The sequence below is a fragment of the Pongo abelii genome, chromosome 13, assembly GCF_028885655.2.
Source record: "Pongo abelii isolate AG06213 chromosome 13, NHGRI_mPonAbe1-v2.0_pri, whole genome shotgun sequence".
In the NCBI taxonomy this organism is placed as follows: domain Eukaryota; kingdom Metazoa; phylum Chordata; class Mammalia; order Primates; family Hominidae; genus Pongo; species Pongo abelii.
This window is the reverse complement of record NC_071998.2, coordinates 85275843-85420021: the sequence shown is the minus strand read 5'-3', so window position 1 is coordinate 85420021 and position 144179 is coordinate 85275843. Positions and strand designations below refer to the sequence as shown.

At 40.9% G+C, this 144179-nt stretch overlaps 1 protein-coding gene and 1 pseudogene across 1 annotated transcript; one reads left to right on the top strand and one right to left on the bottom strand.

Moving 5' to 3' along the window:
• Positions 1-50680: 50680 nt before the first annotated feature.
• Positions 50681-136958, bottom strand: MFSD14B (major facilitator superfamily domain containing 14B). Its single transcript, XM_002819976.6, has 12 exons — positions 136552-136958; positions 96270-96365; positions 82334-82396; positions 73018-73145; positions 70448-70562; positions 66399-66617; positions 64634-64747; positions 60043-60114; positions 57540-57652; positions 55280-55377; positions 53131-53273; positions 50681-52424 (listed from the first exon to the last, which is right to left on the bottom strand). Exons 1-12 carry the CDS (start codon positions 136657-136659, stop codon positions 52173-52175), a joined length of 1521 nt encoding a protein of 506 aa, XP_002820022.2. The 5' UTR covers positions 136660-136958; the 3' UTR covers positions 50681-52172.
• On the top strand, positions 74236-78939 carry LOC100454706 (threonylcarbamoyl-AMP synthase-like; annotated as a pseudogene).
• Positions 136959-144179: the final 7221 nt, after the last annotated feature.

Below are 144179 nucleotides of genomic sequence, written 5' to 3'. Positions count from 1 at the left end.
GCTAGGACTACTGATGAGCACCACAACACCCAGCCTTTTTTTTTTTTTTTTTTTTTTTTGTAGAGAGAAGCCTTGCTGTGTTGCCCAAGCTGGCCTCAAAATCACACCCTCAAGAGATGTGCTCACCTCGATAACCTGATAAACGGGTTCTACAGACACAAATCACCATGTCTGGATAATTATATATTTTTTATTATTATTTTTGTAGAGAGGAGGTCTTGCTATGTTGCCCAGGGTGGTCTCAAATTCCTGGACTCAAACAATTCTCCCATCTCTGCCTCCCAAAGTGCTAGCACTACAGGCATACGCCACTGCACCTGGCCTGACTTGAGATTTCTTTAATCTAGCATCCCATACTTCATATAATTGGGAAAGGCAGTAGTGTTTTTTTCTAATTACTTAGTATTTCAACAACAATCAACCATCTCTCACCATTGCCAGGACCCTCGTCAGAACCACTATCATCTCCTACCTGGATGTTGCCACAGCTTGGCCTCCCTGCTTCTACCCAAATCTTCCCACAGTCTTTCTCAACTCAGCCGCCATGGGATGCTTTTAAATCAGGAGACAGATCATGTCGCCTCTCTGCTCAGAACATTCCTGCAGTTCCCATCTCAGTCAGAGTAAAAGCCAAAGTCCCAGCAATAGCCTCCCAGGGCTTACACAATCTGTACTGATCTGAGCCCAACAACTCCTTGGCATCCTACCCTACTTCTCTCCCTCTCTCTGCTCCACGGGCCTCTTTCCTGAGCTTCAGATACACCATGGAGTTCCCTCCTAGCATCTTTATTCTATTGTTTCTGCCCACAATGCTCTTCCCTCAGCACCTTGGCCAGCTCCTTCCCCTCCTTCAAGTCTTTGCTCAATTTTCACTTAGGAGGCCAATCCTGACCACTCTATTTAATATTGCCATCTGTCCCCATTTCTGTCATGCTCACTCATTTCTTTTTTTTTTTTTAGACAAAGTCTCATTGTGTCACTCAGACTGGGGTGCCATGGCATGATCACAACACACTGAGACCTCAAACTCCTAGGTCAAGCAATCGTCCTGCCTCAGTCCCTCTAGTAGCTAAGACTACAGGTGCATGCCACGACACCTGATATTTTTTTTCTTTTTGTATAGACAGGGTATCACTTATGTTGTCCAGGCTTGTCTTGAACTCCTGAGCCAAAGCCATCCTCCTACCTCGGCCTCCTAAATAGCTGGAATTATGGGTGTGGGCCAGCACCCCTGGCTTCATGTCCATTTCTTCTTGCTGCTGTTACAAACTAGCGTACATTGAGTGGCTTAATACACCAGAAATCTACTACCTAATAGGTCTGGGGGCCAGAAGTCCAAAATAGGTCTATTAAGGCTAAAGTCAAGGTGTCAGCAGGACTGCATTCCTTCTGGAGGCTCCAGAGAGGATATGTTCCCTTGCTTGTTTCAGCTTCTATCACCCCCATTCCTTGGCTCATGGCCCCTAACTGCATCTTCAGAGCCAGAAGCAAAGCATATTTGAATTTCCCTCTCTGACCTCTGCTTCTATCATCGCATCTCCTCCAATTCTGACTCTCTTACCTCCCTCTTTCTCTTATAAAGACCCTTGTGATTGCTGGACACAGTGGCTGTGGCTCACACCCATAATCACAACAGTTTAGAAGGTCAACGTGGGAAAAATGCTTGAGGTCAGGAGTTCGAGACCAGCCTGGGAAACATAGTGATACCCCCCCAAATCAACAACAACAACAACAAAAAGAAATAAGAAAAGAAAAAATTAGCTGGGCATGGTGGTATGCATCTGTGGTTTCTCAGCTACTTGAGAGGCTGAGGTGAAAGGATTGCTTTAGCCCAGGATTTCGAGACCAGCTTCGACAACACAACAAGATCCCATCTCTACCAAAAAAAAAAAAAAAAAAAAATTAGCCGGGCATGGATGGTGTGCACCTGTACTCTCAGATACTTGGAAGGCTGAGGTGGGAGAATTGCTTGAGCCCAGGTGGTTGAGGCTGCAGTTAGCTATGACTGCATCATTGCACTCTAGTTTGGGTAAAAGAGAGAGACTCTGTGTCCGAAAGAAAAAGAAAAGAAAAACACATATGGTTTCTGTCCCTGGTCCTGACACACAGCTTCTAAAGTTATTATAAAGTCCTCGTTGATAAAGATAGGGGCATCTTTTGTTTCAATATTTGGTGTTAGTCCCAGGTTTCTAACCCAAGAGCCTCTAAGACCTTTGGGATCTCCACCATGGTACGAATGTATTTGGTGATGTTACTGGATGACTGGGTGACTGAAAGCTCCTAGACAGCTTCAGGAGGAGGGCTGGTTGCCAGAGGCTTGGAACTGTCAGTCTCACCCACTGGGCTCCAGGAAGAAATAGTGGCCGAAGATTGACTTAATCACCAATGGTCAATGATTTCAACAATCATGCCTGCATAACGAAGCCTTTAACACCCTCAACAACAGGGTTTGGAGAATGTCTGGGTTGTTGAACACAAGGGGGATACGAGGAGGGTAACATGCACAATAGAGAGCATGGAAGTTCTGTGCCCTTCCCCCCACGTATCTTGCTCTGTGCATTTTTTTTTTTTTTTTTTTTTTTGAGACAGGGTCTGGCTCTGTCTCCCAGGCTAGAGTGCCGTGGCACAATTGTGGCTCACTGCCACCTATGCCTCCCTAGCTCAAGCCATCCTCTCAATCTTAGCCTTCTAAGTAGCTAGAAGTACACGCACATGTCACTGCACCTGGCTAACGTTTAGAAAAATTTTTTTGCAGAGATGGGATTTCACCACATTACCCTGGCTGTTCTTAATCTCCTGAGCTTAAGCGATGCACCCACCTCAGTCTCCCAAACTGCTGAGATTACAGGCATGAGCCACTGTGCCCAACATGTACATCTCTTTCACTGGCTGTTTCTAACATATATCCTTTACAATGAACCAGTAATAGAAAGTAAATTGGTGAGACACAGTGGCTCACGCCCATAATCCTAGCACTTTGGGAGGTTGAGGTGGGAGAATTATGTGAGCCCACAAATTTGAGACCAGCCTGGGCAACATAACAAGACCCCATCTCTACAAAAAATAAAAGAACATAGCCAGATATGGTGGTGCAGGCCTGTAGTCTCAGCTATTTGGGAGGGTGAGGCGGGAGGATCACTTAAGCCCAGGAGCTCGAGGCTACAGTGAGCTTTGATCACACCACTGCATTGCAGCCTGGCAACAGAGTGAGACCCTGTGTCTGAGAAGAAAAGAAAATAACTTGTTTTTTGAGTTCTGTAAGCTGTCCTAGCAAATGATTCCACCCACGAAGGGGGTCATGAAACCCTGTTTTCTAACTGGTTGGTCAAAAGTACATGTTAACAACCCAGGACTTGAAATTGGCATGTGGAGTGAGGGTAGACTCTTGGGACTGAGCCCCCATCCTGCGGGGTCTGCACTAACTCCGGGGAGTGTCAGGATGGAATTGTGGGATACCCAGTTGGTATCCAGATTGTCCGAAAATCGGTGTAGAAACTCCACATGCACATTTGGTTAGAGGTGTTTGACCATAACTACTATTCAAGAAAAAGATCTACTCATTAGAAATAAAAATCATAAAATTATATGTTCTACAAAAACAAATCAACATTATCTACCTCCCAATCCTACCAAACTACAGAATGTTAGAACAGAAGGTCTGACCATGGACTCAAGAGCTGACATTAGGAATGTCACCACCATCCTGCTCTCCAAGGACTCCTCATCTTCAACGGACTCCTCTTCAACGGAAAGGGTGGAAACTGCAACTTGTGCCACGATCCCTGTGCAAGAAAAGTAGTAAGAAAGACAGTGATAGAAATCCAGTGTCCTAAATTCACATCCAGAACTGTGAAAGTTTTTCACTAGCTGGCTAATTCACAGTTTTCTTGCATCAGAGGAAAAATACGACTCAGAAACTAGGAATTCCATTTGCCCAAAACTCTCATCAGATTAGAGAATCCATCCGCTAACTTTCTTATCGAGTATTATTTCCGTAAGTTAGATCAATATCATTCCCAAAATAAATGCACATGGCAGCCAGAATCTGTGCATTTCTCCCAAGTAAAAGAGGAGGCGGCCAGGAACAGTGGCTCATGCCTATAATCCCAACACTTTGGAAGGCCGAAGTGGGTGGATCACCTGAGGTCAGGAGTTCAAGACCAGCCTGGCCAACATGGCGATACCCCATCTCTACTAAAAATAAAAAATTAGCCAGGTTTGGTGGCACATGCCTGTAGTCAGAGCTACTCGGGAGGCTGAGGCAGGAGAATCGCTTGAACCCGGGAGGCTGAGGTTGCAGTGAGCTGAGATCGCACCACTACACTCCACCCTGGGCAACAGAGTGAGACTTGGTCTCAAAAAAAAAAAAAAAAAAAGAGGCAAGGCGCTTTACAACCAGTGCCCAGTGATGGGCTACCACAAGTCAACACAGGAAAGAGGTGCCAAGCTCCCTTTCTCCCCTGCACAACCCGACACAAAAAAGAGTTGGTGCAGTGGAATGGGGCTGGATGGAGAGAAGTTCTTCTTTTTTGTTTTTTGAGACCAAATCTCACTCTGTCACACAGGCTGGGGTGCAGTGTTGCTGTCTCGGCTCACTGCAACCTCCGCCTCCCGGGTTCAACCAGTTCTCTGCCTCAGCCTTCCAAGTAGCTGGGATTAGATGTGCTTGCCACTGCACCCGGCTAATTTTTTTTTATTATTATTTTTAGTAGAGAGTGGGTTTCACTATGTTGGACAGGCTGGTCTTGAACTCCTGACCTTGTTGATCCACCTGCCTCGGCCTCCCAAAGTGCTGTGATTACAAGCATGAGCCACCGCGCCCAGCCAGGAAGTTCCTCTTCTTACTGAGAAAATAGATCACAGGGCATCAAGTAACATGTAAAAGTCTTTATAATAAGGAATATGATTTTTGGAAAACCTTTCCTAATGTTTGGTATCAGCAAAAACCCTCAGATTAATTTCAAACAGTATAAAAATACAGCATATAAACAGAAAATATTAACTGTCAGTAATGCTATAGAGAAATTGGAGGCTTTTTGCATTGCTTTTTGGAATGTAAAATGGTACAGCCCACTGTGAGAAATGGTTTAGCAGCTCCTTAAAAATACTAAGCATAGAATTATTTGATCCACCAACACCCTTTAAGCGTATATACCCAAAAGAACTGAGAGCACGGACTCAAACAGGTATTTGTACACCCGTTTAATAGCGGCATTATTCACAGTGGCCAAAAGGTAGAACCAACCCTAATGCCCATCAGGGTTGATAAAGAATGGATGAATGGATGATGGATGAATGGTGAATGGATAAAGAAAATGTAATATATACATACACAGTATTATTCAGCCATACAAAGAAAAATATTTGGCCAGGTTCAGTGGCTTACACCTGTAATCCCAGCACTTTGCGAGGCCAAGGCGGGCAGGTCGCTTGAGCCCAGAATTTTGAGACCAGGCTGTATAACATGGCACATTTGGTTAGAAGTGTTTGGTCATAACTACTATTCAAGAAAAAAATCTACTCATTAGAAATAAAAATCATAAAATTATATGTTCTATGAAAACAAATCAATTTTATCTACTGCCCAGTCCTACCTGACCATAGAATGTTAGAACACAAGGTCTCACCATGGACTGGAGAGCTGACATGAGGAATGTCACCACCATTCTGCTCTCCAAGGACTCCTCATCTTCAACGGACTCCTCATCTTCAACGGGCAGGGTGGAAACTGCAACTTGTGCCATGATCCCTGCGCAAGAAAAGTAGTAAGAAATTGAGTGGTAGAAATCCAGTGTCCTAAACTCATATCCAGAGCTGTGAGTTTTTCACAGGCTGGCTAATTCAGGGTTTTCTTGCATCAGAGGAAAAATAAGACTCAGAAACTTGGTATTCGATTTGCCCAAAACTCTCATTAGATAGAGAATCCATCCGCTAACTTTCTATCTAGTATTATTTCCATAAAGTTAGATCAATATCACTCCCAAAATAAATCCACGTGGCAACCAGAATCAGTGCATCTCTCCCAAGCACAAGAGGAGGTGGCCGAGCGTGGTGGCTCACGCCTGTAATCCCAGCACTTTGGGAGGCCGAGGAGGGTGGATCAGGAGGTCAGGAGATGGAGACCATCCAGGCCAACATGGGAAAACCCCGGTGTCTACTAAAAATACAAAAAATAGCTGGGTGTGGTGGCGTGTGTCTGTAATCCCAGCTACTCGGGAGGCTGAGGTAGGAGCATTGCTTGAACCAGGGAGTCGGAGGTTGCACTGAGCCAAGATTGTGCCACTGCACTCCAGCCTGGCGACAGAGCAAGACTCCATCTCAAAAAAAAAAAAAAAAAACCCCAACAAATACAATAAAATATAAAATGTCTTAACCTTCTGCTGGTACTGTTCCGTCATTGCCCTCTAAAGAATGATGGCTTCCTAAAAATAAAATAAACAACCTATAATAAACCAATAAAAACTCACATTGAAAGAGAATATAGGTAACGATGCAAACACTTTTAAGACATAGTAGGCCAGGCGTGGTGGCTCTTGCCTGTAAACCCAGCAGTTTGGGAGGCCGAGGTGGGCCTATAACCAAGCTCAAGAGTTCGAGACCAGCCCGTGCCAACATGGTGAAACCTCATCTCTACTAAAATACAAAAAATTAGCCAGGTGTCGTGGCGGGCACCTGTAATCCCAGCTACTTGGGAGGCTGAAGTAGGAGAATCACTTGAACTTGAATCTATAAAGCAATAGATTAGTTAGGGAGTCACAAGGTAAACAGGCTCATCCTACTGGAGCAGAAGTTTTATTCACAAATACAAAAGAAATAATGTAAAATATCAGAGTGCCAGTCAAGATTAAGACCACGAGCTGCCCCCAGTATACATGCTCTGTCCTTAAAGATCTGAGCTACTAACAAGGAAAAGATTGAAAAACACTGTCTTCAAGTATAAATAAAAATATTACATTTCAGTAAGAATACATTGTTTAGGGGGAAGGGAAGCAGATGCTCATCTATTTTGTCATATCTATTGATAACTAAATTCAGAAGCTGTACTAAAAGTAAAAGTTATAAATACATCTTAATTTATTTATTTTTTTCGAGATGGAGTCTCGCTCTGTTGCCCAGGCTGGAGTGCAGTGGCGCAATCTCGGCTCACTGCAAGCTCTGCCTTCCAGGTCCATGCCATTCTCCTGCCTCAGCTTCCCGAGTAGCTGGGACTACAGGTGCCTGCCACTGCGCCCAGCTAATTTTTTGTATTTTTAGTAGAGACGGGATTTCACCGTGGTCTCAATCTCCTGACTTCATGATCCGCCCGCCTCAGCCTCCCAAAGTGCTGGGATTACAGGCGTGAGCCACCGCGCCTGGCCCCCATCTTCTCTTAATTTTTGAAGAGCAGTGATTACAGTCAGAAAAACTCATTTTATGGCTAGTATTCTTGAATTAAAAGTGCCATACCGAAGTGAAATCTTTTTGGTTTTCAATATCCAGCTTTTTCATGTCACAATTATCTTGGGATTCTTTTCTACTTACTGCATACTGTGAAAACTCACCTGAACTCAAAACTCTAGGTAAATCTAAAAACCTTTATCTAGGGATCCATCTTTAATTCATTTGTAAAACATACTTTCTCTGCACACATTTCTTTTCTCTTCTTTTAACCTTAATATTTGGATTTAGGGAGCATTAAGTTCTTTGTAAAGTCAAAGAAAAAAGAGATATGAGATCAAAGCAATGGGAGATAATAAAGAAGAGGCCACTAGTTAAAATGTAAAATTTCAATAAAGAGTAAGTTAAGACGGTTGTTCATGTTATTACCCAAACACCAAGGGTTTCATCCAGGTCCTGCTGCTCATTGGAGAAAAAGCCAATCACTGAGGCGACAAGCACTGCCAAGGAAGAAAGCTTTAACCTGGTGCTGCAGCCCAGGAGCTGGGAGCTCAGTCTCAAATCCATGGCTTGACTAATAGGGGCAGGAAAGAAATGTAACAATGTATAAGAGAACAGAAATTAGGGAGGAGCAGGAGGCATATGGTGCTGTGATTTGGTATGTTTGTTATTTGATACTTCCTGAAGGTCTTTTTTTAAGGAGAGAACTCAGAACAGATACAAGTTTCAAATTTTAACAGCAGGGTCAATTTTTATGTTGATCAAAAAAAAAAAAACCCATCCATGGGACAATTGGGCCAGTGTCAATGTAAACAATGATTCTATAGGTCCTTTTTCTTCTTTTAAAATCTGAAATAAACAATTAAATTTATATTATATGCTAAACCTAAAGAAAATACATCTTATGTACTTGAGGCCAGAAGAGATAGAAGTAAAACCTATTACTAATAGCCTATGAGTGTCAAGTTTGGGAATGCTATAAAAAATTTCAAAAAGGTAATAAATGCATAAAACTTACAGATTAACAAGTGCTATTTCAGAATTCTTCTCAATACTAAGAATCAACACGACCTTATCAATATTTGCATTACTAACCATACAATAAGAACCTGACTTCTGACTGTTCTGAGATAAGGGATAAATGTGCACTTTACCTTAAACAGGAAAGTGTGCCATGTACCCACTTCAAGACTGACAACAGGGAAAACTGATTTGAAAAATGTTGCTTGTGAAGTTCATGTATATGTTTAAAAAAAAAGACCAATGCAGTTTTCCTTTTCCACATATAAAAGGAATACTGTAGTTATAAATACTAAAATACAGTCTGTGGAATACAAGGAACCATTAAATAAAAACAGTATGTAGGAAAATTGAAGTGAAAAGATTATATGTTGCAAAGACTTGAGTAGAAGGAGTTTTTCATCAACATCATCGGTTTCAGAAGGGCCTGTTTGGGATACAAAGATAATACTTCAACAGTAACCACCCCAGGCCAGACTCAGTAACTTATGCCTGTAATCCCAGTAATTTGGGAGGCCAAGGCAGGCAGACCACTTGAGGTCTGGAGTTCGAGACAAACCTGGCCAACAGGGTGATACCCCGTCTCTACCAAAAAATACAAAAATTAGCCAGGTGTAGTGGCATGCACCTATATAGTCCCAGCTATATGGGAGGCTGAGGCAAAAGAATCCCTTGAACCTGAAAGGCAGAGGTTGCAGTAAGCCAAGATTGCATCATTGCACTCCAGCCTGGGTGACAGAGCGAGAATCCGTAAAAAAAAAAAAAAAAAAAAATTCGTGTTCACATAGAGTTAGGCTCCACAGCTCACTCTCTTAACCATCCTGTAATTCTGCCCATTCTATGCCTGGTCAATGATGTATGGTAGCTCATGGCCCCCTCAGAGCTTAGAACCTAGGCTTCATTTCCTGCTCTGGAGCTATATAACAATTTTCCTCTGAATTTGTTGGATTCTAACCCTACATACTTCAAATTTTGTTAATATTTACTGAATCTTAAAGGGGGCTGCGATGGCTTTAGTCTCTAGAAACATGAAACAACTTACAAACAAAGGACTATATGAGAGTAAACAGAATTCAAATTTCTACGTGCTTTAAAACATTGAGGCAATGTACTGAGAAACACACCTAAGAAACTGCAACCAATCTACTCTGGACAATAATTTAGACACCATCTCTTCAAAATAAGCTATCTGGTGATACTTATGCATATTCTTCCATATATCAACAGTATTTTACATGTCATAACCTTACAAATAATTTTAAAAGTGTCAAAATTATAGGCCTTACCCATTTATGTGGGCTTGAAAAAATGATACAATATAGATTTGTTTCTTTAGTCAATAAAATTCATAAACTTCTAGAACAATCACTAAAAAAAGAGTTCACACTAAAGGTTGTAATACTAGGAATAAAAGAAAGCTCAGTACTGCAGGTTCTTAAAAGCAAAACTTAATAAAGCCTTGTTTTTGGTTGTGAATCCTGGCCTTAAAACATTATACACGTGATCTTCCCCTTCCTTTTCTTGTTGCAAAGATGTGGTGACAAACCAGGTTTGCTCATGCAGATAATACTGTTGAAAATAGTGGCAGAGAAATAACATAAAGGGAAATACAGCTCACTTAATGATCTCATGAATTGGAACTTACTCTTCCCCATGCCTCTTGCCTATCTCCGGACTAATATGTGAGAGAGATGAAATGGCTGTTTGCTACCACTATTTCACTTGATGCTTCATTTTTTAAATTCCTTGAGTAACTACTTACAACGCATTAACAGTATCAGGAAAGCATAGCTATTCAAGTAACTAAATAATTATGCAAATCTCTAAAACATAGTAATGGACCGATTATTTTAAAAATACAACACACTGACAAGTAGTTTATTTTTAACTCCGTTTTGGTTTGTTAATGCCATTGCTTGGGGAAAAGCAAACAAGAGGAGGAGGAGAAACAAGAATAGAAACAAGAAATAGAAGCAGCGGCATAAGCAAATAAAGAGCAACAAGAAGATGATAATGAGAAAAAAACAGACTAGAAGAAAGGAAAAAGAACAGGTGAGGGAATCGGAAGGCCTATTACGATACCTTGATTCCCCTCGATTCGAGAAATTTGAAAAAGTTTAAGATTTTTTCACAACAACAAAAAAACAAGCAAAAAGATACACAAATAGTCACCCCCTAAATTTTATTAAAGAGTGAGATAATGCTCCACTCACACCTAGCTCACGTGTCAGCAGGAGGAAGGGACCCTTCAGATTCTGCAGGAAAAGGGGAAGGACTCTTCCTTACCCTGGCTGCGCCTCCACCACTGCCACTGAGGCCCACAGTACAGCACCCACAGGTTCCTACCCACGCCAGGCCAGGCCAGACAGGCTGCCCCACTCCGACTTCCCTGACCCCAGATTTGCTGCTGCTGCCACCACTAGCGCTGATGCCAGTACAACCACCGCTGCTGTTGCCCTCAATGCACTGGTCCACCCTACAAGGCTCCTACCCCCTGGCCACTGCCGCACCCCTGCCCTCACCCTGGCCATAACCGCCACCCTCCTACTGCTCCAGCACACTGCAGTCTCGGCGGCGGCCACCCACTGCAGCAGGTAGTGGCAGCGAGACGAGCCACACAGTGTGGCAGGCCCCAGCCTCCAGCAGGAGGCACCTCCTCCTGGCACAGAGCAGCTCCGCGGGCAAAGCCAGAAAAGCCTAAAACAGGATGGAGCGACTGGTAGTGTTAGAACCTCACCTTATCGGGCTGCCCACTGGGTGGGAGCAGCTGGTTTCAGTGAAGGCACTCACACCCTCCAAAGTCCAGCCTCTCCTCTGGCCCCATGGGCCAGGAACTGGGGCCTGGGGTGGGGATTGGAGACTCCACAGTGGCTGGCTACCCATTCCACAGGAACTGCTGGGCACCGGGGCTGTACTCCTCAGGGAGCAGGAACAGCAGAAACTCAGACCCAGACACCTCCCCCAACCACCCAAGTGCCGGTTTCTGTTCCTGCTGCCTCCACCCACAGGGCCCTGTCCACCTGTGGTACCTGCTACTCCATGCCTGGGGGTCCCAGGTTGTCTCGCCACACAGAATGAGAGGACGCAGATCCAGGAACCACAGCGGGTGTGGGGGTCCTGCAGTGCTCAGGATTCCCATGGAAATGCTGTGAGTCTGCTGTGCTCCAACACAACCAGGAGTCTGGAGTCCAGCTCTTTCCTTGGAGACCACCACTGTGGCGGCCACCTCTGCTATCTACAGTGCAGCCTGAAAGCGCCCCTAACCAGACGCCGGCAGTGTATCCCCCAGTAGTGCCCCAAACGCCCCCCCACTTGCCAGCAGTGTATCCCCCATAGCGCCCCAACCCCTCCCCACCTCGGACACTGCAGCACACTGTAGCGCCCCCAACCTGCCCCCCACCGTGGGCAGCGCAGCCTTGGATAGGGCCCCAACCTGCTTCCCGCTGCAGGCAGTGACGCCCAAATAGCACCCCCAACCCGCTCCCCATCGCCAGGCAGTGCAGCCGCGGATATGCACTTACGCTGCTGTTGCCTTTCTACCACTCCAGCTGGTATGATGCAGTCTCCATGGCCCCCACCAACCTCAGTAAGGTGAGCCATGGTGTGGCAGGCTCCAGCCTCCAGCCTGTGGCAGGCAGGCTCTGTTTTCTCTTCCTGTAGCAGGGCACAGAGCACGTCTGGCTGCCTTGCCGCCATCTTACCACTTTGGCCACACTTCTGTCTCATCGGCCACCCATGTTCTGATTGGATGAGAGAAAACCTCTAAGCCTATTCTGATTGGACTTTATTATCATGTACTGATTGGTTATCCTAAGCCTTCTCATCCAATCAGAACATGTAGTCCAGGAACCTCGGTATATAAAGCATGCTAAGGCGGAGTTAGGCCATTCCAGGCTCTTCAGAGTTTGTCTGTTCTGCTTGGTCAGTGCCTGGCTTGGAAGCGTGAGCTGCGGCATGCTGGAGGCTGGAGCCTGTGGCTCTGTGGCTCGCCTCACTGTGGTGGGTGGAGGCTAGAGCTTGCGGCTCTGGTTCACCTTGCTGTGGTGGGTAGCAGTGATGGAGACCGCAGCACTGCCTGAGTGGTAGGAGGGCTGCCTGCAGCTGGAGCTTCTCTGCGCGCTGCTACAGGAGGAGAAGAGGGAGCCCCTGCCACAGGCTAGAGGCTGGAGCGGTGGAAAGGCAGCAGGGTAGGTGTGTATCCATGGCTGCTCTGCCCACGGCAGGGGGTGGGTTGGGGCGCTGTCAGCTGCAGGCTGGAGGAGGGTGGGTTTAGTGAGCCATGGTGGTGGGGGGGGCTACAATGCCCACAGCAGGAGGCGGGTTAGGGGCACTATGGGGTGCTGCACTGCCTGCAGCTGGGGGCGGGTTGGGGGCAGTATAGGGGGCTGCACTGATTGCTCTAGCTAGGATTTCCAGTACTATGTTAAATAACGTGGTGACAGTGGGCATCCTTATCATGTTCCAGATGTTAGAGGAAAGGCTTTCCGTTTTTCCCCATTCCCTATGATTATAGTTGTGGGTCTCTCATATATGGCTTTTATTATGTTGAGGTATGTTTCTTCTGTACCCAGTGTTTTGAGAATTTATAGCATGAAGGAATGTTGAATGTTATCAAATGCTTTTTCAGCTTCAGTTGAAGTGATCATATGGTTTTGTCCTTTATTCGGTTGACGTGATGTATCACACCGATTGTATGTTGAACCATTCTTGCATCCCAGGGATAAAGCCCTCTTGATCATGATGAATTATCTTTTGAATGTATTGTTTAATTTAATTCACTTTGCTGGTATTTGGTTGAAGATTTTTGCATCAATATTAGAGATACTGGTCTACAGTTTACTTTTTTGATGTCTTTGTCTGATTTTGGTGTCAGGGTAATAATGGCTTCATAGAATAAGTTTGGATGTATTCCCTCTGTTTTTCAAAATAGCTTGAGTAGGATTGGTACTAGTTCTTTAAATGTTTAGTAGAATTCAGCCACGAAGCCATCAGTTCCTGAGCATTTTTTTACTGGGAGACTTTTTATGATGGCTTCAATCTTATTATTACTGATCTGTCCTGGTCTTGGAAGTTTTCATGGTTTAATCTTGGTAGGTTGTATGTGTCTAAGAATTTGTCAGTTTCTCTAGGTTTTCCAATTTATTGGCATGTAGTAGTAAGTTATGCTGCTTTGAATTTCTGTAGTATCCTTTGTAATGCCTCCTTTTTATCTCTGATTTTATTTGTTTGAATTTTCTCTTTATTCTTAGCTAGCCTGGCTAAAAGTTTTTTGATTTTAACTTTGCAGAAAACCAACTTTTTGTTTCGTTGATCTTGTGTATTTTTTAATTTCAATTTTATTTATGTCTGTTATGATCTTTATTTCTTTTCTCATAATTTCAGATTTAGTTTGTTCTTACTTTTCTAGTTTTTAAGTTATTTATTTGAAGATTTTCTTCTTTTTTGATGGTAGGCACTTACAGCTATAAATTTCTGTCTTTGCAGTGCTTTCTGTGTATCATAAGTTTTGGTATATTGTGTTTCCATTACCATTTGTTTCAAGAAATTTTTCAATTTTCATCTTAATATCTTCATTGACTCATTCAGGAGCATATTGTCTAACTTCCATGTGCTTGTATGGTCTCCAGAATTCCTCTTCTTGTTGGTATCTAGTTTGTTTTTTTTTTTTTGAGATGGAGTCTTGCTCTGTCACCCAGGCTGGAGTGCAGTGGTGCCATCTCGGCTCACTGCAAGCTCCGCCTCCTGGGTTCACACCATTCTCCTGCCTCAGCCTCCCCAGGAGCTGGGACTAAAGGCACATGCCGCCATACCTGGCTAATTTTTTTGTATTTTTAGTAGAGACGGAGTTTCACCCTGTTAGCCAGGATGGTGTCAATCTCCTGATCCTGTGATCCGCCCACCTTGGCCTCCCAAAGTGCTGGGATTACAGGCATGAGCCACCACGCCTGGCCAATGTTATGTAGTTTTATTCCTTTCTAGTCACAGAAGATGCTTGATATTATTTCAATTTTTTAATGTTTTAAGACTTATTTTGTGACCTAACATATGGTATATGCTTGAGAACGAGCCATGTGCAGAATAATGTGTATTCTGCAGCTCTTGGATGAAATATTCTGTAAATATCTATTAGGTCCATTTGGTCTATAACACATACTAAGTTCAGTGTTTCTTTCTTAATTTTCTGTGTGGAAGATCTGTTCAATGCTGAAAGTGGGGTGTTGAAGTCTCCAGCTATAATTGTATTGAGTTCTAGGTCTCTAACTGTAATAATTCCTTTATATATCTAGGTGCTTCGGTATTGAGTGCATAAATATTTACAATTGTCATATCCTCTTGCCAAATTGACCCGTTTATAATTGTGTAGTGGCCTTCTTTGTCTTTTCTTATAGTTGTTTTTTTAAAGTCTATTTTGTCTGATGTAAGTACAACTATTTCTGTTCTTTTTTTGGTTTCCATTGGCAGGGAATATCTTTTTGATCCCCTTATTTTCAGCCTATGCATGTCTTTAAAGGTGAAGTGTGTTTCTCATAGGCAGCAGATAAATGGGTCTTATTTTTTTATCCATTCTGCCAGGTATGTCTTTTTATTGGAGAGTTCAGTCCATTTACAGTCGTTGTTATTACTCATAAGTAAAGGCTTACTCTTGCTATCTTGTTATTTGTTTTTCAGTTGTTTTGTGGTCTTCTCTTTCTTTTTGCTTTTGTTCCTGTCTTCTTTTTAATGAAATTGATTTTCTCTGATGATACGATTTTTTTTTTTTGCTTCTTACTTTTTGTGTATCCTTTGTATGTTTTTTTTATTTGAGGTTATCATGAGGCTTGCAGATACTATTTTATAACTTGATTTTAAGCTGAGAGCGACTTAACACTGCTTGCATAAACTAACAAGCAAATAGAAGACTAATGAAGACTCTACACTTTAACTTTGTCCCCCTGCTTTTTAACTACTTTTGCTGTATCTCATGGGTTTTGGAATGTTGTGTTTCCATTTTCATATGGAAACAACATATTTAGTTTTAAATTTCTTTTTACATTTTCTCAAGAATGTTTTAAATTTCTTTTTAAACTTCTTCATTGACCCATTGGTTATTCAGGAACATGTTGTTTAATTTTCACGTATTTGTACAGTTTCCAAATTCCTCTTGTTACTGATTTCTAGTTTTATTCCATTGTGGTTAGAAAAGATAATTGACACAATTTTGACTTTTAGGATTCGTATAGACTTCATTGCTCCTTTTAGGTTTATTAATAATTGCTTTATATATTTAGGTGCTCCAATGTTGGATGCATATATATTTATAACTGTTACATCTTCCTGCTGTATTGATCATTTTATATGGCCTTTTATATAATGGTCTTCTTTTTTCTCTATTTACAGTTTTCGGCTTAAAGACTATGTATTTTGTATTAATATAGCTACTCTTGCCCTTTTTTGTTTTCATTTGCATAAAATACCTTTTTCCACCACTTTTCTTTGAGTCTGTGTGTTCTTACAGTTTAAGGGAGTCTCTTATAGGCAGCATATGGTTGGATCTTGTTTTTTTTTTAAATTTATTCAGGCACTATGTCTGCAGAATACATTTTGAATTAATGAAGCAATAGAAGAAAAAGCAAGTCAGATTAGTATGGCTGTATAAAAAATTTTAAACTTGTAATTAAAAACAACACAATATAAGAGGATGAAAAGGAAAGCACTAGAATGGAGAAATACTTGAGATAGTTAAAAGTTTAATATTATAGTATGTGAGGACATATTTCTAAGATTATGTCAAGGGAACTTGGTATGTCAATGATGGTTCACACCATTGAAAACAAAACAGCAAAATTATTGAATTATTTAATTTATTGATCATTTTAAAATATAATCTTAATGCTATAAATAAATGTCTAGTAACTGAACAAAAAAATGATTTTAAAATCCTGGCAATGCTGGTGAGAAATAAATATATTACTTTAATGTTATGTATTTAGTATTCGGTCACTTGTAACAGGAGCTATTAAAATGACTACTTTTTTATTCAGTAATCTTACCCTTAGACATTCACCTTAGAGAAATAATTGAAACAAATAAGAACCTCTGCCAGGCATGGTGGCTTATGCCTGTAATTACAGTACATTGGGAGGCCAAGGCAGATGCACAGTTTGAGTTCAGGAGTTTGAGACCAGCCTGGGCAGCATGGTGAAACACCGTCTCCACGAAAAAAATACAAAAATTAGTCGGGCAGTGGCGCATGCCTGTGGTCCCAGCTACTTGGGAGGCTGAGGTGGGCCAAGATCATGCCACTTTCAGTGAGCCAAGATCATGGCACTTCTCTCCAACCTGGGTGACAGAGTGAGACCTCATCTCAAAACAAAAACAAAACAAAAAGGAATGTGTAGATCTTTTAAAACAACATAACTGGCAGGGCACAGTGGCTCACACCTGTAATCCCTGTACTTTGGAAGGCCGAGGCGGGTGGATCACCTCAGGTCAGGAGCTTGAGACCAGCCTGGCTAACATGGTAAAACCCCATTTCTACTACAAATACAAAAAATTAGCTGGGCATAGTGGCATGCACCTGTAATCCCAGCTACTTGGGAGGCTGAGGCAGGATGATCACTTGAACCCGGGAGGCAGAGGTTGCAGTGAGCCAAGATCACACCATTGCACTCCAGCTTGAGCAACAAGAGCGAAACTCTATCTCAATAATAATAATAATAATTTGTATAGCAAAAACAATACATAGATTTTAAAAGCTTTGTGGCTGGGCACTGTGGCTCACACCTGTAATCCCAGCACTTTGGGAAGCCGAGGCAGGCAGATCACAAGGTCAGGAGATCGAGACCAACCTGGCCAACATGGTGAAACCCCATCTCTACTAAAAATACAAAGAATTAGCTGGTGTGGTGGCCGGCGCCTGTAGTCCCTGCTACTCAGGAGGCTCAGGCAGGAGAATCGCTTTAACCTGGGAGGCAGAGGTTGCAGTGAGCTGAGATCGCGCCACTGCGCTCCAGCTTGAGTGCGATCCAGCCTGAGTGCTCCAGCAAGACTCTGTCTCATAAAAAAAAAAAAAAAGTAATTGATAGCTGAGAACAAGCATTTTCAAAGAGAAGAAATTTTCCACCTTGCCCCTTGTGAAACTGAAGCTACTCTTTGCACATGCTGCTGCCCTTCCAGCCTGCGGGCAGAATGCTGTTCTTGGCAAAGCAAGAGTCCCTTATTCCTCACCCCATCACTTTCCAATGTAACCAGGAAGGTTCAGATGACCATAAGCAAAAAACAACCAGAAAAAGTCAGGAGAATAAAGAGTCTCTCTCATTTTCACTTGGGCAACAGGTGTGAACAAGAAAATTAAGTATTTTTGTTTTATTTTTTAAAATCTTAACTTCTCCTTTTCACCCTTCCTTAGATGTATCTATTTTAACATTTTGCATGTGATGGTGATGTTATCCATGCTGAATAAACTAGAAATGAGAATTGAGTTGTGAGGGAAAAAGAGATTGAAAACATATGCCTTGGATATATGAATTATGTTTGGATACTGAATTGAACCACTGAACTGTAAAAAAATGTTATGAGACAGGGAAACTGAACTGGCTATGTTACAATACTAAGGAATTATAGCTAACATTTAAAAATGTGATATGGTATTGTGGTTATGTTTAGAAATAAAAATAATCCTTATCTATTAGAGATACATACTGAAGTGTTTATGCATGAAATGATATGATGTCTGGGAATTTTTATAAAACAATCCAAGGCAGGAATGAGGAACAGTTTGGGTGGGAGGACCGATGAAATAAGATTGGCCATGTGTAGACACATGGTGCTTTGCTTTACTGCACTTTGCAAATATTGCATATTTTACAAATTGAGGGTTCATGGCAACCCTGCATCCAGCAATGTTGCGGGAAGTCAGTGACTCCGAACGGAGGACTGGCTGAAGCCATGGCAGAACATAAATTGTGAAGATTTCATGGACATTTATTAGTTCCCCAAATTAATACCTTTATAATTTCTTATGTCTGTCTTTACTGCAATCTCTGAACATAAATTGTGAAGATTTCATGGACATTTATCACTTCCCCAATCAATACTCTTATAATTTCCTATGCCTGTCTTTAATCTCTTAATCCCATCATCTTCGTAAGCTAAGGATGTATGTCGCCTCAGGATCCTGTGATGATTGCATTATCTGCACAAATTGTTTGTAGGGCTTGTGTGTTTGAACAATATGAAATCTGGGCATCCAAAAGGAACAGGATGGCTGCAATTTTCAGGGAACAAGGTAGTTAACCATTGGGCCTGACTGCCTGAGGGGCTGGACAGAGCAGAGTCATATTTCTCTTCTTACAAAAGTGAATAGGAGAAATATTGCTGAATTCTTTTTCTCAGCAAGGAACAGCCCTGAGAAAGAGAATGCATTCCTAGGGGGAGGTTTCTAAAATGGCCGCTCTGGGAATGTCTGTGTTATACGGTTGTAGATAAGGGATGAAATAAGCCCCGGTCTCCTGTAGCACCCCCAGGCCTATTAGGATTAGGAAATTCCTGCCTAGTAAATTTTAATTAGACTGGTTGTCTGCTCTCAAACCCTGTCTCCTGATGTTATCAATGATAATGCATGCCCAGTGGGACATGAAACTTCCTCAGCAATTCTAATTTCGCCCTGGTCCTGTGATCTCACTCTGTCCCCATTTGCCTTGTGATATGTTATTGCCCTTGAAGCATGTGATCTCTGTAACCCACACCCTATTCGTACACCCCTCCCCTTTTGAAATCCATAATAAAAACTTGCTGGTTTTGTGGCTTGGGGTATCATGGAACCTGTCGACATGTGATGTCTCCCCTGGACACCCAGCTTTAAAATTTCTCTCTTTTGTACTCTTTCCCTTTATTTCTCAGACCGGCCAACACTTCGGGAAAATAGAAAAGAATGTACATTGAAATATTGGGGGCTGTTTCCCCCGACAGTCTTTTTTTTTTTTTTTGAGACATGGTTTCATTTTGTCTCCTAAGCTGGAGGGCAGTGGTGCCATCACAGCTCACTGCAGCCTTGACCTCCCACACTGCAGCTTTTTGATTTAAAGTGAGAGACATGCGTCTCTTCCTTTTACTCAAACACTTAGAAGCCATTGTAAGGTAATTAATTGGCCTAATTTCAACATTGTTGTATCTGAAAGAATAGAGAGGCCCAAAGAGAGGGAGGGACATGGGGGAATAGTCAGTGAAGTGAAGCAGTCAGAACACACTCAACACTTACTGACCTCCCAGGTGGAAGCAATCCTCCCGCCTCAGCCTCCTAAGTAGCTGGTAGCATTTGCCACCACGCTAATTTTTTTTTTTTTTTTAGTAGAGAACAGGGTCTCACTGTGTTGCCCAGGTTTGCATTGAATAATTCTGTTGGCACCATTTTTCCAACAGCATGTGCTCACTTCTTGTCTTGGTGTTACATTTTGGTAATCTTTGTAATATTTCAAAGTTTTTCATTAACATTGTATCTGTTATGGTGATCTGTGATCAGTGATCTTTGATGTTACTACTGTAATTGTTTTGGGATGCTATCAAGCCGACCTGTACAAGATGGTGAACTTAATCGGTAAGTGTTGAGTGCGTTCTGACTACTCCACCCACTGACTCTTCCCTCATCTCTCTCCCTTCCTTTGGGCCTCTCCATTCTTTCAGATAGGACAATATTGATATCAGGCCAGTTAATTACCCTGCAATGGCTTCTAAGTGTTTGAGTAAAGGGAAGAATTGCATGTCTCTCACTTTAAATCAAAAGCTAGAAATGATCGGACCTCTTCAAGAACTACAAACCACTGCTCAATGAAATAAAAGAGGATACAAACAGATGGAAGAACATTCCATGCTCATGGGTAGGAAGAATCAATATCGTGAAAATGGCCATACTGCCCAAGGTAATTTATAGATTCAATGCCATCCCCATCAAGCTACCAATGACTTTCTTCACAGAATTGGAAAAAACTACTTTAAAGTTCATATGGAACCAAAAAAGAGCCCTCATTGCCAAGTCAATCCCAAGCCAAAAGAACAAATCTGGAGGCATCACGCTACCTGACTTCAAACTATACTATAAGGCTACAGTAACCAAAACAGTACTGGTACCAAAACAGAGATATAGACCAATGGAACAGAACAGAGCCCTCAGAAATAATGCGGCATATCTACAACCATCTGATCTTTGACAAACCTGAGAAAAACAAGAAATGGGGAAATGATTCCCTATTTAATAAATGGTGCTGGGAAAACTGGCTAGCCATATGTAGAAAGCTGAAACTGGATCCCTTCTTTACATCTTATACAAAAGTTAATTCAAGATGGATTAAAGACTGAAATGTTAGACCTAAAACCATAAAAACCCTAGAAGAAAACCTAGGCAATACCATTCAGGACATAGGCATGGGCAAGGACTTCATGTGTAAAACACCAAAAGCAATGGCAACAAAAGCCAAAATTGACAAATGGGATCTAATTAAACTAAAGAGCTTCTGCACAGTAAAAGAGACTACCATCAGAGTGAACAGGCAACCTACAGAATGGGAGAAAATTTTTGCAATCTACTCATCTGACAAAGGGCTAATATCCAGAATCTACAATGAACTCAAACTAATTTACAAGAAAAAAACAAACTCCATCAAAAAGTGGGCAAAGGATATGAACAGACACTTCTCAAAAGAAGACATTTATGCAGCCAAAAGACACATGAAAAAATGCTCACCATCACTGGCCATCAGAGAAATGCAAATCAAAACCACAATGAGATACCATCTCACACCAGTTAGAATGGTGATCATTAAAAAGTCAGGAAACAGGTGCTGGAGAGGATGTGGAGAAATAGGAACACTTTTACACTGTTAGTAGGACTGTAAACTAGTTCAACCATTGTGGAAGTCAGTGTGGGGATTCCTCAAGGATCTAGAAGTAGAAATACCATTTGACCCAGCAATCCCATTACTGGGTATATACCCAAAGGATTATAAATCATGGTGCTTTAAAGACACATGCACACATATGTTTATTGCGGCACTATTGACAATAGCAAAGACTTGGAACCAAGCCAAATGTCCAACAATGATAGACTGGATTAAGAAAATGTGGCACATATACACCATGGAATACTATGCAGCCATAAAAAAGGATGAGTTCATGTCCTTCGTAGGGACATGGATGAAGCTGGAAACCATCATTCTCAGCAAACTATTGCAAGGACAAAAAACCAAAACACCGCATGTTCTCATTCATAAGTGGGAATTGAACAATGAGGACACATGGACACAGGAAGGGGAACATCACACACCGGGGCCTGTTGTGGGGTGGGGGGATGGGGGAGGGATAGCATTAGGAGATATACCTAATGTTAAATGACGAGTTAATGGGTGCAGCACACCAACATGGCACATGTATACATATGTAACTAACCTGCACGTTGTGCACATGTACCCTAAAACTTAAAGTATAATAAAATAAATAAATAAATGAAGCTAAGATAAAAAGCTAGAAATGATTAAGCTTAGTGAGGAAGGCATGTTGAGAGCTGTGATGGGCTGAAATCTAGGTCTCTTGTGCCAAACAGCCAAGTTGTGAAAGTTTTTGAAGAAAATTAAATGTGCTACTTCAGTGAACACGCAAATGTTAAAGTGAAACAGGCCAGTCTCAGTGACTCACTCCTGTAATCCCAGCACGTTGGGAGGCCAAGGCGGGCGGATCATTTGAGGTTAGGAGTTCAAGACCAGCCTGGCCAACATAGTGAAACCCCATCTCTATTAAAACTACAGAATTAGCCAGGCATGGTGGTGCATGCCTGTAGTCCCAGCTACTCGGGATGCTGAGGCAGGAGAATCACTTGAACCCGGGAGTCAGAGGTTGCATTGAGCCAAGATGGCACCACTGCACTCCAGTCTAGGTGAAAGAGGTAGACTCCATCTCAAAAAAAAAAAAAAAAAAAGTGAAACAGGCTTACTGCTGATATGGAGAAAGTTTGAATGGGCTGGATAGAGGATCAAATCAGCTACAACGTTCCCTTAAGCCAAATCCTAATTCAGAGCAAGGCCCTAGCTCTCTTCAGTTCTGTGAAGACTGAGAGAGGTGAGGAAGCTGCAGAGGAAAAGTTGGAAGCTAGCAGAGGTTGATTCAGGATGTTTAAGGAAAGAAGTCATCTCCATAACATAAAAATGCAAGGTGAAGCAGCAAGTACTGATGGAGAAGCTGCAGCAAGTTATCCAGAAGATCCAGTTAAGATCATTGATGAAAGTGGCTACACTAACAACAGTTTTTATGCAGATGAAACAACCTTCTATTGGAAGAAGATGCCATCTAGAACTTTTAATAGCCGGGAAGGAGAATTCAAAGCTTCACATGACTGGCTGACTTTCTTAGGGGCTAATGCAACTGGGGACTTTAAGTTGAAGCCAATGTTCATTTACCATTCTGAAAATCCTAGGGCCCTTGAGAATTATGCTAACTCTCCTCTGCCTGTGCTCAGTAAATGGAACAACAGCCTGGATGACAGCACACCTGTTTACAGCATGGCTTACTGACTATTTTAAGCCTCCTGTCAAGACCTACTTCTCAGAAAAAAATATTTCCTTTAAAATATCGTTGGTCATTGACAGTGCACCATCACCCAAGAGCTCTGATGGAGATGTACAGTAGACGAATGTTGTTTTCATGCCTGCTAACACAGCATCCATTCTGCAGTCCATGGATCAAGGAGTAATTTTGAATTTCAAGTCTTACTATTTAAAAAGTACGTTTCGTAAGGCTATATGGCTGCCATAGGTAGTGATTCCTTCTATGAATATGGGCAAAGTCCATTGAAAACCTTCTGGAGGCCGGGTGCAGTGGCTCACACCTGTAATCCCAGCACTTTGGGAGACAGAGGCAGGTGGATCACGAGGTAAGGAGATCAAGACCATCCTGGCTAACGTGAAACCCCGTTTCTACTGAAAATACAAAAAAAATTAGCCGGGCATGGTGGCGGGCACCTGTAGTCCCAGCTACTCGGGAGGCTGAGGCAGGAGAATGGCGTGAACCCAGGAGGCGGTGAGTTGAGATTGTGCCACTGCACTCCAGCCTGGGTGACAGAGCGAGACTCTGTCTCAAAAAAAAAAGAAAGAAAAGAAAAACCTTCTGGAAAGGATTCACCATTGTAGATGCCATTAAGAAATTTATGATTCATGGGAGAAAGTGAAAATATCAACATTAACAAGAGTTTGGAAGAAGCTGATTCCAACCCTCATGGTTGACTGGGGAGTTTAAGACTTCAGTGGAAGAAATAACTGCAGATGTGGAAGAAATAGCAAGAGATCTAGAATTAGATGTGGAGCCTAAAGATGTGACTGAATTGCTGCATCATGACAATACTTGATCAGATGAGGAGTTGCTTCTTATGGGTGAGCAAAGGAGGTGGTAATTTACTCTTGGTGAAGAGGGTGTGAATGAACATTGTTTAAATGACAACAAAGGATTTAGAATATTACATAAACTTAGTTGATAAAGCAGTGGCAGTGTTTGAGAGGAATGACTCTAATTTTGGAATAAGATCTACTGTGGGTAAAATGCTGTCAAACAGCATTGCGTGCTAAAGAGAAATCGTCCGTGAAAGGAAAAGTCAATGTGTCAGACTTCATTTTATTTTTGGAGGACATTTTAGTTATAACATCAATTTCTGTAATAGTTGCAGGACTATTTAGATTGTCCATTTCATCTTGGTTGAGTTTTGGTAGTTTATAGTTTTTGAGAAATCAGTTTATATTTAATAACCTGTTCAATTTATGAACTTAAAGTTGTTCATAATATTTCCTTATCTTTATAATGGCTGATGAATCTGTAGTAATATCCACTATTTTATTTCTAATATTTATAAACATTGCCTTCTCTCTCTCTCTCTCTTTCTTTCTTTCTGTCTCTTTGCCAGTCCTGTTAAGGGTTCATCAATTATATTAGTTTTCAGAAGAAACAGTTTTTGTTTCATTATTTTTCTATTGTTTCTCTATTTCAATTGTATTAATTTAGATTTCTATCACATCCTTCCTCCTAGTTGCTTTGAGTCTATTTTGCACTATTTCTAGTATCTTGAAGTAGGAACTTAAGTAATTTTTTCCTTCTTTTCTATCTAGTCATTTTAGTACTATAAATTTTCCTCTTGGCACTGTTTTAGCTGCATCCTACATATTTTTATATACTGTGTTTTACTATTCCATTCTATGTATTTTTTTATTTCACTTGAGACTTTCTCTTTGAGTCATGGATTACTTAGAAATGTGTTATTTAGTGTCCATATGCTTAGAGATTTTTCTACTGCCTTTTAATCACTGATTTCTAGTTTGATGCCATTGTGATCAGAGAATAAATTCTCTATGATTTCTCTATGATTCTGTATGACTGAAATCATAAGATCTGTTTTCTGGCCCAGGATGAGATCTATCTTTGTCAACGTTTCATAGGGGTTTGAAAAACATGTGTATTGGGTGGAGTGTTCTGTATGTGTCAGTTAGATCCTGTTGGTTGATTAAATACCTTTTATGATCTTTTCTGTCTGTTTTCTAAGGGTGTTAAAGTTTTCAACTACACTTGTAGATTTTTCTGTTTTTCCCTTAGTTTTAACTGTTTTTGTTTCCTGTTGTGAAGCTCTGATGTTTGGTTTTTACACATTTAGGATTGTTACATATTTCTGGTGGATCAATCATTGTATTATTTTGTGATGTTCCTTTTGTCTCTAATACTTTTATTTGCCTTAAAGTCTACTTTGTCAGATATTAATATAGCCACTCATGCTTTATTATTAATGTTTACGTGGCATGTCTCTTCTTCCTTTTTACTATCATTATGCCTGTGTTATTGACTTTGACATATATTTTAAGCCTTACTGTAATTGAGTAATTTTTTTTTTAAGATGGAGTCTTGCTCTGTTGCCCAGGCTGGAGTACAGTGGCGCAATCTTGGCTCACCAGAACCTCTGCCTCCTGGGTTCAAGCTATTCTCCTGCCTCAGCCTTCTGAGTAGCTGGGACTACAGGTGCACGGCACCATGCCTGGCTAATTTTTGTATTTTTAGTAGAGACCAGGTTTCACCGTGCTGGCCAGGCTGGTTTCAAACTCCTGACCTCATGATCCGCCTGCCTTAGCCTTCCAAAGTGCTGGGATTACAGGTGTGAGCCACCGTGCCTGGCCCAAATAATGCTTTTAATATATTCTGCCTCTCTTTGACTTTTGAGTGGCATATGTAGACTGTTTATATTTAAGATGATTATTGATATGTTAGTGCTTTGTCTGGCACTTTATTATCTGTTTTCTCTGGTTCTCATTCCTCTTTTACTGCTTTTCTTGCCTTTCTAGGGGTTATTAAATTTTCTTTTTTAATTCTATCTCCATTTATTTATAGTATATTCTAATGTGTTTCTTTGTATAGTTTTCAAAGTGATCGTTCTGGGTATTACAATAAAGGTATGACTTATAACAGCCTACTGATCTGCTACTATAGCAAATTGCCACAAACTTGGTGGCTTAAAACAACAGAAATTTCTACTCTCAGTTCTGGAAACCAGACGCCCACATCAGGTTTGCTAGGCCAACATCAAGTTGTGGGCAGGGCTAGAATCACTTCAAAAGCTCTGGGAAAGAATTCTTTCCTTCCCTCTTCCGGCTTAGGGCAGCTGCTGGCATTCCTTGCCTTGTGGCCACATCAGTCTACTCTCGCATTCAGAGTCACGTGGCCATCTTCTCCTCTGTCTGAAATCTCTGTCTGCCTCTCTCATGTATGGATACTAGTGATGGCATTTAGGGCCCACCTAGATAATTCAGGACAATCTCCCACATATAGATACTTAATTAAACTTGCAAAATCTCTGCTCTAAAAAGTAAGATTCATAGATTGGAGGGATGAAGGTGGGGACCTGAGTGAGGCCATTATTCATCCCACTACAACTAATATCAACATTTACCACTTAGAGCGAAGTGTGGAAACCTCACTTGCATTTAAGACCCTTTTCCCTTTCAACTATTAAAGATAATTGTCTGAAGTGCCAGAAGGTGTTCTAATTGTTGTTTCAGTCCTTAAGATTTACAGAACTCATGGGGAACAAAATAATCCATTTTATATTTCCATATTTCTGCCCTATCTGTTGTTCCTTCTTCCTTCTGGATACTCTATGCTTCCTTTTGTTATCATTTCTCTTGTTTTTGAAGAATGTCCTTGAGCCAATCATTAATGGTAGGCCTACTACCTACTCTTAATTTGTAACAACAAATTCTTTGCCTGATAATTTTTTTTAAGTTCCATTTATTTGTGAAAGATAGATTCACTGAACATAAAATTTGTGGTTGAAAGTTCTTCCTTCTGGCCTCCGTGATCCCAAATAAGAAAATCATTGTCATTCAAGTAGGTGTTTCTCTGTAGGTTCCAGAATTATCCTTTGTTTCTTTTTGGGTGTTTCAAAAAAATTTTTCTGTCTTTAGTTTTTAAAAGTTTGATTAGATGTGTCTTGGAATGGACTTGTTTGGGTTTATTTTTGAGCGGTTGACTTAGATTTTTTGGTCTATAAATTCATGAGTTTGCCAAATCTCAGAAGTTTTCAGCAATTACTTTTTAAAATAATTTCAACACCATCATCTAACTCATGTCTTCCTGAAATTCTAATGATACAAAAGTTGGACCTTTATTTTTTATACCGCAGGCCTCTGAAGCTTTGTTCATTTTACATTTTTAGTCTGTTTTCTCTCTGTTGTTCAGTGTAGGGGAATTCTATTGATCTTGCTCATTTCAATTCTAATATTAAGCAAGTCTAATAATGTTTGGTTTTCACTTTTTTTTTTTTTTTTTTTGGAGATGAAGTCTCACTCTGTCACCAGGCTGGAGTGCAGTGGCGCAATCTGGCTCACTACAACCTTCACCTCCCGGGTTCAAGCAATTCTCCTGCCTCAGCCTCCCAAGTAGCTGGGACTACAGGCACCCGCCACCATGCCTAGCTAATGTTTTTTGTATTTTTAGTAGAGAAGGGGTTTCAACATGTTGGCTAGGATGGCCTCAATCTCCTGACCTCGTGATCTGCCTGCCTGGGCCTCCCAAAGTGCTGGGATTACAGGCATGAGCCACTGTGCGTGGCGAGTTTTCACTTCTATTATTGTATTTTTAGTTCCATAATTTCATTTCAGTTCATTTTTTATAAGCTTTATTTCTTTGCTGAGATTTATAATTTTGTTTTCATTTGATTGCAGAAAATTTGTAAATGATCACTGAAGCATTTTAAAAACATGTCTGCTTTAAAATCCTTTTCAGATAGATCCAACCTCTGATTTATTTCAGTTGGGGTCAGTTGATTGTCTTTCCTCATTCAAGCCATGATTTTCTTGGCTCTTGGTGTGATGATTGTATCCTGGCCCTTTTGTCTGTCATGCTATTTACAGCTTTAATTTTAGTGAGCAAGCACCTTGTTTGGGGTTGGCATGTGGGCCTTAGCCTATTTTGTGGGCTGGGGAGGAGGTTTCAATGATAGTTTGATTATTGGAGACTTTAATGTTTTGCTTTGACATCCTCAGTGGATTTAGTGCCAAAGGAGGTTCCCACTGCTCTCTGCTGGTGCTAGCTGAGGGTGCAGAAGGGTTTACCAGGCTTCTGGTGTGTGGGGTGGGGGTGGGCTGGGGGAGATGTTGGTGAGGTGGGGTTGGAAGCATCCCTCTTCCCAGTGTCCCCTCACCTATTCCACCCCCTCTGCCTCTGTGTCTGGGTTGGGAGGAGACTCTCCATCTCAAACCTGCAGGGACAAAGAGCCTTCTGTGGTCAGGTCACTAATGTAGCTGCACCTCGTTTGCAGGTTCTGCCTTTTTAGCTATTTTTCCTTTGAAAAGGCAGTCCTAGGCCCATAAGGAATATGGAGCCTTCCCTGGTTGTTTATTGTTGGTGTGGCTCCTGTATCCATCCCCTTTGCTGGTGGTGCAGCCGGGCAGGGGTGGGAAACAGCAGGAATGGGCAGGGGTGGGAAATAGTGGCCTTCTGATTGTGGGAGCCCACAAGTCACCCTATGCTCTGCTGTTTCTCTGGTTCTGGATCCCGAGAGGCAAGAAATTCCCAGAGTTCTCTGGTCCATAGAGGATGACCTTAGATAAAGAATTGTTGGCTGGGTGCAGTGGCTCACACCTGTAATCCCAGCACTTTGAGAAGCCAACGCTGGTGGATCACTTGAGGTCAGGTGTTCAAGACCAGCCTGGCCCACATGTTGAAACCCCATCTCTACTAAAAATACAAAAAAAAAAAAGTTAGCCAGGCATAGCGGCATATGCCTGTAATCTCCAGCTACTTGGGAGGCTGAGGCAGGAGAATTGCTTGAACCCAGGAGGTGGAGGTTGCAGTGAGCCAAGATTGCACCACTGCACTCCAGACTGGGCAACAGAGCAAGACTCCATCTCAAAAAAAATAAAAAATAAAAAATAATAAAAACTAAATAGTTTAAGGATGGGATGAAAGTAAAGACACACCCCTCCATTTCACAGTAGACACTAATAGAAATAAACAACATGAAATATACAATTCTTGTTTGAGAAAAACGTCAGAACACTATATATTAAAAGTAAACCTTAACAAATGGATAGACAGCATAATCCTGGATAGCAAGACTCAGCATCACAGAGTTGTCCATTCACTGGACAAAAATAAGTGTAAAGTACCAAGCATAATAAGACAGATGTTCAGCACATACATTGGCCCTTACACTCTCATAGTTAAGAGAATACCATCTTGTCAAGCACATGGGGAACATTCATAAAGTTCATTATACTATAGGTTTCAAAGAAAAAAATGTAATTCCCTTAAAAGTAAAAATAAGACAGTATTTTATCACAAGCAGCAAACCTAGAAATGAATTTTTAGAAGAATATGCCTAGATATTTTAAGACCCTGTAAATCTCTTAACCAAAAAAAAAATACAAAATCCTATTGCAGATTTTTTAAAACATCGATAACGCATGGCCAGGCACAGTGGCTCATGCCTGTAATCCCAGCACTTTGGAAGGCCAAGGCAGGTGGATCACCTGAAGTCAGGAGTTCGAGACCAGCCTGGCCAACATGGTGAAAATCTGTCTCTACCAAAAATACAAAAATTAGCCATGTGTGGTGGCACACACCTGTAATCCCAGCTACTTGGGAGGCTGAGGCACGAGAATTGTTTGAACCTAGGAGACAGAGGTTGCAGTGAGCCGAGATTGTGTCACTGCACTCCACTCTGGGTGAGAGTGAGACTCTGTCTCAAAAATAAAATAAAGTTATATAAATGGAATTGTAAAGATTGGAATTTTGGGGGGTTAACGCAGTATAATTTTCACTGAAATTTTTTCACTCAGTATAATTCCCTGAAGTTTCATCCAAGTTGTTGCATATACCAATAATTTGTTCCTTTTTATTTCTGACTGGTATTCCATGGTATGGATGTGCCACAATTTAATAATTCCCCTGGTGAAAGACATCTGGGTGGATTCCAGTTTTTATCTGTTACAAATAAAACTGCTGTGAACGCACTTGTACAGAGTTTTGTGTGAACATAAATTTTCATTTCTTGCGGATAAATGCCCAGTGTACAATTACTGGGTCATATGGAAATTGCATTTAGTTTTGTAAGAAAGTGGCAAATCATTTTCCACAGTAGCTGTAATCTCTACCATTAAAAAAAAAAAAAAAAAATAGAGGCAGGGTCTCACTATGTTGCCCAGGCTGGTCTGGAACTCCTGGGCTCAAGCAATCCTCCCACCTTGGCCACCCAAAGTGTTGGAATTACAGGTGTGAACCACCACACCCAGCCATCTCTACCTTTTGAACTTATGGAGTGTTAATCCACTCACATCTCATGTAATTACTGATATGGTGAGATTTCTGTTTGCCATTTTCTTTCCTTTTTTTTTTTGAGACAGTCTCACTCTGTCGCCCACATGGGAGTGCAGTGGTATGATCAGGTTCACTGAAGCCTCGACCTTGCAGGCTCAAGCAATCCTCCCACCTCAGCCTCCCAAGTAGCTGAGACTACAGGTGCATGCCACCATGCCTGGCTAATTTTTGAATTTTTAATACAGACGGGTTTTGCGTGTTAGCCAGGCTGGTCTCTAACTCTTGACTTCAAGTGACCCACCTACCTCGCCCTCCCAAAGTGCTGAGATTATAGGCATGAGCCACCGCACCCAGCCGTGGTATTTATTTTCTATATGCCTCATGTCTTTTTTTTTTGTTCCTCTGTTACTTCTTTACTACCTTTAGAGTGTACCATTTCAATTCTTTTGATTTTTTAAGCCTTTTTTATTTTCTTAGTGACTTTTAACAGTGGATAGATCATCCAAACAGAAAATCAATAACGAAACATCGGACTTGAATTACACTTTAGATTAGATGAACCTACTAGACATATGCTGAACATTATATGCAACAGGAGCAGAATATACATGCTTTTTTTTTTTTTTTTTTTTTTTTATGGAGTTTCGCTCGTTGCCCAGGCTGGAGTGCAATGGTGCAATCTTGACTCACTGGAACCTCCGCCTCTCCAGTTCAAGTGATTCTCCCACCTCAGCCTCCCAAGTAGCCGGGATTACAGGCATGCGCCACCATGCCCGGCTAATTTTGTAATGTATTTTTAGTAGAGACGGGGTTTCACCCTGTTGGTTAGGCTGGTCTTAAACTCCTGACCTCAGGTGATCCACCCACCTCGGCCTCCCAAAGTGCTGGGATTATAGGCGTGAGCCACCATGCCTGGCCAGGATATACATTCTTAAGCACATAAGGAACATTCTCCATGATAGGTCATATATTAAGCCACAAAACAAGCCTTAATAAGATTGAAACCATATCGAGTATCTTTTCTAACTGTGAAACTAGGAATCATAACAGGAGTACAACTGGAAAATTCACAAATACATGGAAATTAACACACTCCTGAATGACCATTGGGCCAACGAGAGAGCGAATGGGAAATTAAAAAAAAAAACAAAACAACTCGAGAAACAAAAATGGAACATATCAAAACCTAAGGGAAGCACAACACAATATATCAAAACTTAAGGGAGACAGCAGTTCTAAGAGGGAATTTTGTAGTAATAAATGCTTACATTAAGAAAAATCTCAAATGAACAACCTAACATTATGCCTCAAGAAACTAGAAAATGGACAAACTAGGAGATGGTTTTTGTTTTGTTTTGTTTTGTTTTTGAGATGGAGTCTTGCTCTGTCGCCCAGGCTGGAATGCAGTGGCGCGATCTTGGCTCACTGCAAGCTCCACCTCCCAGGTTCATGCCATTCTCCTGCCTCGGCCTCCCGAGTAGCTAGGACTACAGGCTCCTGCCACCACACCCGGCTAATTTTTTTGTATTTTTAGTAGAGACGGGGTTTCACAGTATTAGCTAGGATGGTCTCGATCTCATGACCTTGTGATCCGCCCACCTCGGCCTCCCAAAGTGCTGGGATTACAGGCTTGAGCCACCATGCCCGGCCTAGGAGATGGTTTTTTGAAAAGATAACATGAAAAAACTCTTCAGATAGTTAAGGGAAAAAAAAAGACTCAAAATCAGAAATGAAAGAGGAAACATTACAACTGATAATACAAAAATTCAAAGAATCAGCCAGGCGCAGTGGCTCATGCCTGTAATCCCAGCACTTTGGGAGGCTGAGGCAAGCCGATAATTTGAGGTCAGGAGTTCGAGACCAGCCTGGCCACATGGTGAAACCCCTGTCTACTAAAAATACAAAAATTAGCTGGGTGTGGTGGCGGGCGCCTGTAATCCCAACTACTCAGGAATCTGAGGCAAGAGAATTGCTTGAACCCAGGAGGCAGAGGTTGCAGTTAGCCAAGATCGTGCCACTGCACTCCAGCCTGGGTGGCAGAGTGAGACTCCATCTCAAAAAAAAAAAAAAAAAATCAAATGATCATAAGAGACAAACACACTTAAATTGGATAAGCTAGAAAAATGACTAATTTCAAGAAACATACAATCTTACCAAGACTGAATCATGAAGAAATAGGCATTCTGAACAGATGAATAATAAGCAAGGAAATTGGATCAATAGTCAAAATCTCCCAACAAACAAAAGCCTAGGACCAGATGGTTTCACTGGTCAATTTTACCAAACATTTAAAGAATCAATACCAGTCTTTTTCAAATCTCCCAAAAATTTAAGAGGAGGGAACAATTTCAAACTTATTTTATAAGGCCAGCATTACCCTGATACAAAGCCAGAAAAGGACACTATAAGAAAAGACAATTACAGACCAATATTCTTGATGAGCATAGATGCAAAAATTCCTTGATAAAATACTAACTTGCAAACTAAATTCAATAGCATGTAAAAAGAATCATCCCCCATGATTAAGTGGGATTTAACTGTAGGATGCAAGGGTGGTTAAACATATGCAAATCAATAAATGTGATACACCACATTAACAGAATGAAGTTTAAAAAAATCACATCATCTCAATAGATGCAGAAAGAGCATTTGACAAAATCAACATCAATTTCATGTTAAAAACTTTCAACAAATTAGGTAGAGAAGGAATGCAATAAATATAATAAACATTATCAACATAATAAAGGCCATACATGCCAAGCCTACAGCAAACATCATACTTAATGGTGAAAAGCTTAAATATTTTCCTTTAAGATCACAAGGAAGACAAGAATGCCCACTCTTAACTCTTCTATTCAACTTAGTACTAGAATCTGAAATAGAGCAATTAGAAAATAAGTCACTCAAATTGGAAAGGAAGAAATTAAAAAATGTTTCTGTTTGCAGATGATCTTATATGTAGTAAACCCTAAAGATGCCACCAAAAAAAAATTAGACTTTTTTTGAGTAAAGTTGCAAATTTTTTTTTTTTTTTTTGAGACAGAGTCTTGCTGTGTTGCCCAGGCTGGAGTGCAGTGGCGCAATCTCAGCTCACTGCAAGCTCCACCTCCCAGGTTCACGCCATTCTCCTGCCTCAGCCTCCCAAGTGGCTGGGACTACAGGCGCCCGCCACCATGCCTGGCTAATTTTTGTATTTTTAAAAATTGGTAAAGTTGCAGAATATAAACCCAACATACAAAAATCAGTTGTGTTTCTATACACTAATAACGAATTATCTGAAAAAGAATTTAAGGGGAAAATATCCCATTTGAAACAGCATCAAAAAGAATAAAATACTTAGGAATAAATTTAACCAAGGAAGTGAAAGATCGGTAATCTGGCAACTATAAAACACTGATAAAAATAAATTCAAAAAGATACAAGAAACAGATACCCCATGTCTGGAGTGGAAGGATTATCATGGTTAATATGTCCATATTACCAAAAGTAACCGACAGATACAATGCAATCCCTATAAAAACTTGAATTTCCACTTGCAAAGCGAATGAAAAGGGACCCTTACCTTACACAATAAACAGAAATCTATTCAAAATGGATTAAAGACTTAAATGTAAGATACGAAACCATAAAAATTGTAAAAGAAAACAGAAAGGGCTTTGGAGCCAAGATGGCCGAACAGGAACAGCTCTGGTCTACAGCTCCCAGCGTGAGCGACGCAGAAGACAGGTGATTTCTGCATTTCCATCTGAGGTACCGTGTTCATCTCACTAGGGAGTGCCAGACAGTGGGCGCAGGTCAGTGGGTGAGCGCACCGTGCGCGAGCGGAAGCAGGGGCGAGGCATTGCCTCGGGGAAGTGCAAGGGGTCAGGGAGTTCCCTTTCCAGGGACAACAGACGGGACCTGGAAAATCAGGCCACTCCCACCCGAATACTGTGCTTTTCTGACGGGCTTAGGAAACGGTGCACCAGGAGATTATAGCTCGCAACTGGCTCAGGGGGTCCTACGCCCACGGAGTCTCGCTGATTGCTAGTACAGCAGTCTGAGATCAAACAGCAAGGCGGCAGCGAGGCTGGGGGGAGGGGTGCCCGCCAGTGCCCAGGCTCGCTTAGGTAAAGAAAGCATCCGGGAAGCTTGAACTGGGCGGAGCCCACCACAGCTCAAGGAGGCCCGCCCACCTCTATAGGCTCCACCTCTGGGAGCAGGGCACAGACAAACAAAAAGACAGCAGTAACCTCTGCAGACTTAAATGTCCCTGTCTGACAGCTTTGAGGAGAGCAGTGGTTCTCCCAACATGCAGCTGGAGATCTGAGAACAGGCAGACTGCCTCCTCAAGTGGGTCCCTGACCCCTGATCCCCGAGCAGCCTAATTGAGAGGCACCCCCAGCAGGGGCAGACTGACACTTCGCAGGGGCAGACTGACACCTCACACGGCCAGCCGGGTACTCCAACAGACCTGCAGCTGAGGGTCCTGTCTGTTAGAAGGAAAACTAACAGAAAGGATATCCACACCAAAAACCCATCTGTACATCACCATCATCAAAGACCAAAAGTAGATAAAACCACAAAGATGGGGAAAAAACAGAGCAGAAAAACTGGAAACTCTAAAAAGCAGAGTGCCTCTCCTCCTCCAAAGGAACGCAGTTCCTCACCAGCAACGGAACAAAGCTGGACGGAGAATGACTTTGACGAGCTGAGAGAAGAAGGCTTCAGATGATCAAATTACTCCGAGCTACAGGAGGATATACAAACCAAAGGCAAAGAAATTGAAAACTTTGAAAAAAATTTAGAAGAATGTATAACTAGAATAACCAATGCAGAGAAGTGCTTAAAGGAGCTGATGGAGCTGAAAACCAAGGCTCGAGAACTACGTGATGAATGCAGAAGTCTCAGGAGCCGATGTGATCAAATGGAAGAAAGGGTATCAGCCCTGGAAGATGAAATGAATGAAATGAAGCGAGAAGGGAAGTTTAGAGAAAAAAGAATAAAAAGAAACGAGCAAAGCCTCCAAGAAATGTGGGACTATGTGAAAAAACCAAATCTACGTCTGATTGGTGTACCTGAAAGTGACGGGGAGAATGGAAACAAGTTGGAAAACACTCTGCAGGATATTATCCAGGAGAACTTCCCCAATCTAGCAAGGCAGGCCAACATTCAGATTCAGGAAATACAGAGAACGCCACAAAGATACTCCTTGAGAAGAGCAACTCCAAGACACATAATTGTCAGATTCACCAAAGCTGAAATGAAGGAAAAAATGTTAAGGGCAGCCAGAGAGAAAGGTCGGGTTACCCTCAAAGGGAAGCCCATCAGACTAACAGCAGATCTCTCGGCAGAAACCCTACAAGCCAGAAGAGAGTGGGGGCCAATATTCAACATTCTTAAAGAAAAGAATTTTCAACCCAGAATTTCATATCCAGCCAAACTAAGCTTCATAAGTGAAGGAGAAATAAAATCCTTTACAGACAAGCAAATGCTGAGAGATTTTGTCACCACCAGGCCTGCCCTAAAAGAGCTCCTGAAGGAAGCGCTACCTTCAGGAAGGCACAACCGCTACCAGCCACTGCAAAATCATGCCAAAATGTAAAGACCATCAAGACTAGGAAGAGACTGCATCAACTAACGGGCAAAATAACCAGCTAACATCATAATGACAGGATCAAATTCACACATAACAATATTAACTTTAAATGTAAATGGACTAAATGCTCCAATTAAAAGACACAGACTGGCAAATTGGATAAAGACTCAAGACCCATCAGTGTGCTGTATTCAGGAAACCCATCTCACGTGCAGAGACACACACAGGCTCAAAATAAAAGGATGGAGGAAGATCTACCAAGCAAATGGAAAACAAAAAAAGGCAGGGGTTGCAATCCTAGTCTCTGATAAAACAGACTTTAAACCAACAAAGATCAAAAGAGACAAAGAAAGCCATTACATAATGGTAAAGGGATTAATTCAACAAGAAGAGCTAACTATCCTAAATATATATGCACCCAATACAGGAGCACCCAGATTCATAAAGCAAGTCCTGAGTGACCTACAAAGAGACTTAGACTCCCACACATTAATAATGGGAGACTTTAACACCCCACTGTCAACATTAGACAGATCAACGAGACAGAAAGTCAACAAGGATACCCAAGAATTGAACTCAGCTCTGCACCAAGCGGACCTAATAGACATCTACAGAACTCTCCACCCCAAATCAACAGAATATACATTTTTTTCAGCACCACACCACACCTATTCCAAAACTGACCACATACTTGGAAGTAAAGCTCTCCTCAGTAAATGTAAAAGAACAGAAATTATAACAAACTATCTCTCAGATCACAGTGCAATCAAGCTAGAACTCAGGATTAAGAATCTCACTCAAAACCGCTCAACTACATGGAAACTGAACAACCTGCTCCTGAATGACTACTGGGTACATAACGAAATGAAGGCAGAAATAAAGATGTTCTTTGAAACCAACGAGAACCAAGACACAACATACCAGAATCTCTGGGATGCATTCAAAGCAGTGTGTAGAGGGAAATTTATAGCATTAAATGCCCATAAGAGAAAGCAGGAAAGATCCAAAATTGACACCCTAACATCACAATTAAAAGAACTAGAAAAGCAAGAGCAAACACATTCAAAAGCTAGCAGAAGGCAAGAAATAACTAAAATCAGAGCAGAACTGAAGGAAATAGAGACACAAAAAACCCTTCAAAAAATAAATGAATCCAGGAGCTGGTTTTTTGAAAGGATCAACAAAATTGATAGACCGCTAGCAAGATTAATAAAGAAAAAAAGAGAGAAGAATCAAATAGATGCAATAAAAAATGATAAAGGGGATATCACCACCGATCCCACAGAAATACAAACTACCATCAGAGAATACTACAAACACTTGTATGCAAATAAACTAGAAAATCTAGAAGAAATGGATAAATTCCTCAACACATACACCCTCCCAAGACTAAACCAGGAAGAAGTTGAATCTCTGAATAGACCAATAACAGGAGCTGAAATTGTGGCAATAATCAATAGCTTACCAACCAAAAAAAGTCCAGGACCAGATGGGTTCACAGCCGAATTCTACCAGAGGTACAAGGAGGAACTGGTACCATTCCTTCTGAAACTATTCCAATCAATAGAAAAAGAGGGAATCCACCCTAACTCATTTTATGAGGTCAGCATCATCCTGATACCAAAGCCTTGCAGAGACACAACCAAAAAAGAGAATTTTAGACCAATGTCCTTGATGAACATTGATGCAAAAATCCTCAATAAAATACTGGCAAACCGAATCCAGCAGCACATCAAAAAGCTTATCCACCATGATCAAGTGGGCTTCATCCCTGGGATGCAAGGCTGGTTCAATATACGCAAGCACATCAAAAAGCTTATCCACCATGATCAAGTGGGCTTCATCCCTGGGATGCAAGGCTGGTTCAATATACGCAAATCAATAAATGTTATCCAGCATATAAACAAACAGAACCAAAGACAAAAACCACATGATTATCTCAATAGATGCAGAAAAGGCCTTTGACAAAATTCAACAACGCTTCATGCTAAAAACTCTCAATAAATTAGGTATTGATGGGACGTATCTCAAAATAATAAGAGCTATCTATGACAAACCCACAGCCAATATCATACTGAATGGGCAAAAACTGGAAGCATTCCCTTTGAAAACTGGCACAAGACAGGGATGCCCTCTCTCACCACTTCTATTCAACATAGTGTTGGAAGTTCTGGCCAGGGCAATTAGGCAGGAGAAGGAAATAAAGGGTGTTCAATTAGGAAAAGAGGAAGTCAAATTGTCCCTGTTTGCAGACGACATGATTGTATATCTACATTGTCTACAGAAAACCCCATTGTCTCAGCCCAAAATCTCCTTAAGCTGATAAGCAACTTCAGCAAAGTCTCAGGATACAAAATCAATGTACAAAAATCACAAGCATTCTTATACACCAATAACAGACAAACAGCCAAATCATGAGTGAACTCCCATTCACAATTGCTTCAAAGACAATAAAATACCTAGGAATCCAACTTACAAGGGATGTGAAGGACCTCTTCAAGGAGAACTACAAACCACTGCTCAAGGAAATAAAAGAGGATACAAACAAATGGAAGAACATTCCATGCTCATGGGTAGGAAGAATCAATATCGTGAAAATGGCCATACTGCCCAAGGTAATTTACAGATTCAATGCCATCCCTATCAAGCTACCAATGACTTTCTTCACAGAATAGGAAAAAACTACTTTAAAGTTCATATGGAACCAAAAAAGAGCCCGCATCGCCAAGTCAATCCCAAGCCAAAAGAACAAAGCTGGAGGCATCACACTACCTGACTTCAAACTATACTATAAGGCTACAGTAACCAAAACAGCATGGTACTGGTACCAAAACAGAGATATAGATCAATGGAACAGAACAGAGCCGTCAGAAATAATGCCACATATCTACAACTATCTGATCTTTGACAAACCTGACAAAAACAAGAAATGGGGAAAGGATTCCCTATTTAATAAATGGTGCTGGGAAAACTGGCTAGCCATATGTAGAAAGCTGAAACTGGATCCTTTCCTTACATCTTATACAAAAATCAATTCAAGATGGATTAAAGACTGAAACGTTAGACCTAAAACCATAAAAACCCTAGAAGAAAACCTAGGCATTACCATTCAGGACATAGGCATGGGCAAGGACTTCATGTCTAAAACACCAAAAGCAATGGCAACAAAAGCCAAAATTGACAAATGGGATCTAACTAAACTAAAGAGCTTCTGCACAGCAAAAGAAACTACCATCAGAGTGAACAGGCAACCTACAAAATGGGAGAAAATTTTTGCAACCTACTCATCTGACAAAGGGCTAATATCCAGAATCTACAATGAACTCCAACAAATTTACAAGAAAAAAACAAACAACCCCATCAAAAAGTGGGCGAAGGACATGAACAGACACTTCTCAAAAGAAGACATTTATGCAGCCAAAAAACACATGAAAAAATGCTCACCATCACTGGCCATCAGAGAAATGCAAATCAAAACCACAATGAGATACCATCTCACACCAGTTAGAATGGCAATCATTAAAAAGTCAGGAAACAACAGGTGCTGGAGAGGATGTGGAGAAATAGGAACACTTTTACACTGTTGGTGGGACTGTAAACTAATTCAACCCTTGTGGAAGTCAGTGTGGCGATTCCTCAGGGATCTAGAACTAGAAATTCCATTTGACCCAGCCATCCCATTACTGGGTATATACCCAAAGGACTATAAATCATGCTGCTATAAAGACACGTGCACACGTATGTTTATTGCGGCATTATTCACAATAGCAAAGACTTGGAACCAACCCAAATGTCCAGCAATGATAGACTGGATTAAGAAAATGTGGCACATATACACCATGGAATACTATGCAGCCATAAAAAATGATGAGTTCATGTCCTTTGTAGGGACATGGATGAAACTGGAAATCATCATTCTCAGTAAACTATCTCAAGAACAAAAAACCAAACACCGCATACTCTCACTCATAGGTGGGAATTGAACAATGAGAACACATGGACACAGGAAGAGGAACATCACACTTTGGGGACTGTTGTGGGGTGGGGGGAGGGGGGAGGGATAGCATTGGGAGATATACCTAATGCTAGATGACAAGTTAGTGGGTGCAGCGCACCAACATGGCACATGTATACATATGTAACTAACCTGCACATTGCGCACATGTACCATAAAACCTAAAGTATAATAATAATAATAAGAAGAAGAAAACAGAAAGGAAAAGCTCCTTGACATTGGTCTTGGCAATGATTTTTTGGCTATGACATCAAAAGCATAGGTAACAAAAACAGAAATGAATAAATGGGACCACATAAAATTGAAACATTTTTGCACAGCAAAGGAAGCAATCAATAAAATGAAACAGCACTCTACTGCAGAATAGGAGGAAATACTTGCAAACCATATGATAGGAGGCTAATATCCAAAATGTGTAATGAACTCATGCAACTCAATAGCAAAAAGACAACTCACCTGATTTTAAAATGGAAAAGGACCTGAATAAGCATTTTTCCAAGGAAGACATACAAATGACCAACAGGTATATGAGAAACTACTCAACATCACTAATCATCAGGAAAATGAAAATCAAAACCAGGCCTGGCATGGTGGCTCACGCCTGTAATCCCAGCACTTTGGGAGGCCGAGGTGGGCAGATCACTTGAGGTCAGGAGTTCAAGACCAGCCCAGCCAACATGGTGAAACCCATCTCTACTAAAAATACCAAAATTAGCCGGGCGTGGTGGCATGTGCCTGTAATCCCAGCTACTCGGGAGGCTGAGGCACAAGAATTGCTTGAACCTGGGAGGCCAAGGTTGCAGTGAGCTGAGATTGTGCCACTGCACTCCAGCCTGGATGACAGAGGAGGGGAGGGGGGTAAAGGGGAGGGGGACAAGGGGGAGGGGGAGATCAAAGCCATAAAGAGATATCACCTCACACCTGTTCGAATGGCTGTCATCAAAAAGTCAAAAAATAAGTGTTGATGAAGATGTGGAGAAAAGGGGAACGTTTATACTCTGTTGGTGGGAATGTAAATTGCTAAAGCCATTATGGAAGACAGCATGGAGGTTCCTCAAAAAACTAAAAGTAGAATTACCCTGTGATTTAGCAGTTCCTTCTTCTGGGTATATATCCAAAGGAAGTAAAATTGGCATCTCAAAGACATATCTGCACCTCCATGTTCAATTCAGTATTCACAATAGCTAAGATACGGAAAAAATCTAAATTTCCATTCACAGACAGATAAAGAAAATGTGATGTCTGTGTGTGTATACAGTTGATTATTACTCACCCTTAGAAGAAAATCTTGCCATCTGTAACAACGTGGATACGCCTGGAGGACATTATGATAAGTGAAGTATGCCAGATGCACGAAGACAAATACTACATGATCTCACTTATATGTAGAATCCATAAAAGTCAAACCCAGAAAAAGAACAATGGTTACCAGGTGCTTGGGTGTGGGAAGAAAAAGGGCAATGTTGGCAAAGGGTGCAAACTAAGTTCTAAGATGAATAAGTACTAGATATCTAATGTACATACAACATGATGCATATTGTCAATATAGGTACTTGAAGTTTGTTGCTCTGGGTCTAACTTTAAAAATGGCCATCTAATAGTGCCACCTAGTGGTCAGTGCAGTTTAAAACACAATGACCCAAAATAATCATCACTCCACTTCCCAGACCAGCACAAATGGCTTTATAAAAATGACATTGTTGGCCTGGCGCGGTGGCTCACGCCTGAAATCTCAGCACTTTGGGAGGCCAGGGCGGGTGGATCACCTGAGGTCAGGAATTAAAGACCAGCCTGGCCAACATGGTGAAACCCTGTCTTTACTAAAAATACAAACATTAGCCAGGCGTGGTGGTTCACGTCTGTAGTCCCAGCTACTCGGGAGGCTGAAAGGCAGAGTTTGCAGTGAGCCGAGATCACACCACTGCACTCCAGCCTGGGCAACAGAGTGAGACTCGGTCTCAAAAAAAAAAAAAAAAAGTTAAAAACAGCTTTCTAACAACGCCCATGAAAAACAATTTAAAATATATACCCCATTAACAAAACCATAATAACTAAAAGACCTAGATGTTCTAATACACCTTATTAAAATATCTGACAATCCATTTATCTTTATATGTTCTGCATTCTTGAGTATTCTAAATGATTCAGTTTAATCAAGCTAATCTCAGGTAGGATTGAAAAAAAAATTCATGCTTAAGTATAAAGAGACTAATAACCTCCACATTACTATTCCCATTCATGGGTTTTTTCCTAACTTTTCAGGTTATGTTCCTTTTTATAAATTTTAGAAAATGCAAGTCTTTTTATTTTTCTTATCCCAAATGAATTTCTCCCCATTAGCATTTTGCCTTCTTGACCCTCATTCCCACTGATTGCTCTCTCTCTTTTCTCCACGTTCTTGTCTGTACCTTGGGGCCTGTATGTTGTTTTTTCAATAATAAGGGCCATTCCCACTTCAGAGAGGAGAGTGCTGCCTCAAATGCAAGCTGGCCTAGCTTCCTACACACCTGGGACTGTCCAGAGGGACAACCCCAGCATACAATAGGGAGATCCAGGATAAAAGAGGTTCCTTAGCTCATTCAATAAAGACAAGCCAAACTTCCTGTTAGAAACCTAGATGGAGGCCGAGCGCGGTGGCTCACGCCTGTAATCCCAACACTTTGGGATGCCCAGGCAGACAAATCACCTTAGGTCAGGAGTTCGAGACCAGCCTGACCAACATGGCAAAACCTGTCTCTACTAAAATACAAAAAAAAAAAAATTAGCCAGGGATGGTGCATGTCTGTAATCCCAGCTACTTGGGAGGGTGAGGCACAAGAATCACTTGAACCTGGGAGGTGGAGGTTGCCGTGACCCAAGATACAAGATTCTGTCTCAAAAAAAAAAAAAAAACCCTACATGGAGGAAACAGCCACTGCCCTCAGACTCTATCACCTAGCAGTGGAATCACATGGATGCCTTGGTGAAACACTGAATACAGTAATGACATGAACATACACACGTTAACAGAACAGGGGAGAAAAGACCTAGCAACGGCTGGGCGCAGTGGTTCACGCCTGTAATCCCAGCAGTTTGGGAGTCCGAGGCGGGCGGATCACGAGGTCAGGAGATCGAGACCATCCTGGCTAACACGGCGAAACCCTGTCTCTACTAAAAATACAAAAAATTAGCCGGGTGTGGTGGCAGGCACCTGTAGTCCCAGCTACTCGGGAGGCTGAGGCAGAATGGCGTGAACCTGGGAGGCAGAGCTTGCAGTGAGCCGAGATCACACCACTGCACTCCAGCCTGGGCAACAGAGTGAGACTCTGTCTCAAAAAAAAAAAAAAAGAAAAGACCTAGCAACATCTCGCTTCTCCAACATAAAAGAGCAACTCCTTTGGATGTATAATGCTCAGGAAACACAAAAATTCTATGAAGAAGGTTTTTAAACATTCCAATTCAGTTTTGCTAAGGATATAGTTGAATAAAGAGTATACTTTGTTCATGCCTGCTCAGTCTTCATTGCTAGATATGTGTGCAGTGTGGTTGTCTTTTCTACATTTAGAGAAAGGTATATTAGTCCATTCTTATGCTGCTATAAAGAACTGCCTGATACAGGGTAATTTATAAAGAAGTTTATTTGACTCACAGTTCCACAGGGCTTGGGAGGCCTCAGGAAACTTAAAATCATGATGGAGGGAAAGCACACAAGTCCTTCACATGCTGACAGAAGAAGTGCCAAGCAAAAGGGGGAAAAGCCCCTTATAAAACCATCATCAGATCTTGTGAGAACTATCATGAGAACAGCAGCATGGGTGTAACCACATGCATGACTCATTTACCTCCCACCAGGTCCCTCCCATGACACAGGCTTATGAGAACCCCAATTCCAATTCAAGATGAGATTTGGGTGGGGACACAGCCAAACCGTATTGTTCCACCCCTGGCCCCTCCCAAATCTCATGTCCTCGCATTTCAAAACACAATCATGCCCTTCCAACAGTCCCCCCTAAGTCTTAACTAACTCCAGCATTAACTCAGAAGTCTGAGTCCAAAGTTTCATCTGACACAAGGCAACAAGTCCCTTCCACCTGTAAGCCTGTAAAATCAAAAGCAAGTTAGTTACTTCCTATATACAACGTGGGTAGAGGCATTGGGTAAATACACCTGTTGCAAATGGGAGAAACTGGCCAAAACAAATGCGCCACAGGCCTCATGGAAGTCCAAAACCCAGCAAGGCGAGCCAAATCTTAAAGCTCCGAAATGATGATCTTTGACTCCATGTCTCACATCCAAGGAAATTGATGCAAGAGGTGGGCTCCCACAGCTTTGGGCAGCTCCGCCCCTGTGGCTTTGCAGGTGTTGTCTGCAGGGTAATTTATAAAGAAGATTATTTGACTCACAGTTCCACAGGGCTGGGGAGGCCTCAGGAAACTTAAAATCATAATGGAGGGAAAGCAAACAAGTCCTCCACATGCTGACAGAAGGAGAAGTGCCAAGCAATAGGGGGAAAAGTACACAGTGCAAGCCATTGGTGAATCTACCATTCTGGGGTCTGGAGGGTGGTGGCCCTCTTCTCCAGTTCCACGAGGCAGTGCCCCAGTGGGGACTCTGTGGGGGCTCTGACCCCACATTTCCCTTTTGCACTGACCAAGCAGAGATTCCCCTTGAGAGCACCACCCCTGCAGAAAACTTATGCCTGGACATCCATGTGTTTCCATACATCCTCTGAAATCTAGGTGGAAGTTCCCAAACTTCAATTCTTGACTTCTGTGTGCCCACAAGCCCAACACCATGTGTAAGCCACCAAGGCTTGGGGCTTGCACCCTCTGAGGCAATGGCCTCGGCTATACATTGGCCCCTTTTAGCCACAGCTGGGACGCAGGGCACCAAGTCCTGAGACTGCACAAAGCAGCAAGGTCCTGGGCCTGGCTGAGGAAACAATTTTTTTCCTCCTAGGCCCCTGGGCCTGTGATAGGAGGGGCTGCCATGAAGACTTCTGACATGCCTGGAGATATTTTCCCCCTTGTCTTGGTGATTATTTGGCTCCTCCTTACTTATGCAAATTTCTGCAACCAGCTGGATTTTCTCCTCAGAAAATTGGTTTTTCTTTTCTATTGCATTGTCAGGCTTCAAATTTTCTGAACTTTTATGCTCTGCTTCTCTTTTAAACATAAGTGCCAATTCCAAACCATATTTTTGTGAATACATAAAACTGAATGCTTTTAACAGCACCCAAATCACCTCTTGAACCCTTTGCTGCTTGGAGATTTCTTATACCAGATACCCTAAATCATCTCTCTGAAATTCAAAGTTCTACAGATCTCTAGAGACATGGCAAAATGCTGCCAGTCTCTTTGCTAAAAAAACATATGAAGAGTCACATTTGGTTCCCAACACATTCCTCCTCTCCATGAGACCACCTCAGCCTGGACTTCATTGTCCATATCACTATCAGCATTTTGGTCAAAGCCATTCAACAAGTCTCTAGGAAGTTCCAAACTTTACCACATCTTCCTTTCTTCTTCTGAGCCCTCCAAACTGTTCCAATCTCTGCCTGTTACCCAGTTCCAAAGTCACTTCCACATTTTCGGGTATCTTGACAGCAGTCCCCCACTATCTGGTACCTCATTTGATGGAAAATGGAGCCAGATGATGGCTGCACAGAAGCACGCACACATACATGTAGCAGATGTGTTGATGGTACCAATGATTCAGTCTCTCAATTCTCCTGTAGTCCTCTGCTCAGCATACCCATTTCTGCTTTGCCAACTAGCTCTATGTTATTTCTACCAACAGAGGACACTAGAGGAAGACTGCAAACTGAAGAGGAGGAGGCACTGACTCCTTCCCACCTGCTTCTCACAGCTTAATTCTAACAATGCTCCTTCACCCTGGCAAAGGCAGTTCCCTCCCATAGCTGCAGCTGAACTGAGTTAGCAGTTTTGCAGGTTTTCCAACATATGCAAATTAGGTACACTGTGCCAGCCCCAGCCACCACCCCCCATGGACCTTTTCTCTAAACCTAGAAATACCATCCAACCAGCAGGTGGCCCCTCCTCAGACGTCTGACTCAATTACACAGGGACCCTTCTGTAAGTTGCAGTAATTGTATTAGTTGCAGATTTTTCATAGACACATTTTATCATGTTGTGGGAAGTTCCCCTCTAGTACTAGTTTGAAATAGGGATGTTCCTATTTCAAAGGAATAACCCTTTGTTCCTTCAGCCCCGGTGAAACTGCAGTTGTTACTCCTACAATAACTTAGGGTAGTTCTCAAACTGTGATCCTAGGACCAGCAACACTGGCATCTTCTGGCAACTTGTTAGACATTCAGGTTCTTAAGCATCCCAGCCTATTGAGTAAGTAATTCTGATGGTGTCACCAGGAATCTGTGTTTAATGAGCCGTGACACATGCTGAAGTTTGAGAACCACTGCCCACTGACTTGGAGTTCTTATTTCACTCTCTCAGTTGTCTCCTTAACATTTACAGTTAACAATTCTATGTTATTGGTTTCAATAACTGGTGTATAACACTCTAACAGTCGCTATTGGAATAAAGAGATCAGATGGCTTCAGTGATGAATTCTATCAAATGCTTTAAAAAGTATTAACATAAATCTTAAGCTCTTCCACAAAACAAAAGGAAACATTTCCTAACTCATTTTGAGGCAAACACTACTCTGATATCAAAGCCAGACAAAGACACTGTAAGAATGAAAACTACAGGTCAATATCCTTTATGAATATAGATGCAAACATCAAAAAATACTAGTACACTGAATCGAGCAGCATATTAAAGGCATTATTCATTATGAACAAGTGGGATCTATCTCAATAATGCAAGGGTGAGTCAACATATGAAAATCAATGTAATACACTACATTAATAGAATGAGGGGGAGAAAAACACACATCTCATCTGCTGCTGCTGCCAAAAAAAAAAAAAACAATTTGACAAAATTCAACACTCTTTCATGAAAGAAACACTGAACATCCCTATTTCAAACTAGGGACTAGAGGGGAACTTCCCACAACATAATAAAATGTGTCTATGAAAAATCCGCAACTAATACACTCTGGTGAAAAACTGAAAGCTTTCCCTCTGTGATCATGAATAAGACAAGGATGCCTGCTTTTGACACTGCTATACAACAATGTACTGGAAGTTCTAACCACAAAATTAGGCAAGAAAAAGAAATAAAAGACATCCAAAGACATTCAAATTAGAATAAAAGCAGTAAAATTATCTCTATTTGCAGATGACATGATCTAATGTGTAGAAAGTCCTAAAGCGTGCGCGCGCGCACACACACACACACACACACACACACACACACACACACACACTACTGGAGTAAACAAATTCAACAAAATTGTAGGAAATAAGGTCAACATACAAAAATCAGTTATATTTCTATACACTAGCAATGAACAATCTGAAAATGAAATCTAGAAAATAATTCAATTTATAATAGCATCAAAAAGGAAAAAATACTAGAATAAATTTAAGCTAGGAGGAACAAGACTTGTAGACTAAAAACTACAAATCATTACTGAAAGAAATTAGAGGCATAAATGGAAAGACATCTCATGTTCATGTGTAGAAAGACTTAATACTGTTAAGACAATTGTACTACCCAAAGTGATCTACAGATTCAATAAAATCCCTATCAAAATCCCAACTTTTTTTTTTTTTTTTTTTTTTGGTGGGGGAGGAGGAGAGCACACAGGGAAGAACGGAAAAGCCAAAACTAAAATTCATAGGGAATCACAATGGATACCAAATAGCCAAAACAATATTGAAAACAAAGGTGGAAGACTTACACTTCCTGATTTCAACACTTAACCACATAAAGCTATGGTAATTAAAGTCATGTGGTACTGGGCATAAGGATAGGCATATTGACCAATGGAATAGAACTAAAAATCCAGAAACAAACCTATGTATCTGTGGTCATCTGTTTTAGACAAGGTGCTAAGACCATTCAATGGAGAAAGTATAGTATTTTCAATAAGTGGTACTGAGATCACAAATACCCAGACACAAAAGAATGAAGCCAGACTCCTATCTGACATCATATACAAAAATCCACTCATAATGAGTTAAAGAACTAAATACATAAGAACTAAAACTGTAAAACTATCAGAGGAAGACATAGGGATGAATCTTCATGACCTTGGATTTGGTAATGTATTCTCAGTCATGACACCAAAAGCACGAGCAACAAAAGAAAAAAGTTGCTAAACTTGATTTCATCAAAAACTACAACTCTTGTACATGAAAGGGTACCATCAACAAAGTGAAAAGACAACCCACATAATGTGAAAAAAATACTTGCAAATCATGTATCTGATAATAACATATCTGATAGAATATCCAGCATACATGAAGAACTCTGTTTATAATGCAACAACAGAATTAAAAAACACAGAAAAGGACTCAAATAGATTTCTCCAGAGACAATATACAAATGGCAAACAAGCACATGAAAAGATGCCCAACTTCGTTAGTCATTAGAGAAATGCAAATCAAAACAATGAGGGGCCGGGCGCGGTGGCTCACGCCTGTAATCCCAGCACTTTCGGAGGCCAAGGTGGGCAGATCACCTGAGATCAGCCCAGCCAACATGATGAAACCCCGTCTCCACTAAAAATACAAAAATTAGCCAGGCATGGTGGCGAGTGCCTGTAAGCCCAGCTACTCAGGAGGCTGAGGCAGGAGAATTGCTTGAACCCAAGAGGTGGAAGTGGCAGTCACTCCAGTCTGGGTGACAGAGCAAGACTCCATCTCAAAACAAAAACCAAAAACACACACACAATTAGAGATCACTTCAAACCCACAAAATGGCTATAACCAACAAAACAGAAAATAACAAGTGTTAGTAAGAATATAGAGAGATTGGCACCTTCCTACACTGCTGATGGAAATTGAAGTGTGTAGCTGCTGCAGAGAACAATTTGGTGGTTTTTCAGTTAAACATAGAGTTACTATAGAACCCAGCAATCTAACTCCCAATTATATACCTACGATGAATTCAAAACATATGTTCGCACAAAAACTTGTACACAAATGTTCACCACAGCATTATTCATAATAGCCAAAAGGAGGGAGAAAGCTCAAATGTCCATCAACTGATAAATGTTTAAACCGTATATATACATACAATGGAGTATTATTCAGCCTTAAAAAGGAATAAAATTTTGACATGCTATAACACGAATGAAGCTTGAAAACATGTGAAAGAAGCCAGACACAAAAGGTCATATATTGTATGACTCCATTCATATGAAATGTTCAAAACCAGCAAATTTCGAGACAAAGTAGATTAACGGTTACTAGGGGAGGGGAAAGGGAGGACTGAGAGTGAATGCTAAAGGGCACAGGATTTCTTTTTGGGAAAAGTTCAGGCATAATCTTGTGAATATATTTAAAAACACTGAATTGTACAATTTTTAAATTTTTTTTTGAGACGGAGTCTTGCTCTGTCACCCAGGCTGGAGTCCAGTGGCGCGATCGCAGCTCACTACAAGCTCCGCCTCCCAGGTTCATGCCATTCTCCTGCCTCAGCCTCCCGAGTAGCTGGGACTACAGGCGCCCGCCACCATGCCCAGCTAATTTTTTGTATTTTTAGTAGAGACGGGGTTTCACCATGTTAGCCAGGATGGTCTCAATCCTGATCTCGTGATCTGCCCGCCTCGGCCTCCCAAAGTGCAGGGATTACAGGTGTGAGCCACCGTGCCTGGCCTGAACTGTACACTTTAGAATGGTTAAAATAGTAATTTTTTTTCAAAAAATTATGAAAAAATTATGCTGGGATATTTGTTAAAATGGGTAAAGTAACTGCAATTGTGATAAGCAATGATAAAAAAAAGATGCCATGAGAGCATTTATTTCAAACTGTGGTAAAATAGACATAAAAAGTTATCCTTTTAATCATTTTTAAGGATACAGTCCAGTGGCATTAAGTACACTTTCACACTGTTGTACAACCTACCATTACCATCCCAGAACTTTTCTTACCTTGCAAAATGAAACTTTGTACCCATTAAATAACAGCTTCCTACTTCTCCCTCCCCCAGCCCATGGTGAGCACTACTCTGCTTTCTGAACGTTAACTACTCTAGGCACATCATTAAGTGGTACCATATAGTATTTGTCTTTTTGTGATTGTCTTGTTTCACTTAGCATAATGTGTTAAATGCTCATCCATTTTGCCTCATGTGTCAGAATTTCCTTCCTTTTTAAGGCTGAATAATAGTCTGCTGTATGGATATACCTATTTTGCTTATCCATTCATCATCAGTCAATGGCCGCTTAGGTTTTTTTCCATCTTTTGGCTGTTATGAATGCTATGAACGTGGATATACGTGTTTCTGTTCTGTCCCTGCTTTTTAAAGATAAAAATACAGATGGTCTCCAACTTCATGACAGTATAAAAGTGATACACATTTAGTAGACACCATACTTCAAATTTTGATTTTTTTCCCAGGCTAGCGATATGTGGTATGATACTCTCTCATGACATTGAGCAGTGGCAAGTGAGCTGCAGCTCCCAATCACTATGCACTCAGGAGGGTAAACAACCAATACTCTACCGTGCTGATACCGAAAGTGCTGAAGCTTCAAAGCTGTATTAAGTGCATTTGCAACGTATGATATTTTCAACTTACAATGGGCTTATCAGGATGGAACCCCATCGATAAGTCAAGGAGCATCTGTAGTTATGATGTTTTTGAAAGGAGACTTTGAAGGAATTTTGTTAAAAATAAAATTTTTTTGAAAATACATACCTTTTGCATCAGCTGAAAGATTACAACTCAGTTTAATTGAAAGCCACCCAACAGAGAACCCAAAAGAGCAATACTATTTGCTTTAAAAAAAAAAAAGACACAAGACATAAAAGTAACCACTGTAAATTTATTATGCATTAGGAAGCTTAACCTAAAAACCAATAGCATAGTAAAAAGATATGTTATCTCTGTTCATAGCAGAACAGGTTTCAAAATATATTTTCTTTTAAATGTATTCAGTCAGTACACAATCCTTTATAAAAGTTGTATATATTTTTTTCTGTCAATACCTTCATTACATTTATAAATACAAGATTTACACAGCACCCCATCAAAAAAAAAATTAAAACCCTTTACAAATATCTACATATATTTCATACCTATAAAACTTTCAAAGGAGTGCTCTGTTAAAGGTGGGCCCTAGTTAATGGTCCATTTACTGGTGCAGCAAAATACATATAAATCTGTAAAGTTTTCTTTGTCCATAAAACATCTCAAAAAATAGCAAGACACTTATCGTGAAACTCAGCTTCATAAAACCTTATTTTAGAAAGGAATTTAATGTGTGTATTCCCATGCGATTCAAAAGTCAGACAAACAATGAAATAAAGATGAATTGAAAACAAATGCATACTCAGAGCAGTTAAGGCAGGAGTGTGATGGATGAGAAAAACTTTGAGAAGTAAGACATGGGAAGAAGCAAATCATAATAATGCTTTTGAGTCTGAACTTGGATATAAACTTCACTCGTATCCAGTTACTAACTCTCATCCTACTTAGGAATTTCCAAATTGTTAATAACTTTCTTAGAAGCAGCCTACAATCTCTATGTTGCCACCAGAATGCTTGAGTTGTTTTTTTCTTCTGTAAAATCACCTTGGACCCAACCAGGACACCAGGTCCAGGAATCTGAGTTGTGAGTTTTACATGATTTAAGTTTGTAATAAAAATTTCTTTCATCTAGTAAAGGTAATTACTATTCAATATTATTTATGTCCAGAAGTGTATATATGCTGAGTTTCATTCTAGCCAAGAATAGAAAGTAGAATAAAAGGAGACTAGGTTTTTATTTGACCTTTGAACAAAGACAGTAGATCCCTGATACTGAGTGACTCTTAAAAGTGGCCACTCATCAACACCTATGGGCTGATTCAGAGAAACAGGAAGGTAGAAATTAAGTTCTTTACCTGAAATCTTGCAAGAGATGGCAGTCCCGCTATAGTTCTGTGCCTTCTGCTGAAAAGGGCATGGAAAGATTGCTGCCATTCTTACTCTATAGTCATTACAGGAAAGCCATCCTTTCTACCAGACAGATGACTTTTTCTATTTGAATTTCACCTTGGGAGTTGCACATTATTTGCAAGGAAGTATTTCAAATCTTATCTTATTCTAATGTATAAACAGGAAAAAAAAAAAAAAGAATGTAAGAGAAAAAAAAACAGGAGGAGGAAGAGCAGAATGATGGCGGTGGTATTTATCAAACTTGGCCCTGAAGGATGCCGCTAGCGTCTCCCATCCAGCACCATGAAGTCACCAGGGGTGTGGCTCCCTCCATGGCTCTCAGAGATGGTGTATGCAGAATCCCACTTTCTGCCAAGTTTACAGCTCAGTGCACTGATTCCCAGGCTCCTCAAATGAAGAGAGCTCCCAGATGCTGCTGTCTTGCAGTAGTGGCTCAATGTCCTCATCACTGCCCCGTTCTGGGCTGTTGGTCAGGCTGCCACTGCTGCTGTTATTGTGTTTTTGAACTCCACTGGCTTTACTGTATTCAGGAATGAATAAGGCAACCAGAAAAGACATAAAGACTATACATGCCCCAAATAAAAATGGCGGGCCTGGGATGACAGCTCCCTGATGAATGTGGAAAACAAGTGGAGACAAAGAATAGTTAGTCTTTTAACTTAAAATTATTCCTAGATTACCCAAAAAAATACACCACCAAAAAGTGAATCATACTCTCATAAGCAAATGTTTCATTAAATGTCAAGGCAAACTCCACTAGAGCTTGGTGTTTGGAATATGACAAAGGGCAACTAATTAACTGCTTTTTGTACCACTTCTAAATAGCTTAAGCAAAACTGTAAGCTTGTAAGCAACAGCTGTTTACCTATAATCCCATCCTATGACTTCAGATCATGCACCTTTGTACATGAACATTAATTCCAGCTTTGTATAGATATCTACACTAAATATGGCTTAGAGGGAACAAGGGAAGAAATTTCAAATAAATAGTATAAAAAGTACCCTAGCTCAATTTTTAGCTGGATTTTTAGGTCATTTCAAATTTTAACTAGCCTGGGCTTAGCCAGAGAATAGTGTAGTGATTGTGTAGGTGAAAACAGAATCTGAACAAAGTTAAGATATATCTTTTACATAAGATATTAAATCACTAAAATGACCCCTCCCTGATCCCGAGAAGCAATGAACACAATACTTATTGCTGTCAAATAAAATATAGTAACATACAAGTAAGAATGCTCTCCAAATTTAAGGTCACAAGATTTTGCTATAATCATACATAATTGTTGTTACAAAACTAGACTTATGACCAAATTACCTGCAGGGGAACGTTGTTAGAATTCAATTTCGGGCCCAACTCAGTCAGTTCCACATGGAACATGTAGAATATGAAGCCATACAGTGCTGGCCCCAGGCCATTGCATAGTCCTCTTATTCCAGTTATGATCCCCTGGGCAACTCCTAAATCAGAACAAAGAAAATAATGCCAGTCTTCTCAGAAAGGCATCTCAAGGTTTGGAGCTGCACAGTACTTTCTCACAACCATGATACACTAATTCGGCAAGACTGAGGAGAAGAGGAGAAAGCATGCTAATGAAAGTAGATTAGGAAGACTTTATCCATTATAAAATAAAATCCAAGACTAATAAAATCATATAAAACATATAAAATCATATAAAAACATATACAATCCAAAACTTTAATATCTTCCCATTTCAGGCAATGTCCACTTTTCTGTCAACTGAGATTTCCCTGCTCTGGTCATTTACTGGTGCTTTCACAACAAAAACTTGCCCTTCACCTCTGGCAGCCCTGGTGTCAGGAATACAGACCAGTCCCCAGTAGGCAGACTTCATCTTCACAGGTGTATTCCAGCCTATCTCCCTAGTGACCTACACTGAAAAACCCAGAGGGGCCAAATTCCTAAATATCTCTGCTTTCTAACATAGCAAGTAAAAAGTTAGCTTGAACTGTATGAAATGAATGTTTCTGTAAATCAAAAATGGTAGTATATAATTCAGCCTAATACAATGTGTTCCAAAACTTTTATATGCTGACATTTAGAAACATGTATATTGACATGAATAAGTATAAAAACAGTCAAAAGAAAATCCATGCCCCAAATGACAGGACGGTATCTGTCTGATGCCAAGGCAGTGACAGTCCTCCACGGATGGGTCACATCTTCACTTCAGACACAGCACCTCCCTAAGGATGCAAGCCAACTGAGTTACTGTAGCCAGGAGTGACATACAGAATGTGTGGTCTTCAAGGGGCCAGATTTAACAATGAATATGAGTAAGATACCTAACTTCTGATATAGAAAAAAAAAAATGCAATGAATAAACCATCCTTTCCAATATAGTTTTTTACTAAAACTTTTAAAAGGGTTCTTAGGCATTAAAAAACTTTTCTCCCTCTAAAATTGTCTACTACTTCTTCCTGAATACAATAAGGTGAGCCATTAGGAGATAGAGAAGGAAAGAGATTAAATCTAGCCATGGGAACTGCTTGAAAGGAAAGCAGTCCAGGCACGGGGGCTCACGCCTGTAATCTCAGCACTTTGAGAGGCTGAGGCAGGCAGACTGAACCCAGGAGTTTGAAGCCAGGCTGGGCAACATGGTGAAACCCCACCTCCACTAAAAATACAAAAAATTAGCTGGGCATGGTAGTGTGCATCTCTAGTCCCTGGTACTTGGGAGGCTGACTGGGAGATCACTTGAGCCCAGGAGGTGGAGGGTGCAGGGAGCCAAGACTGCGCCACTACACTCCAGCCTGGGTGACAGTGAGACCCTGTAAGGGGTAGGAGGTGGGGGGTGGGGGGTGGGGGGTGGGGGGAGGAAGGGTGGGAAAAGAGGGAGGAAGGGAGGGAGGGAGGACAAGACAGGACTGGAAGGGAAGCAGAGGCACAGGAAGGATGGGATACGGATCTAGATGGTGGAATGCTATTTTCCACATAGCAGTCTTAATTTTAATTTCATCTCTCACTCAACATCTAACTATCAACAACCACACAGACTTTTTCTTACTACTCTCAAATAACTATTTTCTAAGTTAAGCTCACAGACTTTGAGTTATTCCAAATAATTAGTGAATAAAGTAAGTAACTCGTGGTTAACTGGTTTTTCATTATTTAATAGACATATGTTAAAATGTGATTATAGTCTGCTTAATTGTGACACTAAAGAAGAAAAGATGTATCAAAACTGAAAAGGGAAAATGAATAGTTCTATTTCTAATTGTTAGTAATCTGAACTGCTAAGTCTAGCTTTAAAAAATGTAAGTGTAAGATCAAAGCAGAGAGGAAAATAGAATGTTCCTATCTGCCAAAGTAAACAGGTATGATAAAAGGGGCCACATGGCTGTCAGCTCCTGCTGTTGATGGGGAGAACTCAGAGCTTCTCTTGCTTCTAGCAGGGAGGTCTCCTGCTGAAGGAGAAAAACAAGGCGGGGGGCAGTGACCTCACCTTGCTGATCTGACTCTGCATTCCGAGAGACGAGGGCACTGATTGCTGGAAACGTGATGCTGGACATGGCGGCCACGGTCCCTGCTGCCCACATCATCCTGCAATGACAGGACAGGCACAGTCAGGCAGCAGGTCAACCTCAAGGAGCTCACTATTCGGAATGCAATCAGTGGCAAAAGTACAAATGCCTTGTTTTCTCCTGTTACATTTTATTTATTTTTTCCTCTTTAAAAATGCATTTTTTAACCTACAAAGTTACACATCACATTGTAGAAAACGAATGGCCTAGGATGGGGACAGAAGGGCCAGGAAACCTTTGTTTCTTGATTTTACTTCTTTTACAAACTTTTCTTCTCCCTGGTCTCCCTACTGCTATCTTTAGACATAAGCTCAATGAAGTTCGCAAGGAGATTTCTTTTGTTGCTATAAATACCACATTTTCTCCACTGACTTTTCATTTTTTCTTTGTACCTCTTGAAGGCTCACTTTCACACTGCCCTCGAGCTACAGCTTGCTACCCCTCAACAGAGAGAGCATGGTGTGCCCCCAACTGGAAAAACAGACCCTGCCTTCCTCTTTAGACCTTTGTCCTTCTCTCAATAAGAGTCTTAACTATGTATCAGTATGAAGTGTGAGTGAGTAAAGTGACGCCCCAACTTTGGGATGGTCATTACTGAAAAAGAAAAACCTCACATGATGACAAAGTCTTTTTAACACTACATGAATGTGACTAAATCAGCTACTGAACCAAAGTTCACAGGAGCAAAATAAAAAAGAACAAGGAGAATCAAGCACGTTAATCTGGTAAAAAGTCACAGACGGCTAGGGACAGTGGCTCATGACTGTAATCCTAGCACTTTGGGAGGCCAAGGCAGGAGGATTGCTTGAGCCCAGGAGTTGGAGACCAGCATGGGCAACATGAGACCTTGTCTTTACAAAAAAAAAAAAAAAAAAAAATCAAAATATTAGCCAGGCATGGTGTAAAAAAAAAAAAAAAAATCAAAATATTAGCCAGGTGTGGTGGTGCATGTACATACTCCCAGCTACTCAGGAAGCTGAGGTGGGAGGATTGCTTGAGGCTGGGAGCTCGAGGCTGTAGTAAGCCATGATTGTGCCACTGTACTCTGGCCTAGGCAACACAGCCAGACCCTCTCTCTCAAAAAAAAAAAAGGAAAGAGCAAGCGGATCAAATGAAATTCCAAAATTCAGAAGGGGCACATGTACTTACTCCCCAAACTAAACACTGATAACTAAGGCAATTCTAGTTTCTCTAAATTATGTTGTCTGTTTGTGTCCAAAGTAAGGACCAGCTCTACCGTCTAAAATGGAGAAGGCATTTCTGCATTTGCCCACCAGGAACATGCAGAAACCTGCCACATTAACAAAACAAAACTCACTATTCCTTCTATTTTTTCTTATTCCACTGAGCTTATTTTGACCTTCCTTCCTGTTTATGAGAATCTAATATGGTAGTAATAACTGCGGCAGAATGCACATGGTTTTGGAAGAAATTTTAGTGTTCAAACTCAAATGATTTATCAAGGTTATGTTACTGATAGCTAATGATAGTCAATCATAGTGAAGCTTGCCATAATCAGTCATTTTTTTGTATCTTCTTGTTTTGCTTTTGACTATATTCAATGTCTCTAAAAATTGGCATATGTGGCCAGGTGCGATGGCTCACGCCTGTAATCCCAGCACTTTGGGAGGCCGAGGCGGGCTGATCACAAGGTCAGGAGTTTGAGACCAGCCTTGCCAACATGGTGAAACCCCATCTCTACTAAAAATACAAAAATTAGCCAAGGGTGTGGTGAATGCCTGTACTGTAATCCTAGCTACTCAGGAGCCTGAGGCAGGAGAACTGCTTGAACCTGGGTGGCAGAGGTTGCAGTGAGCTGAGATTGTGCCACTGCACTCCAGCCTGGGCAACAGAGCGAGACTCTGTCTCAGGGAAAGAAAAAAAAAATTGGCATATGCTTTAAAAAGTAGACATAAAACTTCATTTGGGGGCTGGAGGGAAGAGAGAGATACATTCAATTAAGGAACAATTCAAAGTCCAATGACATAAAGGCAGTCTTTATAAATAATCCTGTTATCTAGCTCCACATTTCCCCAAATTAAAGCCTAATGGTTTCTGCAACGTTGAATACACCAAACCAGCAAAATAACCCTTGCTTCCTTCTCATCACACCCAACCACCCCAAGCTCCTCTAAGAGCCATCTGTCTGGCAGTTCATGAGAATCTAAGAGTGAGGCTTACCAGGCCTGTGATCCAAAACCGTACCAGGCTAACTGGAGCATCTGGAAGCCCAAGCCAAGGAGGACAGTATTCTTATTTCCTAATGATCTCATCAAGATGCTAAGAAAGGCCGTCTGCAAAGTAAAGGAGACAACTCTGAAAAACCACATCAACACACAGAATTAAAATACAAGCTGTGTGTGTGAAGACCCTTCCCTGATGACCAGGGACCTCTAAGGGCACACTGCCTGACCTGCAACCTCAGAGTCTGGACAGTACTGATGACCTTCTACAGGGGTGGAGTGTCGGGGGCTCCCAGCCTGACCTGGGGCTCAATGCTTTCAGCCTCCTCCCTAAGAAGCCTGTCTACCTGGTGCTCTGCTGGCACTTCCTGAAAGGATAGCACAACTGTTCACCAGTTACCATGACTGAGAGGGACAGCCTCAGTCTCTGGAGAAATACTAATCACTTAAATATCTGTGAATAGCAAACTCCTGCTGAACATTTACAAAATATGAGAGCTTCTGCTGGAAGTTTACAAAGTTGAAATTGGGACGTAAGTTTGATTTTAACAAATATATACTCTGCTAAATATAACTAGTTGAGAAAGTCCGAAAAGGGGTTGGATAAAAGATGACTGGGCTGGCCGGGTGTGGTGGCTCATGCCTGTAATCCCAGCACTTTGGGAGGCTGAGGCAGGCAGATCACAAGGTCAGGAGTTCAAGACCAGCCTGGCCAGCAGGGTGAAACCCTGTCTCTGCTAAAAATACAAAAATTAGCCAGGCGTGGTGGTGCACACCTGTAGTCCCAGCTATTTGGGAGGCTGAGGCAGTAGAATCACTTGAACCTGAAAGGCAGAGGTTGCAGTGAGCGGAAATCATACCGCTGCACTCCAGCCTGGGTGACAGAGCGAGACTCCGTGTCAAAAAAAAAAAAAAAAAAAAAAAAATGGCTGAGTTTATGTTTGATTTTGTAAAAAACCAAAATGATCAACTTGAAAGGTTAACATAATTTACATTTGCAACACATTTCAACAAAAACAAAAATATAAACAGCCTTTGTTTTGATGCATTCCCATAAGCCTTGTCAAATGTAGTAGTTTTGCAGCCTTCTCATTTCTCCTTGAGAGAGGTTACCAGAGAAGAATGCTCTGCTTTCCTGGTAACCATTTCAGGGAAAACAACCCCTAGGCAGTACCATAAAATATAATGAATGTGCCTCGGCACAACAGTGAATTAATTTAAGGACAATATGCTTCACCTTTTCTGGTACTGTATTTACAATAGATAGGGAAATGGTTAATGCTCTCTACTCACTGAAAATCATATATAAATATCTATTTATATACAAAATAGATATTTATATATTATATATATATGAATTTATATATATATATATATATATATATATATTTTTTTTTTTTTTTTTCTTTTTTTTTCCCTGTCTCTCTTTTTGAGACAGAGTCTCACTCTGTCACCTAGGCTGGAGTGCAGTGGCGCGATCTCGGCTCCCGGCAACCTCCACTTCCCAGGTTCAAGCGATTCTCCTGCCTCAGCCTCCTGAGTAGCTGGAATTACAAGCACGTGCCACCACACCCAGCTGATTTTTGTATTTTTAGTAGAGAAAGGGTTTCGCCATATTGGCTAGGCTGGTCTGGAACTCCTGACCTCAGGTGATCCACCTGCCTCGGCCTCCCAAAGTGCTGGGATTACAGCCATGAGCCACCGTGTCTGGCCCTCACTGAACATGTTTTAATGCTCTGATTCATATTTCTTCAGTCCTGGGAACAGTCGGAGTTGAAGCAGTTACAGATTTTCATTTCTGCTTTTCATTTCTACTTACTTTTCAACATTAAAATAACACTGAACCATTTTCCTAGTTGATTTGGCAATCCAGAGATAGATTATAATTATTTACTATTTTGGTTGGTGTAAAAGCAAATAAAATAATTGACCCAGCAGAGGTTACGACAAATATTCTAAAAAGTAGGGAAAGTTGTATCAAAGTTCTCCTAAATCATCTTCTCCAAGAAAACACTAAATGGCAGATGATGCCGGTGCAAGGGCAGCACCAGAGGCCCCCAGGGGCCTGGGATGGGGAACCACTGTGGCTTCCGAGGAGGCTTAGGCAGTGGCGTTGGGGCCAGGGCCCCTGAGCTGAGGGAGGCAAGGCTGAAGACGAGTGGATGCCAGTCACCAAGGTGGGCTGCCTGGTCAAGGATATAATTTTAAAAACATTGTTTTAAATAAAAACATAAAAAATTTCCCGTAAATTATACAACCTCAAAAAAGAAAATAACCTCTACACATTATATAAGAAAGAATAGTTCTGTGGACCACATTCACATCAGTTTCTTGATCTGATATTATACTATAGCTTGCAAGACCTTACCATAGCAGGGGGTGAGGGACTGAGGTAGCAGCTCAGGGAATATCTCCCTGCATTTTTATATGTGGCTTCCTGTGAAACTATGGTTATCAGGATATTTTTTAAATTTTTTAAGTATAGATAAAATGGTACTCACCTGAGCCACAATAGACAGAATTCCTACCATAGCTATGAATGCTGCAATTTTAACAGATCCAAAACCTATGACCTATGGAAATGGAATGAAAACACTTTAGTAATATAGATATTATAAAATAATAAGGAATATTATGTTCTATTACAATGATAAGTCTAGGAAAATTCATAAAACCAGTGGCAAATTAAGACATGCTGAAAGCTGAACCTATGTAACCAGTAATTTATATCTAAAACTGTTATAAGAAATCATTATAAGCAGGTACAACTGAAATTGTGAAATGTTTTATAGACATTTTCTATGATATGTCTACCTGTTGTTTTATATACCTTCTCCATCCCCAACCCACAAATTGATAAATATGATATCAAGTAATAAAAAATGAAAGAAAATGACTGACTTTTGATGCTGCCAATACAGCATTGCTCATTAGCAAAGCCAGTGGCTCTCAACTTTGCCTGCACATTAAAATCATGATGTAAGCAAAAGACAAGGGATAAGGAGAGCAAGGGAAGGAGAGCAGTGAGATGCTGGAAGACCACTGGAGACCAGTTAAATCAGGCTCTCTGGGGGTATGACCCAGGCACAGGTATGTTTTAAAAAGCTCTCATGGTGATTCTAATAAGCAGCCAAAGTAACCTGGCAATGATTTCTAAGCCTCTGACCGTAACAGTATCTCTGAAATGTCTACAACTTTTAAGTCTCAAATATCAAGTTTTTTAAAAAGTTACGTTATTTTGGGGCTAGGCGCGGTGGCTCATGCCTGTAATCCCAGCACTTTGGGAGGCCAAGGCAGGCAGATCATCAGGTCAGGAGTTCGAGACCAGCCTGACCAACATGGTGACACCCCATCTCTACTAAAAATACAAAAAATTGGCCGGACGTGGTGGCATGTGCCTGTAATCCCAGCTACTCAGGAGGCTGAGGCAGGAGACTAGCTTGAACCTGGAAGGTAGAGGTTGCAGTGAGCCAAGATTGTGCCACTGTATTCCAGCCTGGGCAACAAAGTGAGACTCCGTCTCAAAAAAAAAAAAAAAAGTTACATTATTTTGCCCTACATTAAAATTCAGGAAAAGGACCTTAAAAATTATGGGATTAAATTATATACATTATTCTCATTTCACAAATGAGTGTCTTGCTTCCAGGGACACAATTGGCTAATGAAAAGTCCTAGGGCTAGAACCTCTGGACAGCCAATACAGTGCTGCTGACATTAACATTTTGTTTGAAGTTTTAAAAATTGGAACCAGAAAATGTAGATTTAGGGATTCTCAGCCTTTATTTGTAAATATATATTATTGTTAAAGAGCTTTATTAAGATAGAATTTAAATATACAATTCACCCATTTTAAGTGTGTAGGTCAATGGTTTTAGTATATCCAAAGAGTTGCACAACCATCAGCACAATCTAAAGTGATTTTCATCATTCCTCAAAGAAACATAGCAGCCATTAGGAGTTCTACTCCCCTAACCTTCCCATCCCCCAACCGTTAGTCTACTTCCTGTCCCTATGGATTTGCCTATTCTGGGCATTTCATATAAATGAAATCATATAATGTGCAGTACTTTGTGACTGGCTTCTTTCTCTGAGCATGTCGTCAAGGTTCACCCATGTTGTAGCACGTATCTGTACTTCATTGCTTTTTACTGCTGAATAATTAACATTCTAATGTATAGGCATATTTGTTAATCCATTCATTAGCTGATGGACATTTGAGTTGATTCTACTTTCTGGACATTATGAATGATAATCTGCGTACAAGTTTCTGTGTTAGAAGTGTGTTTTCATGTTTCATGGGTATATATACCTAGGAGCAGATTTGCTGAGTCATACGGTAACTCTATGTTGAATATTTTGGGGAACTGCCAGGCTGTTTTCTACAGCACCTGTACATTTTATATTCTCACCAGCAACTATGAGGGCTCCGATTTCTCCACATCCTTGTCTGTCTTTTTGATTATAGCCATCCTAGAACATGTGAAATGGTTATCTCATTGTTGGTGTGACTTGCATTTCCTTGATGGCTAATATGTTATTCTTCTTTTCCTGTGCTTAATGGCCTTTTGTAGATCTTCTCTGCAAAATCCTTTGCCTATCTTTTCAACTGAGTTGTCTCTTTATTGTTGAGTTATTGTAAGATGCTATTGAGTCTTTTATTGTAAGAGTTCTACATGTATTCTGGATACAAGTTATTTATCAAATACATGATCTTCAAATATCACGTGCAAATTTAACTAAAATGTTAGCGTGTTAATTGTTCTTAGCAGACAGCAATAATATAAAATAACATGGAATGATTCCGATTTGTCATAATTGGTGGTGGTGGTGACATGAGCATACGTATAGGAGAAAAGCTAGAAGAATAAAATAGTCATAGTTGTTTATTACCTACATAAAGAGATATAACTTTTTTTTTAGCTTTCTTCCTTGGACTGTCTCATCTTCCTACATTATTTTCTGTGTTAAATGCATATTTAATGTAATGCACAAATTAATTTAAATGCAAGTATAATTTTCTACACTATCTCACCATTCTTCCCTCTAAATCGCTAGCATACAACCACTAAAAATGAGCAAAAGAGAAATGCCTGGGAAAGGTCGGGTGTAGTGGCTCATGCCTATAATCCCAGCATTTTGGGAGGCTGAAAGAGGCAGATCACTTGAGACCAGGAGTTCAAGACCAGCCTGACCAACATGGTAAAATCCTGTCTCTACTAAAAATACAAAACTTAGCTGGGTGTGGTGGTGCATACCTATAATCCCAGCTGCTTGGCAGGCTGAGGCACAAGAATTTCTTGAACCCAGGAGACAGAGGCTGCAGCGAGCCAAGATCATGCCACTGCCCTCCAGCCTGGGCAACAGAGCAAGACTCTATCTCCAAAAAAAAAAAGTAAAAAGTTGTATTTATATGACACCATGTAAAATATTAGTCCCATACCCTCAGGAAAACTATCAGAATGAAGAATTTAATACACTTCATTTTTAAATACAACCAGAAAAAGAGGAATTTATCTTAGGAGGAAGTTTGCTCTGTCAAAGTAAACCATTAGGAAAAGGCCTGCCTTCCAATGAAATCAGTAAAAGACCACAGGATGCAATGGAAAGGCAGCTTAGGTCTGAGCAATCCCAGAGAGCTGAAGAACAGTTGGAAAGGGGAAGTTTTTGGTTTTCTTTTTTTTAATTGCTTTAAGTCAATTATCTGTTTGGGGGGACAAAATAGGGTATAAATTTTTTTAAAGTGTAAAATACTCTAGAGAGGGAAGATTTTGATTAATGCTTTTGAGCCCCCCTGAAGTCCACAGCAGCAGTTAAACTATGACCTACTGAAGATGCCTGAGCAAGCTGACTTCAATCAGACCTGGAACAAGGGCAGGTCTGAAATAAGTTTTATCTGTTAAATTTAATTAATATTATTAAAGATTTAAAACATTACAGTACATGAATGTTACAGCACCTTTATGCACAACTGTCAAAACTTGAAAGCAAGTAAGGTGTCGTTCAGTGGGTGAATGGATAAACTGGCAAATCCAAACAAATGCCAAAAACAAAATGAGCTATCAAGCCAGGAAAGACATGAAAGAACCTTAAATGCATATTATTAATTGAAAGAAACCAATCTGAAAAGGCTACATACTGTATGAAAAAGGTAAAACTATGGAGACAATAAAGAGATTAGTGGTTGCCAGGGGTTGGTGGTGGAGGGAGAGATAAACAGGCATAGCATAAGGGATTTTTGCAGTGAAAATTCACTGTGTGATACTGTAAGGGTTGATACATGTTATCATGTCATCATACGTTTGCCAAACCCATAGAATGTACAACACTAAGCATGAACCCTAATGTAAACTGTGGACTTTATGTTAATTTGTCAATGTAGGTTCATCAGTTGCAAAAATTTCCCACCCTCGTGGGAGATGTTGATAGTGGAGGAGGCTATGCATGTATGGGGATAGGGGATATATGGGAAATCTCTGTATCTTACTCTCAATTTTGCTGTGAACCTAAAACTGTTCCAGAAAAATAGTCTATTAAAAAAAAAAAAAAAAAAACAGGCTGGGCACAGTGGCTCACGCCTGCAATCCCAGCATTTTGGGAGGCCGAGGCGGGTGGATCACTTGAGGTCAGGAGTTCGAGACCAGCCTGGCCAACATGGTGAAACCCTGTCTCTACTAAAAATACAAAAATTGGCTGGGCATGGTGGTGCATGCCTGTAATCCCAGCTACTCGGGAGGCTGAGACAGGAGAATCGCTTGAACTCAGAAGGTAGAGGTTGCAGTGAGCCAAGATTGTGCCATTGCACTCCAGCCTGGTGGACAAGAGCAAAACTCCATCTCAAAAAAAAAGATAAATTATGTTTCTGCTAATTCTGGTTAATTCTCAAGAAAAAAAAATTTCCACAGTAATTATCTTACTATAAATCATTGCATTAAAGGTGCCCTGTTTACTAATTATATGCCAGCACCTACATTTATAACTAGAAGCAAGTTCACATGTTTTTTCCTCTGCAGTGGTTTCCTCAAAATATCTTTAGACAAATCTCCATCTTTGATTTTCCTGGTATTGAAAGGCTACTAGCCACTCACTACTCACCTGCCTGAGATAGAGAAAAAAACTTGAATACTGTCCAGCTTCAGGAAGGTATGAAAGAAACACGGTGATGCAGATTAGTAAGACAGTAGAATCTTTTCCAACTTTCTTCAACGACTGAGAATAAGCAGAAAGAACACAGTTAAAATGCCAATACACATTAATGTTGCCAATGTTCTGGGACATCAGCTTCATTATTTTGATCTATTAAGATGAATAACAAAAGTCAAATGGTTAATAAAAGGAAGTTCTACCACCATCTTTCTGAGGAAGTTACAAGTCTTAATTTCAGAGGTATTTCAAATCGTATAGCTAAAAAAAAAGAAGAAAAAAATAAACCCACAAAACACACTTACTCATCTTTGTTGACACACTGATTAAAATCCCTGAACAGATCCTGAACTTCCTATAAACAGAACCTGGAAATACATTCCTACAGAACCTTTTAAGAAAATCACTTCTCTCGATTCATAATGTAACTTCTTTAAAGCCATATTCAGTACAGAGGTTTCCGTATATGTAAATTCACTCTATTCTTCAAAGTGTTCATCATGTTCAATTTATCTGTATATCTGGTAGACAAATAAGTACACTCCAGCCATAAGGTCAAACTGGTAAGAACTTGTTGAATGCTACAACCTTGTTGAAAAATCCTTCTTACGTACATAGGATTGTTGAATAGAACCAAATGGTAAGTTAATACCAAAGGAGTGGAAAGTGCTACAGAGCTTCTAGCTCATCAAACCATAGCTTTTATGTAATTAATAAGCAAAAGCAGCTAATGTTTGTTGAGACTTTGCTGGGCAACAAACACTAGGCTGGTTAATTTACACACATTAACAGTAATCCCCGTGATTGCCCGGAAAAGTAAGCCACAGTAGCTCTACTTCACAGAGGAGCTTCGATGCATAACTTGATCACTTACAAAGGAAGGTGGGAAGCCTAACTGGCTGGCTCCCAACCCCACTACTGGCTTCCTTCTCTAAATATTTCTTTTGGTGTCTGATATTGTGACAATAATAGAACAGGCAGGATTCCCTAGGTCATGCCCTCAGGGGGTATTTTAGAAAAAGTAATTTCTGATTAATTATATGAATTTTTCTGAAAGGTAAACTTGGCGGACGAAAAGCAAAAACCAAACTGCTGGTTCTTTTTTTGTCTACAAATTTTTTTTTTTCCCCAAGAATAATTTCAAACCAGGTAGGGTAGAGAGAAGGTGAGAGATAAGATATTTTTCCCAGTGACACATCACCTTCCCATGCCAAAAAAGAAGGGGGTGGAGAAGGAGAGGAAAGGGAGGGAGGTAGGGAGGGAAAGAGAGAGAGACATATTATAGAAAACAATACTCAATCTGTAACAAACAAATTAAACATCTCTGGTCAAAATTAAAATAACTCATTCAAACCAAAGGCATTTATCCTTTTTGAGTTAAAATGAGTGAAAATGACCACTTCAAATGACCACTTTCACTTATTTTGTTTAAAAAGGATGAAAACAACCATGCAAAAAGAAACCCTCTTCCCAAACTCTCATCAAGAATTAACTAGACATTTTCTCTCTCTTCCTTTATGACATGCTTAAGTACCAATTCTATATATTTCTTAATACAAAGACTAACTCAATCCCTTACTTGCAATTAATTTTGTTTTTCTATTGTTACTAAAGAAGTCAACAACTGCTAGGATCCTTGAGGCTGCACATACATACTTTCATTTGCTTGGCTTAGAAAGACATTTAGGAAAGTAAATATTTCCATATTTTTATTTACCGCAAAAGGGTCTGCTTGTTTCCAAGAAATCTGAGCTCCCCAGGAAACCGGTCTCATTTTCTCAGGCAGAGATTCTGGAACAGCCACTAAGATGAAGCAGATGTCCAGAAGAGCCACCACTGTGGCCACCAGCACAACGAGGCTGTCTCCGTAACTGGCAGAAAGATATGCTCCAATGGCCGGGCTGCTGACAAGACTAGCCGCAAAGGTGGCTGAGACCTGTGGGAAAGCACACTCTCACCCAGGGTCCCATAGGTGAACACCTGTGGGGAAAGCATATCCTTACCCAGGTCTGCCTGCTGCAGGTGCACACCTTCAGGAAAGCACACTCAACCAGGGTTCCACAGGTGCATACCTGCAGCCATGCTTCCCTGGCTTTTAAGTAAGACAAAAGAAATGTGTTGCATATAAATTTTAAGAATGAAAGAGAATTAAAGTGATTTAAGAATGTGTTCATAAACTATTAACTAACTGGAGATACCCTGCAGAGCTACAAGAGTAAAAAAGGATTATCTTATTAGAAATAAAAATTGTAAAAACCTTCCCCACAAATAAAACATTAGCTCTTTGGTCTTCTTTAACTGGGGACCGGGGATGTGAGATGGTATGAAAAGAATTCCTGCAGGGCTGATGATAAAACCTACAAACTACTCAAGTACTGTGCTTGATTTAATCTTCTAAAAACACTGCACTGTTTGAACATTTTATCATTTGGTGGTCATTTCATTAGCACTGCCTGGGGTCGGGGGGAACCCTCTGCTATTCTTAGAAAAAAACTATTAACAACAACAAAGAATTTGTTGAGGTGGAAGTTGAAGCTTTTTGACTAGACAGCTGTAGATTTCTGTCTCTCTGTCACCACCTGACCCTATCCAGTTTAGAGACCACAGAGCCAGCTAAGCACACCCACAACCTGAAGCCACAGTGAGCCCCTTCACAATGCACTCCTATAAGCATGTGGAACGTCCACTTCATTTTAGAACACGATCTGAATGGTCAGATGTTTATTGGGCAAACTCCAAATTATAACCACACTAAATGTCAAATGCATATCTATAAGTTAGCTTTTTAAACTTCTAATGGATTTTATTAAAAATCACAAAAATTCTGGCAATAAAAAATTATTTTTCATCCATCATCTCCCAACTGAATTAAAAAACACAGTATATCTGAAATTAATATTATACTAAAAGTACTATAAAAGCTAAAAATCAAGTATTTTTGGAGGGGAAAAAAAGAATGTGGAAAATTCCAATGTGGGGAATAGGAATCCTTTGTTCAATATTTACTGAGTATCTACTATGTACCAGATGAAGAAGACAAAGCTCTTGCCTTCAGGTTTTCCCGCTTTATTCAAGAATATCAGGGCAACCAAATAATTGCATTATAAACTGCAACGACACACAAACAGTTATGGGAACATTCCTACACTCTTCTCAGGTGTTAAGGGGGCACTGCTGCAGCATCTTCCGGTGTTAAAGGGTCTATGGCCTCATGAAACTCTATGCAAAATGTGTCTGTCTTAAAGCCTAAAGTAGCCTACTTGCTTAGTTTGTGTTTTTACCTAAACTCCTCTTTCACTTAACATTCAATACAACTCTGATGAATAAATCTAAAGAATGACTTCCCCACAACAAACTCTTAGTGTTAACTCACTTATTAACATGACTAATCATTGCCGTAGCCCTGAAAGAATTACCACTTTCTTGGTTTACTGAAGAAGTCTGAGTAAGAAAGGTGTACATATTTTTATATTGTTCTTTAATGGGTCTCAAAATGCTCCTTAGAACTTGACTGACACGTTCTGTAATTAATTGGCAATAAATTCTCCTATATCTAGAAGACAGGTAGACTGCAATCTAGGCAGCCTTGCATGCTGAGTTGCTTATGCTGGCTGGGAGCACACTTCAGCTAAGTGCCGTCTCAGTCTGGATGTGCACCCTAACTGCCATTATACAATGAGGAGCTGAGCTGGAGAGGGTAATTAAGTCACAGGCACTTCTGGTTAGAACTCTCTTAAATCTTTTCTGAAAGCACTACTGCTCAGCACAACAGCTGTGTGAAGGGTTTCCCAGCTGAAAGCGAGAAACAAAAATCTAATATTGCAGAAAAATGAGTATCTCAACAGGTATTTCCCATGCTGTAGAAGAAAGCTGTCCCTCACTACTCTGTTGGCCAAGCCTTATGGGCACACCTTGAACATGAACAACCTGCCTTCTTGTTTTTGTTTTTTCTTTTTTTTGGCGGGGTGGGGGGGGGGTTGTTAATTTTTGGAGTTTTGGGGGGCATTTTTTTTTTTTGAGGCAGGTCTGACTGTTGCCAGCCTGGAGTGCAGTGGCGCGATCTTGGCTCACTGCAACCTCTGCCTCCCGGGTTCAAGCAATTCTCCTGCCTCAGCCTCCCAAGTAGCTGAGATTACAAGCACACACCACCACGCTCAGCTAATTTTTGTATTTTTAGTAGAGACAGGGTTTCACCATGTTGGCCAGGATGGTCTCGATTTCTTGATTTCATGATCCGCCCCCACCTCAGCCTCTCAAAGTGCTGAGATTACAGGTGTGAGCCACCGCACCCGGCCTATTTTTGTTTTTGGTGTTCCTTAGTGAGCTCCAAATCTTGTCTTCTTCGAAGCTTTCCTATCAGCTTCTATCTCTGTCCTCCTCCATCACGACTCTGAAGATGCCCCTTTTTAGGGCATGACATGAGAGGGACATTCAGGAGTGGAGGGAAGAAGCAAGGAGAGAGAGAGAGGGAAGGTAGAAGAGTCAGAGGGAAGTGGGGTTGAAAGAGTAGTTTTCAAACTACTGATGTCTAAAGTCAACAAAGTAAAAATTGTTGTGTTTTGTGGAATAGTAGTAACCCATTTATATGCCCATCATTGATTCAGGAAGTTATTCATTCAGTCAGCAATGAATGAGAATTTACTCTACTCCAGGAAGTAGATTCAAAAGACCCAGGAAAAGGAGATAAATAACCTAAGTTTCTGGCATTCAATCTCCCTCCAACCTATTCCCCACAACCTAGCCAGACCATCTTTCTTCTTCCACTTTCTTATTGTGAATATTTTCAAATACAGAGGAAGACGGGAGAAGGGTACAAAGCATACTTCCATGTCTCACAGGTTCAGGCATGGAATACACATGCCCACACATGTACATCCACATGGTATGCTATCTTTTCCCCTGAACCATCTGAAAGTAACTGGCAGAGTCCTGACACTGATGTAAAACGCTTCAGCTATCTTCTAACAAGTCTTTCCTCTACATAATCATAATGCCATTATCATGCCTGAGAAAATTAGAAACACTGTCATGTTTTAAATTATCAGAAAAAAGGTATCCTATAACTTTTGTTATTCAGCAACTATGGATTTGATGAATGAATGTAGTCCTTTTCTACATACCATGTTCCAAATGTATGTCCAAAACACACAACCACAAATAGAGTTAACAATGGATTAACATTGCTGAGGTTCAGCACCTCTCCAAATTAGGTGCACAAAGAGCTTGTGCAACTTGACTGCTTAACGCTCCTCAGGGGATCAGATAACAAGAAACAAATCAAACTAATTTTTTAAAAAATTCAAATGTTCAATTGTAATCCCCAATGTTGAAGGTGGGGCCTGGTAGGAGGTGATTGGATCATGGGGGTAGTTTCTCATGAATGGCTTAGCACCACCTTCCTTGGTTGTTAATAGTGAGTGAGTTCTTGTGAGATCTGGCCGTTTAAAAGTGTGTAGCACCACCCCCTTCACTCTCTCTTCCTCCTGCTCCAGTCATGTGAAGATGCCTGCTCCGGCTCTGCCTTCCATCATCATGAGTAAAAGCTCCCTGAGGCTTCCCGAGAAGCAGAAGCCTATGCCTCCCTTATACCTTTATAGCCTGCAGAACTGTGAGACAGTTAAACCTCTTTTCTTTATAAATTACCCAGTCTCAGATATTTCTTTATAGCAGTGCAAGAAAGGACTAATAAACTCACTTTCCAGTAAATTTCTAATACAATGTTAATTACTATTCTGGTTAAAAAATATATATAGTCTATTATCTTACCCATCCATAAGCTGTACTTCGCTCGTGCTCCTGAGTGACATCAGCTACATAGGCAAATATAACAGAAAACGTGACCGAGAAGACTCCAGACACAGAAATCATCGCAAAATACCACCTATAAAAAGATTATTTTAATGACCCAAGGGAAAGGGAGTGTATGTTCACGTTCATTACCTGAGCCAAAGACATCATGTAAAGATTACACACCAAGAAATAGGTATACTTGTATATGTATGTATACTTAAATATATCAAAAAAAAATTTAAGTTAAGACAGGAACAAGTAGAAACATTCTAATTTCATCATTGTTCAAAGGGGATCAGTACATGCCCCCTAAAAAAACAAAAGAAGAGGAAAAACGGAAAGAATAAGGGGATTAGGTAAAAGTTATATTTTTAAAGGTAGCCAACAGACAGGAAAAAAAACTTCTCAAATATCCTAGCTGTAAGTAAGGAAAAGACATACAACAAATGATTTGAAAAGATCTACATAAAAGCAGAAGTCATAATGAAAAATATTAGTGTACTTAAGACCAAAAATTTATATCATGTGATAGATGCTTTTTTTAAAAACCTAGTTTAAAATTAACAAAGAAAAATCTTATAGAACAAAAAGTGGGATTTACTCCAGGATAGAAAAATATTTTAATATTTAAAAATCTATTAATATAATTATTCATTTTAGTAGCTCTAAAGAGAAAAGGTGGGCAGATCACGAGGTCAGGAGATTAAGACCATCCTGGCTAACATGGTGAAACCCCGTCTCTACTAAAAATGCAAAAAATTAGCTGGGCATGGTGGCGGGCGCCTGTAGTCCCAGCTACTCAGGAGGCTGAGGCAGGAGAATGGTGTGAACCGGGTAGGCGGAGCTTGCAGTAAGCCGAGATAGCGCCACTGCACTCCAGCCTGGGTGACAGAGCGAGACTCCGTCTCAAAAAAAAAATAAGAGAAAAGGCAAATAATATCCATTTATGCTATAAAGTCATCAAATAAAATCTGACATGTAGTCTTAATGTTTTTTAAAAATCTGTGGATACAATAGGAATATTTTTCAGCCTGAAAACCAGCTTGACACCTAATGATGAAACATTACAATACTCCCTTTATATATATGAAGAAAATAAGCCCAAAATCATCACTTTGATTTACTAATATTCATTAGTCAAAGCAATTAGCAAAAGCAGTGAGCAGTATGAAAACTGGAAAGAGAAAAAATTATTTACAGATGACATTAATATACCTAGAAAACCAAGCAATTAGAAGAGCTCATGTTGTAGCAGAACAAAAAGGATAAAATTTATAGGAACAAAATCTAAGAAATGTATAAGATCTAAAGAAAAAATATTAAGCTAAAAAAAGGACATTAAAAAGTCCCAACTCATTGGAAAAGCATGACATCTTGGACATAAAGACTCAATACCAATAAATTCATCAACTCGTAGAAAATAAAATGATTATGGGTACCCAATAAATTTAGAATGTGATAGGTGTTAGCATAAAATTCCTACCAAATAATCAAATGAAAATATTTTCACATGAGCTAAAAAAAAAAAAAATCTATTAATAGGATTAAAAACCAAAACAAAACTTCCATATGTAAGTGTGTTCTTCACATAAGAAAGAGCGTCTCTGCAATAGGAATACACACCAAAATACCATCTTCTGTTATCCAAAAAAAACAACTAAGTTACAGCTCACATGCAAATTCCAACCCACCTCTGGTAACTAAATGGGCTTTGGTCACATGCTAAATACTCTCCCGATTTATACAAAGAAAAAAAAAATTGGGCTGGGCACTGTGGCTCACGCCTGTAATCCCAGCACTTTGGGAGGCCGAGGCAGGTGGATAACCAGGAGTCAGGAGTTCAAGGGAAGCCTCACCAATATGGTGAGACCCCCATCCCTACTAAAAATACAAAAATTAGCCGGGCGTCTGTAGTCCCAGCTACCCAGGAGGCTGAGGCAGGAGAATTGCTTGAATCTGGGAGGTGGAGGTTGCAGTAAGCCAAGATCGTGCCACTGCACTCCAGCCTGGTCAACAGGGCAAGACTCCGTCTCAAAAAATAAAAATAAAAAAAAAAACGAACTCATTCACATTATGATTTAAAATAGGCTATCAGCCTTATGGTATATTTTAAAGTGACTCCCGCCTATTATGATATAAACTATGTTTGTGTCAGTGCCCCACAGCGATGAGCTGACAAAAATAATATATTTACAAAGTCAACTAAAAGTCACAGTGATGAAGACGGGATTGTTAGCCCATTCTCAGGGTTAAGCTCCCATACCTGACATCATGGCAACATCAGCTGCCTGAAGAGGCATCTTTTATTTCTATTTCTTCACCTAAGTAACTTATCTCAGACTTAATTCTAGAATGTCTTCACTACCCCATTTATAAAATGGATATAATGACAACTGTCCAAACTGGTTTTCAGTATTACCAGAGAGATCAAATGAAAACACAGGTACAACTGCTTTGTAATAGTTAAGAAGTGTTCTGCAAATATAAGTATAATTTACATGTGACTCAAAACAAGCAGTCAGGAGGTGAAGGGCCAAGTCACTCACCATGGGCTGATCCTCATCAGTGGGATTGGGAAGCAGGTAAAGAATACAGTGCCGAGGAGAAAGGGCTTCCTCCCCCACACATCAGACAGGGCACCTATGAGTGGGGCACTCAAAAAAGAGAGCAGGCCCTGGAGAAGAAACCAAAGCAAAAGTCGGTTTTATAATCTGATCCCTCAATTACCTGTAATTCATATTTTCTAAATGCATTAGCTCTAATTCATTGTACTGCCCCCCAAACAGAATAATACTTTGAAACATTAAATACAAACTACAACTAAAAAAATAAAATTAGGCCTGGCGTGGTGGCTCATGCCTGTAATCCCAGCACTTTGGAAGGCCGAGGCGGGTGGATCACCTGAGGTCAGGAGTTCAAGACCAGTCTGGCCAACATGGTGAAACCCTGTCTCTACTAAAAATATAAAATTACAAAAAATTAGCCAGGCGTGGTGGCAGATGCCTGTAATCCCAGCTACTCAGGAGGCTGAGGCAGGAGAATTACTTGAACCCGAGAGGCAGAGGCTACAGTGAACCAAGATCGCACCTTTGCACTCTAGGCTGGGCAACAAGAGCAAAACTGTTATCTAATTAAAATAAAATCTAAAATAAAATTATAACCAAAAATGTAAATGTTCTATCAGAAAGGGAAGGAAGAAGTAAAAAAGCTTGTTTTCCAGAAGAAATTAGAAAAGAGAGATGACATGATATATATATATATATATATATATATATATATATATATATACCCACATTTGACCCTTAAGATGAACACACACCAAGCATACGGGAAGAAGCTAGAAATTTAAATCACTTTAATAAATATATATGGCATATCAATTCTGCACAAAACTCTGCATTAACTGGTACAATGACACCCAAATGAATGTACACCATATACTATCCCCAGGGCCTCATAGGGATAAAGAAGAGGAGTGTACATATGCTTAATGATCAAAAGAAAACTAGATTCTTTGTCAACTTTGTCAATCAAAGTAAAGTTCTCTCTGCCTGATGAGTTTAGGAAGAAGGAGATAATCCAACCTGAACAACAACTACAGTTGAATCTAAGGGGAAAAGAGTCTGACATAGATAACACCACACAGAAGCAAAGGAAGTCAAGGAACTCACATTCACTGCTTGCCCACTATTTGCCAGTCACTCTGTTGGCTGGCCACCTTCATTTCAATGCTACAGATAAGCAGCAGGGTGGGGAGAGCAGGGATGGACAAGAGTAGAAAAATGCTGATGAATAATGAAATAGGTGATGAGTACACAGGTATTCATTACACTATTCTTTTGTGTATCTGAATTTTCATGATACATCTTAAAAATTCCTCAGCACATCACATAAATAGGACACTCCAAAACCCGGCTCCTGACACACATCCTCTGCTGTGGCTGCATGCGATACTTCCAGTTTTCTGGACATACAATGTTCCTGTGTGCCAATGGGCCTTTGCATGCACGTCCATCCCACACTTGGAGCCTGGAAACTGCCAGTGATTCTTCCCAACCCTGGGAAAGAAGCACCTCCTCCTCTATCTAGTCTCTTAGCTCTTCTATTATGATTTCAGCACTCCATTAAATCACTTGTTATTTGTCTATCTTCTCTACTGGATTCAAAATTGAGATTAAGGTCAGAAGGATGACATTTCTTCTTATCTCTGTACCCGTGGTGCCTATCACAGGGCCTGGTAAACACTGGTTTTCAAATACGTTTCGTGAATTGAATAGAACTTTTCAGAGAAAATCAACTTACAGAAGTCTCCAAGTTCACATAATTGGAAAGAAAAAGGAACAGATTCCAATTCCCTATCAGCCACCAACTGATTAACCCAGGACAGCAGACATAGGTAAACTGATAAGAGGAGGGACTCAAAGTGAAGCAGCTTCGTTATCTGGGGAAATACCCGCGGTTCATCATCTTGCACCAAGAAGATTAAGGACATGGGCACACATGGGTGGGTGAAGGAGGGGAAAGTTTAACAGGCAAATGAAAGAAGAGAGCTTCCTCGTACAAAAGAAGGATTATTATTAATACTTTATATAAAAGAAGCTGTGGGTAAGTTTAGCTTCAGGCATAGCTAGATGGACACAGGGAAGGAGTTGTTCATGTAGTGTCATCTGGGTTCTCTCACCAATTCTTAGTAAGGTGTCTCAATGTAGTAAGCAGGACAGTTTTTGCAATCCTAGGCTTACTACAAGTTAAGTAACCCCAGTAGACTGAGAAAATCTCAATACCTCTAGCAGTAAAATTCCTCTGGAGAAATACCACTGATCTAGTTTGGATCATTTGCCCATTTTCCATGCATCTAGTTTAAATCACTACACAGCCAACCCTCTGTATATGCAGGCTCCATATCTGTAGATTCATCCAATCATGGATGAAAAATATTTGGAAGAAAACAATTAAAAATAACACAACAATAAAAAATACAAATAAAAAACAATACAGTGTAACAACTATTTACACAGTATTAGGTATTATAAGTGATCTAGAGATGAATTAGAGTATAAGAAGACTGAGAATGAGTGGCCTAACAGGTAGAAAGAAAACTATGCTAGGTCAAGTGAAGAAAGCAAGTAAAGAAAGCCTTTTAAGAATGAAAAAGGGGCCAGGCATGGTGGCTCACGCCTGTAATCCCAGCACTCTGGGAGGTTGAGGTGGGCGGATCACCTGAGGTCAGGAGTTCAAGACCAGCCCAGCCATGGTGAAACCCCGTCTCTACTAAAAATACAAAAAAATTAGCCGGGCATGGTGGTGCACACCTCTAATCCCAGCTACTCGGGAGGCTAAGGCAGGAGAATCGCTTGAACCCAGGAGGTGGAGGTTGCAGTGAGCCGAGATCGCCCCATTGCACTCCAGCCTGGGCAACAAGAGCAAAACTCCGTCTCCAAAAAAAAAAAAGGAAAAAGGATCAGAATAATTCTGGTGAAAAAGTGAGTGTGGAAGTCTACTTGTAATGAATGTAAGATAGCATGGCAAAGAAAGAAATGGGGTAGTAGCCTGAGGAGAAAAGAAAAAGAGGTTTTGTTTTTAGATTGGAGAAATAGAATGCTTGTATGCTGGTAGGAGTAATTTAGAGGGAAAATTTAAAATACTGGGGAAAAAAGGCATAATTGCTGAATTCTTGAGAATGGATGAGGTATGTGAAGAAGCTGGCTTTAGCAAGGTACAAGGACAGTTCATCCTTAGAAACAGGAGAGGAGGTAGAGTATATGAGAACAGATACATGTAGGTGGATAGTAGATGTGCTGATGGGAGACTGAAATTTCTCTTTGGATTGCTTCTATTTATTTAGTGACATAATTAAGGTCATTAGATGGTGGAAAAGGTATTGCCTACAGACAGAGTAGCTGGAGAATTAAATTTTCAAGGGTTGGGGTTTAGCCAACCAAGTGTGACAGAGTAAAAAGAGGGCACACTTTATATGCAAAGCAGTAATTATAATGATTGACCACAGAATTTAAGCCAAGAAAGATGAAAGTGAGGATACAGCGGTAGGGGTGACAGTGAAAGGCAGGTAGGATGGGTTTTCAGTGCTGATATACTGAGCTGTAGTTAAAAACAGAGTAAGCTAGAATGGTAAGGAGGTAGTGGTTGAATACTAGGATATATAGAAAAACAGTATGTATAATGGTTAGAGTTTGGATGCTGGAAGCAATACTTTTTGGGATAAAATTCTGGTTTGAGCAATTGCAGCTGTGAAACAATGGGCAAATTATTTATCTTTCTCTCTCAATTTACTTACCTATGAAAGGGAATAATGAGTATCTCTTAGAAAGTTTGCCATTATTAATACTATGTAATGGTTAGAGTTATTATAAGTGAATGGCTAACTTAGGGTGGAGGGAAATAGATCAAGGAACTGAAAGACCACTATTATTGGAAGGATAATCTGTGTGGATATTGAAACCACCAAGAAATAAGACAGGTCTTTGCCGGGCACGGTGGCTCACGCCTGTAATCCCAGCACTTTGGGAGGCTGAGGCGGGAGGATCACGAGGTCAAGAGTTTGAGACCAGCCTGACCAACATGGTGACACCCCGTCTCTACTAAAAATACAAAAATTAGCCAGGTGTGGTGGTGTGTGCCTGTAATCTCAGCTACTTGGGAGTCTGAGGCAGGAGAATCACTTGAACCCGGACAGCGGGGAGTTGCAGTGAGCCGAGATCGCACCACTGCACCCCAGCCTAGGCGACAGGGTGGGACTCCGTCTCAAAAAAAAAAAAAAAAGACAGGTCTTGAATATTGCTAAAATTTCCTATTCGGCCACTGGTAGGATTTATTGTTGCACATTAGTGGTAAACACAAATTACCTAAATTTGGTCATAATAGTTGTTAAAAACAAAATTTTTAAAGTATTGATTTTAAAACTATTTAAGTTTAATGTAGAATATTTTTTGCTAAATTTAAAATTTTACCCTAATTGTTATTTCACAATTTTTTCTTTTATATTTGTAGAATATACTTCAACAACAGCAACAAAAGGTTTCTCAACAATCTAGAATTGTTCAGAGTGAGACTGAAAAGTTGTATTAGCAGTTCATAAAGGTCTGTTGTATGTGGCAACACAATACATTGTTATAAAGCATAATGTATTTATGGAAGTAGAAGGTAGTTCTTTCCAAGTTTATGAGAAAAAACATTTCAGATTTTTAACTACTTTCCATTTTGAATTCATTGTTTCTTTCCAAGTTTATGAGAAAAAACATTTCAGATTTTTAACTACTTTCCATTTTGCATTCATTGTTTCTGATGTAAGTAATAAATGTATTTTTACTTTAGGATTCTAATGGTTTTGTGAGGATTATTCCAAACAAAAGAGTGGCAAATTGGTAATTTTATTTAGAAATGTACTTATGCATAAACTCTGTATATTACTAACACTTTAGTCATAGTTCTCTGTTTTAACTGGAAACAGAAAGTCTGTAAATCATATCTAGGTTGTGTTTCACTTGTTTATGTATCCAGTGTTTGTTAAATAATAAAAAGTACCCAAATGGGAGGATGTTTCTGGCACACCCGGCTAATTTTGCATTTTTAGTAAAGACAGGGTTTCTCCATGTTGGTCAGGCTGGTCTCAAACTCCCAACCTCAGGTGATCCGCCCACCTCGGCCTCCCAAAGTGCTGGGATTACAGGCATGAGCCACCGTGCCCGACCTACCCTGACTTTTTTTTTATGCAATGTGTCCTTCTTAACACTGTAGACCAAGCCCCAGAAGCTGCACCTGTGGGAAAGGCTCTATTTGTTATTTGTAGTCAGTCTGGGGAATCCGAGGGCCACAGTGGCTGCCAGTGTGGGACTGAACGAGGGGGCAAGCCCAGAGTGTTCAGCCATGGCTGAGATGCACACCAGCACCATGGTAGCCATCCCACCAATATGCCACATGGCCTGGCCTGCCCGGCAAGCTGCTCAGTGGCCCTGCACACTGTGTACCGTCTCAAGGGCTGCAGGAAGGCCAAGTTACTGGCTGTATGAGAGTAGTACCCCAGGAGCTCCTGCAAGACCTAGTGCCAGTACCAGTGTCCCTGGTGATGGAACGTTCAGAGGAGCTCAACAACGACCTAAACCCCTTTACTCCTCTTATAAGGTATCCGGATTCCTGATTATGCCTTTATGCAAGACTTGGCCAAGATGTATGAGCATCCTCTTGCTCTCACTAGTGCCAACCTCAGCTCCCAGGACAGTTCTCTGAATGTCATGGAGTTATAAGACCTCTGGCCTCAGTTGTCCTTGGTCATTGAGGGGGGACAAACTAGGGATAGCCAGATCCCTGAGTGTTGCCTTGGCTCAACTGTGGTTGACTTATCTGTGCATAGAAAGTTTGGCATCATTTGTCCAGGCTGTGCCCTGGAAAGTACTACAGCTTTCCTTCAACAGAGGTATGGGTTGCACCCCTCACGTGCATCCTACTTGTGAAACTCAGGAAGCAGGAAGGCCCATGGCCTGGTGCTGGACACTCTGTGTCCGTCCACTGATAATAGACAAGCCCTCATTTGCAGAGGCCACGGGAGCTCCTGCAGTAGTCTGACTTTTTTTTCTTTTTTTTGAGACGGAGTTTCGTTCTTGTTGCCCAGGCTGGAATGCAATGGCATGATCTCGGCTCACTGCAACCTCCGTCTCCCAGGTTCAAGCAATTCTCCTGCCTCAGCCTCCCAAGTAGCTGAGGTTACAGGCATGCACCACCACAACCGGCTAATTTTGCATTTTTAGTAGCGACAGGGTTTCTCCATGTTGGTCAGGCTGGTCTCAAACTCCCAACCTCAGGTGATCCGCCCACCTCGGCCTCCCAAAGTGCTGGGATTACAGGCGTGAGCCACCGCATCTGACCTAGCCTGACTTTTTTTTATGCAATGTGTCTTTCTGAACACTGTAGACCAATCCCCAGAAGCTGCACCTGTGGGAAAGGCTACATTTAATATTTGTAGTCTCATGTATCAGCCAAAAGCTGAATGGAGAGGTTAACAACATTCCTAGGTGGCATTATTCTAATAAGTTTATTTTTTTAATTGAAAAGTAATTTAAATAGCAGATTTAGAATTTAATGAGAGCCTCCTCTCTGCTGGGTGGTAGCATTCAAAATGGTTCAGACCAGCTAAAAGTGCCAATGCTGTTTAAAAAGTCTCAGGTGACCAAAGGCATGGGTTGGCCTCCTGAAGCTGGAACCAGGTAGAGCCACAGGCCAAACACTCTCTCCTTTGAACCAGTGGAGCTAGTGGTGTCGAATACTGTAATTGCTGGCGGGGAAAGCAGTCATTTTTGGTCTAACGCTGGGACATCTGCTCAGTTGGTGGGGGTGGTCCAAATTAAAGAATATTGAGAAATAAATCTCCACTATCCTTTTCAGCCAGGGACTTTTTTCTTATTTATTCATAAATTAAGTTGTAGTTATACCTATAACACTTTTATCTAAGTCCAGTGTTCTCAGTAGCCTTTGGTCTATTTATGTGTACTAAGTGTTCAACATAATTACTGTTGGGCATTTGAACTTCGCTTTTCTTTAGTAAAAAGCCATACAGCTATAAAAAGAAAAAAGTACCCAAATGATAAAAAATAAATAAAATGCCATTTTACATAAAAATATCCTCAAATTATTTTTGAAAACAGGCAAATAATATTATTTATTAATATTTAACATTATTATATGAATGTTTTCTAAGAGCTATGAAAATAACGAATTACAATGGCTAAATTCAGCACATTACTAGGGCATAATTTTTTTTTGTTTTTTGTTTTTTGTTTTGTTTTGTTTTTGAGACGGAGTCTCGCTCTGTCGCCCGGGCTGGAGTGCAGTGGCGCAATCTCAGCTCACTGCAACCTCCATCTCCCAGGTTCAAGCGATTCTCCTTCCTCAGCCTCCCCAGTAGCTGGGACTACAGGGGCCTGCCACCACGCCCAGCTAATTTTTTGTATTTTTGGTAGAGACGGGGTTTCACCATGTTAAGCCAGGATGGTCTCGATCTCCTGATCTCGTGATCCGCCTGCCTTGGCCTCCCAAAGTGCTGGGATTACAGGGGTGAGCCACCGCGTGCGGCCTTGGGAATAATTTTAAGTATGTTGCTCAGTACAATGTATAATTATGCACAGATTGACATTATCTAAACTGGAAAGCACAAATTAGACCCTATACTCATATGCTTTACTATAAGAGACTAAAAAATACTATTATACTTTAAACCCCTATTTAACTCTTTTCCTATTTAGAAAAAACAAGTGCAGCTCACTGCCAGCATTCATATAATTTTACATACACACACTCTTTGAGGCTGAAGCAAATATGATTGATTTTTCAATGTGAAAATAAAATATAAAAAGTGTTCTTGGAGTTATTTCTAAACAGAACTAACATCAGAATCACCTGAATCATCAGAATTGTCTATTTCAAAAAACTGGATTCATCAAATGAATCTTCAGCCGGTAACTGTTCGAGAACAATGTTAACATCACAGGTAGAAGTGCTGCGTTTTCTAGGATTTGACATTTTCAGTGATAGAGTGTTACTATAGTTTGTAACTGGAAACACCACTACTAAAAACAGAATACAGGCCAGGCGCAGTAGCCCATGCCTGTGATTGCAAGACTGTGGGAGGCCAAGGCGGGCAGATCACTTGAGGTCAGCAATTCGAGACCAGCCTGGCCAACATGGTGAAACCCCATCTCTACTAAAAATACAAAAATTAGTGAGCATAGTGGCGGGCACCTGAAATCCCAGCTACTCAGAAGGCTAAGGCAGGAGAATTGCTTGAACCCAAGAGGTGGAGGTTGCAGTAGGCTGAGATTGCGCCACTGTACTCCAGCCTGGGCAACAGAGCGAGACTCCATCTCAAAAAAAAAAAAAAAGTATTTAAAAGAATGAGGAACAGTAAGGCGCGGTGGTTCACGCCTGTAATCCCAGCACTTTGGGAGGCCAAGGCAGGCAGATCACGAGGTCAAGAGATCGAGACCATCCTGACCAACATGGTGAAATCCTGTCTCTACTAAAAATACAAAAATCAGCTGGGCGTGGTGGTGCATGCCTGTAGGCCCAGCTACTCGGGAGGCTGAGGCAGGAGAATTGCTTGAACCCGGGAGGCGGAGGCTGCAGTGAGCCGAGATCTCACCACACTGCACTCCAGCCTGGTGACAGAACGAGACTCCATCTCAAAAAAAAAAAAAAAAAAAAAAGAATGAGGAAAAAGAATGCTATCAATAGAATGATGTCTTTTGTTTCCAAAGTCTATATACTAAAGCAATGCGAAAATAATAATAAAAGCAATATGTTTTGTGGCAAAGTTATCTTGGAGTAAATGCAGCACTGCTGGTGAGTATTCTCGGTGCAAACAGGAAAACGGTTTAAAGCTGTTTTTATATATATCATATTAAAATTGACATAATGAATTAAGACTAATTAAATCAAGTGGCTCAGTTATTACAAAGCCATGGCCAGTGTTATCAGCTTGGCTTCCTTCTTCCTCAGATATACTTCTTTTTAGTATACCTAAAAAGAAGATGGTAGCAATTGCCCACTTTATTCTGTTGATAGGCAGAGAAGTTAAAAGTTACATAATAATTAAGCCCTTTTGTGTACACAATAATAAAAATGAAGTTAGGCCTATAGAGTATTCACACTGCTATTTGCCAGTAAACCATTCTATGCCTTATGTATTTGTGTTGTATTTTAAAGTGACTTTTAATAACCCAGCTAAAAATTTAGATTTCTGTCTCCAGAACAAATAGTATTTGTTTCCCAAAGTCCCACTAAAATTTCCAGAGTTAAACTACCAAGGATTCCTGACTTTGGTTCATTACAAACCACATAAAAATTTTTTCTTACCTTTACACCTTGAATGAGACCATTCATGAGGAATGTGTGTTGAGAAAATGTTTCATGTAGAACCTACAAAAAGCAAACAAACATCAAGACAAATTCAAATTTAAGTTAAAGGAAAAATTTTCTGCCTCTCTTAATGGCATGCTACATAAATGAGCCCTGCAATGAAAAATTATAAAATATCAATAAAATCCAAAAAAATAAATAAATAAACTGTGGTACATCCAGACTATCACTAAAAAGAAATGAGCTACCAAGCCACTAAAAAACATGGAGGAACCTCAAATGCACATAGTTAAGTGAAACAAACCAATCTGAAAAGGCTACATATTGTATTGTATAATTCCAAGTATATGACATTCTGGAAAAGGTAAAACTATGGAAACAATAAAAAGATCAGTGGTGGCCAGGGACTGTGAAGGAGGGAGGGATGAATAGGCAGAGCACAGGGGATTTTTAGGGCAATGAAAATGCTTTGTATGATACTATGATGGTGGATACATGCATTATGTATTTATCAAAACTCAGAGTATAGAATACCAAGAGTGAACCCTAAACTACAGAATTTGGGTGATAACAGTATGTCAATGTAAGTTCATCAAAAAAAACAAATGTACCCCTTTAGAAAGGAATGTCCACAGTAAAAAAAAAAAAAAAAAAAAAAGCGGGGGTATGCGTATGTAGGGGAAGGGATACAGGGGAAATCTCTGTACCTTCCTCTCAATTTTGCTGTGAACCTTAAATGACTCTTTAAAAAATTAAGTCTTTAAAAAACGGAAATTAAAATCTACTCACAAATTATTTCCAACGTTTCCTCTAACAACATTATTTTTAAGGTTTAGAAAAAGTTTGTCATCTCGGCTACTGACATTTGAACTCTACTTGCCTGTACTGAAGAAAAAGAAAAGCAAATGAAGGACACCAAATATTTCAAGTGAAATACCAAAGTTGTCAGAAAAAATCTTCCAAAAATAATAAATGTAAGTCACAGAGATATAGAAATTTTCTTTAAAGAATAATATAAAGACTAGAACTGCTGAATAACTTGATTTGTCACATGCATCACAAAAACATGGTAAAATGCAAAACAAAAACGTATTTTTAAAAAATGCTTATCGGATCATGTCAACTTTTTTTTTTTTGGAAATGAAGTCTCACTCTGTCGCCCAGGCTGGAGTGCAGTGGTATAATCTCAGCTCACTGCAACCCCCACCTCTCAGGTTCAAGCGATTCTCCTGCCTCATCCTCTCGAGTAGCTGGGACTACAGGAACCCGCCACCACACCCAGCTAATTTTTATATTTTTGGTAGAGACGGAGTTTCACCATATTGGCCAGGCTGGTCTCGAACTCCTGACCTTGTGATCCACCCACCCTGGCCTCCCAAAGTGTTGGGATTACAGGCGTGAGCCACCGCTCCCGGCCTGATCATGTCCATTATTAACCCATTGTCTCTCAGTCCCACATTCTCCCTTCTATACTCTGTCAGATCAGAGCTAAGAGACCATGGACATTTCTCTGACTCCCTTTCCCCACAAGCTTCCTCTTAGTTTCTTTCAGTGGGAAATACAGGGTGGAGTGAGTGCTGGTCAACACAGCACCAACACCTCCAGGGTTCTCTCATGCTGTCAAAGGAGCAGCAGTGCTGATCCTTCCCTGCCCCCACCTCAAACCTCACCCTCTCGACCTCAGACCACTGCTGTAATTCTACATGGAAAATGATGCAAACTTGCATTCCCTTTGTACAGGTGATGCAGTTTAGGAATAAGAGATCATCATTTTAATTTGGCAAAACTGTATCTATGGATGAATGACAGAATATATACTTAATGAGTTGCACACTAAATAGATCTCATGTAATTTCTGACCGCATGGGCCCATTTCTGAGCAATCAAGCTACCATGCAGGCAATTCCTCTAAAAATGTTCAATCCATGCTTTTAAAAACTTTTCTACTGTTTTCTACCCAACCTCCCCCCAAAAAGAAAACAGTGAAATCTTACTAGAGAAAAAAGTAAAACAAGTCAATAATAATTTTAAAAGGCTAACCTTCATAAAATAAAGCAGTTATAAATAAAACAGATATATTCTACTCAGGCTTATGATAAAGTTTGAAAACCAAAATAAAGTATGTAAATAATTTAGCTACAAAAGGCAACAAATGTTATCAGAATAAAGTAAACCTAATAATAAAAGGTGTATTAAATATCTCAGAGAAGATCAAAGCTTTCATTTTTAACATCTCTGTATTAAAAAAAATCTCAAGCTTAGCCAGGCACAGTGGCATACACCTGTAATCCTAGCTACTGAGGAAGCTGAAGTGGGAGGATTGGCTTGAGCCCGGAAGATCAAAGCTGCAGTGAGCTATGATTGCACCACTGCACTCTAGCCTGGGCAACAGAGCAAGACCTTGTATCTATCTACCTATCTATCTGTCTATCTATCTATCTAAATAAATAAATAAATAAATAACTCAAGGAAAATATCCCCTTTAAGTATTCTTGAGAAGGACTACAGTAAACATAAAATAAAATGGCATTTGCTTGAAAAAAATAGGCAACATTTTAAAAGAAAAAAATAACACTTGCTTCTCACTTTTAAAACAATAACTATAAAGTTTTAAGAAATGAACTGTCTTCCAGTACAACATAGCTTAGAAATATCTACATGTAATAAACATACACAGAGCTGTGTTTGTCCACTTCCACAGATATAACAGAAAAAACATGAAATTAAATTTACAGCATTCCTAGAAAGCCAAGAATCATAAGGCGCTTCTGGATGATACAGAACAGATGAGAAAAGACAACAAAAAAAGAGCTGAAGAAAAGTAGCACTTGAAGGTAAGGTGAAAGAGAAGACCTTGAAGAAGTTCATTTTCCAGAACCCAGAAAGAAACCTCCCAAATCAGAGGAGTAGGAAAAAATAGCCATAAATGAAAGGGTACTAAAAGGTCACAAAGTAAGCTCCCTGGTGTCTTCCTCTCAAAGCTGCTGACCTACAGATATGGCACCAGGATAACAATCACAAGCATAGTTCTCTGAAAACTGTGGGACTTCTAAGTGGGATACTTGCAGAATTGAATGGAATGAGATTCAAAAAGGATGGTGCCCCAGATCTCTTATGGCTGCCAAAAGTGCACAAAGTCCTATGACCACATAATCCCATAGAGTACTTCAGTACTCTAGAATATCCACACTTTCACAGAGCAACAGTGCCTATAACCAGTCCCTGCATTAAATTTTAGGGAATAAGGCTTTCCACCTGGGCTGAAGAACTACACTCTAGTAACCACAGGTATCTAGACTACAGGTGGAAAACTGGCTACAACCTGACTGTAAACTTGAAACAGCCTTTGCAAAATTATGACTGAGACAGTGAGAGATCTAACTTAACCGACTCCATCTTACTTCTAACCTCCAAGTTGTCCTTGTTCATTCCTGGGCATAGCATGAACTTTGGGAGAAACTTAGTTTATAGTTTTTTAAAACAAAGACAATAATAGCCCTTTCCTGAAGCAGACCTCCTTCTTGCCTGTAGACTAGACTGCCTTTGTAGGACCAACATTAGACACAAGATTAGAAATTATGGTTTATGAATGAGGTAGCTAGAGGCTACAGGATTCTGATCCTCCCCGAACTGCTCCTAATATCACTGCTTGAGATATTTTGCAGACCCTGCACTTAATGGATCAGCTGGCACCACCCAGATCGATAAACTGGCTCATCTGATCTTGTGGCCCCAACTCAGGAACTGACTCAACTCAAGAAGACAGCTTCGACACCCCATGATTTCATCCATGACCAATTCTGTAGTGTGGCTCATTTTCCTCAAGATTGCCTTGGTTTAAGCCTTTTTTATGTCTCCATGTATTTTATAATCAGCTCTTCAATAGCCACAAAATAACTTGCTAAGAATTTTGATTATGATTGCACTGACCACAGAATAATTGGGGAAGAACAGACATACTGTCTTTTTGTTGTTGTTTGATTCAAAGTCTCACTCTGTCACCCAGGCTCAGGTGCAGTGGCACGATCTCGGCTCACCACAACCTCACCTCCCGGGTTCAAGCGATTCTCCTGCCTCAGCCTCCTGAATAGCTGGGATTACAGGAGTGCGTCACCATGCCTGGCTAATTTAGTAGAGATGGGGTTTCGCCGAGGCTGATCTTGAACAAAATAGGGAAACAGATGTCATTAGACAAATACCACAGTTTTTAGTAAAAACAGTTGCAGACAAGCATTTATGGATGCTAAAATTAGTAGGACAACAGAAAAGGAACAAGATATCTGGACAGTCTCAAAGTATTTCTCCACAACATACTCACTTGAGACCAGGAGTTCAAGACCAGCCTCGCTGAAACCCCATATCTATTATTTAAAAAAAAAAAAAAAAAAAAAAAAAAAAGCCAGTTGTGGTACACGCCTGTAGTCCCAGCTACACAGGAGGTCGGGGCAGGAGAATCACTTGAACCCAGGAGGCAGAGGCTGCAGTGAGCTGAGATCTAGTCACTGCACCCCAGCCTGGGCAACAGAGTGAGACTCTCAATCAAAGAATAAAAAAAAAAAAAGCAGACAACAATATGTCCATTCTTCCACAATCAATCTATAGTCAATGCAATCATAATCAAAATTCTTAGCAGATTATTTTGTGGGTATTGAAGAGCTGATTATAAAATATATATATACAGACATAAAAAAGGCTTAGACCAAGGCAATCTTGAGGAAAATGAACCACACTAAGGAATTTATACAAGATATTATGGCTGGGTGCAGTGGCTCACACCTGCAATCCCAGCACTTTGGGAAACTGAGGCAGGCAGATAACCTGAGGTCAGGAGTTCGAGACCAGCCCGGCCAACATGGTGAAACCCAGTATCTACTAAAAATACAAAAATTAGCCAGGCATGGTGGTGCACGCCTGTTATTCCAGCTACTCAGGAGAATCACTTGAACCCAGAAGGCGGAGGTTGCAGTGAGCCGAGATCGCACTACTGCACTCCAGCCCGGGTGACAGAGTGAGACTCCACTGCCCCCGCCACAAAAAAAAAATATTACTATAGAAGTTAACACAGGATGGTGTTGGCATAAGGAAATATAGCTCAACAGAATACTAAAAAATTTAGAAACAAACCCATATGTGGACGGTTGTCTCATTTATGACAAAGGTGACACAGTACAGTGGGGAAAGAAGAATTTTTTCAATAAATGATGCTGGTTCAACTATATATTCTTCTGCAACCAAAGTGAATACTGACCCCCTACCAAACACAATGATCTTTTTGGATGATAGGACTACATGAGAACAATAAACCAATTAAGGTTTGTGGTAGAAAAAGTTTTCTTAAACAGGATTTTTTAAAAACACTAACCATAAGGAAAAATAAATTCAACTACATAAAAACTTAAATTCAATTAAAATTAGTGTCATCCAAAGGCATTAAGAGACCAGAAAGGCCCTGGCATTGAAGAATTCAGGTGAAGATGCCGCCATTCTTGAACTCTGAAAGCCAAACTAGAATCTGCAGAGCAGCCTCAGTCTTAAAATTCAAGCTTCTTTTTCCTACTTTTTATTTCAGTGATATTTAGGACACTCTATATTTCATAAGAGTTATGATCTAACTGGCTCTATAAGCCCAAGAATAAAAATCCTTACCACCTAGCAAGAGACCCATAGAACTAGTCAGTAGTAAGACTGAGGTCACATATCGGAAAAAATATACTAACCCAGGGTTATAGACAGGGACCATCCAGCAATAGAGATGTTCCTGGCAAGTAACCATAGTGGTGGGTGACCACTAGCGAAAAGGGCTGAGGAGACCTCAGAAGGTTATCCGGGTTATCTGGGTAGACCTGTGTCTTTTTCCATGCCCGAGGGTCACGACGTCACTATGCAGGGCACACGTGGCTTGGTTCAAAAAGGTCACCTTAATCTTAGTAAATGTAATAAATCATTTTTTAGATCCTGAAATTTATAATAAAAATACTTTACCTACCCTGAAAAAAAAAAAAAAGAGAGAGAGAACAGAAAGGCAATCCCAGGCTGGGCATTCTGGCTCACATCTGTAATCCCAGCACTTTGGGAAGTCAAGGCAGGCAGATCACTTGAGGTCAGGAGTTCAAGATCAGCCTGCCCAACATGGTGAAACCCCATCTCTACTAAAAATACAAAAATTAGCCAGGCTTGGTATTCCAAGCTACTTGGGAGGCTGAGGCAGAAGAACTGCTTCAACCCGGGAGGCGGAGGTTGCAGTGAACCGATATCGCACCACTGCACACTCCAGCCTAGGCAACAAGAGCAAGACTCCATCTCGAAAAAAAAAAAAGAAAGACAATCCAAGAATAAGGAAAAGATATCAATAATAAGTATATGTGTGCGTATAGAGACAAACGAACGTACACATGAAAAAAATTGTACCCAGAATATATAAAGAACTCCTACAAATAAGAAAAAGGGACACAACCCAATTTTTTAAAAACTGATGAAACACATGAACTGACAACAAGAAGATATTCACATGGCCAATAAATATATGTTATATGTAAAGGGGGTTAACATCATTGGTCGTTAGGAATATGCAAATTAAAACCATAATGTACCTACCAGAATTCAAATTGCTGGTGAAGATATGGAGTCTGCCTGGCTGAAGAGTAAATTGTTCACCCACTCTGGAAAACTTTTAGCACCACATAGTGATGCTGAACACAACCATGCAATTTTACTCCCAGATATATACTCCAAGAAACACGTATACATGTTCACCAAAAGATATATACAAGAAATATTACAACAGCAATATTTGTGATAGGCAAAAACCGGAAACCCAAATGTCCAACACCAGAATGGATTTGTGTCAGTAGACTTCAGGACCATCTCTAAGTTCAGCAATTCGCTAAGAGGATTCCAGGACTCTGAAACTGTTATACTTACAGTTTATTACAGTAAAAGGACACAAAGCAAAATCAGCAAAGGGAAAAGTGACATCAGGCAAAGTCTGGAGGAAGCCAGGTGCATGCTTCTAAGGGTCCTCTCCCAGTGGAGTCACACATAAAGCATTTAATTCCTCCAGCAATAAACTGTAACAATGGCCAGGCACAGTGGCTCAAGCACTTTGGGAGTCCGAAGCGGGTGAATCACTTGAGGCCAGGAGTTTGAGACCAGTCTGGCCAACATGGCGAAACCCCATCTCTACTAAAAATACAAAAACTAGCCAGGACTCGGGAGGCTGAGGCAGGAGAATCACTTGAACCCAGGAGGCGGAGCTGCTGTGAGCCGAGATAGCGCAACAGCAGCCAGGCTCTGTCTTGGAGGAAAAGAAAAGAAAAAGAGAAACTATAACAACATTATGTGAAGTGTTGTCTACTATGGAAGCTCACAAAAGCCTAGGAGTCCAGGGTTTTTCTTGGCGGGTGATCTTGAAGGCACACAATGAATGACCAGCTACCAAAGCTCTCTAGTTCATGAGAAGGAAAGGAGGTGTTCACCATAAATAATGCTGTTTGCACAAACTGGAACAGTGAAGTTCAAAGATTCAATCACACAAAACGCAAAATATTCCAAGAGCTCAATTCTGGCCTGTCAACGACCAGTCACAGAAAATGGTCCTCTTGGGAACATGAAAGACTTGAGCAACTCAGGCCTGCTGAATTAATCCTTTCCTGCCCAAGATAACAGAAAATCATATGTGGTTATGTAACAACACACTATACAACAATGAAATGTTGCTACATACAACATGGATTAATCTCATAAACGTACTAAGCCAAAAAAGCCAGACAACAAAGAGTATACATTGTATGATTCCACTTATATAATATTAAACACACAAACACAAAGGCCAAACTGTCATATTAGAAATGTGACAAGGACAGAAATTACTTAGGATTGTTTCTGGGAGTGTGGTATAGTACTGGATATATAAGTGTACTTACTGTATAAAAATTCATCAAGCTGTGTATTTTGTACATCTTTCTGTACACATTATACTTCCACTAAAAGCTTACACAAAAAGGTATCTGGTTCCTATTTTATTTTAGCCATGAGGAAACTTTAGGAAAATATATTCTATAGAATCGTATTTTCGTCAGATCAAACTCCTAACACAGCTCAAAATCCTATAATTTTATATTGCGAGGGTAGAACAGCTTTCCTATTTTCTGGTTTTTAGGACAATCAGGGAAATACAGAAATTGAAAAGTGCATAAAGTATTGAGATATCAGCTAATCCACTGGTTTTTCTAACTATGTTACTCAGAAATATTATAGGAACCCTCTAATGGTTTGATCTGAATTTCTTTCATTTATTTATTTTTTAATTTTAATTTTAATTTTTTTGACACAGAGTCTCACTCTGCTGCTCAGGCTGGAGTGCAGTGGCGTGATCTCGGCTGACCACAATCACTGCCTCCTGGGTTCAAGCGATTCTCCTTTCTCAGCCTCCCGAGTAGCTGGGACTACAGGCGCGTGCCACCATGCCTGGCTACTTTTTGTATCTTTAGTAGAGACGGAGATTCACTATGTTGGCCAGGCTAATCTCGAACTCCTGACCTCGTGATCTGCCCACCTCAGCCTCCCAAAGTGCTGAGATTACAGGCGTGAGCCACCACGCCTGGCCTTGAATTTAAAAAAAAAAAAGAAAGTATTATAAACCCAATATCTACAAGAAAAAAAAAATTGTCAGACTTCTCACATTTGACACGACAGTATAAAAAGATTAACAAATTATCTTTCAGTACAGCTGTATAGACCTATTTCAGTGCTTTGGAATTCAACCAAAGGCATAAAACAAACTGGGAGCATTTATTTATTAAGTTACTGAACTTCAGGCAGAAACGGTGGTTTTCAGTTTTGAGCTGCTACCAGACTCCTGCCGCTCTCCCAACCCCAGCTCTGTGGGGATTAGTTTAAGCAGGGCATGCTGCTGCCTGAGAGGACTCACTGGATTTGGAGTGTTGTCAAGTTAACAGGGCAAACACGGAAGACTAGTGGCAGACTGGTGGACTAAGCCAGGGATATAACAGGTAGTTGTAGGAGGTGAGACAGCCACAAGAGGCTTGAAAAGCTCTCCCCTAATCAGTTGACTCTAGACAATATACATCCTTGGCCACTCATACATCCTCGGCCATCAGAAGCTGCACATACAGAGATTTCAAGAGAATCTGGCAGAGAGCAAAAGCCAGGGAAGAACTAAACATGGCCTCAAGTAAGAATGCACTTCCAGCTCACATACAGATCCATTAGTAGAGAGCTGAAAGTTTACTGGCTCGAGGTGTTTAACTATAATCTGTTACCAATCTGGCTGATCCCTAAATAATGGAGACAGAGAACCCAAGCAAGCCAAGCTTAAAAATAAAAATAAAAATAAAAACTGAAAAGAGACATCAGCAGCTGCATACTGTAGAGACTTCACAGATTTAGTCCAAGCAAGTTACTAAACAAGCAAAACAAAAACAACCTTCAAGGTGAGAAAAAAATCAAAATCCATGGCCAAGTGTAGTGGCACATGCCTGTAATCCCAATGCTTTGGGAAGCTGAGGTGGGAAGACTGTCTGAGGTGAGGAGGAGTTCAAGACCAGCCTGGACAACACAGCAAGACCCCATCTCTAAAATAAAAACAAAAGGCCGGGTGCAGTGGCTCACGCCAGTAATCCCAGCACTTTGGGAGGCCGAGGCAGGCGGATCATGAGGTCAGGAGATCCAGACCATCCTGGTTAACACGGTGAAACCCCGTCTCTACTAAAAATACGAAAAAAAAAAAAAAAAAAAGAGCCAGGCATGGTGGCAGGCACCTATAATCCCAGCTACTCGGGAGGCTGAGGCAGGAGAATCGCTCGAACCCAGGAGGCAGAAGTTGCAGTGAGCCAAGATCGCACCACTGCACTCCAGCCTGGGCAACAGAGAGAGACTCTGTCTCAAAAAAAAAAAAAAAGTTAAAGCTTTAGCCAAGCGTGGTGGTACACAACTGTAGTCTTAGCTACTCAGGAGGCTGAAGCAGGACAATTGCTTGAGCCCAGAAGTTTGACGTTGCAGTGAGCTATTATTGTGCCACTATATTTCAGTCTAGGCAACAGGGTGAGACCCTGTCTCTTAAAAAAAAAGTCCAAAATTGCAAAACTATATTATCTAAATATACAGGTTTTAACAAAAAATGATTGCAATATGCAAAGAAACAAGAACGTATAACTCACTCAGGTAAAAAAGGGAGTCAACAGAAAGAGTCTCTGAGTGTTCCCAGATGTTGAATATAGCAGACGAAAACTTCAAAGCAGATACTATAAATATGTTCAAAGAACTAAACGAATCCATGTTTAAAGAATTAGAGGAGACCAAATGTGGTGGCTCACACCTGTAATCCCCAGCACTTTTGGAGACCAAGGCAAGAGGACTGCCTGAGCCCAGGAGTTTGAGACCAGCCTAGACAACATAGCGAGACCCCACCTCGTAAAAAAAAAAAAAAAAAAAAGAATTAAAGTATGGGCCAGGTGTGGTGGCTTACGCCTATAATCTCAGCACTTTGGGAGGCCAAGGCAGGCAGATCACTTGAGGTCAGGAGTTCGAGACCAGCTTGGCCAACATGGTGAAACCCTGTCTCTACTAAAAATACAAAAATTAGTCGGGCGTGGTGGCACACACCTATAGTCCCAGCTACTCGGGAGGCTGAGAATCGCTTGAAACCAGGAGGTGGAGGTTGCAGTGAGCCGAGATCATGCCACTGCACTCCAGCCTGAGTGACAGAGAAAGACTGCGTCTCCAAAAAAAAAAAAAAAAAAAGCATGTTAATTACTCAGTGAATAGGAAATTTCAAATAGAATATAAAAATTATAAAAAAGAAATGTGGAAATGCTGCAGTTAAAAATTTGGTAATCAAAATCAACAATCCACTAAAGTGACAACACAGACAATTTAAGAAGAACAAAGAAAGAAACAAACCTTGAAGACAAATAAATAGAAATTATTCAAACAAAAGCATAGAAAACATTGGCAAAAAAATAAAAATAAAAATAAAATAAACAGCTCCTCAGAGATGTATGAGACATTATCAAGTGTAAAACACTTACCTATGACTGGGCGCAGTGGCTCATGCCTGTAATCCCAGCACTCTGGGAGGCCGAGGCGGGAGGATCAGGAGGTCAGGAGTTCGAGACCAGCCTGGCCAACATGGTGAAACCCCCCGTCTCTAATAAAAATACAAAAATTAGCCGGGCATGGTGGCACACGCCTGTAATTCCAGCTACTCGGGAGACTGAGGCAGGAGAATTGCTTGAACCCAGGAGGCAGAGGTTGCAGTGAGCTATCACGCCACTGAACTCTAGCCTGGGTGACAGAGCAAGACTCTGTCAGGGGGGTGGGGCGGGAACTTACCTATAATGAGAGTCTCAAAAGGAGTAAAGGGACAGTAAAAATATTTGAAGAAATAATGTTCAAAAACTTCCCAAACGTGATGAAAAGCATTAATCTACGGAAACAAGAAGCTCAACAAACCCCAAGTAAAATAAACAAAAAAGACATTCACACCTACACACATTATAGCATAGTCAAACTATCACAGAGTTGGGCTTTTTTTTTTTTGGAGAAAGAGTTTTGCACTCGTTGCCCAGGCTGGAGTGCAATGACACGATCTTGGCTCACTGCAACCTCCATCTCCCAGGTTCAAGCAATTCTGCCTTAGCCTTCCGAGTAGCTGGGATTACAGGCGTGCACCACCACGCCCAGTTAATTTTGTATTTTTAGTACAGACGGGGTTTCACCATGTTGGTCAAGGTGGTCTCAAACTCCCATCCTCAAGTGATCCACCTGCCTCAGCCTCCCAAAGTGCTGGGATTACAGGTGTGAGCCTCCGCGCCCAGCCTAAAGTTTCATTTTTAAAAGATGAAATGAGTTTTAGAGATGGATGGTGGTGACAGATACCCAACATAATGAAATGTATCTAATACTACTGAACTGTATACTTCAAAACAGTGAAAATGGTATGTGTATTTTACCATAATTTTTTTAAATGGAAAAAAAAGTGGGTTGGTTTATCTATATTCATATTAAAAATGTGTCCTGAACAAACACATGTATTTGTTCAAAGAATATATTTATTAAGCACCGACTATATCCCAGGCAGCACTATGCAAACAGTGAGGAAAATTAGAATCTCATGAAACTCAAAATGGGACTAATTATCCTCATTAACTAATAACTAATAACCTACTATAGGTTTCCTACTATGAAGGAAAAACTACTGCAATAAGAAAAAAAGAAGGATTAAGGATGCAGGCAATTTTTAAGTCCTGTGTTCCACCCAAGTTATAATTTTAATTAATCAAACTGTATTTTTTTTTTTTTTTCGAGATGGAGTTTTGCTCTTGTTGTCCAGGCTGGAGTGCAATGGCACGATCTCAGCTCACTGCAACCTCCACCTTCTGGGTTCAAGCAATTCTCCTGCCTCAGAATCCTGAGTAGCTGGGATTACAGGCATGCGCCACCATGCCCAGCTAATTTTGTATTTTTAGTAGAGACAGGGTTTCTCCATGTTGGTCAGGCTGGTCTCGAACTCCCGACCTCAGGTGATCCACCAGCCTTGGCCTCCCAAAGTGCTGGGATTACAGGCGTGAGCCACCGCACCAGGCCTCAAACTGTATTTTAAATGTGCCAGAAGAATTAAAAACTTTAAAAGGTTCATAGCAAAGTCTTACATAAGGCTAACAGGCTAACAGCCACCCTCTAAAGTTCTCTGCTGTCTAAACCTTATTTAAGAACAAAGATTATCCATACCCAGAGGGATTCTTTAGTAAGGCAAAATGATGATTAGGAAGAGTTAAGCTCCAATTTTTTTTTTTTTTAATTTTTGTTTTTTTAGAGATGGGGTCTTGCTATGTTGCGCAGGCTAGACTTGAACTCCTGAGCTCAAGCAATCCTCCTGCCTCAGCTTGCTGAATAGCTGGGCCTAAAGGCATATGCTACTGTGCCCGGCCCATCAATAATTTTTAAAGAATAATTAAGACAACTGAAACTTAACTCCAATTTAAAATATTTTATTAAAATTAAGCATTAAATAGTTGTAAGCCACCTAAGATCTGGCCCCGTCATCTTTTCTTTGGCATCTCTCTTCCTTCTAACCACATCATAGATGAAACATACAAGTTCTTGCTAAGATATTCAATACCACCTCTGAAGAAATGGCTATAGATAAGCTACGAAAAACTGAAATTTAGACATTCCTACAATTATTACTCATTGTTACAAAGTACTCACCAATCTGCTATTTACTATGTTCTTAAGTCAAAGACCATTAACATCCTCCTAAAGAAGTTACAGACTTCAACAATGCTCTGCAATTTCCTGTAGGACAGGACCCTATGAGTCTGTGGCCTGTTATGAACCCAGCCACACAGAGCAGCAGGCGAGCAAGCATTACCACCTGAGTTCTGCCTCCTGTCAGATCAGCAGCGGCATTAGATTCTCATAGGGGTGCGAACTCTGCTCTGAACTGTGCATGTGAGGAATCTAAGTTGCGCTCATTATGAGAATCTAACTAATGCCTGATGGTCTAAGGTGGAACAGTTTCATCCTGAAACCATCCCCCAACCAACCCAATTCTGTGGAAAAATTGTCTTCCACGAAACCAGTCCCTAGTGCTAAAAAAAGGTTGGGAATTGCTGCTGTAGAGTATCTTAAAGATCTTCCTAAACATACACAGTTCATTTGTATAACAGCACCCCCAAGTCTACTTCAATAGGAGTGCAGTACTACCCAGGAATATTTAAAGAGGTGTTTTGTGTTACATGTGATTCAGAAAGCACAATGGAAAAAAAAAAAAAATGAAACAAGCTGTTTGAAATCATTATCAAGAGCTACTCCCAAACACCAAACACGTATCTAGACATACACAGTGATACATGCCTAAGAACTTATCTCTTTCTCTTACAAAACACAAACCCAGTTCAGCAATACTTACAGTCAACATTGGAGTTGTCAATAGGCCCCACGCAAAGAATTCAAGGAAGATGACAATAGCAGCATGGTACACACTTGGTCGGCCAAAGCCTTGTAGCTAAAAAAGAAAGTTATTATGAAAATTAGCAAAGAAATATAAGAAATCTATTATCTTAAAATGGTATAGAAAAAAATGTGTAAAATAAATTTAGGGCCTACCTCTGTCATTTAAAATAAAACTTCATTCTGTGTTATCCCTGATGCCTTCACTTCCCTAATAAGGGAAGGTGCTAAGATTATAGACCTTCAGTTGGGCACAGTGGCTCAAGCCTGTAATCTCAGCACTTTGGGAGGCCAAGGCGGGCAGATCACAAGGTCAGGAGTTCAAGACCAGCATGGTTAACATAGTGAAACCCCACCTCTACCAAAAAATACAAAAATTAGCCAGGCATGGTGGCGGGCTACTTGGTCCCAGCTACTTGGGAGGCTGAGGCAGGAGAATTGCTTGAACCCGGGTGCCGGAGGTTGCAGTGAGCCGAAATCCCGCCACTGCACTCCAACCTGGGCGACATAGCAAGACTCTATCTCGAAAAAAAAGATTATAGACTTTCGATCTGTCCCATCGATGCAAATCACTGGAGCTTTAGTAGAAAATCAACTGGATCTTCAAGAGACTAAGGTTCCAGGATCTGACTGCTCTGTCCCTTACGAATTATGTGTTCCTTAGCAACTTAACTTCTCTAGGGCTGAAGTTTCTTTACCTACATAATAAGAGAGATGGGTATGGGTATCACATGCTCAAAGGCCTGAGGGACAGCTCGGATGACTTTAAATCAGTATGGAATATCTTGAGATATCCCAATTCCAGAGATGTTTAGAAGCAGAGGATGAAAAGTGTGCAATAATGTCTTTGCACGCTCTTATTTATCATCTCTCCCACTGATTACTGCAATGACCTGTTAACCCTGCCTTGACTCGTTTTCCCTGTCCCCTCCAAACTTGTGGTGACATTACACTCAGAGTGAACTTTTTAAAAATACAAATCTTATTCCATCCTCCTGTGGAAAACTGCAAAAACAAAGAACTGCAAAAACAAAGAGCTACAAATTGCTCTCATCCCTGTACACACACATTTTCACAATATGACTTTGCTGCCAATTCCATCAAAAGGTTCAGTCTGTTTCTCCATGTCCCTAGATCAAAGCTGGTTTGACAACTTCCTCTAACCAACAGTCAGGTGAAGTGAAAACATGGATTTCTGAACCTAGATTGCCAAAGATCTTCAAGACTACCACAAGGAGAAATATCTTCCTGCCACAGGCATATGAGAGGATAAGAAACTCTCCCTATCAAAGCCTCACAGACAAACCAGTTAACAGCCATCACCAACCGTCAGACATAAGAGCAAGGCCATCTTAGACGAACCAATTACAATCAAGCCTGCAGGTGACTGCAGAAGCATGAGACACAACGAGAGAAATCAGTGAAGAACTCTCGCTGAGTTCCACTCAAACCATTAACCCAAAGAATTGTAATAAATGGTTGTTGTTTTAAGCCATTAAGTATTAGGGTTGTTTCTTAATTAGCTTTTTTTTTTTTTTTTTTTTTTTTTTGAGATGAAGTCTCGCTTTGTTGCCCAGGCTGGAGTGCAGTGGCGTGATCTCAGCTTACTGCAAAGTGCTGGGATTACAGGTATGAGCCCCCATACCCGGCCCACATTCTTTTTAATAGCTAACTACTCAGTATCTCATTGTATGAATGTGCCATATGCCATAATTTTAACCAATCGAATATTGATAGGGGTACATGGAATTTTCACTTATTTAAAACTGCTGCAATTAACTTTTTAGATTCTGAAATAATATTAAACCTACAGAAAAGTTGCAAAAACCAAGAGTTCCTGTATATCCTTCACCCAGCTTCCCCAAATGTTAAAATCTTCTATAACCATGGTATAATTATCTAAACCAGGAAATTAGCATTGCAACAAAACTTTAATCTACATACCTTATTTGAATTTTGCCATTTTTCCCATTTTCTTTTTCTGGTTCAGAATCTAATCAAAGATTTAACACCGCATTTAGTTCTCACATTTCTTTAGGCTCTTCCAATCTAAGTCAGTTCCCAAGACTTTCATTTTTTTACTTTCATGATCTTGATACTTTCAGGGAATACTAGTATACTCTTCACCAATAATTTTATAGAGTATCCCTCAAATTAGATTTTGATTAGATTGAGGTTATGCATTTTATTTTTAAAAAATATGTCACATTTCATAAAATTCACCATTTTCAAGTGCACACAAGTCAGCGGTTTTTAGAATATTCACAAGATTATACAACCATCACCACTATCTAACTCCAGAACATGTTTATCACCCCCCAAAAGAAGCCCTACACCTATTAGGAGACATTCTTCATTCCTTCTCCCCCTACTTCCCCTCAGAACCACTAATCTACTTTCTGTCTCTATGGATTTGCCTATTCTGGGATCATACATAAATAGAATGCATAAATAGAATCACACCACATGTAGCCTTTTGTGTCTAGCTTCTTCCAATCAGCATATTTTCAAGGTTCATCCATGTTGTAGCATGTGTCAGTATTTCATTAAATTTTATAGCTAAATGATATTCCACTGCATCAATATACTGCATTTTGTTTATCCATTCATCAGTTCATAGACACTTGGGTCGTTTCCATCTTTGGCTATTATGAATAATGCTGCTATAAACATTGATGTACAAGTTTTTGTATGAACATGTTTCCAGTTCCCTTGGCTATACACATAAGGGTGAAAATGGTGGGACTATTAATATCCTTTTATTAGCATTCTAGGATAAATTTCTAGAAGTGAAGTTGCAGGGCCAAAGAATATACACATTTTAATTTACAATCCAATTATAATTTAAAAGTTTCACTAATTATGAGTCAAAAAAATACTTCATCTTATGTCACCTAATCAACTAATATCTCTAACATATAAAAAGCTTCTAAAAATGTTAAGAAAAAGACTAACAGCCCAATAAAAAGATTGGCAAGAAATATGAACCAGTTCACTGAAATCAAATGTCCCTTCAGTAGCCTCATTTGTATTAAGAAAAATGCAAAATTAAGCTAAATTCAAACACAAGTTCTCAGTATCAGACATTAAAAATTCAAAAATTCAAACGTTTGTAAACTTCTATTGATGATGCAATTGAAAAGAAACACAAACTGCAAATAGAAATGGTACACCACTATGGAAGAAAATGCAGCAACATCTAGACAAATTACATATTTACCCTTTGAAGCAACAATTCTACTTTATCCCTAAACTATGAGGTACCATATGCACAAAGCTAAAACACTGTAACAGCAAAAATTAACTCTGGGCCAGAGGAAGTGGCTCACACCTATAATCACAGCACTTTGGGAGGCTGAGGCAGGCGGATCACTTGAGGTCAGGAGTTCATGACAAGCCTGGCCATCATGGTGAAACCCCATCTCTACTAAAAATACAAAAATTAGCAAGGCTTGGTGGCGGGTGCCTGTAATCCCAGCTACTAGGGAGGCTGAGGTAGGAGAATGGCTTGAACCTGGGAGGAGGAGGTTGCAGTAAGCCAAGATCACGCCACTGACTCCAGCCTGGGCAACAAGCGCGAAACTCTGTCTCAAAAAAAAAAATCGGCCAACAAATGAAGAAAGGAATAATTAACTTAGAATCCTGCCACTTCACAGCCTTACTGAAATAGTGAATCTAGGCCATGACCATTAATGGCCACTGAAATCACTGGGTAAAAGCTGACAAGGTACAAGGGAATAATCAAACTGAAAACACCTGAAACCTGATCAATCATAACATCACAGACAGAGACCATTTGCCACATGATGTAATACAATAAAAAAATACCACCACTTAAGAAGTATTCTTTGAAAAAACAAAATGAAACAAAAAACCTGGATTCAATGCAGTCAAGACATAAACCAGTATACAGAAAATGCAGGTAAAACAAGATTGGCCTTGTTGCAGTAGGGTGATGAATATGGGGAGGTATTCCTAATAATATGTAAAGGTAACCACAAAAAAGCTTTAAACAGATTGCTAAAAAGAAAAGAACTTACAGTCTCATTAACAATTAAAAAAAAGAACAACTTACAGTCTCATTAACAATTTTGGGGGATACCTGTCCCGCCATATCCTAAGACTGCATAATAATTTTTACATTTTTTGCCAGGTGCGGTGGCTCATGCCTGTAATCCCAGCACTTTGGGAGGCCGAGGCAGGCATTTTGGGACCAGCCTGGCCAACACGGCAAAAACCCATCTGTACTAAAAATACAAAAATTAGCCAGGCGTGACGGCAAGTGCCTGTAATCCTAGCTGCTCAGGAGGCTGAGGCAGGAGAACCACTGGAACCCAGGAGGCAGAGGCTGCAGTGAGCCAAGATCACACTACTGCACTCCAGCCTGGGGGACAGAGTAAGACTCCATCTCAAATAATAATAATTTTAAAATTTTTGCTAATTTGATTTTTTTAATGGTTATCTAATTTTATTTTGTATTTCCCTTACTCCCAATGAAGCTGAGCTTCTTTCCTATGATTAGGAATTTGCATTTCTTTTTCTGTGAACTGCCTATTCATCTTCTGTCAATTTTTTATTGGTGACTTTAATCTTTCATATTGATTTATAGGACCCCTTTAGAATCAATATTAAAAATATTTATACAATGCAACATCAAATTATCATTCTCAGCCAGGAGTGGTGGTGTGCACCTGTAGTCCCAGCTACTTGGAAGGATCGCCTGAGCCTAGGAGTTCAAATCCAGCCTGGGCAACACAGCAAGAACCCCATCTCTTAGGGGGGGAAAAAAATAGGCCCAGTGCAGTAGCTCATGCCAGTAATCCTAGCACTTTGTGAGGCTCAGGCGGCAGGTGGGAGATTTACTTGAGGCTAGGAGTTCAAGACCAGTATAGACAACATAGTGAGACTCGATCTCTCCAAAAAATTAAAAAATTAACCAGGCATGGTGACATGTGTCTGTAGTACCACCTCCTCAGGAGACTGAGGCAGGAAGATCGCTGGAGCGCAGGAGTTTAAGGCTACAATGAGCTATGACTGCACCACTGCACTCTAGCCTAGGCCACAAAGTGAGACTCCAGTCTCGTTTAGGAAAAAAAAAAAAGCCATCATCCTCACCTATCGGCATCAATACTCTCTAAAAATAAAAGGCACAAATACACAAATCAACAATAGCTGGAGACTTCAATACCCATTTTCAGTAACTGATAGAACAAATAGAAGATCAGCAAGAAATAGAAGACTTCAGTAACACTGTACACTAACTAAACCTAACAGACATTTATTGAACACTCTTCCCAACAAGATATAAATCCTCATGTGCACATAAGAAGACTGTAAAACAAGTCTGAATAAATTTAAAAGGAGTTAATTTATACAAACTATGTTCTTGACCACACAGAATGAAATTAGACATCATTAACATAAGCAAACTTGGAAAATTCATGAATATTAAAATATTAAAACATACTCCTAAATAACAGATACAAGAAATCACAAGGAAAGTTACAAAACTTTCATTTGAACAAAAATGAAAATGCAACACACCAGTTGAATGCAGCTTAAAGCAGCGCTTAACAGGAAGTGTACAGCTGTAGATGTGTGGTTATAAAAGATCTCAAATCAATAATTTAACTTTCCACCGTAAGAAACTAGAAGAGTGCAAACTAAACTCAAAGCAAGGAAAGAAGGTAAGATCAGAGCAGATACAAACGTGATACAGAACAGAAAAGCAATACAGAAAAATCGACAAAATCAGGCCAGGTGCAGTGTGAGCCTAGCACTTTGGGAGGTCAAGGCGGGCAGAACACTTGAACCCAGGAGTTAAGACCAGCTTGGGCAACATGGTGAAATCCTGTCTCTACTAAAAATACAAAAAAGAAAAAGTTTACCCAAGCATGGTGGCACATACACCTATAGTCCCAGCTATTTGGGAGGCTGCAGTGGGAGGATTGCCTGAGTTCAGGAAGTTGAGGGTGCAATGAGCCATCATCATACCACTGTACTCCAGTCTGGGAGAAGGGAGTGAAACCTTGCCTTAAAAAAAAAAAAAAAAAAAAAAAGGAGACTGGGTGCAGTGGCCTGTAATCCCAGCACTTTGGGAGGCCGAGGCAGGCAGATCACGAGGTCAGGAGGTCCAGACCATCCTGGCTAACATGGTAAAAACCCTTCTCTACTAAAAATTAAAAATAAAAAAAATTAGCCGGGCGTGGTGGCAGACACCTGTAGTCCCAGCTACTCAGGAGGCTCAGGCAGGAGAATCGCTTGAACCCAGGAGGCACGGGAGCTTGCAGTGAGCAGAGATCGTGCCACTGCAATCCAGCCTGGGTGACAGAGCGAGACTCCGTCTCAAAAAAAAAAAAAACAGAAAAAGGAAAGGGAAGAGAAAATCAACAAAACCAAAAATTGATTTAATGAAAATATCAAACTAATGGGCAAACCAAGAAAACAGAAGATCTGAATTACTAATACCAGAAATGAAAGAGAAGATAATAATGGTCAACCTTACAGAAACAGGATTATAAGGGAGTCTTATAGACAATTAGCTAACAAACTGGATAAATGAAATAAAAGGAACAAACTCCTAGAAACACATAACCTACTAAAAATGAATCATGAAGAAAGAGAAAATATAAATGGACCTATAACTAATAAGGAGACTGAATCAGTAATCAAAAACCTCCCAGAATTCCAGCAAAGTTAAAGAATTAAACCTCTTCCCAAGATATGAAGAGGAAGGAGCACTTTCTAACTCACTCTCTGAAGCCAGCATTACAGTAGTTGCCCCCTTATCCAAGGGGGATACATTCCAAGATCCCTAGTGGATGCCTCGAAAAGTACCAAACCCTATACAGCTGTTCCTCGACTTACAAAGGGGTTACGTCTCAATAAACCGACTATAAGTTGAAAATATACTAAGTTGAAAGTCGCTTTAGACTTATGATATATTCAACCTACAATGGGCTTATCCAGACAACCCAATCATAAGTAGAGGTGCATACTCAATGCATATTGCTTTTGCATCAAGGTAAAGTTGAAAAATCTTAAGTCCAACCATCAAATTTGGGACCATCTGTATATACTGTTTTTTCCTACACACACCTATGACTGAGTTTAATTTTTAATTAGGCACAGTCCTCTTGTGCTTTTGGTCATTATTAAATAAAATAAGGGCTACTTGAACACAAGCACTGTGATACTGCAGACCATCCGATAACTGATGGCTGACTGACTAACAGATGGGCAGCATATAGAGTGTAAATGCTGGACGACGGGATGGAGCAAGATGGCAAAATATTTCATCACACTACTCAGAATGTGACGTGTAACTTAAAACTTACGAATTTTTATTTCTGGAATTTTCCATTTAGGATTATCAAACCTCAGCCGACTTCGGGTAACTGAAACCATGGAAAGTGAAACCACAGAGAGCAAAATCACATATCAGGGAGTACTGCCATACTCTAAAAAAGCCAGACAAAGACACTACAAGAAAACTATAGGGCCAGGCACAGTGGCTCATGCCACTAATCCCAGCACTTTGGGAGGCCGAGGCGGGTGGATCACACGGTCCAGAGTTCGACACCAGCCTGGCCAACATAGTGAAACCACGCCTCTTCCAAGAATACAAAAATTAGCCGGGCGTGGTAGTGCGTGCCTGTAATCCCAGCTACTCAGGTGACTGAGGCAAGAAAATTGCTTGCATCTGGGAGGCGGAGGTTGCAGTGAGCTGAGATCACGCCACTGCACTCTAGTAGCCTGGGTGACAGAGCAAGACTCCATCTCAAAAAAAAAAAAAAAAAAAGAAAACTACAGACCAATTTTCCTTATGCACATTGATGCAAAAATCCTCAACAAAATATTAGCAAACCAAATTCAACAGTTTATTAAGCAGTTTATTATGGTTATACACCATAACCAAGGACTTATTCTAAGAATGCAGTAACAGTTCACCTATGAAAACCAATCAATGTAATACAACACATTATAAAGAGGAAAAACCCACATAATCATCTTAATTGATGCAGTAAAAGCATCTGATAAAATTCAACACACTTTCATAATAAAAACACTTAGAAAACTAAGAAAAGAATAAAATTATCTCAAATAATAAAGGCCAAATATGAAAAACCCATACTTCACATCATATTCAATGGGGAAAGGCTGGAAACTTCTCCTCTAAGATCAGAAACAAGACAAAGATGCGCACTTTCCCCACTTCTATTCAGTATAATACAATACTGGAAATTCTAGCCAGAGTAATAAATATAGCAAGAAAAAGAAAGAAAAGGCATCCAAACTGGAAAGAAGTAAAATTATCTCTGTTCGCTGATGACAAGATCTCATAAGACCCTAAAAATTCCACACACAAAAAACCTATTACAACTAATAAATGAATTTAACAAAGTTACAAGATACAAAATCAACATTAAAAATCAGCTGCATTTCTATACACTAAAGGTTAACAATGTTAAAGTGAAACTTAAAAAATTCAAATTGGGCTGAGTGCAGTGGCTCACACCTGTAATCCTAATGTTTTGGGAGGCCAAGGCAGGAAGAGAGCATGAGCTCAGGAATTTGAGGCCCTCCCAGGCGACATAGTAAGACCTTGTCTCTACTAATAATCAAAAAACGGCTGGGCGCAGTGGCTCACGCCTGTAATCCCAGCATTTTGGGAAGCCGAGGCAGGCAGATCACGTGAGGCTGGGAGTTTGAGGTCAGGCTGACCAACATGGTGAAAACCTGTCTCTACTAAAAATACAAAATTAGCTGGGTGTGGTGGTGCCCGCCTGTAATCCCAGCTACATGGGAGTCTGAGGCAGAAGAATCACTTGAACCCGGGAGGCAGGGGTTGTGGTGAGCCGAGATTGCGCCATTGCACTCCAGCCTGCAATGAGAGCGAAACTGTGTTTCAAAAAATAATAATAATCAAAAAACTTAGCTAGACGTGCTGACGCACACCTGTGGTCCCATCTACTCAGGAGGCTGAGGTGGGAGGATCACTTGAAACTGGGAGTTCAAGTTTGCAGTGAGCTATGATCACCCCACTACACTCCAGCCTGGGCAAGGGTGACACCCAGCCTCAAAAAAAGAAAAAAAAAATTCAAGTTGCAATAGCATCATAAAGAATAAGATACTTAGGAATAAATTTAACCAAGAAAGTGAATGACCTCTATGCTTAAAACTGTAAGACACTGCTGAAAGAAATTAAAGAAGGTATAAATAAACATAAAGACATCCCATGTTCATGGATTTAAAGACTTAATATAGTTAAGGTATCACTGTTACCAAAAGTGATCTGCAGATTCAACGCCAGTCCTATCAAAATCCCAATGATGCTTTTTGCAAGAATAGAAAACTCCATCCTAAAATTTATATAGAATCTTAAGGGACCCCCAATAGCCAAAACAATCTTGAAAAAGAAAAAAAATTATCTCACACTTTCTGAATTCAGAACTTACTATAAACATATGGCAATCAAAACAGTGTGGTTCTGGCATAAAAACAAACATATAGACCAACGGAATAAAAAGCCCAAGTGGGCATGGTGGTTTGTGCCTGTATTTCTACCTACCGAGGAAGCTTAGACAGGAGAATCACTTGAGCCCAGGAGTTCAAGTCCAGCCTGGGCAACATGGCAAAGCCCAGTTTTTTGCTTTTTTTTTTTGAGACGGAGTCTCGCTCTGTCGCCCAGGCTGGAGTGCAATGGCGTGATCTCCGCTCACTGCAAGCGTGGTCCACCTCCCGGGTTCACGCCACTCTCCTGCCTGAGCCTCCCGAGTATCTGGGACTACAGGCGCCCGCCATCACGCCCGGCTAATTTTTTGTATTTTTAGTAGAGACGGGGTTTCACCATGTTAGCCAGAATAGTCTCGATCTCCTGACCTCATGATCTGCCCGCCTCAGCCTCCCAAAGTGCTAGGATTACAGGCATGAGCCACTGCGCCCAGCCTAGTCTTTAAAAAAAATAAATTAAAAGCCTGGAAATAAAAAGCCCAGAAGTAAATACATATATGTCACAAGTGATATGCAACAAGGGTACCAAGGCCATTTAATGAGAAAGGAAGGACAGTCTTTCAGCAAATGGTGATGGAAAAACTGGATATCCACATTAAAAAGAATGAAGTTGGATCGCTACCCTAAACCACATATAAAAGTTAACTCAAAATGGACCAAAAATCTAAACATAAAAGCAAAACCTATGAAACTCTTAGAAGAAAACATGGAGGAAAGCTTCCTGGTATTGGATTTGACAATGACTTCTTGGATATGGCACCAAAAGAACAGCCAACAAAAGAAAAAATACATAAATCAAACTTCATCAAAATGAAAAACCTTCGTATATCAAAGGATACTATCAAGACAGTGAAAAGGCAATCTACAGAATGGCACAAAATACATGCAAATCACACATCTGATAAGAGATTAATACCTAGAATATATAATAAACTTTTTCAACTCACAGACAAAATAACAACCCAATTAAAAACAAGCAAGGAAACTGAATAGACCTCTCTAAAAGAGATACACAAATGGCCAAGAAGCACATGAAAAGATACACATAGGCCGGGCGCGGTGGCACATGTATGTATGTAATCCTAGCATTTTGGGAGGCCGAGGCAGACAGATCACTTGAGATCAGGAATTTGAAACCACCCTGGCCAACATGGTGAAACCCTGTCTCTAGTAAAAATACAAAAATTAGCCAGGCATGGTGGTGCATGCCTGTGTTCCTAGCTACTCTGGAGGCTGAAGCAGGAGAACTGCTTGAATCCGGGAGGCGGAGTTTGCAGTGAGTCGAGATTGCACCACTGCACTCCTGCCTAAGAGACAGATCAAAAATCTGTCCCCCAAAAAAACAAGAAAGAGAAAGAAAAAAGAAAAGATACACATCACTTATCATTAGGGAAATGCAAATCAAAACCATGAGATATCACCACATACTCATTAGGATGGCTACTGTCTTAATCTGTTTTGTGCTGCTGTAACAGGATACTTGAGACTGGGTAGTTTATAAATAACAGAAATTTATTTTCTCACAGTTTTGGAGGCAGGGAAGTCCAAAACAAGGTGTTAGCATCTGGGGTGGACAGTCTTACAGCATCCTCACAAAGCAGAAGGTGGAAGGGCAAAAGAGGGTAAGCCCTCTCCCACAAGCCCTTTTTAATAGCAGCATTAATCCATTGATAATGGTGTAGCCCTCATGACATAAACCCTTCCCAAAAGGCGCCACCTCCCAATACTCCTGCACTGGGAATTAAGTTCCCAACACATGAATTTTGGGAGACACATTCAAACTACAGCAGCTGTGATTTTTTTCTTAAATAAGAAAATAAGTGCTAGCAAGGACATGAAGAAATTAGAAGCCTTGCACACTGTTGGTAGGAATGTAAAATGGTGCAGCCCCTATGGAAAACAGTTTGGCAGGTACTCAAAAAATTAAAAATAGAATTACTCCATGACCCAGCAATTCCACTTTTGGGTATCTATTCAAAAGAAAAAATAGCAGGGACTTGAACAGATTTTTATATACCCAAATTCACAGAATTCTCTTCACAATAGCCAAACCGTAAAAGCAACCCAAATGTTCAACTTATGAATGTTTAAACAAAATATGGTACATGTATACAACGGAATATCATTCAACCTTAAAAAAAAAAGGAAGCTGACTGCCACAACATGGATGAACGTTAAGGACGTTGTAGTAAGTGAAATAAGCCAGTCACGGCCGGTAACGGTGGCTCATGCCTGTAATCCCAGCACTTTGGAAGGCCGAGGCGGGTGGATCACCTTAGGTCAGGAGTTCAAGACCAGCATGGCCAACGTGGTGCAAACCCGTCTCTACTAAAATACAAAAAAATTAGCCGGTCGTGGTGGCCGGCGCCTGTAATCCCAGCTACTTGGGAGGCTGAGGCAAGAGAATCACTTGAACCCGGCAGGCAGAGGTTGCAGTGAGCCGAGATCACGCCATTGCACTCCAGCCTGGGCAACAAGAGTGAAATGGAAATGGAAATGGAAAGGAAAGGAGCCAGTCACAAAAAATCAAATATGGCATAATTTCACTTATATGAGGTACCTACAGTAATTAAATTCATAGTAAGTAGAATAGTGACTACCAGGGGCTAGGGAGTTATTGCTTAATGGGCACAGAGTTCAGTTTGGGATGATGAAAAAATTCTAGAGACAGACAGTGGTAATGAGTACACAACAATGTGAATGTACTTAATGCTACTGAACTGAAACTTTAAAAACTATGTTATGCATATATACCAAAATAAAAATAAGTAACTCAAAATACATCATGCATTAAAAATAAAATGCAAAACTATTAGCTGCTAGAGAATTAGGTGAAAATATAAGTGACCTTGGTCACATGGTTTCAAGATGAGTCTGTAGGTACAAGACTAAAGTCATGCCACATGCAAGAAAAAGTTGATATATTGGACTTCACTAAAATTAAAAACCTCTGCTCTGCAAAAGACACTGGTAAGTGAATGAAAAGATAAGCTACAGATTGGAAGAAAGTATCTGCCAACAATCTTATCTGATAAGGGACTTAAGAACATAGAAAGCGCCCTTACAAGTCACTAATACAACAACCCAGTTAAAAAATGGGCGAATGATCTGAGAAAAAGGAGAGGACGGAGAGTGACAGTTAACGGATAGATATAGGGACTCTTTTTGGGGAGATGAAAATGTTCTAGAATTAGATAGTGATAGTTCTACAACACCGTGAATATATATTAAAAAACCAAACTGTATACTTTTAAAATGATGAACTGTATGGTATGTGAATATATCTCAATTTTTAAAATGCAATAGAGAGAAAAGAGAGCAGAGATTCTTTTTCTGCCTCTAGAATACTTTAACTGTACGTGAAGCCTAGAACTGTCAGAGGCGTGTGAACCAGAGCAACTCCATCTTGAATAGGAGCTGGGTAAATGAGACTGAAACCTACTGGGCTGTATTCCCAGACAGTTAAGGAATTCTAACTCACAGGATGAAGATAGGGAGCACAAGATACAGGTCATAAAGACCTTGATGATAAAGCAGGTTACAGTAAAGAAGCTGGCTAAAACCCACCAAAAACAAGACAGAAATGAGAGTGATCTCTGGTCATCCTCACTGCTATACTCCCACTAGTGCCACGACAGTTTACAAATGTCATGGCAACGTCAGGAAGTTACCCTATAGGTCTAAAAAGGGGAGGCATGAATAATCCACCCCTTGTTTAGCATATAATCAAGAAATAGCCATAAAAATGGGCACCAGCAGCCCTCAGGGCTGCTCTGTCTAGGGAGTAGCCATTCTTTTGTTCCTCTACTTTCCTAATAAACTTGCTTTCACTTTAGGGACTTGCCCTGAATTCTTTCTTGTTCGAGGTCTATCCAGGAATCCTCTCTTGGAGTCTGGATTGGGACCCCTTTCCTGTAACTGAACTATGGCAGCCATCTTGAGACCATGAGAGCCAGACAAATCAACACACTGAAGATGGAAAGAACCTGGTCCTTGATGCAAAATCAAGGACCAATCCTGGAACTGTCTTTCCATCAGATTTCTTGTTAAATGAGGTAATAAATCCCGATCGTAAACAAGAAAAAGGGGGAGGGGTGACAGGACCGCAACAGTCTCCTCAAAGATGATATACAGATGGCAAATATGCCTATAAAAAGATGTTCATTGCCAGGCGCAGTGGCTCACGCCTGTAATCCCAGGACTTTGGGAGGCCCAGGTCTTGATCACCTGAGGCCAGGAGTTCAAGACCAGCCTGGCCAACATGATGAAACCCCATCTCTACTAAAAATACAAAAAAATTTGCTGGCTGTGGTGGCAGATGCCTGTAATCCCAGCTACTTGGGAGGCTGAGGCAGGAGAATCGCTTGAAACCGGAAGGCGGAGGTTGCAGTGAGCCAAGATCACGCCACTGCACTCCAGCCTGGGTGACAGAGTGAGACTCCATTTCAAAAACAACAACAAAAAAATTAGCCTGTGTTTGAGGGTCCTCTTTTCTATTGCAGTTGACCCCGCATGAAAGAGCGAAACTCCATCTCCAAAAAAAAAAAAAAGAAAAAAGAAAAGATGTTCATTATGTGTCACTGTCATTTTAAAATGCAAATTAAAACAACAAGATTGTTAGAAGGATGGATCTGAAATGCATATTGCTAAATGAAAGAAGCAAGTCTGAAAGGCTACAAAGTGTAAGATACCATTTAAAGGGCATTCTGGAAAAAGCAAAACTATAGATAGTACCAGATCATTGGTAGCTGGAGTTGGAGGGTAGGGTTAAATGGATGAAGCACAGGACACTTTCAGGTAGTAAAATTGTTCTGTATGATATTTTAATGATAGGTAAACGGCACCACGCATTTTTCAAAACCAGCAGAACTTCAGAGAACAAGAGTGAGCCTTAGTACATGTTAACTTTTAGAAAACATTTCAGAGGTGGGGAATCCCAGGATGGAATGCAGAATGTAGCAAAAGAATCTAATTGTAGTACAAACACATGAAACAACCTCACTAAAGGGGGTATGGGGAAAGGCAGTGATCCAAGTAACTAGGAAATAGTGGAGTCTTTTTTTTTTTCACTTGGAAGCTGGAATTTTATCATAGGCAACAAATATTATCAGTTGTTTTCTTTTTTTTTTTCCTTTAAGACTGGAGGCAAAAAAAAGCTGCGCATAAATGAAACTGGCTCAATTTCCCCATAGAAATTATATTTACAGGTCTTTGAATAAACATAGAACCTGACCCTTCCAGTTTTAAAATCCAAAACTTATATTTGTCTCCAGTGAGTTCTTTCCTCAGGCAACGGACTGAAACTCACCAAATCACCATTCGACAATGAGACCCCAGACACCTCTTTCCCCTCATAGGTCAGGACTGCTTCCTTATCCTTTTCCTAATTGCTGTTTTCCTCAAACATAGTTACATTCCTTTTTTCGGTACATAAACTCCCCAGTTTTAGTTGGTCGAGGAGGCAGATTCGAAACTGATCTTCCATTCTCTTCAGTAGGCAACACCTAAATAAAAAGGCAAAATTTTTCTCTGCCCGGGCACGGTGGCTCTGGGTGTAATCCCAGAACTTTGGGAGGCCTAGACGGGCAGATCACCCGAGGTCAGGAGTTTGAGACCAGCCTGGCCAACATGGGGAAACCCCCCATCTCTACTAAAAATACAAAATTAGCCAGGTGTGGTGGCACACGCCTGTAATCCCAGCTACTCGGGAGGCTGAGGCAGGAGAATCGCATGAACGCAGGAGGCAGAGGTTGTAGTGAGCCGAGATCGCACCATTGCACTCCAGCCTGGGCAACAAAAGTGAAACTCCATCTCAAAAAAAAAAAAAAAAAAAAAAAAGGCTTTTTCCCTGGCAATATTCAACTCAGTGATTGGCTTTCTGTGTGGCGAGAAACAGGACCTAGATCGACCACCTGGCATTTCTGTAACTTAAACACTGTTATGCTATAGTTGAAAGTTGTACCCCATGGAAATAAAGATTAACAATTCTGAAACCATGTATGCTGTGATTGACCAATTAAATAAACTGGATGGCAGACGGTGGAAGCCAGGTTTCTCACTGCTGGCATGGAAGATTACAAATAAACAAGAGAAGGAAGCAAGAATGATCCATGTAATCATGGATTAGAGTTGGGCACATCATTATGAACTCATTTTTAACTTCATATAGATACAGATGGTCACAAATGGAAATACTTACAAATGTGTGTATTATATATACCTGTTTCCTCACTCTATCAGCTGAAAGAGCCTAAAAGAAACTACACCCTAGAAACTCAACAGCAATAAGCATATCTAGCGTGACACATCTTGGTTTCAAATGCCATTCTCAAATAAAAGAAACCAGGGCTCCTTAGAGAAACTGCTAATTCTGGGACTAGAGTGGGAAATACGTAAGAGGAGCGTGGAGTATCTTGTAATCCCAGAATATAAGCATGGCAGGCCAGGTCTCACTAACTCAGGCCTCCAAAACAACTGTTTCTGTACAGACTGAGTAGTTAAGTTAAATGTTAAAAGCTGAAACAGCCGGCCAGGCATGATGGCTCACATCTGTAATCCTAGCCACTCTGGGAGGCCAAGGTGGGCGGATCACCTGAAGTCAGGAGTTCGAAACCAGCCTGGCCAAAATGGTGAAACCCCATCTCTACTAAAAATACAAAAATATTAGCCGGGTGTGGTGGCAGGTGCCTGTAATCCCAGCTACTTTGGAGGCTGAGGCAGGAAAATCACTTGAACCCAGGAGGCGGAGGTTGCAGTGAGCCAAGACTGTGCCACTGCACTCCAGCCTCAGTGACAGAGCAGAGCGAGACTCAATCTCAGGGGGCGCGGCGGTGGGGAGGGGAAGAGCCAGTACCCTTATGCAAAGGCTGGAATTTAACAAAAGCCCACCACGAATTTTGCCTAGGCCTTTCCTGGGCCTTAAAGCATGACAAAATAATGAAGGAATTCTTAAGGCCCATTTAGGATTAAGCAAGTTTTACTGTGGGTCTAAAGAAACTTCCCAGGCCTCCACAAACAAGTTTATTGGAGTGTGAAGGAACTCCCCAAACCTCCGTGATTTAGCAGGAGACAAGATAAGGGTAATCACCCCAGCACCTGGACCCATTTAGATTAAGTAAATTTACTGAGGCTCCAGAGGAAGGTCTTCAAGATTCAGACCTTGGTTATGGACTAAAAGAAGTTAATCATTAAGATGAATGCACACTTACAGGTAGACATATAACTTAGAAGGTATATAAGCTATGGAAACTTTGTAATATTGAGTTGGCCTGGTGATAATTTCCAGGTATTCTCCCTGTAACCCACTGCAGAAATAAAAACTTTCTTCCTCCCCAGTTCATCTGCATCTCGTTATTGGGCCTTAAGAAATAGCAGCCCGACCCTCAGTTTGGTCCAGGAACATAAGTGTTTAAAAAAAAAAAAAAAAGATAGGGTTATATATGTCAAAGCACTCCCAATGGCCAAAGCTAGAACAATTTGAACAAGAAAATAAAGCAATATTGGATTTGGGGATAATCCAAAGCACAAAATAAATATCTATGAGTTCATACTGATAAAATGATTAAATAGAAAAGAACAGGCAAATCTCCCATGCAGAGGAATTCCAAATAATTTATGCAGACACTCTGCCCCCAAGTAGGTGGAATATAACTACTCATTCTGAAAGTGTGGGCTGCACATAGTGACTTCCTTCCAAAGTGTACAGTATAGAAACGGGTAAAAGAGCAACTTTACAGTGGAGAAATCTGATAAACAGTATCTCAGCCAGGTGATCAAGGTTAACATCAACAGTGGCACATACTGTTGATATGATATAATGAAAATGGTACTTCATCTCTATGGGCTTCTTCCCAAACACCCGTAATTCCACTCTAATCATGAGAAAAACATCAAGATTAATCTCAACTGAGAGACATTCTACAAAACACCTGATGAGTCCTCCTCAAGACTGTCCAGGACATCAGAAACAAGGAGCACCTAGGAAACTGTCACAGTCCAGAGGAGCCCAAGAAGACACAACAACTAAATGTAATGTAGTAGCATGAGATACTGGAACAGAAAAAGAGCATTCAGTAAAATACAAGAAATCTCAATAAAGTATGTATGGACTTTAGGGGTTTTTTCTTTGGCAGTGGATTTTTTTTTTTCTCTTTTTTTCCAAACACTCTCCCAAGTAGCTGGGACTACAGGCACACACCACCATGCCTGGTAATTTTTGCTTGTTTGAAGAGCGATGCCCAAGCTGGTCTTGAACTCCTAGTCTCAAGTGATCCACGGGCCTCACCGTCCCAAAGTGGTGGGATTACAGGTGTAAGCCACCGTGCCTGGCTGGTTTTAGCTGGTAATAGTGCATGGACATTGGCTCGTTAATTTTGACAAATGTACCATGCCAATGTAAAATGTTAATAATAAGGGAATATGGGTATGGACTATAGGAAAACTCTATGCTATCTGCAATTTTTCTGTGGATATAAAACTATTCTATAAAAAAGTTTTATTTTAAAAAATAAATGGACAAGAATATAAAAACATCCTGAAGGAGAAAAAGAAAGGGACAGAGGAAGAATTAGTACTATTAAATGTTAGAGGCCGGGCACAGTGGCTCACGCCTATAATCCCAGCACTTTGAGCGGCTGAGGCAGGTGGATTACCTGAGGTCGGGAGTTCAAAACCAGCCTGACCAACATGGAGAAACCCCATCTCTACTAAAAATACAAAATTAGCTGGGCATGGTGGCGCATGCCTGTAATCCTGGCTACTTGGGAGTCTGAGGCAGGAGAATTGCTTGAACCCAGGAGGCAGAGGTTGTGGTAAGCCGAGATCGTGCCATTGCACTCCAGCCTGGGCAAGAAAAGTGAAACTCTGTCTCAAAAAAGAAAAAAAACATATTAGAGCAGGGGTTAGCTAACTATAGCCCATAGTCCAAATCTAGTCCACTGCTTATTTTTATAAAGTTTCACTGATATTTAGCAATGCTCGTTCATTTACATATTGTCTGTCTATGGCTGCTTTTGTGCTATACTGGCATAGCTGAGTAACATATGGCCAAAAAAACCCTATAACATTTATTACCAAGTCCTTTACAAAAAAAGTTTGCCGACCCCACCCCACTTTGTTTTCATTTTACTTTAATTTCTTGGAGAAAGAGTCTCCCCATCTGTCGCCCAGGCTAGAGTGCAATGGTGCAATCTCACCTCACTGCAACTTCCGCCTCCCGGGTTCAAGACATTTTCATGCCTCAGCCTTCCCAGTAGCTGAAACTACAGGCGCGTGCCACCACACCTGGCTAATTTTTGTATTTTAGTAGAGACGGGGTTTCAGTATGTTGCCTAGGCTGGTCTCAAACTCCTGAGCTCAGGCAATCCGTCTGCCTCAGCCTCCCAAAATGCTAGGATTACAGGTGTGAGCCACTGCGCCTGGCGCCAACCCCACTTTAAATAAATAGGACCCAATGCGGAGTTCATAAATACCAATTATATGGGTATATCACAAATACGCCCATATAATTTATTATCTGAGCAGCTGCTGATATCCCATGACTTGCCTGAGCAGAGGCAGGTACTTCACTGCCATATCCCTGTAGCTTCTTTTCCATTTAGCACACATCCTCCTCCTATAATACACAACTCTCTCAAAGACAGGCTCTAGTAATATTTCTCTAAACGTATCCTGAACTCAGAGATAACAGACATTTGTTGTGGCAGAAAAGGCTGGCTTCCTACACTGCCCACTCCTCAGCTACTCAGGAGGCTGAGGAGGATCGCTTGCTAACATCTTCTCAGTTTTGTTCATGTTTCATTAACTGCGTGCTTAAGCTGACCATGGTCACCATCTTGAGACTGCAGGCTAGAGAGCTCACTAGGTCCTGGAGTTGAATCTAATTCAACCATAATAATTCCATGATTTAAGACAGGAATGAGCTACATGGCCCAACTGTGGTCAGTGAGATATAAGGGAAGACATGTGGGAGGGCTTGTGAACGGTTTTTCACTCTCTAAGGGACGCATAACAAAACAGTATTACTGCCAATTTGGGGGCATTGCTGTGTAATGATATGCTAGAGTTGCTCAGTCATCTTGAGACCACAAGGGGTCAATCCTGAAGATCAAAAGCCAGCACACTGGGAAGAGCAAATAAAAATATAATGAGTCCAGGTCCTCAGCAATATCATTAAGCTGCTGTGCTAAGGACTCTATTCCTGGAGTTCTTTTGTGCAATAATAAATCCCCTTATTATCAAATACATCATGTATAGGCATTTTGCACAATGCTAACTTATTTAAAATGAAATATTCAAGTTTTATTTTTATGAGCAAGTTAAGAAATCAAGAATATAACTGTCTAAACTGTTGACTCTACTGTACTTCTAAAGAACAAAAAAAATTATTCTAAAATATATTCAAATTGAAAACTAGTGCTCCCTAATTTGAACATACTGCCACAAGGCCAAGCATGGTGGTTCATCCCCATAATCCCAGCACTTTGGGAGGCAGAGGCAGGCAGATTACTTGAGGTCAGGAATTCAAGACCAGCCTGGCCAACATGGTAAAACCCCGTCTCTACTAAAAATATAAAAATTAGCCAGGTGTGGTGGTGCACGCCTGTAGTCCCAGCTACTCGGGAGGCTGAGGCAGGAGAATCACTTGAACCCGGGAGGTAGAAGCTGCAGTGAGCCAAGATCACGCCACTGCACTCCAGCCTGGGCGACAGAGCAAGACCCCGTCTCAAAAAAAAAAAAAAGAAAAGTACTGCCACAAGACTCATAGTCATTCCTGTATTAGTAGTGAAGACATATATAAAAAAGTATGTTTCACTGTAAGCTGCCAATATCTTAATAATTCACATATTTGCTATTTTTTGCCTATATCATTTATAGCTATCTGATTAGTAAAATGTTCCATCTAAAAAATTACTTATCTGGGCCAGGCATAGTGGCTCACACCTGTAATCCCAGCACTTTGGGAGGCAAAGGAGCTCAGGAGTTCAAGACCAGCCTCGGAAATGTAGTAAAACCCCATCTCTACTAAAAATACAAAAATTAGCTGGGCCTGGTGGCACATGCCTGTGGTCCCAGCTATTCAGGAGGCTGAGGTGAGAGGATCACTTGAGCCTGGGAGGTGGAGACTGCAGTGAGCCGAAATCCTGCCACCACACGCTAACCTGGGTGACAGAGCGAGACTTCATCTTGAAAAAAAAAAAAAAAAATTCTTTATCTGAAAGTTTTTATATAAACATAAGGATGTAGAAGATGAACCATTTTAAAAACCAAACAAATGACTATATACTTGAAGACTTTGCAATTTCTCCCCCTACCTCATAATAATATTGGAATACAAGCAGAAAAAGGAATTTTACTGGTTATCTCTCCAGATAAAATAACTTTTCTATAAAAATTACAAAAATTTTCTCAGCACTGTATTAAATGGTTGAATAAATGGCATGCCTATCTCATTGGACAGATCAAGCAGCATTCATTAAATATTTACAAAATAACTGCTTTTCACAACTTTTCAAACAATTTATTAACCACCACCCAAATTAATGCAAACTAAGATGCCAAAAACTGTTTTTGTAAATATTCTTATCTCTACCAAGATTCTTTTTTTATTTTTTTGTGGGTACATAGTAGGTGTATATGTCCAACATTCTTTAAGAGTGAAAATACTCAACTCCAAATGATTCATTCACTCAACAAACATTTGTTAACCTTGACTATACCAGCTAGGTGTTGGGGACAATGGTCCTTGCTCTCATTTCATGGAATGTAAAATTATACATGGAAATATATGCTCTGAAGGAAAAGGATAGAGGTTATTGAGTATATTACAAAGACCCCTGAGCAATATCTGGGCAAAAATTATAATTATCCTATAACAGCAGCAACAGATATTATGCGGGGCCCTAATCAAAGCACATTATATACACACACCTTCATTTTATCCTCACTACAACCTTTGAGATAGGAACTATTATTATCCCGATTTCATAGATGACAAAACTCAGATGCAGAGAATTTAAGTAACTTTCCCAATTCACATAGTAAATGCATGAACTGGTATTCCACCAAGATAGTCACATATCTCCAGAGTATGTGCTACTAACCACTGTAATACATTACTTTTCTTATACAGCCCAAATGTTTCCACAAATAGAATCAGTACATACATATGGCAGGCAGCCTGCATTGCAGCAACCTGAGTAAGTGACAGGAGTCAAATGTAGCTAGTTCCTCAGGCAAAGCAAAGTGTAGACCTTCACTTGACCACTAACCCTGTTCCCCACACTAAGGAGTTCTAACCTGCTACTATGTACTTGAGCAAAAGGGCAGTCTCTACCAACCCCTTCGCCTACTTTCTCAGTATGACCCAAAAAGTTCAGATGAACTAGGCACCTGGCTTTTCTCAATCAATCAGGTCATCTGCTGTCCATCAAAAAAAGATGAGGTTGGAAGCTGTTCCCACACATGATGGCCAACTCAAAGATCACAATACACAGTAAATATCAGCAACTTGAAAGCAAAAGGAGATAGACTGTCATTTCCTGTGGACATGCAGTGTCATGGCTGTTCCTCCTCCTTGGCTCAGCCTGCTTTCTAATTCCACATGGACGGCCAAGAAGAGTTCAGAGGCTAATGGACAGACAACATAACCACCTCAGTAAGAGAATTATCACTGGCTTTTCATGAGATAATTTTTAGAAGGGGGTGGTAGCAGCATGTTATTAGTCCCAGATACAAAATGTGACCATTCCTATAAAGTAAAATCTAGATAAGATGCCTTAGTTGGGAGGAAATTCTAAAGATGATCATTGTGTCATCTTAACTTAAAATTGCTTTTAAGCCAGGTGTGGTGGCTCACGCCTGTGATCCCAGCACTTTGGGAGGCCAAGGCAGGCAAGATCACAAGGTCAAGAGATCGAGATCATCCTGGCCAACATGGTGAAACCCCGTCTCTATTAAAAATACAAAAATTAGCTGGGCATGGTGGTGCAAGCCTGTAGTCCCGCTACTCGGGAGGCTGAGGCAGGAGAATCACTTGAACCTAGGAGGCGGAGGTTGCAATAAGCTGAGATCACACCACTGCACTCCAGCCTGGCAACAGAGTGAGACTCCGTCTCAAAAAAAAAAATGCTTTTAAATACAAAGAAAATACTCCCACTATACTGCAATCTTTCAGTTCAATTGAAGATCTTGAGACAGATATCACACATTTAACAATAGCTATAATCTTCCTCAAAGGCAGTCTAAGGAGTCATGAGAAGTCAGGGTGGAGCCACAGTTAAGAGAAGGTACAAGGCATGTATAGTCTGAATGCTGAAAATAGGAAGCCCACCACTAGGAAGGATCAAGAACAAGTATCAATAATAAGGATGAACAGCATGTATCAGGAGAGCAAAATATCAGAAATGTCAGCATTCCCAAGAGTTTCTTTAGAGTATCCCTTCTCCCACCCCTCAATCTCCTGCTCTCTTTCAATCTCATGGGCTCAGTTGACACTACAACTTTGATACAAATAACCAGTGTCTCTACCTCCAACATCTCTCCCTGATTCCTATCTCTAGATTTTCTCACCATCCAGCCTCAAAAACACATGTCAGGAAAAAATAAAGGGGGTCGGGGGGAGGTGCAATGGTTCATGCCTGTAATCCCAACACGTTGGGAAGCCAAGGCAGGAGGGATCACTGGATCCCAGGGGTTCAAACCAGCCTGGGCAATTTAGTGACACCTTGTCTCTACAAAAAAAAAAAAATTTTGACACAGGGTCTCACTCTGTTGCCCAGGCTGGAGTGCAGTGGCGCAATCTTGGCTCACTGCAACCTCGTTCAAGGGATTCTCCTGCCTCAGCCTCCCAAGTAGCTGAGACTACACATGCCCACTACCACACCTGGCTAATTTTTTGTATACTTAGTAGAGACGGGGTTTCACTATGTTGGCCAGTCTGGTCTCAAACTCCTGAACAGAGGCAATCCGCCCGCCTCAGCCTCCCAAAGTGCTGGGATTATAGGCCTGAGCCCCTACACCTGGCCAAAATATTTTTTAAAGAGTTCACATCCAAGTGCTGTTAGCACTCTCAAAGTCAACAAAACCAAAAGAAAACTAATCATAGTAATTAATTTCTCCTCCTGACTTCTCTAGTGATAGTACTGTACTGATTCTTTATCTGATTACATTTTCTCATTCCCCAAAATTCAATCTGCTTCTAGCTCCTCTACTAGTTCCTTAACATCTCTCACATTAATCACTTTCCTTTTTCCTTTTTTTTTTTTAAAGACAGAGTCTCGCTCTGTTGCACAGGCTGGAGTGCAGTGGCCTGATCACAGCTCACTGCAGCCTCAACCTCCCAGGCTCAAGTGATCCTTCTGCCTCCCAAGTAGCTGGGACTACAGACACATACCACCAAGCTCAGCCTCTTTTTTTTTTTTTCGGTAGAGACACTAGGCTAGTATCAAATTCTGGGGCTCCAGCAATCCTCCTGCATCTGCCTCCCAAAGTACTGGAATTACAGGTGTGAGCTACCACATCCAGCCAATCTTTTTCTACTAGGTCAAGACCCTGGTCCAGAAGCTCTTTTCTCCCAAGGTTTTGCCTCCTTATCAATCACTTAACTCTTGTGTCTCTCCACACTCAGGCATTACATCAGATAAATCTTCCTGAAGAACAATCATGAGCATAGTTTCTCATTCTTCCCATGATCAAACTTGTCTAAACTTGTGAAGAAAGGAAGCAATAAGCTATGCATAGTTACACATGCAGCCTTTGAATTGAGGTACTCCTAATTCCTAGAGACTGTGCTCTTCATCAACCAGCCTTGCATGTATCAGTACTACCCAACGCTTTCCAGCCACTATCAAAAAAAGTTGTTTCATGGTCTGTGACATAAAGGAGAAGGAAAGAAAAGAAATTTAACAAAGTATTGCATATTTCAAAACATAAATGTTCAAGCATGTCTACACTAGACAAAAATCAAAGCAGTCACATGTGCACATCCATATATGGGATCAACATGTGTCCTCAGGCACGTATATCATACTGGGTAGCCCATTCTTTCATCTTCATAAGCTGAGCTCACTAATCCTCCCCCAATAAGATTAAAGATGAATGGACTGTCTTGATGCAGCTTCAACTATCATCTCCAAACAAAAAATGCTCACAAACATATCCCTCTCTAAATGTCTCAGCTACTTTTACTGACTAGAAAATAATGACTCAGATGTCCTGGCAACACCTTCAACATATGAAAAGCACCTTACTCTACAAACTGCCTTTCCTTCCAACCATTCCAATTTCTATTAATGGATCCTGGTTACAGGGTTAGTCTGTATGACAATTTCCATTATGTCTGTTTCCCTTATGAACGGGGTAAACATTTATCACACAAACGAGACACTTTTTTTTTTTTTTGAGATGGAGTCTTGCTCTGTTGCCCAGGCTGGAGTGCAGTGGCGTGATCTCGGCTCACTGCAAGCTCCGCCTCCCGGGTTCACGCCATTCTCCTGCCTCAGCCTCTTGAGTAGCTGGGACTACAGGTGCCTACCACCACGCCCGGCTAATTTTTTGTATTTTTAGTAGAGATGGGGTTTCACCGTGTTAGCCAGGATGGTCTCAATCTCCTGACCTCGTGATCCACCCACCTCGGCCTCCCAAAGCGCTGGGTTTACAGGTGTGAGCCCCTGCACCCAGCCAAGACACTTTTAAGAGTAAACGAGGGGTCAGGCATGATGGCTAAGGCCTGTAATCCCAGCACTTTGGGAGGCCGAGGTGGGAGCATTGCCTAAGGCCAAGAGTTTGAGACTAGCCTGGGCAACATAGTGAGACCCCATCTCTGCAAAAAAATTAACAAATTAGCCAGGCATGGTGGTGCACACCTATAGTCCTAGCTACTGCAGAGGCTGAGGTGAGAGAATCACTTAAGCCCAGGAGTTTGAGGCTAAAGTGAGCCATTATCGTACCACTGCACTCCAGCCTGGGCAACAGAGCAAGACCTTGTCTCAAGTAAATAAGGAATAAAAGGGGGTCCTTGTTAAGAATTAAGCATAGGCTGGGTGCGGAGGTTCACACCTGTAATCCCAGCACTTTGGGAGGCCAAGGCGGGCAGATCACTTGAGGTCAGGAGTTTAAGACCAGCCTGGCCAACATGGTGAAGCCTCGTCCCTACTGAAAAAAATATATATATATACAAAAATTAGCTAGGGGTGACGGTCTATGCTTGTAGTCCCAGCTACTTGGGAGGCTGAGGCAAGAGAATCACTTGAACATGGGAGGCGGAGGTTGCAGCAAGCTGAGATCCTGCCACTGCTCTCCAGCCTGGGCAAGAGTGAGACTCTGTCTCAAAAAAAAAAAAAGAGTTAAGTGTAGACAAAAGGCATGAACTGAGATGTCTGATCACCCTACTTATGAAGAACACACATAATATGGAAAAAATTCTCAAGTAGAAGCAAGGAAACCTGAGTTCTATTCCTGGCTCTACTGCTAACTATTAATAGCTTCCTGTCTTTAACCAATTTTCTGGCCTTTAGTGCTCTCATGCATATACTGAGAAAACTAGGACTGGCGTCTAAGGCCCCTTATAGCCTCTAGTACATATATATCTGAAAGCAGGATCAACTCACACAAAAGGGGGATCCTTAGACAGGCAATGAGGAAGGAGGGAAGATAGGTCAGAAAACAAGAAAGAGCTTGAGGCAACTCAAACACTCAGGACCAGGAAGTCTGTGAGGCAACGGTATGTCTAACTTCCAGTATTCATGTGTCCTTTCCATTGGTCTTTTTATTTTTTCTTTTGGCTTTGTAACTCATACATGTTTAGTAAAAAACGTATAAATGAAAATAAAGAAACAGGCAAGAAATTATATTAAAATCAACAAAAATCTCACTATCAGCAATGATCACTAGTGTTTTAAAGTTTGGTATATACCCTTCCAGACATTTCTCCATGCAAATATATAAATGTATTTTTAATGTGATAAAAGTTGTGTAGCCGATTTACACAAAAATAAATTCACCATATTCATATCAATAGGCATATAGTCATTTCATCACTTTTAACGGCAGCTTAGTACTCCACCTAATGTATGTGCCACAACTGTTTCACCAAGTCCCTTTTAAATTACAATCTTTCATGAATATATATAATTAATACATACATATCTTACAAATATACCTCTGTGGTCTTGTCCCAATAGTGCCTTACAGTAAGTTCCCTGAAGAGTGACTGCCAGGTTAATGGGTATGGGCTTTTTTTAGTGTACATTAACTGGCCTCTATAAGTTTCCCACCCAAGGAGTATATAACAAAAGAATGGTAATTTAAGAACTGAAGATTTCTCCAAAGCGGTATTCAAGATGCCTAAAGCTAAAAATAATCTTCACATTTCACCACACAACATTTTATGACTCTTTTTTCATGACCCATGATACTCACATGTATCTGGCTGGCTAATAATTTAAAATATAAAGCCATTATTTTTCTTCAGGGAATATATTACCATGCTACTGATCTTAAATGAAGTTTCTGTACTTCTATTGCATCACAGTATAAAGAGATATTCTACATTACGTGCAAAAGATACTTTCATTTAATTACTTAAGTACTTCAAAGATCTATGCACAAAGAACTACTAATATACAAAATTCATACTTTTGCTATTTTTAAATTGAAGCAATTAGTCAGATGAATAGTTATTACCAAGAAGCACATTATCCACAGAATTTTAAGTTTTTCTTCAGATCTCCTCGTGACTTGACCTAATTTAACAATAGACAATGTAGAGCAGGGGAGCTATTTAGGCACGGAGTGACTACATGACAATGCCTAACTCTGTGACAGCACACAAATGACAACAAAAAACAATGCTCAGATAACTCAGGAGTCTTTTTCCTACCTCTACTCTTGAATACGAAAAACAAAATTGCCTATATAGGCGACATAAGGAACTAAGCTGTCAAATAAAAATTAGATTTGAGAACAGAGATGAGGAAAGTCCCAGCTCCATTGTTCACTCAGCCTGGTCACTTTCAGCAAGTCAATTTATCTCCATGCACTGATGTTTCTCACCATTAAATCATGCACTGCTCTATCACCTACTTCAAAACTATCATGAGAATTGATGAGTCATAGTCAATAAAAGCCTATCACATTCCTTAGAACATTAATTAGAATATTCATGAATTCTAAAAAAAAAAAAAAATAGCAAAACCAGGTGAGATACATTCACTTAATTAAGAAGATTAAATTTAAAAGGCGGGAAAACATCCAGGTTTTTAGGTGCTTAGTTATTCTGCCTCATTGGAAAGGTCCAATACTGTATATAAATAATATTAATATGATTTCTAGTAGAACAGTAGATTTCAAAAGAAGTGCAGAAAGGGACGTGGGAAGCATAGGAAAATGAAGATGGTGAGGGAAAAAACTTTTTTACATCATACATAGTGCCTTTCCTAGGAAGTGCCCCTTCCCACCCACCTTAATGAATGTCACAGTAGACATGAGAGTGTTCTCCATAAAAATATTGAGAGGATGGCCCAGGGCTGATGCGAAAGGAAAGAAAAGGTAGAAAACCACCGAGTACGGGACAAAATAGTAATATTCATATTGAAATACTGATTTTGTAAGAGGAAGAAACTTTTAAGCCACAGGGAAGACAACTGTTAATGTAAAATTAATATAAATGGATAGTAGAAAAAAAAGTCTGAAAAGCTGAGTTTTTCATTCATCTCAAGAAAGAGCCACAAAATCAATCTTTAACAAAGTGGAAAAAAAATAGTTAACAGTAATCAAAATTACCCTCCTGCTTTAAACAACCAAGACACACTGGATTCCAGGCAATGAAGGACAGAGATCCCTGAAAATCAGGAAAGAAAAGATGTGCTGTACTATTATCCCAGTTTACTGCCTGATACAGATTCCAGGCCTCTGCTCTGGTAGGAAGAACCCAGACAAAGCCTGGAGGACAACTTCCTGAGTTGACATGAAAGTGAGAGCTAATGGAGATCACGGCAGAACAGAGTAATGGAGGGAAGAGAGATAGAGAGAAGCCCAGAGATCTGCAGAAGATCCACTTCAAGAATTCAGCAGGGTACTGATAAGCACATGCATGTGACGTAATTATCAAAAACCAGGGAAAAAACATCTGAACAGTATACAGATCTGGCCAGATGTCACTCTGAGCCTATGCATGTTTCCACCATCTAACCTTAAAAAACTTTTTTCACTCACATAGTGCTGAGTACGAAATCAGGAAAACCTTGCCCGAGTAGTGGAGAATAATTAGTCCTAAAATGAGCACTGCTCCAAATGTGCCTAATAAGATAACTGCAGATTAGACAATGCAGAAAAACAATACAAACACATGATATGTTCTATACATACATGAAATTAAGAAAGTAATTTCATTTACAACAGCATCTAAAAGAAAAAAAAATACCTAAAAATAAATTTAACCCAGGAGGTGAAAGACTTATACACTGAAAACTACAAATCGTTACCGAAAACAAATTTCACCTAAATAAAGACATTTATGTCCACAGGAAGGAAGACCTACTATCACTAAGCTATCAGTACTATTCAATGTGATTTACAGATTCAATACAATCCCTATCAAATTCCCAAAGACTTTCCTGCAGAAATGGAAAAGCCCAGGAGTTTAAGATTACAGTGAGCCACGATCACACCACTGCACTCCAGCCTGGGCAACAGAGCAAGACCTTCTCTCAAAAAAATAAGTAAAGAATAAAAAGGAGGTCCTTATTCAGAATTCAGGATCACCTCAAATTCATATGGAATTGCAAAGAACACCAAACAGCCAAAACAGTCTTGAAAAATTACAAAATTGGAAAACACACACTTCCTGATTTCAGAACTACAAAGCTACAGTAATCAAAACAGTCTGGTACTTGCATAAGGATAGACATACACCAATGGAATAGAATGGAAACTCCAGAAATAAGCCATGTATGGCCAACTGATTTTGAGTAAGGGTGCCATAAAAGAATGGTCTCTTGAACAAATGCTGTTAGAGCAACTACTTTTTGGCATATGAAAGACTAAAGTTGGACCCCTACTTCACACCATGTATTAAAATTAACTCAAAGGGATTAATGGCCTACACATAAGAGCTAAAAACATAAAACAGAGATAAATCTTGGATTTGGTAATAGATTCTTATATATGACACTAAAAATACTAGAAAAGAGAGAGAGAAGTTGGGCTTTCTCACACCACAAACTTTTAAAATGAACCAAAGACCTATCATTAGACTTAAAACTATAAAACTTAGAAGAAAACATAGGGCAAAAGCTTCATGGTATGAATTTGGCAATGACTTATTGGATATGACAATAAAAACCCAGGCAACAAAGTCAACATAGATACACTGGACTTTATCAGAATTTAAAACTTATGTGCATCAAAGGACGCAATCAGCAGAGTTAAAAGGTAACCTACGGAATGGGAGAAAATTTGCAAATCAACTACCTGCAAGGAAGTGTCTCAGTCTATTTTGTGCTGCTATAATAGAATACCACAGACTGAGTAATTTATAATGAAATGAAATTTACTGGCTCATAGTTCTGGAGGAGAAGTTCAAGAGAGAGGGAACAGCATCTGGCCAGTGCCTTCTCACTGTGTTATCCCACAGGAGAAGGCAGAAAGACAAAAAAGAGACAAAGGGGAGCCAAACTCATTATTTTATAAGGAACCTACTCCCAGGATAACAAAACTCACTGCATTAATCCATTAATTAAGGGCAGGGCCCTCATAGCCTAATCACTTCTTAAAGTTCCCACTATTTTTTTTTTAACAATTTTCTTTCAATAGCCCTGACAGTCCCACCTCTTAACACTATTACAATGGCAATTAAGTTTCAAAGTGAGACATTTGCACCATAGCAGGGAGTTAATATCCAGAATACATGTATAAAGAATTATACAACTCAACAATAAAACAAAAAGCAAATAACCCAATTTAAAAATGGGCAAAGAGGCCAGGAATGGTGGCTCATGCCTGTAATCCCCGCACTTTGGGAAGCCAAGGCGGGTGTATCGCTTGAGCCCAGGAGTTTGAGACCACCCTGGGTAACATGACAAAACTGCAACTCTACAAAAAATACAAAAATTAGCTGGGCCTGCTCGTGTGTGCCTGTACTCTCAGCTACTTGGGAGGCTGAGGTGGGAGGATCGCCTGAGCCTGGGGAGGTCGAGGCTCCATTGAGCCACGATCGTGCCACTGCACTCCAGCCTGAGCAACAGAGAGACCATGTCTCCAAAAAAAAAAAAAAAGGAAAATTTGACACATGGCACACATGGACAAACCTTGAGAACATTATGCAAGATGAAATAAGTCAATCACAAAAAGATAAGGATGAATATGGTATGATTCCATGTATATGAGGTATCTAAATTAAGTCAAACACATAGAAACAGAAAGGAGAATGGTGGTTGTCAGGGAATGGGAGGGTGGCAAAAAATGGAAAGTTGTTGTTTCATGGGTATAGAATTTGTTTTGAAAGAAGAAGTTCTGGAAATTGGCTGCAGAACATTGTGAATATACTTACACTACTGAAGTCTACACTTAGAATGGTTAAGATGGTAACTTCTTAGCTATGTGTATTTTACCACAATTAAACAATTTTTTTAAAATCAACTGTATTTCTATATACTGGCAACAAACAATTGTGAATTTAAATTTTAAAAAATTACATTTATGTAATGATACCATTTACAATAATGTCAAGAAATATGAAACGGAATAATCTGACAAAAGATGGGAAAGACATGTCAACTGAAAACTACAAAACTCAGCTGAAAGAAATTACAGATCTAAAATAAATGGAGAGATACTACATTCATGCATCAGAAGACTTGATCAATTCTTCCCAAACAGATCTTCATGGCAAAAGAATACCAATGACAATCCCAAAAGGCTTTCTTGTGGAAATTGCCAGGCTAATTCTAAAATGCAAAGACCCAGAATCACTAAAAAGACTTTAAAAAACAACAAGACTGGGGGACTAAATGTTAGTTTTCGAGTCTTATGAAACTTCAGTAATCAAGACTGCATGGTACTGATGTAAAGACAAATAGATCAAAGGAACAGAATAAAGAGTTCAGAGACTGACTGATATATGGACAACTGATTTTTGACAAAGATGCAAAAGCAGGCCGGGCACGTTGGCTCACGTCCATAATCCCAGCACTTTGGGAGGCCAAGATGGGTGGATAACGACGTCAGGAGTTCGAGACCAGCCTGGCCAACATGGTAAAACCCTGTCTCTATTAAAAATACAAAAATTAGCCAGGTGGGGTGGCATGCGCCTGTAATCCCAGCTACTCAGGAGGCTGAGGCAGGAGAATCGCTTGAATCTGGGAAGTGGAGGTGCAGTGAGCCGAGATTGCACCACTGCACTCTAGCATGGGCGATGGGACAAGATGCCATCTCAAAAAAAAAAAAAAAAAAAAAAAAAGATGCAAAAGCTATTCAATGAATAAAAACATATTTTTCAGCAAATGAACAACTGTTCATAAGCAAATAATTTCCATCCTTATTTTGCACCACATAAAAATGTAATCAAAATTAAACACAAACCCAATTGTAAAATCTAAAACTATAAAGCTTCCATAAACGTAGAAGGAAGGCCAAGCACGATGACTCATGCCTATAATCCCAGCACTTTGGGAGGCCGAGGTGGGTGGATATTAAGGTCAGGAGACTGAACTCATGCCTGTAATCCCAGCACTTTGGTAGGCTGAGGCAGGAGGATCACGAGGTCAGGAGATTGAGACCATCCTGGCTAGCGCAGTAAAACCCCACCTCTACTAAAACTGCAACTCTACTAAAAATACAAAAAATTAGCCAGGTGTGGTGGCGGATGCCTGTAGTCCCAGCTACTCAGGAGGCTGAGGCAGGAGAATCACTGGAACCCAGGAGGCAGAGATTGCAGTGAGCAGAGATCGTGCCACTACACTCCAGCCTGGGCGACAGAGAAAGAGACTCCGTCTAAAAAAAAGAAAAAATAGAAGGAAATTCCTATGATTTGGGATTAGGCAACAATTTCTTAAATATGAAACCAAAACCCTGATCTATAAAAGAGCAAATTGATAAATTTCATCAAAATTTAAAATTCCTGTTCTTCAAGACACCGCTGAGAGAATGAAAAGATGGACCACAGCCTAGAGAGAATGTATTTGCAAATCATTTGATGAGGGACTTGCATCCCAAATATATAAGGAACTCTCAAAACTCAATTACAAGAAAACAACCAACCAACAACAACAAAAAAATAGGCAAAAGACAAGAACAGACATTTTGCCAAAAGGGATATACAGACGACATATAAGCTTAGGGAAGTTGGGCACATGGCTCACACCTGTAATCCCAGCACTTTGGGAGGCTGAGGCAGGCAGACTACTTGAATCCAGGAGTTCAAGACCAGTCTGGGCAACATAGCAAGACCCTATCTCTATAAAAAATTAAAAAATTAGCTGAGTATGGTGGCATGCGCCTGTAGTCCCAGTTACTCGAGAGGCTGAGGTGGGAGAACTACCTGCGCCCAGGAGGTCAAGGCTGCAGTGAGCCAAGATCATGCCACCGCACTCCAGCCTGGGCAACCAAAGTGAGACTCTGCTGGAGGAGAAAAAAAAAAAAAAAACTTATGGAAAGATACTGAATGCCACTAGCCATAGGGAAGCACAAATTAAAAGAACAATGAGACATCACTAAAGACCAATTGGAAGGGCTAAAATTGGCCAGGTGTTGGTAAGGATATGGATGAACTAGAATTATCATACAGTGCTAGCTGCAATGTACAACTGTACAATTACTTTCAAAATAATTAGTTTGGCAATTTATTTTATTTTATTATTTTTTTAAAGACGGAGTCTTACCATGTTGCCCAGGCTGGTCTCAAACCCCCGGGCTCAGGCAATCCTCCTGCCTCGGCCTCCCAAAGTGTTGGGATTACAGGCATGAGCCACCATGCCCAGCCAAGTTTCTTAAAAAGTTAAATACATCTACCATATGACCCAGCCATTTCACTCCTATTTACTTTTAAAAAAGTGTATTCTGTACAAAGATTGGCACACAGATGTTCACAGCAGCTTTATTTGTAACAGCCAAAAACTGGTGAGAAGCCGAAAGTCCATCAACAAGGGAATGTACAAATTGTGGTTCATCCACAAATGGAATACTACTCGGTAATTAAAAAGAATGAACTACTGATTTACATAACACTGATAAATCTCAAAATAATTTATGCTGAACTTTTTAAAAGCCAAAGAGGAGAATATGCTGTATTTATAAAATAACAAAAAAAAAAAAGCTAGAAAATTCAAACCAGCTGGGGGCGGTGGCTCACGCCTGTAATCCCAGGACTTTGGGAGGGCAAGGTGGGCGGATGGCCTGAGGTCGGGAGTTTGAGACCAGCCTGACCAACATGGAGAAACCCCGTCTCTACTAAAAATACAAAATTAGCCGGGCATGGTGGCGCATGCCTGTAATCCCAACTACTTGGAAGGCTGAGGCAGGAGAATCACTTGAACCCAGGAGGCAGAGGTTGCGGTGAGCCGTTATCACGCCATTGCACTCCACCTGGGCAACAAGAGTGAAACTCCATCTCAAAAAAAAAAAAAAAAAGAAAAAGAAAAGGGAAGAAAATTCAAGCCAATATATAGTGACAGAGTAGATAAATTATTGCCTGGAAATGGAGGTGTAGAGGGAGGTAAAAACAAACATTTGAGGGTGATTAATATGTTTACTGTCTTGATTATGATAATGGTTTCACAGGTGTATAGACATGTCACAACACAAAACTGTGCACTCCAAACACATACAGTTTATGTCAATTAAACTGAATAAGGTTGTTTAAAAAAGACAAGCAAATACAAAGCTAACTATAAAAAAGTCAGATTAAGGCTGGGCACAGTGGCTCACACCTGCAATCCCAATGCTTTGGGAGGCCAAGGCAGGAGGATTCTTTGAAGCCAGGAGTTTGAGACCAGCCTGGACAACAAAGCAAGATCACATCTCTACAAATAAAAATTTAAAAATTAGCCAGGCATGATGGGACGTATGTGTAGTCCCAGCTACCAGGAGGCTGAGGCAGGAAGATCACTTGAGCCCAGGAGTTTCCGGGTGCACTGAGCCATAATCACACCACTGCACTCCAGCCTGGATGAAAGAGTGAAACTCTTGTCTCAAAAATAAATAAATAAATAAATAAATACACATTAAGAATAGATTTCTCTCCAATTCTCACAGAACAATGCTCTTGCTATGCCATAACCTCTTTCTCCATAGCATATCTAAGATTTCATAACCACTTGTGAAAGTTCTATGACATGCTGAACTGGAGGAAGGGAAGAGGGAAGAGGGAAGAGAGAACACATGTAAGAAACCGAGAAATTTCTTTTTTTTTTCTTTTTCTTTTTTTTTTTTGAGAAAGAGTCTCACTCTGTCGCCCAGGCTGGAGTGCAGTGGCACAATCTCCGCTCACTGCAAGCGTGGTCCACCTCCCGGTTTCATGCCATTCTCCTGCCTCAACTTCCCAAGTAGTTGGGACTACAGGCGCCCACCACCACGCCTAGCTAATTTTTTGTATTTTTAGTAGAGACGGGGTTTCATCGTGTTAGCCAGGATGGTCTCAATCTCCTGACCTCGTGATCCGCCTGCCTCAGCCTCCAAAAGTGCTGGGATTATAGGCATAAACCACCGCGTCCAGCTGAAACTGAGAAATTTCAAAAATGCTTCCATAGGGTAATAAAGCATGTTTACGTGTATACAGCCAAAAGGATACCTAACAGTAACAAAAAATTAATGTATTCGTGTTATGTAGAGGAGGTTGTATGCACTTTTACCATTACCACTGAATACTTTCCTGGATATTCTAGTTCATTTAACATCAAAATAAGATATAAAATTATCAACACATGCAATATTTGTGAATATTTATCCAGAAGATTCTAGAAAATTAAATATTTTTTGAAAGACAAAGCACATGTTATCAATGCAGAGTACCAGCCAGGCATGGTGGCTCATGCCTATAATCCCAGCACTTTGAGAGGCTGAGGCTGGAGGATTACTTGAGGCCAGGAGTTCAAGACAAGCCTGGACAACACAGTGAGACCCAACCTCTACAAAAAAAATTTAAAAACTAGCCAGGCATAGTGCCACGTGCCTATAGTCCTTGCTACTAGGGAGGCTGAGGCAGGAGGATCATTTGAAACCAGGAGTTCAAGGTTACAGCAAGCTATGATTGTGCGCCACTGCACTCCAGCCTGTTTGACAGAGTGAGGCCTCACCTCTTAAAAAAAAAAAAAAAAAAAAAGGGCCAGGCGCAGTGGCTCACGCCTGTAATTCCAGCACTTTGGGAGGCCAAGGCAGGTGGATCACCTGAGGTCAGGAGTTCAAGACCTGCCTGGCCAACATGGTGCAACCCCATCTCTACTAAAAATACAAAATTATCCGGGCATGGTGGCACATGCCTGTAATCCCAGCTACATGGGAGGCTGAGGCAGGAGAATCGTTTGAACCCGGGAGGCAGAGGCTGTAGTGAGCCAAGATCACACCATCGCACTCCAGCCTGGGCAATAACAGTGAAACTCTGTCTCAAAAAAAAAGAAAAGAAATGCACACCAAGAATCCCTACAGAAGATGAAAAGAGCCTAAGAGGTCATTATTCACAACTTTATGCCAACTAATTTGACATTTTAGATAAAATGGGCAAATTCCCAACAAAACACAACTTACTGAAACTGACAGAACTAAAAATCAAACAGAAAACCTATGCTGTTCTAGAATTAACCTCCAAAAGGCCAAGAACTATAAAGTTCTAGAACTGTATTACCAATCTTACACAAACTCTTCCAGAGAATAGAAAACCAAACTATCCAATTTGTTTTTAAGATAGCATTTGGATATCTGTCTCCTCCAAATCTCATGTTGAAATGTGACCCCCAATATTGGAGGTGGGGCCTAGTGGCAGCTGTTTGGGTCATGGGGCTGATCTCTGCTCAGTTGTTTGGTATCCTTCTCACAGTAATCAGTGAGTCCTCGCTCCATTAGTTACCACAAGATCTGACTGGTTTTGTTTACCGTTTGTTTTTGAGACAGAGGCTCACTCTGTCACCCAGGGTGGAGTGTAGTGGCGCCTCCCAGTTTCAAACAATTCTCCTGTCTCAGCCTCCCAGGTAGCTAGGACTACAGGCATGCACCATCACACCCGGCTAATTTTTGTATTTTTAGTAGAGACGGGGTTTCACTATGTTGGCCACGCTGGTCTCCAACTGCTGACCTCAAGTGATCCACCGCACGCGGCCAAGACCTCATTGCTAAAAGGAACCTGGCACCTCCTCCCCTCTCTCTTGCTCCCTCCCCCACAGGTGATAAGCTGCTTCCCCTTCACCTTCTGCCATGATTGCAAGCTTTCTGAGGCCCTCACCAGAAGTAGATGCTGGTGCTAAGCTTCCTGTACAGCCTAAAGAACCACTTTTCTTGATAAATTCTCCAGTCTCAGGTATTCTCAGGTATTCCTTTACAGCAACGCAAACAGCTAACACACACCTCCTTTTTTTTTTTTTGAGATGGAGTCTCGCTCTGTCGCCAGGCTGGAGTGCAGTAGCACGATCTCGGCTCACTACAACCTCCGCCTCCCAGGTTCAAGCGATTCTCCTGCCTCAGCCTCCTGAGTAGCTGGGACTACAGGCGCCTGACACCATGCCCAGCTAACTTTTGTATTTTTATAGAGACAGGATTTCACCATGTTGGCCAGGATGGTCTTGATCTCTTGACCTCATGATCCGCCCGCGTCGGCCTCCCGAAGTGCTGGGATTACAGGTGTGAGCCACCGTGCCCGGTGACACACCTCCCTTTTCCAGAAGGAAATGATCTCTTGGTGTAAACACTTGATTCTCTTTTATTTTTCAGATTATGACATCTCTCTGCCAGTATCTTTTTCTGGTCAATATATCTCTTTGCCAAACAAGGTAGAAAAAAGTTGTCAGGCCAAGCATCATGGCTCTAACCTATAATCCCAACACTGGGAGGCTGAGACAGGAGGATCATTTGAGCCCAGGAGTTTGAGACCAGCCTGGGAAACAGAGCAAGACTCCATCTCTACAAAAAATAAAAAAATTAAAAAATTTAAAAAAAGCCAGGCATGGTGGCACATATCTGTTGTCCCAGCTACTCAGGAGGCTGAGGTGAGAAGACTGCTTGAGCCCAAGAATTTAAGGCTGCAGTGAGCCATGACTGGCCATTGCAGCCTGGAGACAGCAAGACCCTATCTCAAAAAAAACACAGAAAACAAAGAAGTTACCAGCTGGACAATCTTCCCTGTGATTACTAGTAGCATCTAAGAACCTGAAATCATGAGTGTCATTGAAACCAAGCTGTAAGGAAATTCCAACACATTAAAATGAAATCAATTCATATAGGGGCTATACGACACAGCACCCGGAGGTGACATTAGAAACTGCAAACAGGAAAAATGCATAATTCAGGGGTACTAGCATATGACACGAACATATATGATTAAAAGCATTCACTGTTCTCCCAATGTCCACACACTCAGAAAAACACTGCTACCTGCTCATGCTAGTCTTCTCACTATCTACAGCAAACACCAAGAAAACTCAGTATTCATCACAATTAACATCAACTCCATGCGTTCTCAGAGAGGAGGAAAGACCAGACAGGAATCTACCTGTGCCCCAAATTAGGTTACCATCAGGATCCAACGGAGAAAGAACTGGGGAATAAACTGAGTCTAGGTTTCTTTGAGTAAACATCCCTCACAAGTTTCTGCTCTTAAGCACATAAATTTAGCAACTTTAATTTTTAGGTTGGGGTCTAGTTCCCGTCAACACTAGGAAATGGGAGACAACTACTTTTATCATGGTCAGATGACCTATAGATTGTGATCATTCAATCATACATGCAAAGAATATTACAAAATAATAACAACATTAGTATGTATTAAGGGGCTTACTAGATGCCAAGTTGCAGCAACCCTCACAACCATATGAGGTAAATGCCATTATTAATCAGGAGTTATGTTAACTTACCGAACTGTGGAAACTGGGATTCCAAGCATGCTCGTCTAATCACTATGCTAATAATGCTTCAACCTGCCAATTTATTTTTTATTCTGTAAGCCATAAGGAGCCAATGAAAAAAATTAAGGACAGCAGTAATGATCATCTTTACATGCTAGAACACACTACTCAGCCATGTGCCAGGTGGACTGACGCTGGGGTGAGCAAGGGTCTTCAAAGAGATAGTCAAAGTCTGGGTCGAAAATGCTGAGGAAATTCTGAGCATAAGAATGCATAGGAGAGGATAAAAACCTAAAATCTGTATCTAATAAACTTAGCTAGACTTTCTGATTGTTGTAAGTATGGGAAGGGATGAAGGAAGCTACCTCGCAGGTTACTAGCTGGGCCACTGGTTAGTAATTACTGTCCATCAATTCATGAGACAGGAGGAGGAACTGGTGCTTTAGTTTTGTGTAGCAAGCAGGAAGAGGACAAGTCTGCTTAACGCGAATCAAAATGACAGCAAGCAATTCTACAGAATTTCTCTCCCTCGACAAGATAAGCTTCTCATATTACAGAGATCTTAACTTTGAAATGCTTTTCAAAATAGAGAGTCACCTGGGCTGGGAGGGGACTTCAACTAAGTCCTCATCTTACAGAGTAGGCACTGAGGGGCAAGGCTGTTTCAATACCCTGTCCAGAGTGCGCACTGTTCAGGCAAAACCAGGACTAAAAACCAGCTCTGCTGGATCCGTTCTACCTACTGCTCCTTCTGCTTCACCTGCCCTCCCAACCTACTAATAGGGATTTACATCCCCAAATACGTTCATGTAAACACTTAGCATTCTTCAACTAAAAACAAAATCAGCTATGTAAGCTAAAAATCTAAAGCCAAAAACATGTATTTAATTTCCATAAAATTTCTATTTTTCTTTGGAAAAACTTTCCCATTGTGTCAGTTTCTATTCACTGTAACATTCTCTATATTTCAGGTCCTAAGACCAAAAAAAAAAATCCTTTTTAAACTTAGGCCTTGAAGAAACGACAAACCCTCTAGGCTTAATATTCCACCATATGAAACCACTGACACAGACAAGGCCTGTTCTGCCGAAACCAGGCCAGTTAAGTCAGGGCTCAATTGCTTCTGTATTATTGTCAGAAGCCATCTCGACCTCAAGTAAAAGTAAAACTGGAGAAAGAGGCCGGCCTAACTTGCTCCTCGGCTGGTCCCCAGCAACGCCCCTGGAAACTCTGCTCCTCATCGCTAGGACCGCCCATCCGACGCCGGGAGAAGACGGAAGGAGCAGCGAGGCGCTGCCCGGCATCTGCCACCAACTTCCCGGTCGACGGTCTGATTCAAATGCTCCCTACCCGTTTTCCATGTAGACTTGGAGAGAAACTGCGCCAGGAAAACTGTTATCAACTGTTACAGGGACGGAGAACTCCGAAATAACCAAATTACTACTTATATTCACTGTCCCATGTCTAGCGCCTTTTGAAACAATAACCAAATCCTGTAAAGTTTTGTCTGCGATGAGCAGTCACTAGGAAAAACCTGCATTCGTGATGAATTCCCCGCCCCCCAGAAAAGGACCGGCTTTCCGAGAGCCGAAGCCCCTGCCCGGAGCGACGGGCTCGCGGGCCCCGGGTGCGACCCCACCCAGCCTCCCCGGGATTCAGGCCGCCGGGCCCCGCGCCCGCGCTCACCCAGCTGCTCCCCGCGGCCTGCGCGCCCGCGCGCTTCACCGGCATGGCTCCCGCCTCGGGCTCCGACGCCGCCTTCTCCTCCAGCTCCGGCGGCGGCTCCACGCTCATGCCGCGGCCATGCCCGCGCCAGCTCGGGGCGCTCCGGGACGACGGCAACGCCGCGGACGCGGCGGCGGTGCCCGCGCCCTCATGGGCTCTGCGGCCCGCGGCGGCCTGCGGGTCAGGCGGCGGCGCCAGCGGCGGCGCCGAGGGCTGGGGAGGCGGCGGAGGCTGAAGCTGCGGATCAGGCTAGCAGAAGACCGGAGCTCCAGGAACCGACCACTTCGCAAACCGCACAGACCCCGATTCTCGCAGTTGCCGGCGGCGTCAGGGGCGGGCTGCACGGTCAAGAGACTGTGCCCCGCCCCGCCCCGCCTCCCCACAGGCCGGCGCCGGGCAGGAGGCCCCGCCCCGCACCTCAGCTCCCGCCTCGAGAACGAGTCCCGCGCCTGAGTAGCCTCCAGCGACGCCACGCCCACTTCAGGCCCCGCCTTTACCTCGCGACTGGCGCCTTGGCATCAGGACTTCGCGGCGCGCGGGAAGTACGTCATTTCGAGAGCCCCTACGTCTGATTTCTTTTTCCGGAGAATGTGGACTGAGGCTAGCAAGTGGGGAGGGGCAAACTCGTGGGGGTTTGGTGGTGATTGCAGTTCAGTTCTGGTCTTGGTTTGCGCCAACCCACCAACCTCTCAAGTTTTTCTATGATTCTCCAGGAAGAAAATAATATAATAGCAATGTTTGCCAAACATACTTGAACGCAACACTTTTTATTCTTGACACATGATTAATATCTTGCAGAATGTGTAGGACACAGTTGGAAAAGCCTGGCTTTTTATGTTTATTTATTTTGAAAGATATGCACCTAATACTGAAGTATCAAAAAGCCTAGAGGCCTGGCGCAGTGGCTCACACCTATAATCCCAGCACTTTGGGAGGCCGAGGCTGCTGGTTCACCTGAGGTCAGGAGTTAGAAACCAGCCTGGCCAACGCGGTGAAACCCTGTCTCTACTAAAAAAAAAAAAAAACACCAAAAAAATTAGCCGGGTTTGGTGGCGCGCGCCTGTAATCCAAGCTACTCGGGAGGCTGAGGCACGAAAATAGCTTGAACCTGGGAGCCGGAGGTTGCAGTGAGCCGAGATAGCGTCACTGCACTCCAGCCTGGGCGACAGAATGAGGCTCTGTCTCAAAAAAAAAAAAAAAAAGACTACAAAACAATAATAGATTTTGATCTTTTTACAAACATCAATAGAAAAAAATAAAATTATTTCTATTAACAGGATTAATAATTTTAATTGAATTAAAGTCATTTCATTTAAGAATTTTTTCAGGTTGGGCGTGGTGGCTCACGCCTGTAATCCCAGGACTTTGGCAGGCAGAGGTGGGCGGATCGCCTGAGGTCAAGAGTTCCAGACCAGCCTGGCCAACATGGTGAAACCCCGTCTCTACTAAAAATACAGAAGTTAGCCTGGCGTGGTGGCGGATGCCTGTAATCCCAGCTACTTGGGAGGCTGAGGCAAGAGAATTGCTTGAACCCAGGAGGCGGAGGTTGCAGTGAGCCGAGATGGTGCACTGCACTCCAGCCTGGGTGACAGAGTGAGACTTCGTCTCCCAAAAAAAAAAAAAAGCCTCTCTTTCGCTTCCCACCCACCACACCCAAACACACACACACACACACACACACACACACACACACACACACACACACACACACACACACACTTTGCAGAAGTCGTTACTTTTATTTATTTATGAATTTTTTTTTTGAGACAGAGTCTCGCTCTGTCACCCAGGCTACAGTCACCCAGCCTAGATCAGTGGCGTGATCTCGGTTCACTGCAACCTCTGCCTTCCGCATTCAAGCGACTCTCCTGCCTGAGCCTACGGAGTAGCTGGGATTACAGGTGCGCGTCACCATGCCCGGCTAATTTTTGTATTTTTAGTAGAGACGGGGTTTCACCATGTTGGCTGGGCTGGTCTTGAACTACTGACTTCAAGTGATCCGCCCCCCTCGGCTCACAGAGCCGGCCTGGTCTTTTTTTTTTTTTTTTTTTTTTTTTTTGAGACGAAATTTCGCTCTTGTCGCCCAGCCTAGATCAGTGGCTTGATCTCGGCTCACTGCAACCTGTGCTTCCCGGGTTCAAGCAATTCTCCTGCCTCAGACTCTCGAATAGCTGGGATTACAGGTGCATGCCATGACCTGGCTATCTTCTGTATGTTTAGCAGAGACAAGTTCACCATGTTGGCCAGGCTGTTCTCGAATTCCTGATCTCAGGTGATCCACCCGCCTCGACCTCCCAAAGTGCTGGGATTACAGGCGTGAGCCACTACACCCAGCCTGATTTGTCTACTTTTCTGAATGATTGTTTTAACAAATAGTTTTCAAAACACAAAGGGAATATATGCATTATGTTATGCTGTTTGAGTATTATGTTTATGCCACTTATGAGCTTGGGTATCAGTTTCTGATTCCTGTATCCATGAAACAGAAAATTTTGTAGACTGTTTTTTTGCTTTGTTTTGAGACAGTCTTGCTCTGTTGCCCAGTCTGGAGTACAGTGGCGCGATCTCAGCTCACTGCAACCTCCGCCTCCCGGATTCAAACGACTGTGGTGCCTCAGCCTCCCGAGTAGCTGGGACTACAGGCACCTGCCACCACACCCAGCCAATTTTTGTATTTTTAGTAGAGACAGGGTTTCACCATGTTGGCCGGGCTGGTCTCCAACTCCTGACCTCAAGTGATCTGCCTGCCTGAACATCCCAAAGTGCTGGGATTACAGGCGTGAGCCACCATGCCCAGCCTGGACTGTTTTCTTAAATAGACTTACAATAAAGTTATCCTAGAGGGAATAATGGAGTTTTTTGAAGTTTATTTTCTTTATCACAAAAGCCACTAAAGTTTGCTATAATACTAGCAGTGTATATTTTTAACTACGAAATAGGCTGTGATTCTACTGAGGCAAACTTATAAATTATACCAGATAAGTATACCATTATATCTTTGATGGTTGATATTGCCATATCAGCTATATCAGAGTAATATATGCTAATACAGTTCTTTTTCCTAAGAGGAGAAATTCAAACAATTTGCTGATTTTTTTTTTTTTTTTTTTTGATACAGAATCTTGCTCTGTCGCCTAGGCTCAGTGACGTGATCGCAGCTCACTGCAGCCTTGACCTCCTGGGCTCAAGTGATCCTCCCACCTCAGCCTCCTGGGTAGCTGGGACCACAGGTGCATAAAACCATGCCTGGCTACCTTTTTTATTTTCGGTAGAGACAGTGTCTCACTGTGTTGCCCAGCCTGTTCTCCAACTCCTGGGCTCAAGCAATCTTCCTACCTCAGCCTCCCAAAGTACTGGGATTATAGGCATGAGCCACCGTGCCTAGCCTTGCTGATTTCTATTTAATACTTTTGTTGAGATTTTTCACTTTGAATAAATTAATCATCTGGTCTTAAACTGGATTTTAAGATTGGGTTAAACTTAATGCTAAAATAGGGTATCTAATAACTGAGAGTCTTTAATCCCCAAGACTATCCTCTGGTTTGATTCACTAGAAGAACCCCAAAAAGCTATTTTACTCATAGTTACAGTTTATTATAGTGAAAGGATACAGATGAAAATAGCAAAAGTAAGAGGCAGCAGAGTCCACGAGAGACCACGCACAAGCTTCCAGTTGTCCTTTCTGAGTAGAGTCTATGGGCAGCACCTAATTCTCCCAGCAATGATATGGATCTGGGTGCTGTGCTCTCTCTCTCTCTACTTATGTGTGTGTGTGTGTGTGTGTGTGTGTGTGTGTGTTAACAATACATGTAGTTTCAGGATTTCTAACTCTGTGGAAGCAAGTTTTCCAACTATAGTGTTTATGTACGGTTCTTTTTGTTTTTATCCTGATAGTAGCCAGTCAAAACAGTTTTCCAAATCAATTCAATTTCTTTCTTATTTACTGAAATCAATTCTTTTTTGATTGAGTAATCAATCAAAATTTTATTTATTTATTTATACAAATCAATTTATTTTTTCCCCATTCACTTTGGTGAGGTTATGCCATACCTTTGTAATATAATTAAGTTCATTTGTCATGCCGGCCATTCTATCCTAAGATCCCACATTAATTTGCATAAAGTTAACTCTCTGCAGTGTATCGTTCTGTGGATTTTGACAAATGGATGGGCCAGGTGGCTCAGGCCTGTAATCCCAGCACTTTGGGAGGTCGAGGTGGGCGGATCACTTGAGACCAGGACTTCAAGAGAAATAGGTAGTTATGCATCTACTGCCACAAGACCCTAAATATTCCCTTGTGTGGTCAATTTGTAATCAACACAAAGGGGTAAGTGGTATTGAATTCATCACTTTTTATATATAATTTGAATCTTTTTTAAAGTATGATGCAATTGGGTTGTTCAATAATGTCTGTGAGTTTCCTTGTACTGGAAGTTGTCTGCTGGGAAGGAAATCCAGAGCTGGCACCTGCATGGCCCAGATCCAAGCCAAGGTGTATAAAGCAATACCTTCACATGGTATCTTTGTTGCTCTGCTTCTCCACCCGTCTACTGTTCCCTGTGTGAAAAGATAACAAACTGTCTTATGATAATTGTCTAAATGTTTAAAACACACTTCACTTAATTTTGTTTGTTCCAAGCACTACTTTGTAATTGCAATTATAACCTAATGTGTTAAGATAAACTTATTTTCACATATTTTTTTTTTTTGAGACGCAATGTCGCTCTCTCACCCAGGCTGGACTGTGGGGTGCAGTGGTGCAATTTTGGCTCACTGCAACCTCTGCCTCCCAGGCTCAAGCGATTCTCCTGTCTCAGCTTCCCAAGTAGCTGGGATTACAGGTGCATACAAACACACCCAGATAATTTTTTTTTTTTTTTTTTGAGATGGATTCTTGCTCTGTCGCCCAGACTGGAGTGCAGTGGTGCAATTTTGGCTCACTGCAACCTCCGCCTCCCGGGCTCAAGCGATTCTCCTGTCTTGGCCTCCCAAGTAGCTGGATCACAGGCACATACTACCATACCCAGATAACTTTTTTGTTTTTTCAGACAGTGTCTCGCTCTGTCAATTTAGAGTATAGTGGCACAATCTCAGCTCCCTGCAACCTCCACCTCCCAGGTTCAGGCAATTCTCATGCCTCAGCCTCCTGAGTAGCTGGGATCACAGGTGCCCACCACCACGCCCAGCTAACTTTTGTATTTTTAGTAGAGATGGGGTTTCACCATGTTGGCCAGGCTGGTCTCGAACTCCTGAACTCAGGTGATCTGCTCGCCTTGGCCTCCCAAAGTGGTGGGATTAAAAGGGTAAGCCACTGAGACTGGCAACAGATTTTAGTTTAAAATAATGTTCTAATCAAAACTTGTTTTCAGTATTTGCAATGCATTATCAGTCCCATTTGAGAGTATTCAGTTAGGCTGGTGCTTTTTTTTTCTTTTTTTTTAATGGAGAACTATCCTTACTGAACCTCCTCAATTATTTGCCTTCCATTCAGCACTAAGCTAAAAGGCAGATGTGAATTGCCCTCTGGAAAAAAAGCATATTTGGCAATTATACATACCAAGGTGATTCAGAGTCAAATGGACCAGGCAAATGTTTTATACAAAGGGTGGAATTTTAGTTAGAATGGCAATCATTAAAAAGTCAGGAAACAACAGATGCTGGAGAGGATGTGGAGAAATAGGAATGCTTCTACACTGTTGGTAGTGTAAACTAGTTCAACCATTGTAGAAGACAGTGTGGCGATTCCTCAAGGATCTAGAACTAGAAATACCATTTGACCCAGTGATCCCATTACTGGGTATATACTCAAAGGATTATAAATCATGCTACTATAAAGACACACGCACACATATGTTTATTGTGGCACTATTCACAATAGCAAAAACTTGGAACCAACCCAAATGTCCATCAATGATATACTGGATTAAGAGAATGTGGCACATATACACCATGGAATACTATGCAGCCATAAAAAAGGATGAGTTCATGTCCTTTGTAGGGACATGGATGAAGCTGGAAACCATCACTCTGAGCAGACTATCACGAGGATGGAAAACCTTGACACAGGGCAGGAAACATCACACATGGGGGCCTGTTGTGGGTTGGGGGGCAGGGGGAGGGATAGCATTAGGAGAAATACCTGATGTAAATGATGAGTTAATGGGTGCAGCAAACCAACATGGCACACGTATACCTATGTAACAAACCTGCACGCTGTGCTCATGTACCCTAGAACTTAAAGTATAATAATAATAATAAAAAGGTATAATTTTAAGTGACCCAGGCAAAGGGTTTGTTCTACAATGTGTGTGAATCATGTAAAAAGCAGGAATGTAAGGACTTTTTTCCTTGCCCTACTTCTGTTTCACATACTAGAAATATATACAGCATGCTGCCTGCTGTCCCTGTAGTCTTCACAACAGAAGGGATACCATCTCTATGCCAGAAGCAGGAATTGCTGATGTAGGTCAGCCCCTCTTTTTTCCTTGTCACCCTCGCATAGTCAATGATCAAATCTTGCTTATGCCCTTTCTCACCTCCTATCTCTTTCACCGCTCCATCAAAGCAACTGTTGTGCCCTATTTATTTTATATGTCAGATTGTTCTATGCCTGCTTACTGCCTTAGTTCATACCCTTCCCATTTCTCAGTAGTTTGCTGTACATCTTTGGGTTCACTTCCACTTATGCATGTACTCTTCACACAAAATTAGTCTTTCTCATCAAAAGCAATTGTAACAAAAGCAAAAATTGACAAATGGGATCTAATTAAATGTAAGAGCTTCTACATAGTTAAGAAACTATCAACAGAATAAACAGCCTACAGAATGGGAGAAAATTTTTGCAAACTATGCATCTGACAAAAGTCTAACATCCAGGCTCTATTAATATAAGGAACTTAAACAAATCAACAAGAAAAAAAAGCCAATCCCATTAAAAAGTAGGCAAAGGACATGAGCAGACACTTTTCAAAAGAAAACATACATGCGGCCAATGAACATATGAAAAAAAGCTCAATATCACTTATCATTAGAGAAATGCAAATCAAAACCACAGTGAGATACCATCTCACACCAGTCAGGATGGCCATTATTAAAAAGTCAGAAAATAACAGATTCTGACAAGGCTGCAGAGAGAAGGGAATGCTTTTACACTGTTGGCAGGAGTGAAAATTAGTTCAAACCATTGTGAAAAGCACTGTGACGATTACTTGAAGAGCTAAAAACAGAACTATCATTCAACGTAGCAGTCCCATCTCTGGGTATATTACCCAGATGAATATAAATCATTCTATCATAAAGACACATGCATGTGAATGTTCACTGCAGCACTATTCACAATAGCAAAGACATGGAATCAACCTAAATGCCCATCAATGACAGATTGGATAAAGAAATTGTGGTACATACATGCCATGGAATAGTATGCAGCCATAGAAAAGAATGAGATCATATATTTTGCTGGATCACGCATGGAGCTGAAGGCTATTATCCTTAGCAAACTAGCACAGGAACAGAAAACCAAATACCACATGTTCTCACTTATAGGTGGGAGCTAATTGATAAGAACTCAATGACACAAATAGGCGAAC

Coding starts and splice junctions, on each gene's coding strand:
- MFSD14B (XM_002819976.6), bottom strand. CDS start 136,659: ATGAGCGTGGAGCCGCCGCCGGAGCTGGAGGAGAAGGCGGCGTCGGAG. Junction 70,563..73,017: donor CTGATGAGGATCAGCCCATG/GTGAGTGACTTG, acceptor ATCTTTTTATAG/GTGGTATTTTGCGATGATTT. Junction 66,618..70,447: donor GAAGTACAGCTTATGGATGG/GTAAGATAATAG, acceptor GCTTTCCCACAG/GTCTCAGCCACCTTTGCGGC.